Source organism: Loxodonta africana, chromosome 4, assembly GCF_030014295.1.
Source record: "Loxodonta africana isolate mLoxAfr1 chromosome 4, mLoxAfr1.hap2, whole genome shotgun sequence".
NCBI lineage: Eukaryota > Metazoa > Chordata > Mammalia > Proboscidea > Elephantidae > Loxodonta > Loxodonta africana.
In genome coordinates, this window is record NC_087345.1 from 125,578,454 (window position 1) to 125,703,676 (window position 125,223).

The 125,223-nt window shown below is 42.8% G+C and overlaps 1 protein-coding gene and 1 long non-coding RNA gene across 2 annotated transcripts; both read right to left on the reverse strand.

Annotated features, from left to right (window-relative positions):
* Positions 1-4,122: 4,122 nt before the first annotated feature.
* Positions 4,123-26,625, reverse strand: EMP1 (epithelial membrane protein 1). The gene is made up of 5 exons (XM_003405661.4): positions 26,476-26,625; positions 9,529-9,647; positions 7,690-7,786; positions 7,437-7,577; positions 4,123-6,385 (listed from the first exon to the last, which is right to left on the reverse strand). Exons 2-5 carry the CDS (start codon positions 9,604-9,606, stop codon positions 6,219-6,221), a joined length of 483 nt encoding a protein of 160 aa, XP_003405709.1. The 5' UTR covers positions 9,607-9,647; positions 26,476-26,625; the 3' UTR covers positions 4,123-6,218.
* Positions 26,626-28,580: 1,955 nt separating this feature from the next.
* On the reverse strand, positions 28,581-87,191 carry LOC135231231 (uncharacterized). The gene is made up of 3 exons (XR_010321890.1): positions 86,837-87,191; positions 29,554-29,594; positions 28,581-28,992 (listed from the first exon to the last, which is right to left on the reverse strand). It is a non-coding gene; the product is annotated as an uncharacterized LOC135231231 (long non-coding RNA).
* Between the last annotated feature and the right edge of the window lie 38,032 nt (positions 87,192-125,223).

The window sequence follows — 125,223 nt, forward strand, 5'->3', positions numbered from 1 at the left end:
GAGTGAGCTTCTTGGATCAGGTGGACACTTGAGACTATGTTGGCATATTCTGCCTGGAGGGGAGATGAGAGGGTGGAGGGGGTTAGAAGCTGGCAAAATGGACACGAAAAGAGAGAGCAGAGGGAGAGAGCAGGCTGTCTCATTAGGGGGAGAGTAATTGGGAGTGTGTAGCAAGGTGTATATGGGTTTTTGTGTGAGAGACTGACTTGATTGTAAACTTTCACTTAAACCACAATAAAAATTACTTTTAAAAATTATAAATGTATATGTCACCTATGTAAGTACTTTACGAGAGGGAGGAGAAGTTGTGAAATCAAAACAAAAATAGTAAGATTTCAAAATGTGCAAAAGCCTTTAAATTACTATACCAAAGAGGTGTAATCATTCTAAGGTTCCTAGGTAAACTGGATTTAAGCCACTGAAATGCTAATACACGGGGGAAGAAATGAGATTTGCTTTTGAACCATGAAATCAGGGGAGTGGAACAAGCAGTCCCAATTTAAGAACACCCAACTTGTAAAGCTGTAGATAACCACCAGTTGCCATCAGGTTGACTCTGACTCATGACAGCCCCATGTGTGCCAGAGTAGAACTGTGCTCCGTAGGGTTTTCAACAACTGATTTTTTGGAAGTAGATCACCAGGCCTTTCTTCCAAGGCACCTCTGGGTAAACTCAAACCTTTTGGTTAGTAGCCAAATGCGGTAACTTTTTGTGCCACCCAGGGACTCCAAAGATATAAGTCTATATTTAGATCCAGACAGAGTCATGCTGAATACTACATTCTTCCACATTCTCAGTGGTAAACTCCAGTCGTAGCTTGAGAAAATCAATCCCCTTGTCCTAGGGCAGCCGTGGATTCTGAATATGGAGCTATATTTACTCTCTAGCTTACCCTTTATCAGATACACTCCTCTTTCTATGAAGGGTTTGGAGGGGCCAGAGGGTTCCAGGTTCCAAAATTTAAACTCTTTTCCTATTGAAAACAAGTTTAATGATTAATTAAGGTTCTAGGCTACATTAAAAATCAAAAAACCAAACCCATTGCCGCTGAGTCAATTCTAACTCATAACGACCCTATAGGACAGACTAAAAGTCCACCATAGGGTTTCTAAGGAGTGGCTGGTGGATTCAAACTGCTGACCTTTTGGTTAGCAGCCAAGTTCTTAACCACCGTGCCACCAGAGCTCCAAGGCTACATTACACGAATTCTTTTAACTCATTTCATAAATAAAATAGTATAGAATTGTCTTTGTGGGAAAACTTGCTTTGAGTTCCAAACAATAGGCTTAGGAAAATAACTTTTTGAGCCGACTTATTCCTAAATTGCAAAGAGTTCAACAGTTTTTACTTCCCCTGTACCCCTTGTTCAATTTATCACTTAATATAAAATCCCCTCTTTTCCCATACTTAAGCAGTCATTCTTGATTTGGGGCTCACTCTACATGCCCTGGTAGATCAGCAGTTAGCCAGAAGATTGAGTATGAACCTGCCATGAGAATGCACGCATTGCCTTCTATGCTGCAGCTCTGGTCCTCCCAGCCCAGATTGAGTGATAGCATCATCCATCAACACACATCCTGACATCAGCATAAAGAACAGGTTGGAGAGGCCGTAGCTGAAGGCAGGGAGGCTGTTGGAAAGTCTCTCACCTGCAGTTATCCAGATGGAAGACAATATGGGCCTGGAACCAAGGTGTAGCATTTGGAACAGGGAATTTTGGCAGGTGAGAGATGCAGCAGAGGTAAAATCCACAGGACTTATCAACTAATTGCTTGTGAGGTGGGAAGAGTGTCATGAGGAAGAGTTGAAGTCCTGAACATTCTTCTTCTACCCTCCCCCAGGTGGCAGTGCTCCCCATCTCCTCTGGGCTCCCATGGAGCCTCCTTCCATCCTTCCATTCTCTCTGGGTATGAGATTTATCCCCAAACTAGACTCAGTGAAGACAGGAATCATGACTCTTATTCCCCGGCATCTAGGTGCAGCACCTAGCACCCAGTATTTTCTCAGTACATATTTGAATAGTCACCCTTGCCCCATGCGTAAAGGAGCCTTGGTGCTTGGTCAGCTGTCAGAACCTACCAGCGGCTCCATGGGAGAAAGATGTGGCAGTCTGCTTCCATAAAGATTACAGCCTTGGAAACCCATGGGGCAGTTCCACTCTGGGTCTCTGTGAGTAGGAATCTACTCAATGGCAATGGATGTGTGTGTGTGCTCTATGAGTAGGTCCCACGGGTCTCCCTAAGAGAAGTAAGGCCAAGTGGGACTCCAAAGCACTCCTTTCCTTGTTGGACCCCGTACAACCAGGGCTCATCTTTCCGAACTTACTGCATGCCCTGGGCGCTGTGTTCTCCTTCTAGACTATGAATACATCTGTAAAATTAACCATTCTTCCTCAAAATCTACTCCAAGTTGCCTGGCAAGTTTTTCTACTTTCGTCCTGCTCCCACCACCCTACCCCGCTCCCTGTGTTCCCCCAAATCCGGCTCTCCTCTAATTGCATTTGAACATTCTCTGTTGGTACATTTTATCTGTAGTTTGGTGTATTTGACTATTTCTTAGTAAACTTAAGAGAGAGCTTCTTTTGTTCAAGTGTGGAGTCCTGCTCAATATCCTCTTAGTTTTCATATGCCTCTCAAGGTTTTTCTGAAATTCTTTTTCCATGCCTGAACCAGTGGAGTTTCACACATGTGCTGTAATGGCTGAGCCCAAGGCAGAGTGACATTGCCACCTGTTAACCATGTGGTGTCTCAAGTTTATCACCTTGAAGAATGACTAAGTCACCAGTTGCTGCAGGTCCCATTCTTGAGTGACAGCTAAGAGTTCCATAGCTCATCATTCCTATTCTCATAATTTAGGTCAGTTTCACCTAAGAGTATTTACTTAACCACTCGAATTCAATTTGAGTGTACCTAAAATATTAATATCAACAAATATTTATTAAACTCTTCTAGAAAAGGGACTCTGACAGCTTTCTGCCCTTTCACAGGACACCCAAATCATCTTGCATGTTAACCCTCGTGTTTCTCTGTTTCACAACTTAAAAGAGCTAAGTGTCATCTGTAAACACATTTGTTTCTTTTAAATTTTTTTCTGAAAATGTTTTGTAAACCAGTGCCTTGTCCTCGATAAGAATGTTCCTCCCACTCACCATCCAGATTTCTGAGCAAGATGATGCCATCTTGGCAGGAGAGGACCCCTTGGGCAGGGTTGGCAGTTTGTTGGATATTCTGGCTAAGGACTTCTCTAGGAGAAGGGAAGGAGGGATGTTTTGGAGGTCCGATCTATGTCTGTCTAGACGCCATGGGGGGAAAGAATCTCCAGGCAGGTGTCCTGGGAAAAGTATGGGAGGGAAGTAAATCTCTTACAATAGTATCCAAGAAACAATCTCAGGAATCATTAGGTATTTGAGAGGGCATTAATAATCAATGCAATTTGATCAATTAACTGATTTTAAAATATGTCGAAGTTTTATTTTCAGGTTCCATTGTGTATTTTTGGTGCATTATTCTGTGCAGTTATTTCATCCACGATCAAAGGGGACTGAAAGATTGGCTATTCCACATTAAAATCGTTTTTATCATATTGGCATTGACGTGATGCTGGGGTACACAGTATCCACCCTGTTCTTCCACCATTGCTGCTAGTTCTTGTTGCTCACAGAAGCAGTAAAGTTTTCCTTCACTTATGGAGCTCATGCGGATATGCCCCACTTTATGCAATGAATGGGCTCCTGCAAATGTGTGTGATGTTTACCGTTGTGAATCACTTTATTTTTGAAAACATTAGAGGAGCTGACTATTTCTAGGATGCTTACCATGTGCTTCATTTCTTCATATCACAAGCCATTCTGATTTTCAAGAAAATAACCTCTCTCTAATATATTAGCTTGTGAGTTCCATTTTTATCTAAAATGTTTAAATAAAGCAAGATAAAACTATACTTCATAACATTCAGTTGCCTGAGTTATTGTAGAAATCCCCAATGTATTACCAGAATGTAGCTTAATGTCTCAAATAAATGCCAAGTTGTCCAAATCAAATTGATTGGCAACTTAATTAGGAATAAAGGTCACTATCATCCATATTTCTCTACTCTTTTTTAGAAAGAAAACATTCACACAGTGAAGAGAATCAGAATGTGTTTTATATCCCTAGAGTTATAAACATTTGTATCAAAATATTTACAATTATAGTATATGAAATATCAATCCATTAAAGAAGAAGCCAAATACAGTACTAGAACAACCCACAAGTGTAATGCAAATTACATGAGACGTAAATGTCACAGAAAAAAATAAAAGACAAGGAAATACACAGTTCATTCCAGTCATAGTTTGACTTTTTAACATAATGTGAGTATCTCTTTTGGATATATCTGATACGTAAGTATATGTCTGCACATAAGGCAGACTTCTATAATTGTCTGATAATTAAATCATAATTTAAAAGCTCATCATCCCACAGTTTTTCTGGCCAATTTCTCCACCCCAAACCCAGTAATTTGGTGGCCTGCCATCAATATTCCCTTAACCAGAATGAACATGGAGAAATATTCTTAGTAATAGTCCTTTTACATAAATACCAGCAATCATGGCATAATAACTCCCCAAAAAGGAAAGGTATATGAGAAAGGGGATGAGGAGATTGCAAGAAGAAGGAAAATGGGCAAGATGTTTCAGATTCTCCTTGGGGTAGATCTTCTCAGGTTGGTAAAGAAAGTGTCTTCCCAAAAAAAAAAAAAAAAAAAAAAACCCGTTATGCAGAATCTGAGATGGCTTATAATAGCTGCTCCAGGGAAGAGCAATGCCTGCTTAACCAGGAATAACATATTACTTACTTATAAGTACTGTATAGAAATACTCCTGTGGCATCACAGCAGCTCAGTTATCATCTGACTGTATGCCACAAGAGTTTTCGCTTTTTTTTTTTTTAAGAAAATATCTGCCCGTCACCTACATTTGTATTTATCACATGGGAATTTTCTTATTTTCCTGGGAGTGCAGGCACTCTGTTCTTATCATGACTGAAATATAGTATGCTTAATACTTTACTATAGCACCTTCCACCCAAGAACCTGTTGTTTGCTTTTGGTTTGTATGTGTGTTTTAATCAGATTCCAGAATTGCCATGCTTCTCCTGTGAAATGGGATAGGCAGGGACTCTGAGAGATGACCACTCTAGCCAGTGTCAAAGCTAGAGCTACCACTAAGCATAGGATCCCTGATCCCCAATATGGATAAGTATGCAGAACTTCCTTGAAAGGTATAATTTAGAGGGAGAGTAAAAGGATTATGTCGCCAGGAGCTATGGCCATCTCTCTCCAAGTATATATTTGAAAGAAATATTGACTGCATTGAGAGGAGATCCTAAAAACATGAACCTACTGTAGCCCTGTTGCAAGGCTGCCTCTTGATTCCGTGTTTTGTGTGGCGCTTCCACCACTGAATTGGTCGTTAATGGCTTTACAGAACTACAGAAGAGCTGCCTTAGCTTTAAGGGAGAGGCATAGGAAGGTCCATGGCAAGAGGCCTCCATGAGGGACAGCTGTGTGAGGTCTGGTCTGGGCTCTAGCCATCCCTCAGGCCTTCCATTATAAAAAGTTCTCTTTCTTGATTTAGTTAACCCTCCAACTTGGCCTGCTAGCACTATCTCACTTCTTCCCATTATGTCGCAAATGCCACTGAATTCCACAGAGCTAAATATCAGTTCTAAAGAGGAAAAATGACCCCATGGCCAAAGCCCTCTGTGGGTATTTCAGAAGGGGGGGATGGTTTAGCATATTCGGCACAAAAACAATGTCTACTCTTGCCGGAGCTTGTACCGCTATTTTAACTTGGTGCAGTAGGTCTGAGGACCTCAGTGCGTGACCTAGAATTCACCTTTGGAGGTGAGGCCAGTGGTGTGGCAGCTGAGGGTGTCCTAGGCAGTGTGTGTTACTGAGAACTGCTGGAGGCCAAGTTTGGTAGCAAGAGAGAGGCTCTCTGGCCTTCATCAAGGGAGCATCAAAGTACTAGCCAACTACTTCCTCCAAAGGCAGGGTCTTGATAGTAGAGAATTTCCTCAGTAATAGCTTGGGTGTCGGTCTCTTCCTCTCTTACTCCCCCCTCCCCACTCCCCACCCCTTTCTCGGTTTTTCCTGCACAGCAACTTCCACTTCCCTCCCGGATTTAACTGCTTCCACTTCCCCACCCCCCAGGTCCCCATACACTGGTTCAGCCTTATTTCTTTCTCAGGACCAGATAGAGAATGCCAATGATGAAGCTAAAACAGAAGCAGATCCAGGTCAAGATGAAGGAATAGCCGTGATGATAGGGCTCAAAACCGCTTCTGTTACTATTTGCATAGCGATGAGTGTAGATGGATGCCCCGATCAAAATGCACAGCCCTGCCATGAAAGAGAGAGAAAAGAAGTGTACATTAAAGTTGGCCATTGTTTTAAGGTACAAGGGAGAAGGAGTTCTTATCATTTTTATAAGATCCTATTTCCCTTACTGGCAACGGGAAATGAAATCTGGCTGTTTGACCCTAAACAGTAGTTTGTTGATTTGCCTGGGACCAAGCTTGATCAGTTGTGTTGATAAATTAGCAGTGTTTAGGGCCTTGGCACCTGCATTGGTTTGTATGGCTGCAAGTGTGAAGTAAAACATGTGTCCACCGCCCAGCTTTCCCTCCTGGACTCCAGTGTGTCCAGGCAGGGCTACTCAGGAATGTGCAGCAAAAGAACATGGCCTTCTGCCAAACTGGATGTATTTGGGAAGAATGACAATAGAATGATCTTCGCAATATTCGCATCTATTGTGGCAGTGTTTTCATCTTTTGGAGGACTCCCACCTTCACACCTTCTTCAAGAGGTGCTCCTGAAGGGGTGTGCCCCGACCACTTGGTAGCCACCCAGGAGCACTACTTTTAAACAATGAAGCAGATAAAACCAAAACCAAACTCGTTGCCATCGAGTAGATTCGGACTCATAGCGACCCTAGAGGACAGAGTAGAACTGCCTCACAGGGTTTCCAAGGAGCGGCTGGTGGATTCAAACTGTCAATCTTTTGGTTAGCAGCTGAGCTCTTAACCACGGTGCCACCAGAGCTCCATGAACCAGATTAGGGATCTTAATTTGAGCTGCAATCAGAGGTTCTCTAAAAGAGAACAAATAGCCAGAGGAGAAAATTGTACAAGGTGGTTTCCCTGAGCTATGTGCTAATCAGCTCAAGTTGCCAGCAGTGTCCATTCCATGGCATGAACTACTTACAGTTTTTCTACCTAAATGAGGATTGCCTGGGTGGCACAAATAGTTAACTACTGGCCAAAAGGTTTGCAGTTTGAACCCACCCAGAGATGCCTCCGGAGACAGACCTGGTGAAGTGCTTCGGAAAGGTCGGTGAACTGGGTGGTAACTAACAACAACATATTTGGGAGTCTGCCCTTGGGATACTTACAGCACAGCAGCGTGACAGCCCCTGAGAGGAAGAATCGGTTTCCTTTCTCCATGGTGAAGAGCTGGAACACAAAGACCAGGAGGGCGATAACAGAGAAGATGATGGACAGGATCATGAAGGCCTGCACCGCCTTGAGGGCATCTGTGGCCAGAGGGTGAAGAAGCAAGGCATTAGACAAACCAGTGCCTGAGAGGCTGGATGTTTTCCTGACCCCACAAAATGTTAATATTGACTACAGTGTCTTTTTGTATACCTTCATCAGCATACGACAGGGCTTGATAGCAGTTGCCAGAGGTACAATTTTTCCAGAGACCTACTGATCTTATTCCATCATCTGAAACCACCCAGGCCTGAATCCAGAAGGAAACAAAGAGAAGTTATTTAAAAACTGACCCCTCCGCTTTAAAAAGAAATCAGCGAGTAGCAGCAAGACATCATATTTAGCCCTAGTCTTCTTCTAAGCAGCCAGCCTATCTCTTGGTGGAAATAAGGCCTGAAGAATGTGCAGCAGGAGAAAAATTACCTAACCTCTGGGTTCACATTCCTCATCACTTAAAAAAATTAAAAAATGGAAGGAATTTGATCATAGGAGTTTTAAATATTTAAGGTTCCAAGAAACAGAAACCCTGGATTAGGAAACTGGTTTTAAGGGTGCACAACTCATACACTATATAAAGATCGCTTCCCATAAGGGCCTACATAAGGGGGAGAAAAAGGTGAGGGAAAATGTTCAACAGGAGACAAGTAAAGAACATGAGAAACACCAAAAAAATAGCAATGAGTCTGAGTGGTCAAAGCCTTTCTTTTAAAAAAAGAGAGGGCCAAACTCTGCAGGTCACAACACGCGGGAGGGGGGAGTAATTTCATATTTACCGTGGGGACAGCAGCTAACAGTATAAGAGTAACCAAAGTGTATTGTCTCAGGCTCACCATGGTGCCAGCTTCCCTTCCTACCTGACCCAAGAAAAACAATTATTCTTCTGGAATGGAAAAGGAAGGCAGGGTTATTGTCTACACAAAAACTCAAACCCAAAGCCAAACCCATTGCCATCAAGCTGATTCCGACTCCTAGTGACCCTAGAGGACAGGGTAGAACTGCCTCTGCATGGGGTTTCCAAGGAGTAGCTGGTGGATTCAAGTTGCTGACCTTCTGGTTAGCAGCCAAGCTCTTAACCACTGCACCACCAGGAATCCTTGTTGGATTTGCTTAAATTAGCCTTACTTACAATCACACTCACCAGTGTTTACTAAGCTCTCCTATCTGAACTTTAAATTTGATTTATCCTTTCATTGTAACAGGGATCTAAGCAGATTCTGGAGCCATAGTTTGCCTGCCTAGTGATTAGCGGCCTTGGTTTGTTTTTATGTCCAAGAAGCTGTCTTGTTTTTTCCTGAGAAAAGCACAGTGAAAGCAAATTGGATGCTTTAAACTACCACTAGAGGTCAGAGTAGCCCAAGGTTCTGAGAAAAATGAAGCTTGCTGCCTCCCTGTGTTATTTTTTTATGTTGTTTTCCATGAGTGGGTTAACTCGATGGAACTGGGTTAATCTTGCAAAATTCCACTTACAGATGCTACTCTCGGCTCAAAACTTGAATTCATCAGCCTGGCAATCAGAGCTGTTCATCCACACACTCCAATCTATCCTTCTAATCACAGAAGGAAGGGAAGTTCTGTTCCAGTCACATGGCTGTCCTCACCATCCCCTGAGCAAAGCTTGTCCTTCTACGTCAGCACCTTTGCTATCACTCCTGCCTGGAATGCACCCCCATGCTTCTCCCACTGTCCTTCTTCACCCAGAGGAGCCCCACCCATCTACCAGGCCTCCAAGCTTCACCTCAAGTCCCACCTCCACCAAGAAGGCTCCATTAGAGAGAAGAAGCCTCATGTGTCCTCTATCCTCCGGATACCTACAGCCCTCAGGGGAAACTTGGTTTTCTCCTTGTTACTTAATTCTGTAGGCGTGAATGTGTACTGTATGTCTTCCCACACTGAGGAATAAATTCACAGAGGGCAATGACTAGGGCTTTATGTAAATCAATATTTAGATAAAAAATTGCTAAACAAATGAACCAACAAAAGAGCATTACTCACATTGCCAATGGTGGAAACAAATAGCATAACAACAGTGGCGATGTGGACCACAAAGATACCAGCCAGTAATACCAACATCTTGGCTTTTTGTTAACACGCAGCGGCAAGCAAAGAGAGTTCTGTAAAGGAAAGAGAAAAGGAAGAGAAAAGGTTATTATCAGATTCAATAATACAATTCAACCTTCCCGCAAGTGTGGGCTATCTGTAACAATCAGGAGGCACTGCAATGAAAACCATCACAATTTCATTATAAATTCCCGAAAACATCTTGTTAATCTAGTTTCCTAGCACCCAAATGCCTATTCATCTATTTATATTTACGTAAATGTAAACGTAACTCTGTTCCTTCTCAGATAGTTATATACACTCATTTCTCTCATAGCCTATTTCAAATAATGAACATTTACGACAACTGTTAGTATTTTATTTTGTTTGTGTTTTTGAGGCCAGAAGTAGGACTTTGATTTTTCAAAGGCCTTCTTACAGCTCTGATTTCTAGGTCCCTGTGCAACAATGTCATATAAATTTCCAATTTCCGCTAGGGAAGTGCCCGCTTCTATCAAACTGCTCACCCAGCAATTTTAATAGATGTGAATGCCTTCCACAGAATAGCAGCTATTACTCAATGTCTGTATACTGAATAGGCTACTAATTTGATCCTGAGTGTGATACAAAATGTGAGAGCCACAACTTCTATTATTATAATACTGTTTGGTATTCAATAATTGTTGTTGTTGTTGTTAGGTGCCATTGAGTCAGTTCCGACTCATAGTGACCCTATGTACAACGGAAAGAGACTCTACCTGGTCCTGTCCCATCCTCACAATTATTGCTATATTGGAGCCCATTGTTGCAGCCACTGTGTTAATCCATCTTGTTAAGGGTCTTTCTCTTTTTCACTGACCCTCTACTTTACCAAGCATGATGTCTGTCTTAGTCATCTAGTACTGCTATAACAGAAATACCACAAATGGATGGCTTTAACAGAGAGAAATTTATTCTCTCACAGTTTAGGAAGCTAGAAGTCAGAATTCAGGGTGCCAGCTCCAGGGAAAAGCTTTCTTTCTCTGTCAGCTCTGGGGGAAGGTCCTTGTCATCAATCTTCCCCTGGTCAAGGAGTTTTTCCATGTAGGAGCCTCCAGTCCAAAGGATGTGCTCTGCTCCCGACGCTGCATTCTTGGTGGGATGAGGCCCCCACTATCTCTCTGCTTGCTTCTCTCTTTTGTATCTCAAAAGAGATTGGCTTAAGGTGTAACTTAACCCCATCTCATTAACATCATAGAGATAAGATTTACAACACACAGGAAAATCACATCAGATGACAAAATGGTGGACAATCACATAATACTGGGAATCATGGCCTAGCCAAGTTGACCAATATTTTGGGGGGACACAATTTAGTCCATAACAATGTCCTTCTTCATGTACTGGTGGTCCCTCCTGATAACCTGTTTAAAGTACACGCGACAAAGTCTTGCCATCCTCATTTCTAAGGAGTATTCTGGCTGTACTTCTTTCAAGAGATTTATTCCTTCCTCTGGCAGTCCATGGTGTATTCAATATTCGTTGTCAACACCGTAATTGAAAGGCATCAATTTTTCTTCTGTCTTCTTTATTCATTGTCCAGCTTTCACATGCATATGAGGAGACTGAAAAATCATGGCTTGGGTCAGGTGCACCTTAATCCTCAAAGTAACATCTTTACTTTTTGACATTTTAAATAGGTCTTTTGCAGCAGATTTGCCCAATGCAATATATCGTGATTTCTTAACTGCTGCTTCGGTGGGCATTGATCATGGGTCCAAGTAAAAATGAAATCCTTGGCAACTACGGTATTTTTTTCTGTTTATCATGGTGTTGCTTATCTAGCCAGTTGTGAAGATTTTTGTTTTCTTTATGTTAAGGTGTAATCCATACTGAAGGCTATGGTCTTTGACCTTCATCAGTAAGTACTTCGAGTCCTCTTCACTTTCAGCAAGCAAGGTTGTATCATTGCGTGTCTCAGGTTATTACGAGTCTTCCTCTAATCCTGACACCGTGCTCTTCTCCACATAGTCCAGCTTCTCAGATTATTTGCCCAGCAAACAAATTGAATAAAGATGGTGAAAGGATATAACGCTGATGCACACCTTTCCTGATTTTAAGCCATGCAGTATCCCCTTCTTCTGTTCAAACAACTGCCTCTTGGTCTATATACAGTTTCTTCATAAGCACAATCAAGTGTTCTGGAATTCCTATTCTTCGCAATGTTATCCATAATGTGTTATGATCCACACAGTCAAATGCCTTTACATAGTCAGTACAACACAGGTAAACATCCTTCTGGTATTCTCTGCTCTCAGCCAAGATCCATCTGACATCAGCAATGATATCCCTGGTTCTACGTCCTCTTCTAAATCTGACTTGATATTACAGCTTAATGATATGATCACCTAATGACAGAATGTTTCAGACTTGGATTACTTTACCTGAGCCTTCAACATCGTATGTCTCACAGTAGGGACTCTACTGTGGGTCTGAGGCATAGTTTTGTATTTCCTATGGCTCAATATGACAATTCTAGGGGCTTTAGATACATGCAGCTTGAGATATCATTGCATGTGCCTTCTACCTGTGCATGACATTTACACAAATGCCTCTCCTTCAGGACTCAATACAGAAGACAGGCAAATGCATAAATCACCAGGCAGGGGATTGGGAACTAACAGATTAAGAATATGAATTGATGAACAAAAGCACCCAGCCATAATCCCAGCAGAGTAGGGAGCCCATTAATCATAAAACTTGGCAATAAGGAAGACTAGTACCAGCTACTGTTGAGTCAATTGTGACTCATGGTGACCCCATATGTTGCAAAATAGAACTGTACTTCATAAAATTTTCAATGCTGTGAACTTTCAGAAGCAGATTGCCAGACCTTCCTTCCAAGACACTTCTAGGTGGGTTTGAACCACCAACCTTTAGGCTAGTAGTCAAGCGCTTCACCATTTCACCACACAGGGACTCAAAAGGAAGTGAGAAGCATGCACACTTGGGGAGTCTGCTCTGATTTATGGCCGTTGCAGGAGGAGTACTTTGTCATGCCTACAACACTTAGGATGCAGTGCTGGCTCAAAGGAAGGGGTTTTGAGGTTATTCACACCCTGCGCAGGGTGCGTGTGCAGATGGCCCCACCTAGGGAGGAGATGGCTGTGTGTGTCTTACAGTTGCCCCATTTCCCTCTCTCGCTCCACCGAATTTAATTGAAGCTTTTTTTTGGCGGTGGGGGGGGGTATGCTGAGCCACTTTCATGCTGTACCAAGCGTTTATTGGAGAGCAATGATACTATCATTCCAACACTTCAGGTGTCCTTTATCTCCTCTACTTTCCTCATCAGGCACTCAAAATCTAGAATGATCTAATGTACACTAGGGTGCCTAGCTTTACAGCGAACGAGTGAAAGGCAGAGACTGGCTTCCACTGTCCACTCTGACCTGCTTCAACAATCCCTGCCCTCCTTCCCAAGCTAGGCACTTCCCTCCCACCTAGGCAAATTTTTAGCAGTGGGACCAATTTCCGTGTGAATAACAAAAGTGATGAAGTTTATCCTGCTCCCTCAGGGGAGAGCTTGGAGCTCTCATGCCTGCTATTAATAATCTCCCCCACACGCATAAATTTGGTTTTGCTTTCCTCAGATTCTTGCACAATTTTCTGCTTGACGTTAATACATGAGGAAAGAGGTCTTTGAATCAGACAGTGGCTGAGTTAGAATTAGTTTTAAAATATTTGGCCCCTTGGTCTCAGTTTCCTTGCATATAAAGAGAGAATTGCCATGCCAACTGTACAGGGGTGTGTGAGGGTTAAACTGGATCCCATGTGGAGAACACTAAGCCCAGTGTCTGCACGTGGCAGGGACTAATAGTGGGGTTGCTTTGGTTGTGGTTGTTATTATTACTAAAAGAAGCTGAGTAGCTGTTACTAACCCAACCCCAGGCTGCCCCATGTTCATCACCAAGCTGCCCCATGTTAAGTGCAAGTTGTAAGATATTTGCTATCTAATTCACCAGACAGTGCACATAAAACCATTTTGGTCCTCTTAGAAATTGTCATTATGCCTAATCCTTGCCCTTTGTGTCAGGAGACCACTAAGAGCACATCCTCATGAATGGCCAAGAGGAAGCTCACTTTTCTCAGCCCTCTCCTGGCCATCCCCCTTCCCCCAGACATCCCCAGGATTCACACCATCTCCTCCGAAAGGACTAGGTTGATTGCAGAGAGATTGCGAATATTATATAATCAGTTCTTTTCTTTAATTCTCCTTGGGCTCTTTAAATGTCTTTTTTATTCCTTTTGCTTCTAATTTACAAACATCCTCCTCCTAATATTGGGAAGTGGTTGAGGGGCCAAGAATGGTATATAATACACAAGTGAGGCCTCTTAAATGAGGTCATGGAAAACATTCTGCATTTCTTCTCGTACAGGCTGTTAGGAACTGGGCAGCATTTTCTGTTTCCTTGGTTGCTATGTAATCCTCTAAGGTCAAGTCTGAGTTCCTTTTGGCCCTGCTCACGCTCTCAATTTTGATGAATTGAACATTGTTAGGAGTTGTAGCGTGTCCCTCCAAAATATGTGTTGTAAATCCTAACCTGTATGCCTGAGGTTATAATCCCATTTGGGAATGTGTTCCTTTTGTCATGTTAATGAGGCAGGATTAGTATAGTTAGGTTTTGAATCAATTGCTTACAAAATATGAAAAGAGCAGTTCAGATTAGGACAAGCTAGCATGCAAAGATGAGGGTGGAGAGATGCCAAGCCACATGAAGACAGCCCAGGAACAGAAGCTCAAAGAGACAAGGACCTTCCTCCAGAGTTGCCAGAGAGATAAAGCCTTCCCCTAGAGCCAGCACCCTGGGTTCGAACTTCCAGCCTCCTAAGCTGTGAGCAAATAAACTTCTGTTTGCACCCACTTGTGGTATTTCTGTTACAGCAGCACTAGATGCTAGGATTGACATGATTGCGTTCCAAATCTCCTCCTCCCACTGCACCTCCATCTTGGCTCACCCACTACATCTGCATGGCAGGCGAGTTCCTGGCCACTGGATCTCACTGTTGATCTAAACCACAGTCCCACCTGACCACCAGTCCCCTGCGCATCGCCGGCTAGAGGAGTAGGTGGAGGAATCATGCCAAGAAGTGACTCTCTTTCATCTTCGATTTCTGTGATCATGCTATGTCTTTTCACAAAAGGAGCAAAATGTCTTGGCTTAGCAAGTGTTCTTAGCGTACAGATGTATAGATGCCCAGAATACGCAATTTCTTTCTGCTTTTGGCTGCTGTATCCATTCAGAGGTAGGGGCTGCTTGGCTGGGGCTATAGCATAATGCATATAATTGACCATCTTTTCACTGCCCCAAATTTATCGGATTTTATTAGTATCATTCATTGTCAGCTTAGAAGGGCTTCCATTATTTTCAGTGGTCTTCCCCAAGGCATTCCAAAACCAAATGAACTATCTTTTCAAATTTCTGGGCTGGTTTATCCTACTTGTCCGCTCTGCATACTAGAGACTCTTCAGCAGAGAAATCTGTAGGCTGGAGGGAGGCAATCCTTGAGGACTTTATGGACAACCATTAGTGGTACCTAATGGATGAATATTTGGGGGATCAATCAGAACCGCAGAGTAGAATGGGTATAGATAACAGGAGATCCCATGCTCTTGAGACTTCCTCCCACCCATTATTTTCAGTGCAGTTTGTGGGGAGGCTCATCCTTTACGCTAGCTGGTCTTGCTTCATCCAAAGGCACTGAAAAGAGACCTTCCTGGGCATCTCATATCGTTGGAACTATTGACTGTTGTAACTTTCTTTCCTTGAAGTATGTTTCAGTAGAACAATAATTGATTTCTCCCTCACACCTCTCTAAAGCTCTGTGCACGGTACTCCCCAGCGGAAAGCATATCCCTAGTCCCAGGTGGGCAGCTCAAATCAGGAAGTAGGGAATAACAACATTGCAATCCTGAATACTTGGGTGCAATGCCTGCTTCTCAAAGACTGCTTAGGTGTACTGCACAGTCCAAGAGTTTGTCATTTGGTTGCTGGGAATTCCTATAACAACGATGTCATTTGTGGTGCTCAGACTCACCAACCCAGGCCACCAGAGCTAGTCAAAACATAGTGTTCTTAAAGGTAGGGCAACCACTGACTGTTCTATGGGAGATGCCAGGAACATATTTCCCCACCCACCACTGCAACTGGATCAAGGTCTTCCCTTTAGCCTGAGCTCTCCAACATGCTTGGCACAGGCGCGGTGGTCAGGGCTCCATGGGGCTGGGTGGAAATGGAGAAAGTATTGGAGGCATGAATGTTGACTCTAGAGAGAAGTGATTGTTAAGAGAAATGGAGATTGGGAGACTTGGAACCACATGCTGGTTTTCTGTTATTTCTTTTCTGTTCTTTTTTCTGCCGTAAGGGATGGACTGTCATTTTCCTTCCCACTACCTTCATCTTTTGTTTCTGACCACAATTTCTCCTTTTCTTCCAGTATCAGCATCGCCCAGACCACATTAAAACTCATGCTTCACAACCACTGATCATTCTAGATTTGAATTAACTTCTTTGCTAGTAGAAAATTTATTAGTGTAAGTGCAAATGACCCGAGGATTACAACTGCTGGTGATTGTAGCTATAAATGACTGCTAATTGGAGGAAAAGAAGTAGAAAGGGGCAACCACTCTCTCTAGTTGTCTATAGCCACTTAAATCTTTATAGGTTTGTTGTCTCTGTCTTATGCTCCCTACCCCCCAAAATGAGAGAATCAAAGAAACTATAGCCCTGAGATGCTGGTTTGCATCACCTATTTGCCTTGGTTCAGGTAGCCTAACACTTTTAGGGTACTCTGTCCAGTGAGAAAATAATCAGGCCCCGGTGGGAGTCTTTCCTTTTCTGATAGCTGATTCTGCAGAGACTTGGAGAATAATTGAGATTTTGAGAGGAATTTAGATGTCGGTAGTTTGACTCTGTTGTTGCTAAATTAGGGGTGGGACAACCTCTTCCTGTTGTGAAATCTTTGTGTGTTTATTGAACCACCACAGGGGGTCTAGGGAAAATCTGTTCTTTAAGGGTGTTTTTTTTTTTTAAGGCACAGTAATTGAAAGCAATACAATAGACTGGAGTAACCAAAAACCCACTTCTTCAGCAGAGGAAGTGGTGGAAGTCCTGGGACTTGAGTCATTGAAGAACTAGTCTGAGCCTAGAGGTACAAGATAATCAGAAACCAGTGGGTGGGACTGTGTGAACACTGGGGAATCCCTCCCTGTAGAGCTCTGATTTCCGTGATTCATTTGAGAGTGGGTGAGAATCTCCCAAATGAAAGGCAAAGATGGTGCAAGAGGGCCTCGGAGACTGGCTAGTCCTAGAGGCATGTGGATCTGGCTAACCCGAAGGCAGTTTAGTCATTTTTCCCTGGTAGCCTCAGATAGCCCAGGCTTTTTTGGAAAGAAGAGAGTGATAATGGCCAGATGCCAGATTTTCCATCTCTTCTTCCTCACCCTGGTTGTATTACCCAAAACATCGTGGTCACGTCATGAGTTCTACCTCCATAATTTGTCTTTCATCCATTCTTTACTTACCACTCCCATCATCACTGTCCAATTCAGGTACTAGACTGGACCATAGCATCAGCCTTTCCCATATTCCTCTCTCTAAATCCCCCCCGCCCTTAGTATACCCTCCATACTGCCATCGGGTTATCTGACCATGTCACTCCCCTACTGAAAACCTCCAAGCACCCCCTAGTCTCCAGGAAAGAGAGTCCAAATGCCTCATGCTGGCCCTTCAAATCCTAGGAATCTGGTTTTCTTTGATATTTTCAGACTTCCTTTCCCTCTCTGGACACATCACATCACCTTAACACTATTTACCCCTTTCTGTTTGTGGTTGGACTACACATCAGTTGTCAACACTATTTAATCCCCTCTGTTCCTGACCTGTTCTACTTTCTTGCAACCAGCTTTTGTTGAACATATTGCCCCTGCTTTCATGTACTTCCCCTGGTAACTACCTCTCGAAGTCTTTTCCATCAAACTCAACTCTTACCTCCTCTAAGAAGCCTTCCCAGATACACCTCTCTGTTAGGCTATAACCCTTGCATAGCCCTTTATTAACCCACTAATGGCAACCTTTCTGGTAACAGTTGTTTATGGATGTTTTTGGCTCCCTTACGCCTAAGATTCCGAGTTCCTGAGGGGAGAGTCTTGTATATAACAGGCACTAGGTAAATATCTATTCAACAAATAAGTAAATGAATTAAGGAAGGCAATATTTTTTTCTCCACAGAAAAGAAAATCAATGTCAAAGTGACAGAAGCCTTCATAGTAAACAGAATTCTAGAAGAAAAATATTTTCCTCTTTTTACATTTATAATCTTTAATCTTTTATTATCAAAAATAATTTATATGTTAATATAACTGTATTGAGCATCTTATTATATGCAAACACCGTGTTATGTATATCCATATAAATGCCAATAAAATGTGAATATTTCCTTAGTACCTTTAGCATTTGAAGACAGAAGAGTATATATGCATGTCTTGCCTTTTGTTCAAACAGAAATAAGTGAATGCAAAGAAAATGTGTTTCTAAACAGTAATTTGTCTACAGATTTAACTTTTCTATCTATCTCTTTCACTGTCTATTTCTGGACTGAAAGAGGGCTTTAAAATTCCAACCCAATACACACTTATCTACAATTCTGCACCAAGAAACTATCTAAATATACTTAAATGCCTCCAGTCATGGGAGCTAGCTATATAACAAGACCCCCCATCAGAAATGTCCTTCTGACAGTGAATCAGAGTCTGCTCCTAGCAACAACTACCCCTGAGCTAAGTTCTGCCAGTGAGGCCAGCCCAACTCATCAAATGTTTCCTCTTCAACCCTTTTCTACTATGGTTACCATTGCAGCAGGACTACCAGGTAATCAGAGAATTATCCAGAGAACATCACTTTAGGTCCAAAATTGCAATCAAGTCATAAAACAGTTCTGAGATTACTCCGTCACTAGACATTACTCTTTCTTTTCACTGATTGATGTTTTCCCAGCAGTGAAATTCCCATCTCCTTCGCGGATGACAGCAAACTTTGAAAAAAGCTTTCTCACACCATCTGACCAAAGACATGTTGCTTCCTCCAAGGCGTAAGAAGAGATTAAAGGCAACACGCTCCTGGTCATATGACATTGAGTCAGCCCCATGTCTCCATGCCATCTTCCGCAGAATGACACTCTGCAGCTGGCTCTTCTTCCTAAGGAGACCATGTAGGTTTTCTAGCATAAAAACTTTCTATCCTTGACCAGTTGGGTTCACTTTGTTTTTGTTTGTTTTTGATGTGTTTGTTTCCCACTGAAGATGATTTTAGTTGGCATAATGGATGTCCATTTAACACAAAAGCAGAAAAGGAAATATTCCCTTTTGGAAGCAAACATAGAGGATGTATCTGGAGGAGGAAAAGGTTGAGATTAAAGGCAAGCTGAGTGGATAAGACCTTGGATGAGGTTTTCTAGTCATTGTTGTTTTACGTCAAGTGTACTTTTCCATTCTAAATATTGTTTTTACATAGAGGTGGGAGAGGGGAACATTAATTGTCCGTGGGAAACATGTGGAGAGAAAGGATCCTAAAGAAATATTTCCTCCTGCATCTGGATATCTGATGTTTGGTGTAGAAGGGTTGAACCTCAGGTTGTACCTCACTGTGTACATATCACACTAGGCCTGATGTTTTTAAGTGCAGGGCAGTTTTTCTAACCAGGAAAAACATCAACATTCAAGCAGCAAAAGTTTACAAGGATCTACATGCTCCAAGAGAAACAACTTTTTTTTCATGGTCCTGTGGGAAAAAGGGAATTACATCTCCCAAATGTAGGCTATCATCACTGAGGACTGTTACAGAAAGAGTAGTGTTTATCCAGCACTAGTATAGACTCTCACATAGACAGGGTTGAAGGAGGGCAGAGGAGGGGCAAGCATGTTATTTTAAAAAGAAGAAAAAGGAGAAGGGCATTTGTTGGAGAACGGGGTTCTTGTCAAAGCTCTGCCTCTACCAACTGCTGACTTTGGAAAAAGCACTTAATCTCTCTGGTCACTGGCTTCTATAGAGGCAGAAATGTGTAATGGTTAAGAGCATGGGTTCTTGGTTCCAAATCCTGACCTGTAGTCCTCATACGATTAATGTGAGGATCAAAGGGCCCATGCCTGACCCAGAGCAAGGGCTATATGATTGTTTCTTGTTATTTTTATTCCTTTATGCAAAACGGAAATCCTGGTGGCATAGTGGTTAAGTGCTATGGCTGCTAACCAAAATGTCAGCAGTTCAAATCCACCAGGCACTCCTTGGAAACTCTATGGAGCAGTTCCACTTTATCCTATAGGGTCGCTATGAGTCAGAATCAACTCAACAGCAAAGGGTTTGGGTTTTGGGTTTTGGTTTTACATAAAATGAGAGGCTTCGGCCAGCAAAATGGGCTTTAAGCTTTGCTGCCATAATCTGAGGGTCAACAACTACGCTAAAGGCAAACAAGTAGCATGAATATTGTTTTTGCAAATGTTCCCAAGGAGGATAATCTATTTCTCTTATTTCCTCTTCTCCTCTTCTGTGGCCAGGGGAGGATAGTGAGTCTGAGCAGCATCTGCGAAGGCTGAGAGACTTGGACTGGGAAGCCTGAGCTGGACCCATGCCCCCAGACCACAGCTGGTCAAGCAATTTCCCCTGGGCGAGGAGAGAAGCTTCAGCTGCATTCTGCTTCTGACAAAAGAGGAGGGTTCTGGCAACCACAAGGTCTTCAAAGGACAGTTGCCAGGATAATAATTAGGGTTTGAGAAGAAAATCAAGGTGTGGCCCAGCCCTGGAGGCTCTTGGGGCGGGTCTGACAGTAGATGGCAGCAACATGCTTCAACCATCGAAACTCAGCTTTGTGTAAGGTGCTCGCTGGGAGGGGCTGTCGCTGCCTGGGCCAGAGGCACCCCGAGTGTGTTGGCTGGGTTGGGGGCTCTGTTTCTGTTTATCAGGGGAAATTGATTATGTAAAGATTTAGAGCAAGAAGAGGCTTTGAGCTCATTTGGTCCAACCTCTTGACAAAGAAGGGAATGCGTGTCTGGGAGATAAAAAAAAAAAAAAACTTTTTTTATTTTTTTTGCAGGTGAAAAACTGAAGCCCCTCATCTTCCAGGCCTGGACTCTTTCTAGGCCAGCACAATGTCCTCTCTCCTATCCTCTGAAGTTTTGTCTTAGGGTCGGCAAAAGTTCTAGATTCCTAGAATGACTCTCCACTCTATTCCTCCCATCAGCTCCTAGATAATCAGAGAGTCAGCACAGCCCTGCAAAACAGCGTCATGGGCAAAACCAAAGGGTCTTTCTGAAAACACTACTTCTTCCTGTCATTTCTAAGAAGGTCCACCCTGCTTGTCCAGCCCTTCCTGGCCAACAATGGCTCAAACCAGATCTCCGCCCTGCAAACCCTGAGTCATGCTGGAGCATCACTTCCAACATTCAGTCCTGGCCCCTGCCCACAGCACAGGAGTCCCTGCCCCACTGAAGCACAGATGGCAAAGGATAGCTCCGGGTCTCAGCTGTAGAACTCTTTCTCCAAGATCAGCATGGGCACACTGGTTGACCCAGAACTCATTATCTTAGGAGAGTGAGTTAGAAAAAGTTAGAAATGACTCCCTTTGGAGTTGCTGGAACCTGCCAAGATGCTGAACCCTCTCTCCAATTCTACTTCTCCAGGCCTCTGGGGAGGGGTCTTTGATTATATGAAACAAGAGGTCCAAGTACCAAGGACATCGTTTTGCTCTCAGCTCTGGTCTGACGTTTCTGAAAAGAGGAGAAATGTTGGGGAGGCCACGCCTTGTTGCCACAAACATTCAGCGGAAACCTGAATGATACCAAGGATATATTGACCATATAGAAAAATAAGATGTGGCGAGAGCAGCAAGAGATTCTTCACAGGGGACTAGAACAAAATATTTGACCTAAGGGCTGTCCTGAAGCATTGAGAGTCTGTGATCCCCAAGCAAGGGGGAAGGAGTTAAGAGGAAGCATCCCCACTGCTTCTCCCTTGCTGTCTTGCCTTTTCCCTTTCTCTTTCCACTTAGCTGTCTCCCTCTAAGACTTTCACTCTGCCTCCTCTCCTTGCCAAACAGTCATGGTTGCTCTCCTTCCCTTCCCCTCCTCTCCTCGTTGCACCTTCCCTTTCCTCCTCCCTACCTCTTCGCTCTCATCCACACCTTCGCGATCTCACCCCCATGCTGCAGGGTCTCCCTCCTTGAGTATAGGGTGAAGTTTCTTTCCCAGGACCAGCTTGGTCTGTCCCTGGGCCCAGCCGGGTTCCTGGTGAATTTCTTGCTGTTATCAGTGTCTTGACAGGCTTGGGTGGTCAGCCCCTGTACTGGCACCTTTTATGTTTAATTAATCAAGCTTTTTCCTTTTCTTCTAAGATGTGGGGTGAGTGCTCATTGCTATCTGGTAATAAATTCCACGAACACCATGCCTAAGGAATCTTTGAGCAGAAGGGGCAAAGGAGCTGCCTGGGTCCTGAAGGCCCCTAGGAGCCAAGAATCCTCTGTGAAATGCCTGTTCCAGTGCAACGTGTTGCCCCATTTCACTTTTCTACGAATTCTTGTAAACTAGCTATTATAGTGAGCCCAAGGGATTTCCCAAAATAAAAATGGCGGGATCTTAGAACAATAGAATTACAGAGCCACAAGGGGCTCAATGAGAAGACAACATAAATGACTTGCTCATGATCACACGGCAGAGTCAGGACAAGACCACAGCCCGTCTGTCTTCCTGCCCATCCATCTTTCATCTATCCCAGGATTCTTGCTGCCAGTTTCAATCTGTGCCAGAAAGGTTCTCTATTGGCGGTAGAATTCATGAAATAGACCCAGAAAGTACAAAGACAGCCACAACCACATAAAGGCATCAGCACCAACAGTAAAAGAAACAGTAAAGGAGTCCATTTTACTTCCAGAGAAATGTCACCTCCACAACAAGGAAGAAAATGTTGACCCAAATATTTTGTTATAAAGGAAGAGAGAGAAATAGCTATCTCCACATGTGTTTATGTTTTTATCTTCATGCTTCAGTATCAGTGGATCTTCCAGTTAAATTGAGGGAAATGGTTTTTACCCAGTCAGGGCACCAAGGACTGAAGGATTACAAAGAGTGGTCTTGGGATGTCTGTGTGTTGAGAAGGGGGTTGCTGTTAGGAATTCAAATAAGCCTCTAATTTGAACCATATCTGCGCTCTCTTGCTCGTTGAATAGCAGCTATAGCCCAGAAACCTGGGGTCATCTGGGCAGAACTAGAAAGGATGTTAGAAAGGGAAGCTGATAGTCAGAGAATTCCAGCTCTATACCGGTTAAGGATCGTGAGTTCTTCCCAAGGAATTGATCTCTAGATTGCCAGCCAGCCACGTAGACCCTGTTGCATTTGCTTGGCAGTCTGCTCTGCAGTTACCATGACAAGTGCTAGCAGTATATAGGTGTGGGCTATGTGAACTATGGGCCAAGGTGTGGGACAGCCCACAAGGCCAAGTTAGAAGGTTGTGTTTCTGATACTGGATTGCTTTAACCATGACTTCTGGGGTAGCATATACTGGGTGTGTCCCCATGTGTCTCTGAGTATGTACATCTGACAGTCCCAAGTGACTCTGAGTTTTTGTGTTGGGGCAGCTATGGATATACATGTGGTAAGTTCAAGAAGGAACCATATTCATCTGATTATAAAATGAAATACCTCAGAATCAAATCACGTGAATATGGCTGACTATGTGCATAGTTACTACACTTCTAAAACGCTCCCTGCTCTTTCTGAACCTGGACCTTGGGCAAAAAAATTTTTTAAAGGAAGGTTAAGAAGAAGGGAGAGAGAGAGAGAAAAGGAAAGAAAAAGATAATACAGATTCACAAAGTTTTACTCATCAAATATTAAGTAAGAGTTAAGATTATAGAGGATAAGGAGCACTGGATGGAGAGACAACAACAAAATTAGGATAGTTTCTGGGTTGCTTCGGACCTCAGAACCAGGAACAAGGTATGGAAGTTACAGGGAAGCTGATTTTGCTCCATTCAACACACTCTAAAAATCAGAAAAACTCATTGCCTTCCAGTCAGTTCCAACTCATGGCCACCTGATGTGTGTCAGAGTAGAACTGTGCTCCATAGGGTTTTAAAGATTGTGACCTTTCAAAATCAGATCTCCATGCCTTTCTTCCGAGGCACCCAGAGGTGAGTTCAAACCTCCAGCCTTTTGGTTAGCAGCCCAGTGCTTGACTGTTGGCTACACCCAGGGAGTCCTCTAATAACCAGAGCTGTCCAGCAAAGGGGGATGAACGTGGGATGCACTCTGACTTACTGAGTTTCCCCTCTCTAGAAGTTTTAAAGAGAAGTAACATGGTCATCTATCTGAGGTGGGGCACACAAATGATTTCTGCTTACAGCAGAAGATCAAATAAGTTGGTCTTCAAGACTCCTCCCAAATTTAGACTCCTATGAACTAAATGAGGGATGGAATGAATCTAATTTGCTTTGTGCCCTTGCTTGTGGCCCCTTTCCAGATATATTACTCTTCGGGCTCCAAGGTGTCTACAGAAGAGCAGTTTTGTCATCTATAAGCCTTCCTAAATCTCCAAGTGGACCCTCTCTCCTCCGATCCCAGTGAGTCTGACATTAACTGGCACCCCCAGAGCCACCTAAGCCAAGCCAACAGGGTCTGCATCTCCAGGACGATCTCTGTGGAGCCCATTCAGGAGGCCCCTAGAATTTGGATGGTCCCTTGGGGACCTGGCTGGGCCTAATCTGGTCTCCAGAGGAAAGCAGGAAGGGTTGAGGAAGCCACAGTGAGTCCTTCCAGTGGTCTGTGAAAGGGATGTCTTTCCTTTCTTTAGAGGTCTGCCCGGTCCTCCTGGGAGGTAGCCAGGGTCTGTTCTCAGGATGTGAGCTGCTCTGGGTTGGTCCTCAATGGCCTTTTGCCAACTCTTGGAACAGTTTAGTATCCCCAAACAATCTGAATTCTGGGGGGTCCTCTGGCCGGGAGGCCAGACCGGATGTCCTGTGGTCCTCCAGACAGCACTCCACCCCCGCGCCATTCTTCGGAGTCTGAGGTGGAACTGGATCCACCTCTGAGGGTGGGAGGCAGCAGGGAAAAATAAAAACCCTCACATTTCGGGATTGTCAGCAGCTGAAATCCAGAAAAGACTCTCACAGCCAAGAGACTCTCCCACTACTTCTTGGAGGGAGGGCAGAAGGCAGGAGTCAGAATACCATTTTTTTTAAATTGTCCCCAAACTCCAGGAAACAACCCGCGGCATATTTTCTCATTTAAAAAGCTACAGTGTGATGTTAAACACTCCACAAATACTGCAATTCATGATGGCAAGTTTATAGGCCAGAATTGTCAATGTTTCCTATTTGCTTACTAGTGAGAAATTGTGTATTAGTTTAACATGCATAGAACTAAAAGATTTGTGTGATATTCACAAGATGCCATTACTAACAACTTAATAATGGCTCCATGATCCACGTCCATGTAATTTAAATAATAAACATTTAAAGCAAATGGAGACATTCCCTACATCTGGAAAAGTTACCCTTGCACTTACATAATCATTCACCCTCACCCCAGGGCAGTTTTACTTGACCACAGGAGCACACAGGCTGATTACATTTAAATCTTCTCTTCCAACATCCTGCATTTCTGGAGGAAAAGCCCAGCTTCATCAGACAAGCTGAATCCTGTCATTCTCCTTGTCTTGTTTGTGTGGGGGCAAAATCCACCAGTATATGTGTTGAAATGGACCACACCTCGGCAGACACACACAAACAAAATGCTTAACCTAAGAAAACCAAAGCAGATAGGAAGCACCCCTTTTCATTTCTCCAGGTCCGTTTCATGATTAGAAATCGTGTTTGAGTTTGTACAACCACGTTTTGAAAGGCGTGGGAAGATACATGATGCAAAATAACCACGGCCTTCCGTGCAGAAAAATTCTGTATTCACCTAAAGAAATTCTTCTCTCATTTCTGGTATACCATCTTTTCACTCAGCACTGAAATGCAGCTATTTCTTGGGTGGGCACACAAAGCCATTCCACAGTTCTACACGAACAGATGCTGCCCCACCCTCTCCTCCAAGCCCTGGTGCCCTCTTGCCTCCCCCCAACCTCCACAGCTGGCCAAGGAGAGAAGGATCTCTGGAACCCACATCAGACTCCCAGTTCTACCAACTGAACCCCTCCTGCCGTTTATATGAAACACCAGTTGCCTCTCTCTCACTTTTTTTTTTTTTTTCTTTCTTTGATGGTTATCTTTAAACAAACCAATCTCCCTCCTCCCTTCCTGGGGAGAAAAGCACTTAAATTTAAGCAGAACTGAAGGCACAAGCTAAAGGGCAGTAAAACCAACAGAAAAAAAATACACTGAAAACCAAATATCCAGCCACCATCACCCCAAAAAGACCAGCAGACAACCAAGGAAGAGAGAAACAATTCGAAACCCAAGGCCATTTGAATCAAAACGGAGGAGGTGCAAACAACCTCTGACAAGTTCAATATGTCATTTTGAAGGTATATAGGGTTTCCTCCATAGAGAATATCCTATCCCAGTTTATTCCAAAGTCCTTTCTCCTTTCTCATCTTCCCAGCAAGGACCCAGTCACTATAACACACAATTACAGCCCAGGCTGGCCGAGTTTCCCCTGGTCCCTCCTCAAAATGGATTTCTCTGTGAAAAAAGTTGTCTCAGTATCCTCTTTTAGCCAAAGGTTTCAAGGACTTGATTCTTGCAGAATCACAGAAAAACAGTGAAGAGGAAAAAGAAAAAGCAAAGCTTAGCTGAGGTCAAAAGCATGAGAACAGTGGAAAGGAAAAACAAAGTCATGTTTGCCACGCTGCTCCACAGGGTACAGGGCTGTCCTACCTGAGGGTCTGAACGCCTGAGTGGCAGGAGCTGGCGGCTGCCTGGTCCGCTCTTCTGGAGGTAAGTGACCACAGTGCGGGGAGGAACCTGCCTCCTGGGGTTATAAGTTTCCTCTGCTGGTGTGTTGGGATGTGCGATGGGTGTTTCTTTTCACTGTGTTTTTAAAGGAGTTTCTATGAATCAGTCTGGCTTTGAAAAAAAAAAAAGATTTGTTGGTGAACTACGCCCTGCTAAGTTGGCAGTCAGTCAAGAATGACTGGGAGTGAGCCATCAATTCAAAGAGCCCTGTTGTAGGCCCTCTCTGACTCAGACACACACCACAGTGGAAAAAGGAGTGACACTGCTTCAAGTGAGTAATAGGAGTCACACAAATAGATTTGTTTACCAAAGCCTATTCCTCCTCACCAAAGGCTGGGTTACCATGGGCATAAGACAAAACACAAGGTATCTGTCCAAACTTCCAGCTGGGCAGTGGGAGGGAAAGCTACAGTGTTCTGCTAATTGAAAAAAAAAAAAACCCCTGTTGCCGTAGTCCAGTCAATTTCGACTCATAGCAACCCTATAGGGCAGGGTCCAAAACCAAAACCAAACCCACTGCCGACAAGTCGATTCCGACTCATAGCAACCCTATAGGACAGAGTAGAACTGCCTGATAGAGTTTCCAGGGAGCGCCTGACAGATTCAGACTGCCGACCTCTTGGTTAGCAGCCGTAGCGCTTAAAACCAGTATGCAACCAGGGTTTCCTAGGACACGGTAGAGCTGCCATATATGGTTTCCAAGGGGTGGCTGGTGGATTTGAACTGCTGACCTTTGTGTTTGCAGCTGTAGCACTTAACCACTGTGATCATCACATGAGATTCACATTCTTCTTCCCCCCAAAGTATTCAGCTACTGCTCACTACCAGGAATTATCAAATTTATTTCTTATTTACTTCCCTGCCTGACTCTCGTGTACTGTCCTGTGGGTGGCTGTAAAGCCCTGGAAGCAGAAGGGAACACACCAAGAGCCCTTGTAACCCTGCCTCTGAATGATGGGGCACTGACTGAATGGCAGACTATCCCTGGTCTTTAATTATGCTGGGTTAATGTCATGTGGACTCTGTACAAGATGGGAGGAAGTCCTCCAGTTAAGAACTTTGCTCTCTGATCTGCATATAATAATCATCTGAACCTTGCTCCACAATAAAGTTTCTTGTAGTAGGTCCAGTAGCGTAATCACTACAACCATGTCCTTACACCACTCCTTTCTCTTTCAAAACTAGAGCTGGGAGGTGTCTAACCATCTAATCCCACAGCCCAGGCATTCCACTGGATAGGTTAAGAGCCCCAGTTCTGAGGCCACCTTAGTTCAAGCCCTGCTGTCCACTTATTAGCTGTGTGACTTTGGGCAAATCGCTTACCCTCTCTATGCCTCAGTTTTCTCATGTATAAAATGGGGTAGGAAGTACCTATCTCATAGGGTTGTGGTGAGAAATACACTTAAAGAGCTGATAACAATGCTTGGCACGTAATAAACACTCAATAAATGTCAGTTATAATGAGCATAAAGGTCCCTGGGTGGCACAAATGGTTTGCTCTCGACTACTGTCCTGAAGGTTGGAGTTTGAACCCATCCAGGGGCACCATGGAAAAAAATCTTTGTGTATCTACTTCCGTAAGATTACAGCCAAGAAAATACACAAGGGCAGTTCTACTCAGTAACACATGGAGTCACCATGAGTCGGAATCAACTTGACAGCAACAAGTTTGGTTTTTTGGTATATAATGAGTATTTTACAGAAGAAACTCAGCTTCATAGAAGTGGAGTGACTTAACCAAGGAGACACAGTAAATTGGTGGTAGCAGCTTAGGCAAGTTTGCAAAATTCAAGCCCGGTTCTATCTCTCTTATCCTCTACCGCATCCAGCTAACTAGTTACCGTCAAGTCCATTCTGACTCATGGCGAACTCATGTGGGTCAGAGTAGGCCTGTGCTCCACAGGCTTTTCAGTGGCTGATTTTTCGGAAACAGGTTGCCAATCCTTTCTTCCTAGATGCCTCTGGATGGACTCAACCTGCATACCTTTCAGTTAGCAGCCGAGCACTTTAACCTTTTGCACCTTCACGACAACCTAATTCAATTCAAATTATGCACACATAGCTATTATTCGTTCAGCCAACGAATACCTCCTGCACATCTACTGTGCAAAGCATTAGCCAAGACGTGAACAAGGTCCCTGTCCTCTTGGAATTTACATTCCGTAAAGGAATACAGAACGGACTGGCAGCTATTCTCCACCAAATTAATGGCATGATCTCTCGGTGGTAAGATAATTGGTGAGTTTTAGTTTCTTCTGGGTGCATTCCTATGTTTTCTAAATCTTCCACAATGAACCTACATTACTTTTGTTTTTAGGACTAAATATTTTTAAATGGAAGGGAGAGAATATTTTCTGAAGCGAACGATGAGGAAAACACAGACACGCACAGTGATTGGATGCCGCAACTTCACAAGTCTCTGAAAACTGGATTCTGCCCCTGTAAGGATAAGAACGTCTAGTTTTTTTCATTACAAACTGATGATGTGACAAAAGATTGCATTGGTTTCTCATATCTTTCCTCGCACACACTCCCCACTCCCCCTCCCCTCCATTCACTCATTTGATAATGAAAATGCCTGTTTGAGAGGAGCCACTCCCAGCAGTGGGGTTACTCTGATCTCACAGCAGCCTAGCCCTCAGGGAGGGAGGATGGCTGATGGTGGGGCCCAGGGATCTCTCAGGCAGCCAGCAAGGGTGGCATGGCCAGCCCATTCTCTGCTCTGGAATCTGCCACTCTCCCTGGCTTCTCCACTCGTGGGTTTGCCTTTCACCTCCAAGGCCTTCTGCCAGTTTTAAACTCGCCCTTCCCTGTAGCACGTAAAGGAGAAGAGGGCCTTCCAGCAGTAGAATCCCAGGATGCTGAGGAGAATGTGGTCTGGACGCACTTTTTTTAAAGAAACATCTAGAGCCAGGAATCTTGGAGGGGAGATGCTGTCCCTCTCACCCCTCTCTCTGTGTTAACGAAGGAAAATGCCAAAGCTTGTCTTAAAGGACTTACGTAAAGGAGTCACTAGGCCCTTCTGGACTTCCAAGCTGAACCTGAAGGAGAGAGACAATAGATTGAGAAAACAACTCTGAAAACGGGATCCAGAAAACAGGAGTCCGGTCTCTCCTCCTTTTACTGCCTGGAAGTAGTGACAAGCAAGGGATCAGCCGGCTCTGTGTTTCAGCCTCAAAGTGGGTAGAAGTCTTGCCTGCCAAATGGGCCTAGTAAACCTCAGCCCCACCCTCCTACGTCCTTTCAGAGATGCTTTGGGTTTAGAGAGAGAAATTTAAATGCTTCAAGCTTTTAAAACACACACACATATTCACGCACTCAGTGGTGCAGTATAAAGCTGAGTTGTGTAAATATTTTTAAAAGATAAATGCCAGCCCAGGATTTCTAAAGGCTCGTAATTAACCCTTGAAATGTCCCTGGGCTCATTTTAGAAAACAAAGTTATCAAGTCTGGGAAAGAAATTGGATCTGGTCTGGCTGGACTTCCTGCTCACTGTGCCTCTGGATGTAATTAAAATGTTAAGGCCAATTCTTTCCGTGGCAATGAGTAGTATAATTTTAAGACTGTGGACAGGAAAGGGTTCAGGGGTCTAAAACCACATAGGGTTGTGGAATGCGGCTCTCTCTGGCGTCTATACAGTCTTTCCAAACAATTTGGAGCAATTTGCCTTTCTGCTCTATGCTTCCATTTCCCCCATTTGGAAGGTAGTTTAAACACATTTGTCTTCCACACAAGCAAAGTGTCTTTTGACCTCCGTGAAGCCATTTTTCTTGGGAAGGAATGTTCCTTCTTGCCCAGTGTCCCAGTGTTATTCTCTCAGGCAGAGGAATGCTTCCCCCTCCTTCTGAAGCAACGAGAATCAACTTCTGGCATGATACCATTTGGTACAGATTTTCAAGTTAGAACCAGCAAAGACACTTTTAATGAAGGTATGAATCGAGGGCTTTTAATGACTGACAGATACAAACAGAAGTCTCCTAAGGTAGATCTGGCCCCCTAAGACCCATGGAAAAGAACTGTCATAATAGCTCGAGCTTGTTTTTGTTCAAAAAAAAAAAAAAAAGAATCCCAGACTATGCAACATGTTCCTCAAAGCTATTTTATGCTCAGGAAATTTCAGTGTTAATATTAGCAAACACTCCTTGAAAGGTAAACAGGTTGAAAATAAAAAAATTACAGAGCATCTTCCAAAGTCAAATGAATACTTTTCCCTTGCCACGCCTCTTTGAAATGTGAGAATTTACCAGAGATTTCATATTTCTCCTTCTTTCCTTCCTTTTGTTTCCATCATTTCTTCCTTTCATTATTGCTTTTTTTCTATTATTTCTTTATTTGTTCCTCAGGCTTTTTTCTCCCTGAATTTATTGTTTACTTTCTTAAATTTCTCTCAATTAAATGTAATTTATACAGTTTTATGAAATGACAAGTCTCTAAACTCTCCTTTCCAGTGCCATCAAGACAATTCTGACTCATGGCAAACCCATGTGTTTCAGAGTAGAAATGCACTCCATAAGGTTTTCGATGGCTGAGTTTTTCGGAAGTAAATCATCAGACCTTTCTTCCAAGGTGTCTCTGAGCGGATTCAAACACCCTTCCTTTCAGTTAGTAGCCAAGCACTTAACCATTTGTGCCAACCAGAGACTCCTTGGTTTCCCCCATTCTTGCCTCCTAACCAGCGAGTCCTGAAACTGCTTTGAAAGATAAAACTGATGAACCTTCAAGAGTGTTCCAAGAATATGGGCATTGCCCTGATACTTGTAGCGGAACTGAGAAAAAAATCTCAGTAAGGGTGTGAAGTAGTTATAGAAGAGATATAACAGTGTTGGCAATGATGTCTAAACTCAGCAAGGGAATAAGCCAACCACTTCACCTTACACGGTTACCAGATTGATACTAATTGCTGTAATCAATTTCGTCAGGATGAAATGGATAGTCAAAATGGCAGAAAGAATAGATATTTTGAGCCATGTCGACCCTGGATACAACTTCAAAGCCAGAGAAGAATAACAAGCAAAGAAATAAGAAGCAGTTGTGGTCAAAAAAAAAAAAAAAAACTGAAAAGATCCTGTCTTTCTCCAACTCATGTGAACTGTAACCTAGAAGGTAGATATTAAAGTTATATTGAATCAGTGGCTTCTTCACTTTGCTTCTCTTGTTACTGAGCACATTATTCTCACTGCTTAATGGATCGTTTCAGGTGAAGAGCTGAATATACATAAGTAATTAAACGAGTAAGTAAATATTCTCTCCCTTCGCAAACACTGGGCAACAGGTCCAGTTACTCGATCCTGGGTACCTAGCAGTGGCTTAATAAAATCTATTACAATTAATTGATGAGGTTTCTAACACCCAGTTAAAAGAATCTTGTGTCTTCCTCCAAGATTTTCCCTTCAGCAAATGAATAAAATGAAAGACACAAGAGAAAGATTAGTCCAAAGGACTAATGGACCACAACGACCACAGCCTCCACCAGACTGAGTCCAGCACAACTAGATGATGCCCAGCTAACACCACCAACTGCTCTGACAGGGATCACAATAGAGGATCCTGGACAGAGTTGGAGAAAAATGCAGAACAAAATTCTAACTCACACACACACACAAAAGACCAGACTTACTGGTCTGACAGAGACTGGAAAAACCCAGAGAATATGACCTCCAGACACACCCTTTTATCTCAGTACTGAAGTAACTTCTGAGGTTCACCCTTCAGCCAAAAATTAGACAGGCTCATAAAACAGAACAAGACTAAATGGGCACACCAGCCCAGGGGCAAGGACAAGAAGGCAGAAAGGGGCAGGAAAGCTGCTAATGGGGAACCCAACGTTCAGAAAGGGAGAGCGTTGACATGTCATGGGGCTGGTAACCAAGGTCACAAAACAATATATGTATTAATTGTTTAATGAGAAACTAGTTTGCTCTGTAAACCTTCATCTAAAGTACAATTTAAAAAAAAAAAAGATTTTTTCTTCAGAGGCAGAGCCAACATGGTGCTATAGACAGAAGCACCATGCCATCACTCTGCAGCAAAGATCCAAAAAACTAAGTAAAACAGATACAAACATCAATCCTTGAACCCTAAGTACCAAATGAAGGGATAAAGAACCAGTCAAGCAACAAATGGAATAAGAACCTGACAGAACAGAGAACAAGGAGAGCTACAGAGGGGATGTCTCCTACCAGCTAATGTGACTGGATTCGCCATCCTGGAATACAGCCACCAAAGAACGCAGACAGGGAGTACAAGAAGGCAACTTCATGGAGCTCCCAACAGGAGACAGAGCACCCAGTAACCAGGGATACGTGCTTTCCCACCCCCATCCTTCTTCCCTCCATTCATCCTCTGCCGCTTTCCAGTGGGCCCCAGTTGCTTCACCGAAGAGACACTAGCTCATTGCTGCCAGGGTGCACCCTGCCCCCACTGGCCAGCCCCCTCAGGGCCATTTTCTTGTTTGGTTGAGCTTTTTTGTTTGGTTGGTTTCTGATATTGCTTTTTTGGCTTTTTTTGTTGCTTCTCTCTCTCTTTCTTCCTTTCTGTTCTCCCGCCCAGCTTGCCCCATGTGCCATCCCCTCCCCTTCTCGACGGGCTGTGATTTTTTGGTTTGTTTGCTTTGTTTTTTGTTTTTTGATACTGTTTTTTGGGTTTTTGTTGTTGTTGTTTCTCTCTCTCCCTCCCTTCCTTTCTTTCTCCCACCCAGATAGCCTTCTGTGCCATTCCCATCCCTTCTTGATGGGCTGTGATTTTTTGGTTTGTTTGTCTTTTTCTTGTTTGTTTTCTTCTTTTTTTCTGTTTTTTTCCTCTCTCCCTCTTTTACTTTCTCCTGCCCACCCACTCCTGTGCACCAGCCCACCCCTTCTGGAGGGGCATTGCTGCACAGCTAGGTTGGAAAATCACTGCACACAGCCTCCCTGGGTCTGCTCTGCCCTACTGTCACCAACCAGCTCCTTCAGTGCCATTTTATTTATTTATTTATTGTTCATTTGTTTGTTTTTTGTTATTGTTTCTTCTTTCTCTGTTCCTTACTTTCCTTTCTCCCATCCACCCAGGCCGGTATGCCACCCCCAACTTCTTGGTGGGCTGTGCTGTATTGCTTGGCTGGAGAGCCTCTGGCACACAGTCTCCCGGGGTTGCACTGCCCCCGTAGGCCAGCTCCCTCAATGCCATATTTTTTTATTTTTCTTTATCTTTCCCCTTCTCCTTTTCCTTCTCCCTCCCACCTAGGCCCTGCACTGCCTCTGCCCCTCCCAGAAAGGCTGTGGTCTGCCACCTGGCAAGAGAGACATCAGCTCGCCACCATCCCAATTCCACCCTGCCCCCAATGGTCAGCTCCCCTACCACCATTTTTTTTTTCTTTTGCTGCTCTTGTGTTTATTTTTTTAATTTATTTATATGTTTTATTTGTTTGTGTACTGGTTTCTTCTCTCTCTTTCCCTTCTCCCATCCACTTAGCCCCATGAACCACTCACACCACTTCCGGACAGGCTGAGCTGCACCTCTCAGCTAGAGAGCCACCAGCACACAATTTCACTGGATCTGCCCCGCCCCCACCTGCCAGATCCTGCTGCACCGCCATTTTATTTACTTTTTTCTTTTTATTTTTTTAACTTCACTTTTTGCTTTCTTGCTTTTGTTTCCCTCTCTTCTTTCACCCACCCACTTAGCTCTACCCATCACATCCTCTCCTGTCCCTCCTGCCTATGTGCACTGTGCTCCAAGTGCCATGTCCCCAAGCAGTACTGACATGTTCCCCCGGGCCCCACCCTGCACTGTCCCCCCAGCCCTGCCCCATTGCCCCCAGTTTATGCTCCAAACTACCCATCCCCTCCCCTCCACCCCCACTGCACCATAGCTGAGAGACCGGCCCTGCCCTCCCGGACAAGGTGGTGAGAAGTATCATGCCCACAGACAAGCAAGCAGCAAAATACACCCAGCCCACCTGCCCAGATGTAACCAAATAAAACAAAAAAGTAGGACAAAACAATTAAGTCTACAATCAATAAATGAAGAAAATAATTCCTGAATGTCCTGAAGACAGGAGACAATATCAAACCATATTAAAAAAAACAGGAGAGAATGGCTCCAGAAAGTGACAAAAATAAAACACCAGATGACCTTCTGCTAGAAGAAAAAGCACTGGAACTCCCTGATAGGAAAGTCAAAACTCTAATATTCAGGGTTCTCCAACAGATGAAGGAAAATGCAGACAAAAATAAGGAAAAAATAGACAAAATCATGGAAAACACAGACAAAACAATGGAAAAATTCAGGGAAATAATACAAGAACAAAATGTCAAAATCATCAGCAATCATACAAAAACAGTAGTTAGAAATCCAAAAGATAACAAGATTTCAGAAATGGACAGTGCAATACAAGGTTTTAGGAGCAAATTTGAAACAATAGAAGACAAGATCAGCAAAATTAAAGACAAATCCTTGGATACCACTTTGAGGAAAAATCAGAGAAAAGAATGAGGAAAAATGAAGAAACACTGAGAATGATGAGGGATAAAATCAAAAGCAAAAACTTGCATGTGATAGGACTTCCAGAACAGGGGGAGAAAAAGGAAAACACAGAGAGGATCATTGAAGATTTGCTGACAGAAAGCTTCCCTAATATCATGAAAGACAAAAAGCCTACTATCCAAGAAGCTCAAGGAACCTCATATAATATAGACCCCAAAAGAAAAACACCAAGACATATTATAATCACACTCACTAAAACCAAAGATAAAGAAAGAATCTTGAGAGCAGCTTGAGAAAAATGAAAAGTCTCATACAAAGGGAAAACAATAAGACTAAACTCTGATTACTCAGCAGAAACCATACAGGCAAGAAAGCAATGGGATGACGTATATAAAATCTTGAAAGAAAAAAAACTGCCAACCAAGAATAATATATCCTACAAAACTCTCCCTCAAATATGGGTGAAATTAGGATATTTCCAGATAAACAAAAATTAAAGGAATATGTAAAAACCAAACCAAACTTACAAGAATTATTAAAGGGAGACCTTCGGTTAGAGAACCAACAACATCAGACAACAACCTGAATCTAGCACATCAGACAGCATCAGCCAGAAACCAACCTAAATAATGAACTCTCAAGGATAAAACAAAGCTAAAAAAAATTACAATAGGGAACCAGAGAGATCAACCTGTAAATGACAACAACGTCAGAACAATAAAAGAGGAAATAAATGGTGTAGCTATAAAACTTTCAAATGGAGTAGAAGTCAAGGCATTATCAAGTAATAGAACCCTAGTTTAAACTTAGAAAGTCAAGGGGTAAATTTCAAGGCAACCACAAAGAAAGTTAACAAACCTACTCATCAAGATTTCCCCTTCAAATTCTGATACTGATCAGAGCACCCCTCTACCTCAGCGCCATATCTGTTGGAAAAGCAGTTAGCACATGTCTAAATCTGCCAAAGGAAAATTGTTGTGGAAGGGGGCACAAAGCAGGGCAGCCCAGCCTAGGTGTCTTAAAACATATCTCCACTGGGACTGCGTGGTCAGCAAAGTGCACAAGACACAGGACACACTAGAAGAGACTTCTGAAATAGAGTGAACACTTTCAGCAGCACAAACACTAAGTAGACACACTCAATTACTCAGTCTCATTGGAAAATGAGGTATTCTTTCTGGTTAAATTTTAGGGTAATGGCTCAAAAATTTTTAAGTACCACAGGACTAAGCAAGACCTCTTTCAAACTTTAAGACACACACACACACAGAGTTGACCTTTGCCATTCCAACTGCAGGGATGACAGTTCCACCCTTTGTAAGGTGGTGTGTAGGGAGGTATTCAATGTCCTGGAACCTTCAGAGTCCATGTCCACAGCACTCACCGTCATTTTTCCCTAGATAAGGCTGGATAAATACTGATGAACACACAAAGCTCCCTTTTCTAGTCTCTAAGGTTTTTTTATACTGATCACCTTCCTTAAGTGAAACCCTATGTCTTTGGTCACATTACAGTGCTAGCCAATGCTATTAATTCAGGTTCATCTTTCTAGTTACAATTTCATTCCGGTCTTGCTGCCTGTGACTATACCTAGTCATCTTAATTGGAGCTAAAAAAAAAAAACTAAATCTCCTCTGCTACCCATTTGTGATTTTTCTTAAGAGGGTTACATCCACAGGGAATCATACCAACCATTCTATCCTTTGTAATTTTTACTCTTAAATGGAGACTTTACCTTGATGTTCTGAGGCATCTTCATTCACTCCTTGTACTAGCAACTTCCTTTTAAAAAGCCCAGGCATCTTGCTCTACATGATGCCCTTCTTTTAGATGGTGTGCTGGGCAGTACTTGCCTATTATTGCAAAGAAGCAAAGTATGAACCAAGGAGCCCTGGTGGTGTAGTGGTCAAGTGCTCAGCTGCTAACTGAAAGGTTAGTAGTTTGAATCCACCAGCAGTATGTAGGAGAAAAGACCTGCTGGTGTACCTATAAAGGTTACAGCCTAGAAAAGCCTATGGGGTGGCTCTACTCAACAGCACACAACAACAAGTATGAACCAACCTGATATGGGAAAATTCCCTCCCACCATTCTCCAAACTTATGAAATTATACCTGGAGATCCATGACAAAAAAAAGAAGGGAATTCCTTTTACTGTTTGATTTATGATTATGAAAAATGATATATGATCTTTGAAAAAAATCCAACAATGTATGAAAACGTAAATAAGAAAGTGAAAGCAATCCAAAACCTCACCTCTGAGATAATCATTATAAACATTCTTTCATATATATGTATACATACACGTATATAAAATTTTACGCAAGATGATACACATGCTGTATTGACATCTGCTGTCATCACACAACAAGGAAGTCACAGGTGTCCCTCTATCTAAGCCCACAGCTTCCCACATCAGTAAATGTAGATCTACATCATTATTTTAATAGCTACATAGTATTCCGTTGTGTGTATACACCATAAAGCAGTTAAACAATTCCCTATTAATGGTTAATGGATATTTATGTTGCTTCCAATTTTTTGCCACCGTGAACAATTATTTAGTTAACCTCCTTATAAATTATATATCTGCACATATGTGTAATCTTGAATTATGGTGACATGTTTGTCATTTTATTATTCTGTCTATCATTCATTGGACTGGCACATAGCACTGATTTTATCACTCACTGGTAGGCAATCTTGGAAAACTTAAGTTTTTTTTATGGATCTTAGTTTCTTCCAAGGGATAGTCTTGAGGATCTCTTCCAGAATTAACATCTTATGGACACCCTCAATTCTAAAAATGTATGCAAAGCATGTATAAATGGATATCAACCAGCTCTCTGTGGCCTCTTTCCTTCCCTTTTTATCTCACGAACAATGGTTGAGAGTTCACATTGTTGTCCTTCTGATCTTTCCTCTGAGAACAAGGAACCAAATGGGACTGCCTAATCCTAAATAAATAGGGCTGGGTGATTATCAAGAATTTGAGAATTAATAGATCCTTTGGGTCTGGCTAAATCCCCATGAACTCTTCCATTAGTGTTCTTAGCACGACCATACTCATTTCCCCAAATTCCAGGCTCATGGCATCATTTCACCCTCACTTTATGTCTTAATCCCCACAGCTCAGGATGTGACCCCTCAGTTCCATAGACTGGAGCCCACACAAAACTCAGAGGGGCACCAGGAGCTGTGCTAGGGATTTGTGCCTGCTAAGCTTACAGCTCCTCGTGGTTCCATCAGCAAACTGGGTGCAGTGAAACAGACAAGCATGTGTTGGCGGGGCCCCTGCCAAGGAATTTCCAGCCTTAGCTCAGAAGTAATAAAATGCAAGGTCTGTGCTAGCTGGTGGCAAGGTGACAGCTGCACAGATTCCTAAGCCCTGTGCTGGCTGATTGATGGGTTGGAACAGGGGGTGGCACAGTGGGCGTTGGCTGTAGGACTGTCCTCATCTCTGAGGGAGAGCCCTTGGAGCAGCTCTGGGCAATCAGGTTCAGAATAGCATGGCTTCAGGAGGGAAGTCTGCTAAAAATAAGAATAATAACAGTAAAAAACAATTTTCATTTACATAGGACCTGATAGACACACATTCCTCATATTTTTTACATTTTTTAACCATATTGGGAGAGTAAAATTCAAGCTCAGAGAGGCTTAACTGATGGACCAAGGCCACAGAACTACTAAGGAGCAGCATCTAGGTCTCTTAGTTGTTTTATTTTAACTCTTCGTTTGCTATAGCTTCTCCCTTTCTACTACTTTGCTTTCTTTTTCATATCCCGTTAAAGCTATAAAGGATCTGCTGAAAACCCAGAATGGCCCAAAAAGGAAGAGGACTTCCAGGTGTGTGGGGTAGTTTTGAATTACTCCAGCTGGGTGCTATCCATATTGGAACTTTCTAGGAGTCCCTGAGTGGCATAAATAATTAAATGGTCTCAGCTACTGACTGAAAGGTTGATGGTTTGAAGTCACCCAAAGACACCTCAGAAAGATCTACTTCCCAAAGGTCACAGCCTTGAAAACCCAGTAAAGTAGTTCTACTTGGCACAAATGAGGTTGCTGTGAGTCAGAATCAATGCAACAGCAACTGGTAGTACGTAGGTAGTAGTAAGACCCTCATGGAACAGTTTACACTCTACAAGAGTCCTGTGATCGTATTTTTTGAATGGTGTTATGGATTAAAGAAGGAGTCCTGATGGCACAACTGGTAAGCATTTGGCTGCTAACTGAAAGGTCAGGGATTCAAACCCACCAGCAGCTCTGTAGGAGAAAAGACCTGATGATCTGCTCCCATAAAGAATACAGCCTAGGAAACCCTATGGAATCGTTCTACTCCATCCTATAGGGTTACAATGAGTCGGAATAGACTCGACAGCACACAACAACAACATGGATTGAATTGTGTCCCCCCAAAAATATGTGTTGGAATCCTAACGCCTATACTCACGGATGTAAACCTGTGTTTGGAAAGAGAGCTTTCTTTTTTACATTCATTAGATCATGCCGGAGTAGGGTGGATTTTAAAATCTAATCACTTTTGACTTATAAAAAGAGCAGATTATACATAGAGATATACACGCAAACATGGAGGAGGACAGATACCAAGTGAGGATTGCCAAGGAGGCAAGGAACACGAGGGCTAACAAGAAGGAAGGAATCGACATGGCCGGCCAAGACCTTGATTTGAACTTAACCCTAGAACAGTGAGAAAATTTCTATTCTTTAAAGCCACCCACTGGTAGTATTTCTGTTACAGCAGCACAAGACAGCTAAGACAAAAGGGGAACTTATCCAGCCCCAAAGAACCCCCTGCAAAGGCTCTGGTTCCTCATCCCAAGCTTAACTTCACATGCCAGCATTGCCAGGTGATCGGGGAGGTTGGCATGGGTGTCCTGCTGTACAAATTCACATCAGTAAACCAGCTCAAGCCTGGGTACCAGGCACCCTTCAGGCATATCTGGAGACTACCCCCCAGCAAAGACTCTCAGATGAGGACAAGGATTTCATCATTGTAAAGGCTTTATAGCAGAAGGCGTACATCTGATGAACAGATCAATGAAGGGGATAGTCTGGCTTAAGGACACAGTTAAATTATCTTCTCAAAAGAGGACATAAATTATCTTCAGGGTATGCCAAAGGTCTGCTATCTATGGGCTTTAAAACAAGTTATGGTCAGAGCCAGGGCAGTAATGATGATATTTATAATTTGGATAAAATACTTCAGGTTCTATTTGCAACAGCGGAGCTCCGATTGCCAGGGTAAGGCTACCATGCTGTGGGATGATCCGTGTTAGGAAAATGGGAGAGGCTGAGATGATGAAGAACACAACCCCGCCTGAGAGGGGACAGGAGGGGACATTCTCCAAGCTGGGAGGGAACTACCCATCTGTGCACATCCAAAGGCACCACACAGAAACAAAGGCTAAATGTCACTTAAGCTGCAGAGAAGCAGAGCTTCATGAGGGTAGGAGTCTTTGTTTACTCACTGATGCATCTAAAGCACATAGAAGAGTGTGACACGTGGCAGGCATCCAATAAATATTTGTTGGATGAATGAAGCAAAACCTTGCCTAGGTTTGATAGAGGAATGTGAGGCATTCCCCGGAAGGAGGTAATTAATAGCACACAGTGCTTCCCCGTAACTTAATCTGCTATACAATATTAATAATTACCATAATACCTTAAAGAAGCTCATTCACCACAATGGCAATGAGGAAATTTAAAAAACCACACCCGTGCTCATTTTATAAATATTGCAACACCTAAGATGAACAGCAAGCAGGCAGTGACCTGGGGAAGATGCGGACAGTGGCGGTAACACCAGCCTCTGTCCACTACAACCTCAGTGGTGTACACAAGTATGCTGACCATTTTAAAACAGGACAGGGGGAAGACAGGACTGCAAGAGAGGAATGTGCCCTGTGAGTGAACAAAAAAAAAAAAAAAAAACAAGCCCGCTCAAAAAAACTAAGCATCATGGAGTTCATCCGATCACAGAAATAGCTGAGCTGAGCTGAAGATAAGGCTCTGCTTAATAAATTCAAATCAGATTCATGATCTTCTCTTTCAAATCTGTACATCTGCTGTATTCCTTATCAGCATTTTCTGATCTCCAAAGTTTTGCTCAAGCTCCAACCTCTAGCTTGAATGCCTGGCCCTGTACTGCAGTGGTGGAAATAATGTGCTGGAATCAGACTGCTTATGTTCAGCTCCTCTCTGAGCCTTCAAGTCCTCATCTGTACAATGGGACAATACTACTTACTTTCCATGGGGTTACTGGGAGAAGCAAAAAAATAATACACGTGGGTTGTTAACACAGGGCCTGACACATAGCAAGAGCTTAAGCCTTCATTTCCTCATCTATAAAATGGGGATAATACTAGTTGTTATCTCATGGGGTTATTGGGAGAAGCAAACAGATAATACAAATAAAGTTCGCTGACACCCTGCTCCCCAAGACTGGGAGACGTGCTTCCCCCATTTGGCCCTGCATCTCTCTGTGCTTACCTTCCATAGACCTCCTCACTAAATTCTGAGCTCCTTCACAGCCAGACACTGTCTTTTTCCTTGCCATAGCCCAGCTTCTAAAACAGTATCTTGAAATTGCAGATACTTAATAAATTATTTCCCCAGAATTAAATGAACTAATGACTCCACCATCCGCCTGGTGAACCTAGAAGCCTTCCTCTTCCATGTCCAAAGTCACCATGTACTAACTAATCTATTTAAAAATATATTTCAAATCTGACCCCTCCTCTTCACCCCCACTACCATGGCCTTTCCTCAGGTCTTGTTCTGTCCAGACAATTACAATGGCGTCTGAACCTTGGTGTCTCCCCTATGAGCTGTCTTCCTTCTGATCCATCCACTATGCCAGAGGTGGAAAGCTAGCTGCTCACAGGCATAATTTGTTTGGCCCTGAGAGTGTTCACAAAATAATTTGAATTCGCTTCCTACATTTTAAAATCAGGAGATTTCAGATTTTAAAAAAATGTGGTTGTCTAGAGTTTCTTTAAAATTCAGAGGGACTGGCAACAAAAGGGATTTCTGTCCTACACGGTGGCAATCAGGTAGGAGGGGCTGGAGGTGTGGGTCCTGCCACCCTCAACGGGAACATCCTCCCCTTCCCACTTCTTTAGACCAGCGCCCTGTCACACAGAGATGTAACAAAGCAGGGCAGGTGGGGTCTGTGCCCTGGGCGCTGCTTGAGAAGGGGCGATAATGAGCATTTTCTATTGGCCATCGCACTTTCCATCACCAGCTATGAGATATCATTCAGCAATTTAAAACTAATTGCCATGGGTGCTATTTTCCATAGATAAGCCCCTGGGCATTTGTGTTGGTGGCTGTATTCCACCACCAGAGTTACCTGTATGACACACAGATCTGATCAAATCTGATAACATGACTGCTTTCTTTTTTATATATATATAATTTTTATTGTGTTTTAAGTGAAAGTTTACAAATCAAGTGAGTCTCTCACATAAAAACTTATATACACCTTGCTACATACTCCCAATTACTCTCCCCCTGATGAGACAGCCTGCTCTCTCCCTCCGCTCTCTCTTTTCGTGTCCATTTCGCCAGTTTCTAACCCGCTCTATCCTCTCATCTACCTCCAGGCAGGAGATGCCAACATAGTTAACATGACGGCTTTCTAATCTTGCTGGCAAATGAAATCATTGTGTTCAAGGCCCATCACACACTGGCCCCACCCACTTTTCAAGCCTATGCCCTTCTTTCTTTTAGGACCCTGCACCTTGAGTGTGCTGGGCATTTTCTGATGTCTGAAGTTTTTTGCAAGCTCCATCCTCTAGCTTAAATGCCTGGCCCCGCACTGCAGTGGTCAAAATAATGTGCTGGCATCAGACTGCTCAGGTTCAAATTCTCTGTAAGCCTTCAAGTCCTCATCTGTAAAATGGGGACAATACTAATTACTATCCATGGGGTTACTGGGAGAAGCAAATAAATAATATATGTAAAGTTGTTAACACTGGGCCTGGCACATAGCAAGAGCTTAACAAGTAAATACCATTGCTGTTATTGTTGTCTCTGCCCTTCTCTCCCTGGAAAATGCTGTTCCACCTCCATAGCCAATTCAAATGTCACCTTCTCTGAGAAGCCTTTCCCATCCTATTTTAGCACCACTCCCCACCCCTCCCTAAGCAGGGTGACTAACCCTTCCACATTAGCCAGAGCACTCTCTAGCAAGATACCTAGCACATGATTTTTCCTTTAGCTGCACCATGTCCATTCTTCTGTGCACCGCTTGCTCCCTACAGACCAAGTTAGGCATCTTTGAGCCCCAAGTGCCTGGACACTGTGGGTACTCCATGTTTCTCAAGAGAGCTGCATTGGATGCGAATAGAGAAACAGTCAGAGGTCAATTTTTTTTTTCCCTGAGTTGTATACACCAATGGTTGCCACGTGATGCCATTTGTCACCTGAATGCAATTAATAAAAGATAATAAGAAGGAAAAGGACAAATTCAGAGCATTAAGACCTAAGTATTCCACTTAATCATGTGACATTTGCTCCTCTGAGCCTCAGTTTTCTCATCCGTAAGATGGGGATAATAATGTCTTTCCCATTGCGTTAGATTATGTGAGGATTTAACGAGGCTAACATAGATGAAAACTTTTTACGAATTACAAGATGTTAGTTACAGTGCCCAGCACAACTTTGATCCCTATTTAATTATGAGAATTGGATAGCATAAAAATGCATTTCTTAAAGGACCTGGGTTACTAACGTATAGTTATAAAGTGTGAGTGTGAGTGAGAAAGGGAAGAATTTGCCCCCAACAGCAAATACCAAAAACCCAAAATGAGATTCCACCAAGAACACAAAATGAGATTCCACCAAGAACACTGGGCTTGGTTTGAATCTTAGCTTTGCTACTTACTTTGCAGGATTCTGGGCAAGCTCTTAACCCTTCTAAGCCTCAATTTCTTCATCTATAAAATTATAAAATGGAGACAATAAAATCTATCCCAGAAGGTTGATAGGAAGATAAAACAACATGACCTATGTATAAATCTCGAACAGTAACTGCCACATAAATAAACTCATTAAAAAAACAAACTTATTGCCATCGAGTCGATTCCAATTCACAGCAACTCTACAGGACCGAGTAGAACTGCCCCACAGAGTTTCCAAGGAGCACCTGGTGGATTCGAACTGCCAACTTTTATGGTTAGCAGCCGTAGCTCTTAACCACTATGCCACCAGGGTTTCCGCCACATAAAAAGACGCTTGATAATGTTTGTAAACTATATTTGTTATAATCATAGACATTGATATAAGATAGAAATAACTATTTGAATTTAAATACAGCATTAATAATATTAGAACAAAGCTATGACATGTATTTTCTGATTTGAAATGGAGGGTGATCAAGTGTTGACCTCCATGTACCTAAATCAAAGCCCTCCTCAGCCCCCTTCCTTGATCATTCAACTGGATCACTGCATTGGCTGCCTATCCGGTCTCCCCTGCTCCAGGTGCCCTGTTCTAATTCTTCCCCTCTGTTCTCAGAGTAGTTTTCTCAAACTACTATGTCTCTCATCTATAGAAAGCAGGTCAATGGCACCCATTACTTTTAGATGCAGGCCCACCACGTGGCCAACATGCAAGGCCTTTAACGATCTGACCACACTTACCTCTCCTCACCACCTTTCATCTCGCACCCCACTTATGCCTTATCTTCCAGCCACATGGAGCTCTCTGTGTTCCAAGCCTTCGCATGCCCTGGCCCTGATGAAATGCCCTTTCCTCTGGCCTGGTGTTCTTTGCCTGTCCTGATTTTTAAGACTCAGCCTGGGCATCGGCTTCCCTGGAAAGATACCATCTGTCCCAATGTGGTCTTGGTGCTCCTTCCAGAAGTTCCCACAGCCCCCTGTGCACACCTGCTACCTGCCATTAGCACTCACCACAACCAAACACCAGTTTTCATTTATTTGTCTCATTAGATGGCACAATCCTGGAAGGCAGGGATGGTCTTTTGCCTCTGAATCTTCACCAGTTACCAATCATGCCTAAGCATAGTTGGTGGTCTATTATTTTGATTGGACAAAATATATTTATAAGTGAATGGAAGATTATGAAAATGCTTTGCTTATAAATGTACCATAAACAGATTAATATCCCCATTCTCTCAAAAATTATTCATGTCCTATCTCTAAGAACTCAGTTTTACAGACAAAAACAAGTCAAAAATTAAGCAATGGTGAGGCAGTAACATTATGCTCAAGTTCACAGACATTGGTAGCCTGAGTTTGAATCTTAGCCTTACCACTTAATAACTGTGAGACCTAGACATAATATACAACCTCTCTAAGTCTCAGTTTTCTTATCTGCAAAACAAATATAATAAGAATGCAAGCTTCACAAAGTTTTTATGAGACTAAGACAAGATAATGCATGTAAAGCACAGTGCCTAGCATGTCATAAGTGTGTAATAAATGTTAAAAAATAAATTAAAGGTTAAGAAGTCCTAGTGACTGCCTTGCAGTTCAATGAATCAGCAAGTATTTGAATGTCTATTACACCTATGGGAAGCCAGGAGAATCCCAGGTCACCATCATGTGCGAGGGAGGGGCCGTGTGGAAAGCCACAGGGAATATTTGTCCAAGGGAGACCTGAGCTTAATGGTGAGGTGCCCCATGGGAAAAACGACTTAAACACTCAAGAAGCTGAATGTGGTATTTATGTCAGGTCCCGGTCTTCCCCTCACCCAGAGTGTTAGCCCCTATCACATTCTTCGGACTTTTAATTTGCTCTAAATCACTCAGCAAGTCCCCAGCCCCACCCCCACCCCCTCCCCCTAACTCCCCACTTCATTTCCCAACCTTCCAAGTGCATTTCGGCCTCTTGACTCCTACTATAGATTCCTTCGTGCCTTATCCAGACCAGTTTTAAATGCCTGAACTGCTCACAGTTTCAGGGTCAGGTTTATCCCTTTTTTTTTTTTGTCATATGGTTTTTGTGTGCTCACATGGGTCAACCAGCAAGATCAATTAAGAAGAGGGAAGAGATAGGGCATGGGGAGGACATCCCACCTGAGTGACATTCTGGGGAAGGGCCAATAGGCAATCTCCAATTCTTCACTGCTGTTGACCATGTATGTTCTGAAAGGAAGGCTTTCAAGGGCTCATGGTCCCTTGGCTCATGCTTGGTTTTGACCTACTCCATTCTCCCTGCCTTCTCCCTACCTCTTCTCTATACCGCTTTCACAAAAGCTGACCCAGGGCTCTCAATGTGCTTTCTGTCCTGAAAGCCCCAGGTCAGAGTGTGCAATCCAACTGCACCTCCAGCGTCTGGTGGAGAAGGGTCATCCCTGAACCTCTCTTTGCCCTCCATTTAGTCACTTACCCCAGGCTGAGAGTTCTTTAGTGCACTATGAATTTGGCCGATGTTAACACCCCTCAGACTTATGACAGGATCCCACAATAGCAATGACATGCCCATCATTTTATTTTATGTAGCTATGTGACATCATGATAATGATAATAATGGGTATGATTTGAGTGCTTAATATGTGCCTCAACAATCCTGTTTAGAAAAATAAAAGAAAGGAAAAGTAGTGTTCCCAATTTATTGTTGTTAGGTGCTATCAAGTCAGTTCCAACTCCTAGCAACCTTATAGGACAGTAGCACTGCGCCAGAGGGTCTCCAAGGAGCAGCTGGTGGATTGGAACTGCTGACCTTTTGCTTAGCAGCTGAACTCAACCACTAAGCCACCAGGGCTCCATTCCCAATTTAGAGATGAGGAAACTAAGACTCAGAAGTCAGTCACATGCTCAGTCACAAAGATAGGAAGTGATAGAGCAAGATTTGAACTTATGACCCTCTGGATGACTGAGGAGCTACTGCTCTTCCCCCGAGACCACCTCCCCAGTGAACTGCTAGAGCAAGGAGCATCCCCCACACCCTGCTGCTTCCCAGCCTCAGATGCAGTGATGGGACTTCTGGACATCCCTGGTACATTTCCAGATGCCAATGTAGCTACCAAAAGAGTATAATTAAGCAATATCATTGTTTTTCTTTAAAGTGTGTGGTAAAGGGAAGGGAAAACATTTACTGCATTGTAGAAAATTTCAGTGTAACTATATCTTGGCCTTGTCATTCTTTCTTTTGACTAGATAAAGCTTTCCCCACCTTCAAAGGTTTAGATTTAGCCTCACCCCCATTATGAATTTCCTTTGCCTATTCCAAAAAAAAAAAAAATTTTTTTTTTTTATTCCCACTAGCTGCTTTTGGAAACCCGATGGGGCAGTTTTACTCTTTCCCATACAGTCACTATGAGTCAGAATCAACTCTACGGCAATGGGTTTGGTTTGGGGTTTGGCTTTATTTCCTGATCTAAGGAGCCCTGGTGGTTTAATGGTTAAGACCTCAGCTGCTAACCAAAAGGTTGGTGGTTCAAACCCAACCAGCAGTTCTAAGGGAGAAAGACCTGGAGATCTGCTCCTGTAAAGATTATAGCCTAGGAAACCCTATGGAGCAGTTCTGCTCTGTCACATGGGGTCATTATGAGTCAAAGTTAACTCAGTGGCACCTAACAACATTCCCTAATCTATCCCTCTACTAAAGTACTTGCCCAATCTGGACCATGCAATTTTAGTACTCACTTCTTTCACATTTTTACTCAAACGTCACCTTCTCAGTAAGAAGTTTTCTGGTCACCTTATCTAAAATTGCAGCATTGCAGCCCCTCCCCAACATTTCCTACCCTGCTATATTTTTCTCTTCAGCACTTACAGTGGAGTCCCCGGGTGGCATAAATGGCTAACGCACTCAACTACTAACCTAAGGTTTGAGTCCACCCAGAGGCACCTCAGAAGAAAGATCCGGCGATCTCCTCCTGAAAAATCAGCCGTTGAAAACCTTATGGAGCACAGTCCTACTCTGACACACATGGGTTGCCATGAGTCAGGATCAACTCAACATAAACAGGTGAAGCGCTTACACTACCCAGCACACCCCAGCTTAGTTATTACATTCCTCCCCTCATTAGAAGATAAACTCCGAGGGCAGGCGTGTGTGTGTGTGTGTGTGTTTCACTGCTGCATTCCTCAGAGAAGTGTCTGGCCCATAGTAGATGCTCAGTATTTATTGATTGAATGTTTGATGTGTTTTGTATCCAGTTCACTTCAGCTGTGTTAGTTTTTCCCCTTTAACTAAACTGTAAAGTCCTCAAAGATAGTAAACAGACCTTACACATCTACTCTATCCCCATACCCCTTTGGGTGGTACCAGGCACCTAAGAGTTATTTAAAAACCCACTTGCCTAGTTAATTGAGTAGCAAAGCAGACACCATAAGCCCTATATTGAGGCATGTGGATTTTTCCATCACTAAAATCTTCTGCTTTCCTAGTACCAGCTGCTGCCAAGTCAGTTCTCACTCGTGGTGACCTCCTGTGTGTCAGAACAAAACTGTGCTCCACACGGTTTTCAATGGCTGATTTTTCAGAAGTTGACTGCCAGGCCTTTCTTCCAAGGTGCCTCTGGGTGGACACAAACTGCCAACCTTTCAGCTAGCAGCTGAGCACTTAATCATTTGTGACACCCAGGGACATGATCTCATGGCAGGAGGTGGGGATGGGAGGCTTCATGGTAGAAATTGATTTCTCCTTTATTCCTGAGGACTAATTGCTGGTAACCCTCATGTACCTTCTCAAATTTTTCTTCTGTTCTAAGTACATTGGGCCCCTTCTGTCACACCAGCAGCTTCCCGTGCTAAGAGAAGATTTGAGCATATTGTACAAATTCCTGTGCCTACCAGGGGCAAGGGAGGTTGCACTCTCCCCACAAGTGACTAGTTTAAAGGGCGGCGAGATATTGCCCCCAGCCTTTTTAGCAAGCCAGGCTTGGCGTGTTCCCGCAGCACTGTACACAGACCGTGCCAGGAGGAGATCTTAGGTCTCCAGCTGTCTCAGCTGAGGTGAGCATGGGTCTGCACGTGCAGGCGCGCGTGCTGCATGTGTGCGCCTGCGTGGTGAGCCGGCTTGGCCATATTCACCGCCCTCCGGACGTGGGCTGGCTTCTCCCAGAGCATCGGGGGCTGTTGAAATTCTGTAGAGGGACTAGCCGTGACTCTAGGAGAATTTTTAAGCTGCCGAGTCAGAGGGTTAGCGCCAAGTGCCACCACCCAAATCAGGCCACAAATTGCAGTGGTTAGACAATGAAATCATCTTTTCTTCTGGTTTTTGGTGGTTACTATTTAAAATTGTGTTGAATGGCCAGGAAGAACCCGAAGAGAGGGTAGCCAGGGCAGCAAAGACCAATTTCCTGGCTCAGGAACCCCTTGGCTCTGGGATCGTTTCCTGTTTGCTAAGGTTTTGGGCAATTGCTCTTGATCCCAGAGGAGAGTTGTGTTTGTGAGTTGGGGGAGGGCTGCTATTCCCTTACAGTTTTAAGGTTTTGCAACACTTCAAGTGAAAGAAGAAATTTTCAGCTCTTCTCAGGTTCAGCCCTCATAGCAATTATTTTCTGCTGGGGGGAGCGGAGCGAAGAGCAGGAGGGAGCTAAAGAAGGAGAGAGAGCAGAATGGAAAAAAAAAAAAAGCTTTAGTGGAACAGGATGTACTTAAAATTCTCCTTGTCTGTTATCCATCCAAAAACTGATCTCTCCATGGGTGTAGGAGGCGATTGCAACTTCATTACATATTTATAGTATTTGGCAGATTTGTGGAGCACAATTCTAACAATGGCTTTAAAACAAAGCTAAATGAAATGAGTTCCCAGTCCATTGGAAAGATTCTTAATTTTTTTTTTTTAATTTGGACAAAATATGGTGTGGAAAGATGGAGCTGTCTGTAGCATCACAGATAATTGGACAGTGTGTAAAGCTCATGTGGGTCTGGGTGGGAACTAGGTGACCCAGACGAGAACAGGTATCTTGGAAGAGATTCAGTCGCTCAAATTAGCCTGGCTACCCCCAGATCTTGGAGCCCCTGGCACAGGGATATAGCTCCAGGATCTTACCAGTCCCCTGTCCATGTATTCTGGTGGCTTTTTGACAACTGGGATCAATCCGTCCATTCTATCCCCAATGTAGAGCCTGCCACAGATCTCCAAGGAACTGAGGCTTAACAGCAGTAAGATTTTCTGGAATCAGAACACAGAGTTCATGAGTCCAAAATCAGTGTTCTGTTTTTTCTGATGTCCCAATTATATTGCAGGTGTTTCTATGTCTGAAACTTAAATTATATTTTATGTTATTTTTTAAATAAAATATAGGCCTAATTGAACGTCATTGACCCAAATGTATGTCTATATGTATAACTACTGACCTGGCTGGGCCTTGGCTTTCTTGTTTGTAAAATAAGGATATTGAACTAAAGGCTCTTCCAGTTCAAAATTCCAAGATTAAACAAAAATACATTCAGTATCACTCCTCCAACCTCATAGCCATTTCTTTGTCAAGCCCTGGTAATTCTTCCCGTGTTTTACCTCCTGTTTGGGAGTCTTTTTCTCCATTCCAGAGACATCAGCACTAGTTCAACTTTTAATCTTTTTACTGCTGGAATATTATAACTGCCTTCTTATTGATTTCTTGGGTTTCACTTGTTCTTTATGCTTATTCAAACGACATGCAGCTTGCTCAGAATAACTGGCTCCAAAGGCCACTTCATATCTGATTCAGAACATGTACATGGCTCCTTTTCCCGCCCTCTCTCTCTCCTTCTACCTTATCATTGCCCATTACAGCACAACGTGGTCCTACTGCTCTACTTCACTCACCTTGAAGATCCCTGCCCCATTGTCTCACCAATAGGAGTCCCTGGGTGGCACAAACAGTTAAGTGCTCGGCTATAACATAAAGGTTGGGGCATTTGAATCAACTCACAGGCACCTCGGGAGAAAGCTGGTCATCTACTTTTGAAAGATCACAGCCATTGAAACCCTATGGAGCACAGTTTACTCTGACACACATGGGGTTAACGTGTTGGAATCAACTGGATGGCAACTGGGTTTTATGTTTTGTTTTTGCTTTTTGCCTTACCAATAACATTTCTGTACAGCTTCCTCTTCTCTCTGAACCAGCCTTTGTCCATCCCTCCTTCAAACCTCAGCCTGTAATCAGACTGACATGCATCCCCTTTGGTGCTCCTTTCAGACTCTTTTCTGTGCCATTGTGATAACATGCTCCATGTCACTCTTTAGTGGCTTCATGTTTATTTATTGACACCCCTCCCCAAGGAAAACTATAAGATTGTGCCTTCCCTTTCTTCTGTGCTAATTAAATGTTGAAATGTCATGTCTTCCTTTCCTGGGGTCAAGTGCTGCACTTGGCAAATAGATGCTCAAAGAATGATTGTTAATAATAAGGAATCTAACTGACCTCTAATTTGCAACTAATTCAACAGCAACTGTACTTGCTCCATCCCACTCCTGTTTCTGGTCACTAACTACACGCACCCATTGCAGTGAGCTATGACCTAGATGGAGCATATCGAGGGCCAGGAGTAAGATGAACTTCATGTGCTGAGCCCATTGGCTATACGGGCCACAGTGAACAAGGCTGAACTCTCACCTTCTCCTGCTAATGACTTGTCCTTCAGCTAGTGACCTCTCTTGGTTTTTATTCTCACCTCTGCAAATTAGAGGTAAGGTGATTTGGCCAAGAAATCCTATGATGAAAGACAGAGAGGTATCATTTTATTTTTGGAAATATGATAGTCTCTGTAAAGTTAGCCAGTAAGGCAATTACTATATGATCATGAAGATTCCACAGTGTTTTCTCAGATTTCCTGAGCAAATATTACATGTAACCTAAAGAACAAGAGGCTTTGGTCTCCCTCCCTTAATACCAACCCTGTCACGGGCAAAAAAGAAGCCTAAGAGAAGGATCCTGGGAAGAATGTGGCCTTCTCTCCTTTATTTGAAGTTAAAAAGAAAGAAAAGGCACTTCCCTAAAAGTTTGTTTTGAGGGCGCAGAATGTTAACCCTTCCCTCTGCGGTATTTCTAGATCCAGTAGTCTTCTTGGTGCATAAGAAAGATCTGTGCATCCTCCAGAAATGCCATTGGTTGTAACAGGACTTCACAGTTGTAATTGCTGACTCTCACCTTTAGGGGTCTGTCAGAGAACTTGCTTGATCCCCTCAGAATTGTCTGCAGAGTCCAGGAGCACAACAAAGATATCAGCTGTCCCCAGTGGGAAAAAAAAATGGTACCGGTGGTGCCTAGTGTTATTTTTTGCACTGCCTCAAATGCTTTATGGAAGGAGGTAGACTGAGGATATAAATATACAATCAATCATGCTTTTACTCTATATAGGCTTGTCCTCTGGTGGCCAAGATAGGTTTTTTTCCTCAAGGTGTTAGGGGTTGGGGAAGTATGCAAGAAAACAAACTTGCAGGGAAAATGGTTCATATATTCTTTTAATAAAAATGCTGTCTTGTTACAAATTCTGTAATGTATATCTGCCCTTTCAATTGTTTGATAAAAAAAAAAAAAGATAAAGTGAGGATCAAATGCTCAGCTCTTCATTCTGTCACTGAGAGCCAACCAGTTAAAGATTCTGCATCTTCGACACCAGGGTCATGAACCAGGAAAGAACCTCCTCAATCAGGTTCAGCCGCAGGGTTAAATCAATCTTCCAAATTAAAAGGGTGGTGGCAGGTTCACACACCTATGGCAGAACTCATTCTGAGGAAGACATCTATTTGCACTCTGAAATCTTCCCTTCAGTGTAGAGGGAGTGATTTCCAACCTTTCAGCCTTGTAACACTCTTCTTCTTTCTTTCATTACATCATCTATAAGACATATAGGCATTACCATTTTTATTTACACTAAATTAAAATAAATTGCTTGAGGTATTTGAGAATTTCTTAAAATCACAAGGAGTCTACTGGAGTACCTGAAGTCCTCAAAGGAGAGGCCTTGGAGCCAAATAAACCTGGCTTAATCTGATTTCTACCTGCAGGGTTTTGGGCAATGCATTTAATCTCTCTGAGCTTCAGTTTCCTCATCTGTAAAAACCACCATATAGGTGGCTGGGCCATTAGTAAAAATAAATGTGATAACAAATATAAGTAAATTAGTTGGCACGTTGTTGTTGTTGTTAGGTGCTGTGGAGTCAGTTTCGACCCATAAAGACCCTGTGTACAATAGAATGAAACACTGCTCAGTCCTGGGACATCCTTACAATTGTTACTATGCTTGAGCCCATCATTGCAGCCACTGTGCCAATCCATCTCGCTGAGGTTCTTCCTCTTTTTCACTGACCTTCTACTTTCCCAAACATGATGTCCTTCTCCAGGGACTGGTCCCTCCTGATAACATGTCCGAAGTACATGAGATAAAGTGTCATCATTCTTGCTTCTAAGGAACATTCTGGCTGTACTGCTTCTAAGGAACATTCTGGCTGTACTTCTTCTAAGACAGATTTGTCCATTCTTCTGGCAGTTCATGGTATATTTCATATTCTTCACCAACACCATAATTCAAAGGCATCAATTCTTCTTCAGTCTTCCTTATTCATTGTCCAGCTTTTGCTTGTATATAAGGTGACTGAAAAAACATCAATGGCTTGGGTCAGGTGCACCTTAGTCCTCAAAGTAACATCTTTGCTTTTTAACACTTTAAAGAGGTCTTTTGCAGCAGATTTGCCGGATGCGATACGTCATTTGATTTCTTCACTACTGCTTTCATGGGCATTGATTCTGGATCCAAGTAAAATGAAATCCTTGACAACTTCAGTCTTTTCTCTGTTTATCATGATGTTTCATATTAGTCCAGTTGTGAGAATTTCTGTTTTCTTTACATTGAGTTGTAATCCATATGGAAGGCTGTAATCTTTGATCTTCATACATTCAATAAATGGTGGATTTAATCTAATATATTAATATGGAGAAGAATAGGTGCCATATCATCCAGGTAAAAAAAATTAATAGATAAGGAGTTTATTCCTGAGGCATTTTCTTTAGTTTAGGTCACAAAAGAATTAGAATTAATACGTGCAAGAGTGTAGAGCTAAGCATAACAGACAGGTGAAAAGAAAGGTGGAGAACAAGTCAACAGAAAGGAACATTCTGATTGAAATTACACCCTTGGAATCCAAAAACAAGGGCTGGGCTTTTGAGCATTAGTCACTGCTGAGGAGCAATGAGCTAGAGAGTATATGGCTGGGATTCCCTCTTGCACAGGGAACATGTCTGTCAGGGACCTGAGTTGTGATAGGAGAAAGGCCATTTCCTGTCTTTCTGAACAAGCCTGTTCACACCAGAGAAACAGGGTGAGCCGAGAGTCCATCTCTCCTGGAGCAAATGAATGACTCTGGATTGTGAGGTATGGGAAAGGCCTACAAATAGAAAGTGGAGAATCTCTATAATCCTGACACTTGATCAAAATGCAGTGATTAAAGCCTAAAAACCAGTTGCCATCAAATAGATTCCGACTTATGGCGACCACATGTGTTTCAAAGTAGAACTGCTCTCAATAACGTTTTTATGGCCATGACCTTTTGGAAGCAGATTACCAGGCCTTTCTTCCAAGGTACCTCTGGGGGGGTTCAAACTTCCAACCTTTAGCTTAGTAGGCAAGCTCTTGACCATTCAAATCACCTAGGGATCCTAAAACCAAAAACCAAATCCGTTGCCACCGAGTTGATTCCAACTCATAGTGACCCTATAGGACAGAGTAGAACTGCCCCATAGAGTTTCCAAGGAGCGCCTGGTGGATTTGAACTGCCGACCTTTTGGTTAGCAGCCATAACTCTTAACCACTATGCCACCAGGGTTTCCAGGGATCCCAAAGGCCTGTTAAAAAAAAAACCCAAACCCACTCCCATTGAGCCAGCTCTGATTCATAGCAGCCCTACAGGACAGAGTAGACCTGCCCCATAGGGTTTCCAAGGCTATACATCTTTACGGGAGAAGACTGAAGCATCTTTCTCCCACGGAGCTGCTGGTGAGTTCCAACTGCTCACCTTTCGGTTAGCAGCCGAGCACTTAACTACTGAGTCACCAGGGCCCCTAAAGAACTCACAGTTAACCAATAATGATGATGATGATGATACTACTGTACTGTACTTCCTGGTATTTGATTCCCAGAGTAATTACATGTATCTCAGTACCCAGTGTGGCCTAGTCCTGAGTTCACCCCTACAGTGATCTTGGCACCTTCCAACTGAACAAGCTACCTTTTTTATTGGTCTGGCCTTGAAGAAATGTGTTGAGCTGGACAACACTTTTCAGGACAGTTCAGGAGAGGATTAAGCCCTACAGTCAAGCCCCACATAGGAAAACAGAACACAGCTAATTAACTTTTTCAATTTAGTAGTTATTAATTGTGTTAACATATTAACCAGAGATTATACAGGCAGTCCCTGAATTACCAACAAGTTCCATTCCTAAGTCTGTCTTTAATGTATGTAGTCAGCAAAATTAGGTACGGTTCAAATATTTGTCTTATAGTGTACCTTTCTATGCATGTAAAACATTAGAGAAACACTTCCAGATACGCTAAAACATCTTTAAGGTAATAATAATGTTTTGATGTGTGTCACAAAGTAGTGCCCATTTGTTATTGCAAATCATTGGCTGTACCTCCTCCACAATCGAAGAAATACCTACAGGGCAAACGTTACCCAATATTCTCAGAAGATTCTTTTCTGTAAAATCGTTGAGACCCATTAGATACTTTATTGTAGATTCTGAAGTAAAAAATCTACCTTGTACCACCGGGTTGCATTTCTGCTGGGTTTTGAACCCTCCTCAGCAGAGGCAGGGAGGGTTAGGGATGTGGTAGATGGTGGTGGGGCCAGAGGTATCATTCCCCCATCACCTCCTCACCAGGTGTGCCAACCCCACCACCAAACTCTGAGGCTCCCGCCTTGGGATGCAAGGGAGAAAGTGCAGTCAGGATGTGCCGAGAGTCAGCCCAGGGCCCGAGGGTTGGAGAGAGGACCCTTTGGGAAAGCCAAGTCCAAAGTTCTCCACAGACCCCAGAAACTGCATGGACATAACAGAAGTCAGTAATCTAAAGCTGCTCCCCCCACCCCCTCCAACCACCAAAAGGCCAAGAGGCGTTACAATAGTGAAATACCACACATGTCAGTTAGGGAAAACAGAAGCCCAGAGAGGTGCAGCGACTGCCCTGGCTGCACAGCAGGACGGCCTGGTGGGATTAGTGAGATGAAGCTGGGTAAGGGGGCGCCACCGAGGCCCCGCCATATGCTTAGAGTGGAGCACTGACAGGTTGTACTCAGAGAACGTGTAAAGTTGGACATCTGTGTCCCGGCTGCCACCACCTGCAGGGTTGCCATGAGGAGCGGAACTGCGGAGCTTGGAGCACGCAGACTGTAGGGTACACCCTTTCTGAGCTCTGAGGGAGGCAGGTGCTTATAGGTTCTCTGCTGACTGCTGCGACCCAGCTGGGAGCAACATGTTCAGGGGCCCCGCCTGTCACCAGCAGCAGCCCAAGGACCCACTGTGGCACCTGCACCTGCGGGAGAAGCACGTCCCATCTTGGGAGCCCAGAGCCCAGACACAAAGTCAGTTTTTTTCCTGATAGGCTTTAGGGGGGTTGGCTGGTAACTACTGGTTATACATAAGTCAGACATTCAAAACCGTGGTACCGCTTGTATACCAAAACCATACTCGTTGCCATCAAGTTGATTATGACTCGTGGTGACTCCATGTGTTACAGAATAGAACTGCCCCATAGGGTTTTCTTGGCTGTCATCTTTACAGAAGCAGATCACCAGGCCTTTCCTATGTGGCACCACTGGGTGGGTTCAAACTGCCAACCTTTAGGTTAGTAGTTGAGTGCAAACCATTTGCACCACCTAGGGACCTCCATATGTTTAAAACACCAAACCAGTTGCCATTATATCGATTTCAAGTCATGGTGCTCCCATGTGTGCCAAGTAGAACTGCACTCCATAGGGTTTCAAGGCTGTGACCTTACAGAAACAGATCACCAGGTCTTTCATCTGAGGCGCTTCTTGGTGGGTTCAAACCATCAACTTTTCAGTTAGTAGTCACGTGCCTAACTGTTTGTGACACCCAGGGACTCTTTTCATATATATCTCCCTCTCTATATCTATCTCTTCAGTGTGTAGGGATTATTACATAGACACATATTTTAGTAATATAAATAGCCACTTAAATTAACTTGCTTTGTCGGAATGTGTCTTTGGATTCTGGGAACGCTCAGGGAGGAAAAATATGTGAACCCCACCAGTGGCACCAGTACAGAGTGAATTATTTGAGTTGCTGAAAAATACAGGAGCAAGAGGAAATCAAAATCACACTCCCAGAATGACAGGGCTCAGGGCAAGTCTCTACACAGAAGAAGAGGAAGGTTTGGGAATGTAAGGAGATGGGTAGACGTACACAAGGAGCCGCGATTTGGCAGATCTTCCCGGAGAGGGTGAAGATGCTGGCAAACGGAAATAAGGGGGTTTAACTCTACTTCACCAGCAGTGTGACGAGAGCTCAGACTTTCAGAGACGTAACAAACCAAGATGACTTGCCCTTAAGGCCTCGGTTTACTGGGGTTTCAGATTTACTCATCTGAGAAGCATGGGACCTCCGAGCCACTGTGAAGGAACAAACCAGCTGATCCCCGAGAGAAGGCATGCTGATTCAGAAGCCGAAGAAAGAAGGGGCTGTGCAGTTCCTGGCTCCTTCTCCTTCCGCATTCTGAGGCCAGTTCTCCTGTCCCCTGAGTAAGACACACAGCCTGTCCTGCTTGTTCTGCAGCCTCGAAGGTTCTCAACTGGGACACTTCTCTAAGGTTTAACAGCCCACAGCCATCCTGACTCAGATCTGCTCAGGTCCGAGAAGGAGAGTTCATTTCCTGCAGGCACAATACCTTCAGGGTTTTCTCTTCAGCAGCTCAGTATGAGGTGTGGCTTCTACGCATACTCCGTTTTTAAAATATCACCCCATGTGGGAATGGCTCCTATTTAGTCTGGCCCTGCACGGAAGAGTTTAACTTGAATTCCATTCTCTCATTTCATTTCTCTTTCCCTTGTTCTACTTTCTTTCCCCTGTGGCTGAGAGAAGTTTTTCCATTTCATTTTGCAGACAGTAGAGGCATCTCACACCCTCTGCTTCCTCCACCCCACTCTTCCACACATCTGGAAGAGTAATGTTCACATCTGGAGACCATTCTCATCTGGAAGATTTATTTCAACATTCTTTTCTTTGAAACTCAATCCATACCACCTCTTGTTCAAATGGGCCTCCTGAACTACTGGAATCATTTGCAGAGAGAAGCTCAGGAAAAAGTCCCTTGTTCCATCCCTACTTGGTGGAATTTATGACACAAACCAAACCCAACATTAGGTTTCTGATGGCTTTTTTTTTTAATCCTTTTTTTTTTTTGAGCTTTATGTTGAAAAGGACTGGAAGTCCTAGCCTCTGTCACATAGAAAAGGAAGGAGAAAAGTGAGATGCTCAGCAATCAAAGAATAAGTCCAGCTATTAGTTTTGTGACCTTGAACAAGATACATCATTTCTTCATCAGTAAATTTGTAATTCATTGTTTAAAATTAGATTAGGATCCCTGCTTTGTTACCCCCAAAGGATTGTGTGAAAATAAAGTGAGACTGCCTATGTGAATGTCCTTTGTTTATATCTGTATAAGGTAAGGGGAGGCGGAGAAAGGATAAAGGATTTACCATAGGCTGAGATGGTCTCTCCATTTGTATTCCCCTCCTCCTTAAATCTACAAAAAACCAGAGCCTCTATGATGTGCCTCCCAGAGCTGAGAAAAGGGGCAACAGAGATCTCGAAACACATGAGCCCCACTACAGCCACATGCGCTCATCCCGACCCATTTGACAATAGAGTTTTTGATCAGTGGTTCTCAAACTTGAACGAGTACACAAGTTGCCTAGCCATTTTGATAAAATACAGATCTGGTTCAGTAGATTTGAGGCGGGGCTGAGGTTCTGCATTCCTAACAAGTCCCCAGAGGATGCTTATGTGGCTAGTCCCAAAACCACATTTAAAGTAACACAGGTACTAGAGGAGTGGCCCCAAACCTGCAAAAATCTGTCTCTGCTAACAAGTGAACCTGTCAGTTTTGCAGTGTCAAATCCAGTTCTCAAGCACGGCTCAGTGGAGGCATGGCGGGAAATGCAGTCCACATTCCTGAAATGCACAAAGACCAGTCCAGCTCCACCTTTTCCTCCCCTGCCAGAAGGCAGAACCATCCACCCTCTTGGGTGTGAAGGGAAAACTAACTACCCTACTTCATCTCATGCCCTGCCTTCAAGTATTTCCCCTCTTAAGTCAAGTTTACACCTAGTGGAGAGAATGTCACGGCCACTGATAAATGCCCTTGACCTTCAGTAAGCTGCCCGACTCCCAGCCAGGCTGCTACCAGAGGAAGGAGCACAGCGGCTACCTCAGCTGGGCACTACCAGCCGGCTTCTGCTGCCCTGAGCTACGTCCGCTGAAGGAAAAGAGAGGTGGAAGTGGGTAAAAAGGCAGGGAGAAAATAATGGCAACAGGAGAGACAGCAGCTGAAGCCATCTTAGGACTCCTGGTCACACAGGCACACAAGCCCAGTGAGATGTAATGTTAATAAGCCTCAAAGGGAGGGCGTCAATGGGTGTGAACCTAGAAAGCAGGAAGCCAGAAGTTTGAAAAAATTCATTCTTTCCATTTTATTATTTCAAAAATTCTAATAATAAAGGGGGGGGAATTCCTACTTGTTACATGAGTTGGCAGGGCAAAAGGAAAAAACTGAAAAACTGCTTATAAAAAATAAGAGAATCATTAAAAGGTGTGGTGCTTGGGCAGGGAGAGATTGGTAAAAATCCTGTACTAAAAACTAAGACATGGCTACACAATTTGCAAAAAAAAGAGTTTATAGTGAGGTCTACAGAGCTGGCACCAGACTGCCTATGCAGGGCCTCCTAGAGGCCTCTGGGTGAGGAAGGCGGGGCAAATCGTCAAGGGCGAACTCACGTGACCCAATTGCAGCCAGTCGCTGCTGCCACATCTGTATCTGCGTAAGCGGGCCGCCCCAGGCTACAGGAGGGCACTGGGCAGATGACCACAGTCGAGGGAGGCAGCTCGTGTCACAGGAGGAGTTTTTATTCGAGTTACAGTTCTGGCACTTCAGTTTCCTCTCAGGTAAAGCTTTAGTTTAGGCGCTTGAGATCTTAAGATGGTTGTTAACTATCTCTGAGCTGGCCCTCCTGCCCAGCCCCGCCCCCCCCATTCCAAACCCAACTCCATATTGTCATAAGGATAATCGTTCTGAAACAGATGGCATCACACTGCTCGAAGCTTTTCATAGTTCCCCTTGGCCAACAAAGTAAATTCTAAACTTCTTAGCGTGGCATATGAGGCTTTCCACAGCCTTGCCCCAGCCTACTTTTCCAGAGTCATCTCCGGCTATGCCGGCCTCCCCAACGACCACTCTACAGTCCAGCCACCGAAACGCATCACTCCCCACCGAGACATGACCTTTCACTTCTTCTGTGCCTTTGCACATTGCTCTAATTCCCATTTGGCTTCTCTTCTGAACAAACCCCTACTTACCCTTTTAGAGGTACACATCTAATAAAAATCTAAAAATTTCAAAGTAATACACGAACATGATTATTAAAAATGGGGCAGAAGCCTGAAAATACAGAGCAACCATCTCTTTCCTTCCCCTTCCTGGTGCCCATTCTCTGCCAAATTACTTTTCACTCCTTAAATTTTTCTCTCATGGTGGTTACCTTCGTTTCTCTAAAAATTATTTCTTGATTTCTGTGAAGTGTTTCTTAATTTAGGAAACCCTGGTGGTGTAGTGGTTAAGAGCTCTGGCTGCTAACCATAAGGTCAGCAGTTCAAATCCACCAGGCCGCTCCTTGGAAACCCTGTGGGGCAGTTCTCCTCTGTCCTATAAGGTCCCTATGGGTCGGAATCGATTTGACAGCAATGGGTTTGGTTTGGTTTTATTTCTTCATTTAGCAATTTTACACACCATTTTTGCATTTCAACTCCAATAAATGAGTTTATTTACAGAGATTAGCACATGTGGAATATAGCACTATTTTCATTTTCCTAGTGGTTACCTTTAATAACTTTAAGGTAGGTTACAAAGGAAAAGCAACATACTATATAAGGTAAGGGCTCAGGTTCCCAAGTCAAACTGTCTGGGTCCAGACCACTAACTTACTTCTTACCAGTTGCATGATCTTGGTCAATTTACTTAACCTCTCTGTGCTTATGGTGTCTTCATAAATGTCCAAGAATACAAATTAGAGTTTACTTTACCTGTAACATTTGTATTGGTCTCTCTCTAGACCTGCACCAACACGGTCACCCTGAGTTTCTCGTCACTACCGTCCTAGGTTCGTATGCACGCGAAAGCTGGACAATGAATAAGGAAGATGGAAGAAGAATTGATGCATTATGGTGTTGGCGAGGAATATTGAATACTCCATGGACTGCCAGGAGAATGAACAAATCTGTCTTGGAAGAAATACAGGCAAAACACTTGGTAAAAGCGAGGATGGCGAGACTTCATCTCACATACTTTAGACATGTTATCAGGAGGGACCAGTCCGTGGAGAAAGACATTATACTTGGTGAAGTAGAAGGTCATCGAAAAAGAGGAAGAACCTCAATGAGATGGATTGACACAGTGGCTGCAGCAATGGGCTCAACGTAGCAACAACTGTGAAGTTGGTACGGGATCAGGCAGTGTTTCGTTCTGTTGTACGTAGGGCCACTTTGAGTCGGAACCAACTCAACAGTGCTGAACAACAGCTACTGTCCTAGGTTGGATGTCCTGCTTCTAGAATCCTATGTCCTCCCCTGGCTTGCTTTACTCCTGAATTTTGCAGTAGTGTGTTCACAAATGATTTGCAAAAAAAGATTTGTCTGAAATGTCTTTTCTTCTGCTTTTGAAATTTACTGGTATTTTGCTGTGTATAGATTTCAAGTTGAAAAGCATTTTCCTTCATAATTTGAAGCATTTCTTTATTGTCTTCTAGCATCTAGTGTTGTTGTTACAAGTCTTTGATTCCCATCTATTGTAGGCTGTCATTATTTTTTCTTCATTCACCTTTCTCTGGAAACATTTAAGATCTCTCTTTTGCTATTTGTGTACTGAATTTTATAATGTTGTATTTTCTGTTTTTCAGTCATTGGGAAAAACATTAGGTGAACAGCTCTTTCTTAAATTTTCAGATCTTTCAACTCTGGGAAATTCTCTTGTAATGCTTCTTGGCAATTCCTTCCCACATCTTTTTTCTTCAGACTCTTTTTGGGCCTCATATCAGTTGGATGTCTATCTCCTGGGTTATTCTATATGTGTTGTTTTTTTATTCTTTTTGTTTTATTTTTCTTCTGTTTTATCCTCCAGCTTTAACATTATCATAGCATCCTCTCCTTGTTTAATTAATGCAATATATTCATAAATGTCTCTGGGTTTAGGTATTCATAAATGTCTCTGAGGATACAAGTTAGAGTTTTTTTCAAGTTTCTTCTTTACCATGAATTATCTTTTGTTTCCTGGGGGGTCATTTCCTCTCTTTATTTCTCAGTCTTGCTCTTTGGTATATCACAGTTTCCTCAAATGCCTGGTGATTGGTGGTAATAGCAAAGCTGACTGTGAACTTGTGTACACCAGCAGGCTGTGTTGACAAATGAGCACGATTTTAGGGTGAGTGGGGATGGGGCCAATGTGGCAGTCTGTGTCCTGTGGCATCAGCTCCCACATGAAGAGAAGGGTTTTCGGTTTCTTCAGAGAGGCTCAGTCCTTCCTCTGTGACCCCAGTGTGGAGAAGAAGTGGGGGTTTCTCTCAGCCCATATCTCATTCTTCCCTCTATCAAATCTATGGTTTTTGAGTTGTGAGCCTTTCCAAGTTTCTGCAAGAAAAGTCAGCTTTTTAAAGCCACCCTCGCTGTGTGTATTCTTCACTGCACTTCCTGTGCTTACCTCACTACGTCAGCCACCAGTTTTCCTTCTATTTCCTATCATCCATATTTTATAAAATCTCTTATCCTCGGAAGACCCTCTCTACATTCTCTTTAATTGTTGGAGGTTTATGCCAGTTTCTATTCCTTTGCTGTCGTGTTATGAGGGTTCAGAAGGGAAAGAAAATAAATATATGTTTCAAGAAACCAAAACCAAAAATGAAAATCTAGAAGTTTTCAGAGAGAAGATGTACATTGCCTGACACTGAACAAGAATGGGATTGTTGGTGGCCTTCTCAATAGTAGCACTGGATGTCAGACATAAATAGATCACAATTTCAGTTGAAAGACAAATACCTTCAACCTAGAATTTTAACTCCAATTAACTATCTTCAAACTTGAAGGCAAATTAACAATATCTCAGGCATATGTAAAACCTCTTGCAGTGCTCTCTTGGAAGAAGGGCCCCAGGAAGAAGAGAAAGAAGAACAAAACAATGCTATGAGATTTATGTTAATTAAGAGTAAATAGATAAATAACATGTAAATTTTATTTTTCTTCTAAATAAAAAATGAAAGTTAAGATATAGAGTAGAAGAATCATTATACAGCAGAACCCTCAGAAAGAGAGAATAAAATTAATGAAGAGGGAGAAAGACTTAAAGAGATGAATATTATTTTTCAGAATTAAAGAAAATAAAAGACTTTAACTGAAAATACTCATGGGGTATTATAAAACATGTTAAAGTGAAGAGATCCATAATAGACCCATTATAGTGTATTTATAAAGTGCCAGGATTGGCAGAAGAAGCAATTTAAAACTTGCATAGGTAAATAATCATATAGTGATTTTAACTTTATAAAAATTAAACGTTATAGAAATTAAAACAAAAACTTTATGAAGCTAGTAAGTATAACCTTGGTCTAAAACTGGATAAGGACAATACAAGAAAAAAAATTATCTACATACATAGATAATTACATATCTAACGTGTACAAGAAACTCTGCAAATCAGCATGAAAAAGATTAGAAACCCAAAAGAAAAATGGGGAAAACATGTAATACACTACTTAGAGAATGGCTAACAAGTATGAAACAAGATATGTAACCTTCCTAGAAATCAGAGAAATGCAAATTTAGAAACAGTGATATATGACTTTGCACACACTGAACGCACAAAAATTAGAAAGGTGGAATAATATTAACTGCAGGAGAAGAATTAGGGATGCGGGCTCACTCATGCATCCCTAGGAAAAAAAAAAAAATTTTTTTTTTTTCTAGGCAGTATTAATATGGCACAGCCATCCTGGAAAGCAACCAGGCAGTATTTAGTGAAATTAAGTATTCATCTGAAGTCATTAGGTGGCGCAAAGAGTTAACTAACTTGGCTGCTAACCAAAAGATTAGAGGTTTGAGTCCACCCAGAAGTTCTCAGAAGAAAGGCGTAGTGATCTATTTCCAAAAAATGAGTCATCGAAAACCCTATGGAGCACAGTTCTACTCTGACTGACACACATGGAATTTGGTGTTGTTTTATTTTAACGTTCATCTACTTTTTAGGTGCCATCTAGTCGGTTTTCAACTCATAGTGACCCCATGTGACAGAATAGAACTGCCCCATAGGGTTTTCTAAGCTATAATCTTTATAGAAGCAGATTGCCAGGTCTTCCTCCTGAGGAGCCGGTGGGTGGGTTTCAACCACCAACCTTTCATTTAGTAGCTGAGTGTTTAGCCGTTGGACCACCAGGGCTCCTACTTTAGTTGAGAAATTCCCCACGCCTGGTATATGCCCAGAGAAACTGGGTCCTATCATTACAGTGCCATATGTGAGTCAGGGGTAAGGGGTGGTAGGGAAAGAGATGGGGAGCAGAAGAAGAATAGTAGCGAAGATTAGGAATAAAAAGGAAAAGGCAAATAAAGCCAGAAAGGGACTGTGATTGTTAACTTTGTGTGTCAACTTGGCCGGGCCATGATTCTCAGTGGATTGGCAATTATGATGTAGTTTGGCAGTTGTGTGATGTTGTGATCACTTCCGTGATGAGATTTGATATAATGTGATCACCTCCATGATGGGATCTGCTGTGAGTAACCAATCAGTTGAAAGGGAGTTTCCTTGGGCCTGTGGCTTGCATCAAATATAAGTGTACTCTCTGGTGAGGCTTGTAAGCTTTTGCTCATTCTGGATCCTGCAGCTGGCTGCTGTTCTTAGGACTTGAGCTAGCAGCTTACCTGCAGCCTTACCTGCTGATCTTGGGATTCGTTGGTCTTCACGGCCTGTGAGCAACAGCCCTGCTGTCTGACCTGCCGATCTTGAGTTCATGAGCCCCTGAGGCTACATAAATCAGGAATAGCCTCCAGCCTGACCTACAGACTTGGGACGTTGCAGTCTCTACAACAACATGAGCCATTTCCCTGATATAAATCTTTTTATATTTATTTGTAAATATTTATATGCATTACTGGTTTTGCTTCTCTAAAGAACCCAGTCTAAGACATTTGGAACCAAGAGTGGTTCTAGAGAAACAAAATTGCAGGAATGAATTTTCTAAATTAGTTCTCAAGTCTGGTTAGTCTCAAAGATATTGATAATTCTGCTTCCAGTAGTAAACAGGACACTGTTCATCCATGGGGTGAGGTGGTCAAACAAATACACAAAATATCATCACCAATAGATCAGGTATTGGTGAAAGGCAAGGTTGTGGGTGATCACATGTGTGATATCTTTCTACAATTTTGTCATAATGAGAAGTATAAAGAAGCTGGTTGGTTGGTCCTACTTTCACTAGACTAACTGGTGAAAGAAAGAGATGAGCTCAGGGCTTCAGAGTCAAAGCTCAAGTGCCACACAGACGACCTCTAAGTTTCCATTTGTGCCTTGAAACAAAGCCTTATTTCTTGTAGTAACAGAGCTGATATTGCTGAAAATCAGACTCAGAGTCTTATCGTAAGAGTGGCTGAATTACAACACCAACTCAATCGTCAACCTCGAGAGGTATCTGAAGTTAAAGTGAGGGATTGGGAAGAAATGGGATCCTGAAACTGAACAAAGTGGCCATGGTAGCAGGGATGCAGGTTATGCAGGGCTCAACAACATGGACTTCCACTCACCAAGGCCAACTTGGCTACAGCCACTGCCGAGTGCCCAATCTGTCAGCAGCAGAGAGCAACACTGAGTCCCCAGTATGGCACCATCACTTGAGGTCATCAGCCAGCAACCTGGTGGCAAGTTGATTACATTGGACCACTTCCATCATGAAAAGAGCATTGGTTTGTTCTTACTGGAACTCTGCATATGGATTCGCCTTTCTTGCACACGTTGTTTCTCCCAAAACAACCACCTGTGGACTTACGTCCACATCGTGATATCCCACACAGCATCGTCTCAGATCAAAGGACTCCCTTCACAGCAAATGAAGTGTGGCAATGGGCCATGCTCATGGAATTCACTGGTCTTACCATGTTCCCCATCATCCTGAAGCAGCTGGCTTGATAGAATGATGGAATGGCCTTCTAAAGATGGTACCAGCTAGGTGGCAATACCTTGCAAGATTGGGGCAATGTTCTCCAGGAGGCTGTATATGCTCTAAACTGGTATCCAATATATGGTGCTGCCTTTCCCATAGCCAGGATTCATGGGTCCAGGAATCAAGGGGTGGAAATGGCGGTGGCACCGCTCACTATTACCTGTAGTGACCCACTCAAGACATGTTTGCTTTCTGTCTCTGCAACCCTATGCTCTGTGAGTCTAGAGGTCCTAGTTCTAAAAACAGGAATCCTCCCATCCGGAGACACATTCATGATTCCATTGAATTGAAAGCAAGAATGCCACCTGGCCACTTTGGGCTCCTTGTGCCTCTGGATCAACAGGCAAAGAAGGGAGTTACCATACTGGCTGGTGTGATTGATCCTGATTGATCGTGATTACCAAGAGGAAATCAGATTGATATTACATAATGAAGGTAAAGAAGAGTACAGCTGGGTACTCTAGAGAAGCAAAACCAGTAAAGCATATAAGTATATACAGAGAGATTTATATCAAGAAAATGGCTCACATGATTCTAGAGGCTAGAGTGTTCCAAGTCTATGGGTCAGGCTGGGGGTTTCTCCTGATTCATGTAGCCACAGGGGCTGGCAAACCCAAGACTGGCAGGTCAGACTGCAGGGCTCTTGCTCACGGGCTGTGAAGACCAACAAATCCCAAGATCAGCAGGCAAGGCTGCAATTAAGCTGCTAACTCAAGTCCAAGAACAGGAGCCAGCTGCAGGATCCAGAATGAGCAAAAGCTCACAAGCCTTGCCAGACAGTCCACTTACATTTGATGCAGGCCAGGCACCCAATGAAAATCCCTTTCAACTGATTGGCTACTCATAGCAAATCCCGTCATGGAGGTGATCATATTATATCAAATCTCATCATGGAGGTGATCACAACATCATACGACTACCAAACCACTGAGAATCATGGCCCACCCAAGTTCACACATACCTTAACCACTACAGTCTAGAATCCAGGAGACCCATTAGGGCATCTCTTAGTACTACTGCGCCCTATAATTAAAGTCAATGGAAAGCTACAGCAACTCAATTCTGACATGACTACTAATGGCCCATACCCTTCAAGAATGAAGGTTTGAGTTATCCCACTGTGCAAAGAACCACAACCAGCTGAAGTGATTGCTGAAGGCAAAGGGAATACAGAATGGGTGGTAGAAGAAGATAGTTCTAAATAGCAGTTACAACTATGTGACCAGTTACAGAAACGTGGACTGTTTGTTATGAGTATTTCTGCCTTGTATGTGTGCATCAAATATTTTTGTTTTCTTCACTTGTAAAATACAAAATGTAAACAGAACTAGTGTATTGTCACTTGTATGTATGTTGTATCATGTTAGGCACAAGTATGATTTTATAATTGTCTTTGTTCATGAATTATGAATGGTTTAAGGAGATATTTTTTTTTTATATATACAGGTACCAGGTTGACAAAGGGTGGACTATGATAGTTAAGGTTGTGTGTCAACTTGGCTGGGCCATGATTCTCAGTGGTTTGGCAGTTACGATGTGGTTTGGCAGTCATATGATGTTGTGATCACTTCCATTATGAGATTTTGATATAATGTGATCACTTCCATGATGGGATCTGCTATGAGTAGTCAGTTGAAAGGGAGTTTCCTTGGGCGCATGGCCTGCATCGAATGTAGGTGGACATTCTGACAAGTTTCGTGGCTTTTGCTTATTCTGGATCCTGCAGCTAGCTCCTGTTCGTCTGACCTCTGGTTCTTTGGGCTTGAGCTAGCAGCTATCCTTTGGTCTTACCTGCTGGCCTTGGGATTTGTTGGTCTTCACAGCCTGTGAACAATACCCCTGCTGTCTGACTTGCCAATCTTGGGGTCACCAGTCCCTGAGGCTACGTGAATCAGAAGCCTCCAGCTTGACCTATGGACTTGGGACGTTCCAGCCTCTACAACCGCACAAGCTACTTCCCTGATATAAATCTCTTTATATAGGTATTTATACACTTTACTGGTTTTGCTTCTCTAGAGAACCCAGCCTAAGCCAGGGACCTTGCACAGCCAGTCAATGACAATATGCCATGAATTGTGGAATGTGTTTAATTGGCTATCTGATCTGAGGCTCCACAAAACAAAAATCACTGTGCATATGATGGCTGCACAGCATGATTCATGTAATTATTGTCACTAAATTGTACATATAAAAAAATCTTAAATTGGCAAATGTTGTGTCATACATATGTTTTACAACATAAAAAAAAAAAATCACCACACACAAGCATTTCTTTACCACTAGTGTCCTATCCTGGATTAAGACTCTGGTGGTAGAAAAATAAATAAGCATTTTTTTGGCATTCTCCTTCACTTGCTTCAATCAAAGAGGTGAACTGTGAAGCGGATGTGGCCTTTCCTTTCTTTGACCCTCCAACAGCCTTATTCCCCTTGCCTCTCCATTCATCTGGCCTAGTGGAAAAAGAAAAGGCCTCACCCTATAGAAATAAACCCCTCTCAGGCCCTCAGTAATCTCCAGGCTTAGCTTATTACAGGGCTTCGAGCCCTTTCCCACCCAAACATCATTTCCTCCCACAAAACCCTTGTGGAGCTAGCTCCTCTACTTCTGAGTACCCCTTGCCCTCTTCACCCCAAAATAAAATGAGAGCAGTGTGGACATTTGTCACCTGCACCCATTCAGCCATCACTAAAGCCATCTTTCAGGCCTCTGACCCATATGCAGAGGGTGGGCTGAGGAACCAGGAGGCAAGATCCTGTGTTTTGGGGAAATAATTTATTTTAGCAGCAATAACTTCTGCATCCTCCTAGTTAATCAAACTGAACAACTGGATAAGGAAACCCCACCTCCCACAGATATGGAGCAGAAATGGTGCCTTCTTGAAGTGACACAGTTATTCAGAGAAGGCAGCGCAAATGTGAACACTAAGAACTGGTGACGTTACCAACAATAGATTTTTTAAATGGGTCCATTGCTGGCCCCTTTTTTTCTTGCTCTATGACTGTACCAGACTTCTCCTTTAGGAACAAATCCTCAGTTTTTCTATCTCCTGTAGATTCCTGTTCAGTAGGTCTTGCCTCACCTGGTTCCCTCACTCAGAAACACACACTACCCATGTCTTTCCCACCTCCTTCAGCCTACTTAGAATCAGGACCCTCAAACCTTGGACTTCTCAAGACTTCACCCAGATCATAAAATGGCCCTAAATCATTTCTAGCTTGCCTGTCATCAACTGCCAAATAGACAGCCAGTTAGCAGTATGCATTAAGCTCATACTGAGGCCTTTTAGGAAAAACTACACAAAAAGAAGTTACAGTCACTCCCCTTAACTTGTTCAGTGCAAGCCGCCATCCTTGGCACTTTCATACACATCCCCTTTTCCCTGTTCTTCTCTGTTTAAAGCACCATTTTCTCTGTTTTTCAGATGAGTAAACTGAGCCTCTCAGAGGTTGAGAAAGCTGCCTTAAGTAACAGCTGGTAAATGACAAGTCCAGGACCTTCGAATCAAGCCCACAACACTTTTCCTGACACCACAGTTGCATTGAAGAGAATCTATCCAACTTGGAAACACAAAGCACTATGAGTCAAAATCGACTTGATGGCAGTGGGTTTGGTTTTTGGTTTGGTACCCTACAATAGAAGGTCCCTGGGTGGTACAAATGGTTAAGCACTCAACTACTAAACAAAAGGTTGGTGGTTCAAACCCACCCACAGATGCCTTGGAAGAAAGCCCTGGTGATCTGCTTCCAAAAGTTCACACCACGATAATCCTATGGAACACAGTTCTCCTCTGCGCATGCGGGCTCTCCGTGAGTCGGAGTTGACTCAGTGGCACCTGCTAGGTAGACTGGGGCCCTGAAATAGACTCAACATATTTTCAAAATAGCAGGTCAACAAGAACAAATGCATGATAAAATACAGCTCTGGGCTTATATATTCTGGTCTCTTTTGTGGAAAGGAAGGATTCATCAGGGAAGGATTCCTAAAGGAGGTAACACCTGAAACCTATTTTGAAAGAAAAGAAGGCGATAGATTGGCAGAGAAAAGAAAATGAGGCGGGAATAATTGCCTTCTCTTACGGTTACTCAGACATTCCTACTGTCGTGGAACGAGTTTTCCACTCCGTCAAGCAGAGCAAGAGGAATCGAGCTTAAACGTGGCAGGGTCGATTCAGGTCAGAAAGGTACCATAAAAAGTATCTCTGGTGATGAGGTGGTTAAATATCAAACTATTTCATTAAAGGAAGTGGTGAAATGTGGATTTTTTTTCCCTCCAATGATTTTGGCTTACTTTTGTTGGAGACAGGAGATGAAATACATGAGTTCTGGAAGTCTCACCTTAAAATGTCACTTCTGGGGCTATAAGATGAATTTATTCTATCCTCCTAAAAGTGTTCAGGGAGACCTACAGAACAACAAGCTGTCGCACAACCCCAGGCCCTCTCAGAGGGCTACTGCAAAGTCTTTTCTCACCTTTCCTCCCTGGTTCCCATACTCTAACAAGCATGAACCAGAAAGGGCCTGAGTCACTATATCACATGACTGAAAGTGCACACAGGGCCTCTCCACTCTTGGCACGGGCGCATGAAACTGAAATCACCTGTGCCCTGCAAGCTGAGGAGCACTTAGGTGTTTGTGTCAGGAAACATCCTGGGACTGCTGTCCAGTTGTTGGTACTTTAATGACAATTCATACTTGGAAGAGATTCATTCGCTCGCCTGGCTATAAGACCATTACGTGCCCTTACTCATAAGTTACTCTTGTTCACTTACAGGGTCTGCTGGACACTGCAATTCCCTGGTTCCTGAGGGGAAATAGCAACACCACTCCCCACCAGGTCATGGCCTCCTTTCACTATTTTCCACAAAAGAAGATATTTGCAACAGCTTCTTCCCTGCTCTCTGGCTGCCACTCAGGTGTTTGTTGGTTTTGCAAATGATACGAGGGCACTAGAACCACTGATGATTTCACTGACCTTGAACAGGAAGTCCACAAGATGGAACATTTCCTGCTAACGATTTCCAATTTCCTAGAAATGATGGACTCGGAGACTATTCAAGTGAGTTAGAAACTTAGGAATTAACCAAGGAATCTTCATTTTCCAGGAAAGGAAGCTGACGCTCAGAGAGATGAAGTGATTTGCCCAGGGTCACACATCTGGTCAGTGCCCTCCACCTGGAAATGGACAAGCACACATCCAAGGTGAAGGAGGAGGAAATAGGCTGCTTCCCTGTTGTGCTTCAAGTAATGGGGTTCACTCAAGACAGATAAGTATAGTTTTAGACATTTCTCCCTCCTCTCCGTATTCCAGCCACCACTACCAAACACACACATAAATTGTCTGCTGGTGGCGCAGTGAACAGCCCTGGTAGCACAGCAGTTAAGTGCTCAGCTGCTAACCAAAAGGTCAGAACTCACCAGCTGATCTTGGGGAGAAAGATGTGGCAGTCTGCTTCCATAAAGATTACAGCCTTGGGAGCCCTATGGGGCAGTTCTACTCTACCCTATGGGGTTGCTATGAGTTGGGATCCACTCAACAGCAATGAGTTTGGATTTAGTTTGATGGTGCAATGGCTAAGACTTGGCTGCTAACCAAAATGTTGACAGTTGGAATCCCCCGTTGCTCAGCAAGAGAAAGATGTAACAATCTGCTCCCGTAAAGATTACAGGCTTGGAAACCCTAGGGGGCAATTCTACTCTGCCCTATGGGGTTGCTAAGAGTTGGAATCGACTTGATGGCAATGGGTATACTGCTTCTAAAGGAGCCCTGGTGGTGCAATGGTTAAGCACTCAGCCACTAACCAAAAGGATGGTGGTTCAAATATTCTCAGCTGCTCAGCGGCAGGAAGACCTGGTGATCTGCTCCAGTGAAGACTACAGCTTAGAAAACCCTAGAGCACTTCTACTCTGTCACATGGCGTCACTGTGAGGAAAATCAACTCGATAGCACCTAGCAACAACATTGCTTCTAAGAACTCATTAAACCTTTTATTTCCATTAGAAAATTAAAAATCTGTAGTCATCATCGGTTCCCTCTAGCAGAAGTGGGAATGGCTTCCTGGCCTACAGAAGGAAGTGGCTACTCTTGGCAAGCTCAGGCTACATAGGAAATACAGGTTTTTGCCATTTTCACCTCTCAATTCCCAGAGCCCACCTCCGCACTACCAAAGTGCATCAGTGAGGTGTAGACAACGTGTGATGGTTGAAAGAGGCTGCGCTCCCAAATCAAAAGGCCCAGACAAGTATCAGCTGCACAGCCTTGCTCAAGACAGTTAACAATTGAGATCTTTAAACTGGGGACAATGCCGTGGTGCCATGAAGATGAAATGAGATCATGTTTTGGGAAAGCCCTTTTGAAATTGTTGTGACAGGAAACGTAAGGAATTTTCACTACTGGCGTCAAGCTTCCTACGCCAGCCCTTGCAGTAGAGTTCACAGCCCAAAGGAAGGGTGTTGGCAGCTGGGCTGGGCCAGAGGCGGGGCAGGAATTGGAAAGGCGGTCTCCTCCACCCGTGTACCCAGGGAAGTGCCTCTTCCCACTGACCTCAGAGCGGCCACGGCTGGGGCAAGTTATGCCTGGGACCAGCTGCGAGCACAACCCTAGAATGCACTGTGGCTGCTGCTCTGTGTCAGCCCCTAGAGCTGCCTTTTTTATTTTTCTTCTCACAGCATCTAGAGCATTTTAAAGAAGCCGTGTCACAACTGACCTAGCAGACAGGCAGCTGGCTCCAGGGCAAAATCTCATTATCTTCCCCTAGTGGGAGCTTGTGCAAGTGGAGACTATTGGGGATGTGTGTGGATGCCTAGTCCCAATTATTCCACTTCCTTCAAGCTCCCTAGTTTCCCCTTCCTACTCCAATATCTTCAGCAGTCTTCACAGGAAACAATGATCTCCTACCTGACTGAGATAAGGACACCTGCCTTTCTTGTTCTCCATCTCGAAAGACTTTATTCGCTCCAATCTCAGGAAAGGAGCGCCCTATTTAACTCAAGGTTAATCACACCTCTATGCTCTGGTCCTTTTTCATCACTTCTCCCTGAACCCTTAGCTTTCAGTAAGCATGGCTGACCCCACCTACTCCCCATTCCCCATCCGACAATTCCTTCAACTTCTTTCACAAACTTTTTGTCCCGTTTATGAGCGTGATCAAAACAACAACAAAAAGACTGAAACCAGTTGCCGTAAAGTTGATTCCAACTCCATGTGTTGCAGAGTAGAACGACGTTCCATAAGGTTTTCAAGGCTGTGACCTTTCAGAAGCAGGTAGCCAGATCTTTCTTCTGAGATGCCTCTGAGTGGATTTCGACTGCCAAATTTTTGTAACCGTCTGTGCCACCCAGGGACTCCTTCAGACCTCTCATAATTCGAGAAATGTCCCTTGATGTTTCTTCCACTGTTCACTCTTAAAATCCTATTTTGGTGTTTATTTTGTTTTGTTTTTTATTGCCACACTTTCTAAATCAGTGATCTATAAAGACGACCTCTTCTTTCCCTAAACTAGCATTTTGCCCCAACTCATGCTCTGTAGAAATGTTACTTTCAAAGGTCACCAAGGAACTGTCTAAAAGTCAATGACTAATTTTCCATCCTCATTCTTCCTCTGAAATATCAGTGTTCCCCTCAGTGGAATTCTCATTTTCCATGGCTTCTGTGACAGCACGCAACTCCACTGTCTCAATCTCTCTACCTGCCCCCATGTGTCCTTTGCCAGCTCCTCTTCCTTCTACCCATTGCCATCAAGTTGATTCGGACTCATAGCGACCCAATAAGACAGAGTAGAACTGCCCCTACAAGGTCTCTGAGGGACAGCTGGTGGATCTGAACTGCCAACCTTTTGATTAGCAGCTGAGCTGTTAACCACTGCACCATCAGGGCTCCTTAATATAGATATTAGTCAATATTTAGTTCCTAGGGCCTCTGCTGTTCTGTTTATGTACTCTTTCTCTTGTTAATTTCATCCATTCTCTTGAATGGCTGGCTGTTTCATTTTGAAAATGCATCCAAAATCTGTACCTTCATAAATGACTATTCCGCCCTGCAAATGCCTATCGGATATTGTCCTTCTCAGGGCCTTCATAGTGATTTTATATACCTGAAATTAAATTCATCATCTTCCTGGCTTCCCTGTCTCTCTTAATTGATCATGTAAGAGCTAACCCTCAGAGTCTTTCCTAATTCCTCCTCCTCTCTCATCCCATACTTAGTCAATCACCAAGTCAGTTCTTCTTTCTGATAATTTCACAGTCTCCTTTCCTTCTTACTTTTTATTCCTACTGACTTCATACTCCCTGCTTCAGGTAATTAATTCTTTTATTGATTCATCCAGCAAATATTTATTGAGTGCCTACCCTGTGCCAAGTTTTTTGCTTGGAACTGGGTAAACAGAAGAGACACAGACACCCCCGCCCCATCGATGGAATTTATTACTTGATAGAAGAGATAGACACTGCTCAAGAAAACACTAATGAGTACATAACCACAAATTGAAATGAGTACTCTAAAAGAGAAAATCATATTTAAGGGTTGAGACATGAAGCATATGTAGGAGTTGACTAGACAAACAGAGGTGGCATGCTGAGAAGAGGAAGACAGTTTCCTATTGATGGAATAATTCATTCAAAGATTCTGTGATCAAAGGAATATAGAGGAACTGAGAGAGGTTAATGAGGCTGGAGCTGAGAGGGTAGGGGGGCAAGATGAGGCCGAAGAAGATGGAAGGGGACAGACCATGTCAGACCTGGTCGATCAGGATAGGTTATCTGGTTGGACTCCATCCGAAGAGCAATGAGGAACCAATGAAAGGTTCTTACTATCACTCACTTTGACTGCAGCAATGGCCTCCTGCCTGAGATTCTGGCTTTCCCTACTCCAATCTGGGCTGCATGTCATCACAAAAGTTTGCATGAAGTAATCTACCAGCATGTCTTTCCAGATTGAATTCCAAAAGCCATTTTGCACAATTTGTACATCATAGTCAACTGGTCTACCTTTTGATATCTTGTGCTTTCCTGACTCTGTGCCTTTGCTCACCTCTTCCAGCCTCCTCTACTTCAATTGCTCCCTACTCCTCCTCTCTATCTCATGCCTGCATACCATTGAAGGGATCACTTAAATCCAGTCTTTTCAGGAAATCATAAATATCCTGCCCACTCTAACAAAAAAAATTACATCATTGAAGGACATAAGAAAAGACTTGAATAATGAAAAAATAAAGCATCTTCATGGATGGAAGACTCAATATTGAAAAGACATCAATTATTATTAAATAAACCTATAAATTGGATATACTTTCAATCAAATATTTATTTGACCCTAAAATTCATATGGAAATTAAAATGGCCAAAAATAGCCAAGACACTCCTGAAGTAAGGGTACAAGGCTTACCCAACCAGAGATTAAGACTTATTATAAAGTATAGTTATTAAGACAAAATGTAATGGTAAAATCCAGTCAGGAGCAAAAAAGAGTGAAGAAAATAAAAGACTCAGGGAAACAATTAGTCCAAAGGACATGACCCATGGCCTCCACTAGCCTGAGACCAGAAAAACTAGACGGTGGCCAGCTACCACTACTAGCTCCTCTGACTAGGACCACAATAGTATGTCATGGACAGAAAGGGAAAGCAATGTAGAACAAAATTCAGACTCATAAATAAGATCAGACTTACTGGTCTGATAGAGACTGGTGGAACCCCCAAAACTATGGCTTTTAGATACCTTTCAAACTTGGAACTGAAATCACTTCCAGAGAGCACATTATAGCCATATAATAGGCAGGGCTATAAAATGAACAATAACACCAGTGAGGAATGTACACCTCAGAACAATCAACTATATGAGATCTAAAGGGCAACATTTGCCCAAAAGCAAAGTTCAGAAGGACAGTAGGGGCAGGAAATCTGGGTGAATGGACATGGGGAACCAAGGGAGGAAGCGGGGAGAATGTTGACTCATTCAGGGGTTTACAACCAATGTCACGAGACAAGCTGTGTATAAATTGTTGAATGAGAAGCTAATTTGCTCTGTAAACTTTCACCTTGATGACAATAAAATGTTAAAAAAAAAAAAAAGTGTATTGGTAAGGGATGAACAAATAAATCAATAGGATACAACATAGAGCTCAGACTCACATAAATTAAAACTTACATATGAGAAAAGAGGCCTTTAAAAATCAATGGAGAAAGGATGGCATATTTAATAAATAGTTCTGAGACAATTGATTATTACAAAATTAGATCCCCACCCTCACAGCAGCCACAAAAATAAACTCCCAATGGATTAAAACATAAATCTGGAAAGAAAACTTCATACATTTTAGAAGAAAATTGGGAGGCTATCTTCATGATTTCAGAATAGAGATTTTCTTAAATAAGACTCAAAAGCATTAACTCTCTATGAAAAAAAATTGATACATTTGATCGAACTGGTTTTTGAAAATTTTGTACTAGTAAAGATACCCCCCCAAAAAGCAAAAAGATAAGTCACAGACTGAGAGACTCTATTTTCAATGCATGTCATCAACAAAGGATTAATATCTAGAAAACATGAAATACTTCTGTAATCCAATATGAAAGAAAAAATAACCCAATAGAAAAATGGTTAGAAGATGCAAGTAGGAAATTTACAGGAGAAATACAAACTACCAATATAAAAAAAATAAAAAATGAATATACTTACGAAAAATGCTCCACTTTGTTAGAAATCAGGAAGTTAAAAAAATCAAAGTTTGTTAATACCAAATCCTCACAAGGATTTAAAGAAACCAAAACTTTCATAAACTTCTGGTGAGCATGTAAATGGATACCACCCACTGTGGACTGAAAGCTGGCAGCATAGAGCAAAACTGAGGGTCTACATTCTCTAAAACCTAGCCACGCTCCTTCTCAGTGCGTGTACCTTAGGGAAGCACATGTACACAAGGAGGCTTGTTTAAAATGTTTTTTGCAAGATTATTTGTCATAGCAAAAAATATCTAATTATCCACTAGTAGAAGAATGAGTAATAATAATTAAATACCGCTAGCATTAAAGTGTTCAAGTGTACGAATATAAATGACTCCCAAAAATTTACTTTTGAGCAAAAAAAAAAAAAAAGAAAACACCTCCTACATGATATACACAGTATGATAACATTTTTAAAACATAAAAAAGTGGGTTTTTTTGTTTGGGTATATAATTTATGACACATAATCTTTTATACTAATTATTATAAAGTATAAAAATATGAATAGAAATGACAATCAGAAGCAGAAGGAAGTGGCTGCTGTGGTGGGAGAGAAGGGGTATAGAGGAGGGTTGTGATGAGAGGCTGAGGGAAGTTCCGCAGGAAATTTGACTGTTTTCTGTAATTTTGCCAAATAATGCAAAATTTAAGTTTTTTAAAACTGGTGGTGAGTATGGGGAATTCACTACATATATATATTCTCTATTCATTTCTATATACTTGAAATATTTAATAATAATAAAAAGTAAAATCTAGATTTTTACAAATATGCTAGACAAAGTGTTAATGCCTTTAATACATAAAACCTCATGCAAAGTGCAAAAAAAAAAACCACTTTAAATAAATGAAAAAAATAACGTGAACAGAGAATTCAAAGAGAATATAATGCAATTAGCTAATAAAATTTTAACTCCGTTACCAAAAAAATTCTCAAATTAAAATTGCATGTATACTATTTTCACATATCAGATTAACAAAAATACTTTTCTTGGTAAGACTCAATTGGCAAAGGTAGAACTCCATGAACATTCATATATTGCTAGTTAGAGTTTAAATTACTACAAATATTCAGGAAAACTACTGGCAGTGTGGATAAAATTCCATAATTCTTGACCTTGCAATTACACCTCTAGGTATCCGTCAAAAACAAAAACACGAATATAATAAAGGTTCCTGTTGAAAGACGTTATTTGTCTCATTATTTACAATAGCAAAAAGAAAAGCTGTGAACATCCAACAATAAGGGAATTATTCAGTAAATTACAGATTATGGTTTATCCATAAAATGGACTATAATGCACTCATTCATTTAAGATGTCTACAAAGAATTCTTAAAGATATTGGAAAATAATTGTGATGTAGTGTTAAGTGATGATATAGAATATAGACCTGTATGACAGTATTACCCCAAGTATGTAAATATGTACAGGGGAACTTATGGTCCCCATAAGCAGTATCCAAATCTCCACTGTTGCGAGATTTCATCAAGTCAGTCAGAGGGTGCGTAGGAGATTGAACAAATCACATGCAAAATCCCTAGCAAATGAGGATCTGGAGAATTAGACCAATAAAAACGTGAAGAGAACATCAGCAGGGATGATGACAACATGGGCCATGCAAAAGCGAGAGATTTGACTGTCAAAGCATCATGAGAGGCCATTGAGGAAACCAATGAACTCTTCAAACATTTTTGTAAAAATAGCCCTCTTTAAGGCCATGTTACAAAAAAATCAAATGGGAGTGAAAGATGTAGTATTAAACTACTATCTTACATTGTCTTTGGGGAAAAAATTGCCCCTGCTCCCCTCAAAAATCCACAATTTGTTGACATTTTCTTCTAAGAACTGGTATATGATTGCAAGGACAACCTAGATTTTATTTAAAAGGCTGGGAATAAACCTCTTTTTATCGTTTTTATTACATTTTCAAGATGAAATATAATCTTTTTCACTACTTATGAAATGTTATTCCCATTTTACTTGGTTAACTTCTAAGTTAACAAAGACTTCCTGATTATCACATATAACCCAGTAACCCAGTGCCTTCGTCACATACACAAAATCAAAAGTACTACAGCACTGCCCAGTAGAAATGCAATGTGAACCGCTTGTGTAATGTTAAATTTTATAGTCAAACCCGAAACTAAATCCATTGCCTGTGAGTCAATTCTGACTCATAGCAACCCTATAGGACAGAGTACAACTGCCTCATAGGATCTCCAAGGAGCTGCTGGTGGAGTCAAACTGCTGACCTTTGGTTAGCAGCCTAAGCTCTTAACCACTGAGGCACCAGGGCTCCAATTTTATAGTAGCCACATTAAAAAAATTTAAAAAGAAATAGGTAACATTAACCTTAATAATATAATTTATTTAGCTCAATTATCCAAAATATAATAATTACACCAGGGAATCAATATAAAAATTGTTAATGAGAGCTTACTAAGTCTTCAAATCCAGTGTGTATTTTACACTTATATCACATCTGAATTCGAACTACCCACATTTCAATCTCAGGTCTAGAAGAAAATGCACCAAAATGCTTTCCGAAATGCACACAAAATGATTATATATGAATAAAACCGAGTTATTTTTTTTATTAAATGTAAAAATTACTTTTATAATTCAATAATTTTTGAAACTCTGGCATTTATTGTTTAGTTGTTAGGTGTCATTGAGTTGATTCCAATTCATAGCGACCCTATGCACAACAGAGCGAAACACTGCCCGGTCCTGCAACATCCTCACAATCGTTATGCTTGAGCCCATTGTTGCAACCACTGTGCCAGTCCATCTCATTGAGGGTCTTCTTTTTTTTTTGCTGACCCTCTCCTTAACAAGTATGATGCTCTTCTCCAGGGACTGGTCCCTCCTGATAACATGTCCAAAGTATGAGATAAAATCTTGCCGCGCTTGCTTCTAAGGAGTATTCTGGCTATACTTCTTCCAACACAGATTTGTTCATTCTTCTGGCAGTCCATGGTGTACTCAATATTCTTGCCAACACCGTAATTCAAAAGCATCAATTCTTCTTCAGTCTTCCTTATTCATTAATCAGCTTTCACATGCATATGAGGCAATTGAAAACACTACGGCTTGGGTCAGGCACACCTTAGTCCTAAAAGTGATGTCTTTGCTTTTGAACACTTTAAAGAGATCTTTTGAAGCAGATTTGCCCAATGCAAAAAGACAAGGCTTACCCAACCAGAGATTAAGACTTATTATAAAGTATAATTATTATTGAAGTAAAAGAGCTGACCAGAAGATTTTAAAGGGCAGCTAGAGAAGATGAAGTAAAGTACTACAATGAAATGTGCAAAGGCCTGAAGATAGAAAACCAAAAGGGAAGAATGTGGTCGGCATTTCTCAAGCTGAAAGAACTGAAGAAAAAATTCAAGCCTCGAGTTGCGATATTGAAGGATCATACTGGGAAAACATTAAAGTGATGCAGGAAGCATCAAAAGAAGATAAAAGGAATACACAGGATCACGGTACCGAAAAGAATTGGTCTGTGTTCAACCATTTCAGGAGGTAGCATACAATCTTGCCACCTCAGCAGATGAGGATCTCGTAAGCTTGACTCCATCCACGTCATTAAGCTCAACTCTACTTTGAGGAGGCAGCTCTTCCCCAGTTGTCTTTTGAGTGCCTTCCACCCTGAGGGGCTCATATATCAGCCGTATATTTGTCACGGATTGAATTATGTCCCCCCAAAAATATGAGTATCAATTTGGCTGGGCCGTGAACCTTGGTGTTATGTGACTTTCCTACATATTGTAAATCCTGCCTCTACGATGTTAATGAGGGAGGATGGGTGGCTGTTGTGTTAGTGAGGCAGGACTCAATCGATAGGATTGGATTGTGTCTTCAGGCAATCTCTTGAGATATAAAAGATAGAAGCAAGCAAAGAGACAGGGGACCTCAAAGCACCAAGAAAGAAACACTGGGAGCAGAGCGCATCTTTTAGACCCTGGGTTCCTGTGCAGAGAAGCTCCTAGTACAGGGGAAGACTGAGGAGAAAGACCTTCCTCCAGAGCTGACAGAGACTGAAAGCCTTTGCTTGGAGCTGACATCCTGAATTTGGACTTTTAGCCTACTTTACTGTGAGAAAATAAACTTCTGTTTGTTAAAACCATCCACTTGTGGTATTTCTGTTATAGCAGCACTAGATGACTAAGACAATATCAGACAATGTTCTGCTGCTATCCATAAGGTTTTCCCTGGCCAATTTTTTCAGAAGTAGACTGCAAGGTTGTTCTTTCTAGTCTGTCTTAGTCTGTAAGCTCCACTGAAACATGTCCACCAAGGTGATCCTGCTAGTATTTGAAATCCTGGCAAAGTGTCCAGTATCACAGCGGCACACAAGCCACCACAGTATGACAAACTGACAGACATGTGACAAACTGGCCACCACAGTATGACAAACTGACAGACATGTGACAAACTGGCATTTAAATACCCTGTATTATTGGCTTTCTTCTTTTCATTTATGAACAGTAATGTTTTTCTGTATCTCTCATTTATGCCTGAAGTATCTAAATAATACATTTTTTTCTGCTTCTCTTTATGTCTTTATGTCTTTGCATTTCATTCTCTCCTTGGCTTTTCTGATTTTCTCAACAAATTATTTCCTTTTTTTTTTTTCATTCTTTTCACTGGTCACCTGGCCTACTTCCACTTCTGAGATCATTTTAAAGTAGCCCTTGGCCTCGCCAAGTTAAATTCTTCCTACCCTTCCCTGCTTTCTCATGGATCAAGATCTCTTTTTCTTGCGTTATTAGAACCATATTGTTTTCTTATGGAACGAACAGTTCTCTTGAACTTCTTCATCTTTCAAAAAGTCCTTCCCAAGGGGACCCTTTAAGTTATTAGAACACACTTGGTTGATATCCATTCTTTTTCTCCTACAGGTTTCCTCCCTTCTGTTCCTCAGAATCATGTTTTATAAAAGTATGGCCACTTTTAACCAGGTTGAAACACTCATTCCCTAAGCATGAGTATTATTACATCAAGAGTTGTGTTTTCACGTCAGTGGTTTGATTTCTCTGCCACTTGTCATAAAGGACTAACCAAACCCATTGCCATCGAGTTGATTCCAACTCACAGCGACCCTATAGGACAGAGTAGAACTGCCCCATAGCGTTTCCAAGGAGCGCCTGGTGGATTCGAACTGCCGACATTTCGGTTAGCAGATGTAGCTCTTTACCACTGCTCCACCAGGGTTTCCCCATAAAATACCGTGTGCCCTAAAAAAAAAAAAAAAGGAATCTCTGGGTGGTGCAAACAGTTAAGCACTAGGCTTGGTGTTTTGGACTAACCAGAGGCACCTGAGAAGAAAGGCCTGGTAATGTGCCTCCGAAAGGTCATAGCCATGAAATCCCTATGGAGTGCAGTTCTACTTTGAAACACACAGGGTCTCCATGAGTTGGAACAGACTAGTTGGTATCCTGAAAAAGTCTAACAGCTTGTATTGCATCACTTCAATGCTGTTTTCGCCTTTCAAAGCAGATACAAGAAGGCATTGCTGGGCTATACCATTGTATTCTGTATTGAAAAACGTTGGGTAAACTGTTCAAAGAAAACTAGTGCTTGGCCAAAAGATTCTCTGTATGTTATTTTCTTAGAGCTAAGAAACTCTATGGAGCACAATTTTACTGTGACACACACAGGGTCGCCATGAGTTGGAATTGACTCGAGGACAACTAACAACAGCAACAATTGCTGAATCACACCTTCCTGATGCACTTAAAGTCCCTGAGTTGGCCGAGAACAGAATTGTTCGTAAATGTACTGTCTAACTAATTTTCAAATCCTTCCTGGATGTTGGGCAACTTATACTCATTATTGTAAGGAACTACATGCTAAGGAAGTGGGAGAAGAGTTCATTTAAATGATGGAATTGAATTAAAAGGAAAAAAGTAAGAGGTGTGAGGGGAGGAGGGGGGTGGGCCTCAGGCAGCAGCTTATTGAATACACGCAGCTTACCAAAGCGACGGGGGCACCAATCTATGGATGAAACCTAACTCCCTGAACATCTGCTCAGGAAGACTCACAGGCCACCCACAGAAAACGAGAGGATTTTTTCTTTCCCCAGGAGCGGGGGTGGAAGACTAGGGATAACAGCTTTTTGATGCAGGAAGTAGAAAAATAAAACAGAACAAACACTAGGATTTGGGATGGAATTAACTGGATGGCAATTTAAATTTAACACTCAAGGGGGATAAGAGTGGTGAAATTTACAGATCAAATGAGATTATTGTGGGGAGGCTCCTTATTTGTTCATGTTCTGCCCTTCTCTGTGTAGGGCCTGAGGAGGCTGGAAGGCACTCTGAAAATGGTAATGTTCTATATAGACATTAGTTATGGAAGGAGTTAAGGAAGAAAAAAAGAGCTGAGTGGAAGGGAGAGAGCCAAGGAAGAAGGAAGGGAGGGAAGAACAACAGATTTTCAGTTAAGTATATTTCATTTATAGACTAAGTTTCCTGGAGAAAGAAAAAAAAATGACAATATATTGGTTACAATTCAATTAAATTCAAAAAAACATTTATTGAGCATTCTTTCTGTGCCAGCTTGTGCTAGGTGCAAAGGAGTGTATAAAGATAACCAGAGTGACAGATGTCATCATAAGGCATAACCAGGCCCTCTTTCCCTCCTCAGTACACCCACAGAGGATGGTCCAGTCTTCATCCATCTAAAGGCAGGAATCCACACCACAATGGAGCCCAAGACAATCCCATGTCTGCTCTGAGCAGACCCACTCTGGAGGCACCATGGTAGGTGGGAATGATTCTAGAGCTCATACTGGGCTTCCAGAGCTGAATTCGATCTTCCATTAGTGTAAACTCAACTTGCATGGTCTCTTGCCGTTCCCAGGATTCACTTTTTCTTCTCATTAACTTCTAAACTGGCCAGACTGGAGCCCTTGGGAATAACCCAGATTTGAACAGAGCATTTAGGGAGAATGGCCTCCACAGCCGGTATGTTGTTGTTGGTTGCCCTCATGTCAATTCCAACTCATGGCAATCCCGTGTATTACAAAGTAGAACTGTTCCATAGGATTTTCTTGGCTGCAATCTTAATGGAAGCAGATTGCCAGGCCTTTCCTTCTGCAGCACTGCAGGGTGGGTTCGAATCCTCAACCCTTAGGTTAGTAGTTGAGCACAAACCATTTGTACCACCCTTATGGCCTGTATAAAGCATTATTTATATATATGTGGGTTACTTACAGGTCCCCACAAGTAAGAGAATTGCTTGATTTTTCACATCTGCATGAAAGCATTACCTACTTTACAGGGTCAGCTTGATGATTAAATGAGATAAGATACCTGAACATTCTGGAAGCTATAATAGAAATGTCAATTAATATTTATAAAATTATGAAAAAGAAAGTCTGGATAGGTGAGAGAATAGATTTCTTAGGTACCAAAGGGAGTAAGCTTGGACTAAATGGGTGAAGATGAGACTTCTCCTAAAAGAACCATTGAAGACTGAAAAAGGATTAGACTCAGAAAGTTGGAAGGAAACATCCAGGCCAATTTATGGAAACTATCTAAATAATCGGAAGCATTGGTGGTTCAGTGGTAGAATTCTCGCCTTCCACGCAGGAGACCCAGGTTCAATTCCCAGCCAGTATATGTCAAGCACAGCTGCCATTCACCTGTCGGTGGAAGTTTGTGTGTTGCTATGATGCGGACAGGTTTGTTTAAAGCTTCCCAACTAAGACAGACTAGTAAGAAAGGCCTGGCAATCTACTTCCAAAAATCAGTCAACAAAAACCCTATGGATCACAACGGTTTGATCCCATTGTACGTGGAGTCACCAAGAGTCAGGGGCCCAGTAGACAGCAGTTCGCAACAACAACATCCAAATAATCAGACTCTGCCTTTAATTTGTGAATCTACGAATACTTACTAAGAAGCCCTCGTGGCGCAATGGTTAAACACTCAGCTGCTAACCAAAAAAGGTCGGTGGTTCGACCTCAGGTGAAAGACCTGGAGATCTGCTCTTGTAAAGATTACAGCCTAGAAAACAATGGAGAAGTTCTACTCTGTCACACGAGGTCACTATGAGTTGGAATCGACTCAACAGCACCCAACATTACCAATTGTATTGAACCTAAACTCTATGTGCTGCCTGGGGGGATATCATAACCAGTGGTCCCCACAACACAGACAGAAATCCAGTGCTGTCGTGAACTTTGGAGACTAGAGAGTGTTGTGTTTCCAAAGCCATAAACAAGGGTGAGGGGGGTGGCTGCAAGGGCAGGGAGCTGGTGCTTACAGCCATCTGGCTACAATTCTACCACACCCTCTTCTCCATCCGGTCTGAAACCGCACCCCTGGGGCTGGCCTCAAAGCTGGACCAGAGTCCACAGAAGCTGGGGTGTGAAGCACCTTCCCTGGGCAATCACCCAGGGAAAATCAGTGTTTCTTCTTGGATCCTAATCCTGAGTTTCTTTTCCCCTTCTCTTTGTTAAATTTGCAGTTTATCTTGTTGCCTCTTTTCAGCCCACATAATAAAGCTGCGAGCAAGGAGATAAATACTCAGTTGAGAAGCAGGGCTGCAGAACCGAGCCAAAAATTGTCCTTTCGGTCTCACTCGCGGTAAATCTTAGGAATACTACTTTTTCCGTCATATTTATGTTTTCTCCTGTCAACAAAATGACAGCAAGGGTACATAGTCTCAAAACTTACCTTCATTTTGCAGATCATTGCAGAATTCCCGGACAGTGTAAGAATTCTGGGCAATGAAGGCAGGACCCATTAATAAGAAAACTACAATTGTTGTTGTCTTGGGCTGTCAAGTTGATTCCGCTTCAGGCTGACCCCATGTGTTACAGAGTAGAACTGCTCCACAGGGTTTTCTTGGCTGTACTCTTTACAGAAGCGGATCACCAGGCCTTTCTTCTGCAATACTGCTAGGTGGGTTCAAACCACCAACCTTTAGGTTAGCAGTTGAGCACAAACCGTTTGTCCCACCCAGGGACATAAATTCAGTTTGGACAGTTAAATCCAGGTCAATAATACAATTAATAATATTTCATACTTATTTAAAACCCATTGCCGTTGAGTCAATTTTGACACATAGCAACCCTGTAGGACAGAGTAGAATTACCCCAAAATGTTTCCAAGGAGCGGCTGGTAAATTCAAACTGCTGACCTGTTGGTTAGCAGCCTAACACTTAACCACTGCGCCGCCAGGACTCATATATAGTAGGTTAAAATTTACAAAATATGTTTATATCCATTACCTCATTTGATAATAAAAAAAAAAAAAAATACCCTTTGAGGTAGGTATTTGTCGTAGCCAGCCTCCTAAAAAATCAGTTGCCATTGTGTCTATTCCAACTCATGGAGACCCCGTGTGTCAGAGTGGAACTGTGCGCCATAGGGTCTTCGATGGCTGATTTCTCAGAAATAGATCACCAAGCCTTTCTTCTGAGGCACCTCTGGGCGGACTTGAACCTTCAACCTTTCTGTTAGCAGCCTAGAGTGTTAACCATTTGCACCACCCAGGGACTCCTCCAGCCCCCTGTATGGTCCCAAATGATTCTCGCCTCCTAGTATTCGTTCCAGGTATACATAGACACTCCCACGTTGAATAGGGCTAACCTGTGAAACCAATATTATATTGAAAAAGTGATGGAGTGTGATCCCCCACGCCAGTTATAACAGACATTTCAGCTTTCCTCTTACCCTCTAGTAGATCACTTGCTCTGAGGAAAGCCAGCTGCAATGTTATGAGGCCACTCAGCAGTCCTGTGGAGAAGTCCACATAAGGAAGAACTGAGGCTTCCTGACAACAGCCAGCAGCAACTTGGAAGTGGATCCTCCAGTCCCTGTCAAGCCTTCAGATGACTGGAGCCCCCGTCAACAGCTTGACTGTGAACTCACATGAGATCCTGAAGCAGAGCCAACCGGCTAATCCACTCTCGAATTCCTGACCCACAGGAACTGTATGAGATAATAAATGCTAATTCTTATTTTAAGCATCTAAGTTTGAGGGCAATTTGTTATGCAATGTTATGCAGGAATAAGTAACTAAAACAGATTTGCTATCACTGTTTTCTAGATGAAGAAACTGTGGCTCAGAGTGTTTCCTGCCTCATAAGCCTGCCCTACGTTACAGAGTAGTGAAAGGCATTTGAACCAGGTCTTTTGACTTAAATAGTAGGTTTTCATCCACAAATTTCTACTATATTTAATGACTCAGCCCAAGTTTTCCACAAACAGTGTCTCTGGTTGGCAGGCCAACTCATGACTAGTAGTTCTATAGGGTCGCTGTGAGTCGGAATCGACTTGACGGCAGTGGGTTTGGTTTGGTTTTTGGTCACTTCACGGGAGCAATTGACTGAGGTGAGCGGTGATGAACGCTGACCTGGGCTTGCCAAACTGTGCACCCTGGCTCGGGGCTGCACTGCCAGAGGGGATGGCCCCTTTTTCAAATGAGCCTGAAGGTGCGGGTCTGATTGCCAAGTCATACAACCAGAGGGCAGAGCCCACTAATGGAGGTGACATAAAGATGACAGCCTGGGAAACCTGTGGGGCAGTTCTACTCTGTCATACAGGGTAGCTGTGAGTTGGAACCGGCTCGTTTGCACCCAACAACGATCTTTATGACAGAAGATCACCAGGTCTTTCTCCCGCAGAGCCTCTGGATGGGTTCTAACAGCTAAGCTTTAAATAAGCAGCCCAGCACTTAACTGTTGTGCCCCTGGGCTCCTCTAATGGAGGTACCTTTTTCTAATTTGCACAGAAGTGCTCATTAAGCCTGTTAGTTTTTCCAATAAAATAACATAACTGTACAAAATTTAGTATTTCCCTATTTACTAGTTTTGCATGCCCATTAAGCAACATTAGTCAACAGGCCTATTGCTAGACAAATTTTTAAAACTGTGTCAAAAGTCTTTGTCCCTCCAAGCATCCTTATCCTCTGTTCTCACCACCTTCCCACTTTGCCTCCTACCCCTTCCCTAGGAGCTTGTTCTTAGGAAGGAGGAGATTGGGAAAAGACTTCACTATCTGAGAGTCTCCAGTGTGTCAATGGAGCCCTGGTGGCTCAGTGGTTAAGAGCTCAGTGGCTAACCAAAAGGTAGACAGTTCGAACCCACCAGCCAATCCTTGGAAACCCTATAGGGAAGTTCTACTTTGTCCTATAGGGTCACTACAAGTCGGAATCAAATCAACGACAATGGGTTTGGTTTGGTTTTGGTTTAGTATGCCAATACTTGACTGGACACCTTACAGACTCAATATCATTTAACTCTCATCATTCTGAGAGCCTGATATTATTATCCCTATGTTATAGTTAAGGAACCCCACTGAGAGAAGTCAAATAACTCATTCCAGATCACAGAGATGCTAAATGGTGGAATTGAGGTTAGAACTACGGACCACCTGACTCCAGAGCTTCCACTCCACCCGCCACACCTTACTGCTCATCTTACTAACAAATTCAAATGTGATACCTTACCATGGACATCAGCATCTCAGAGAGAACTTCTGCTGGACAAGTAACATTCAGAGCACAAATAAATCAATTTAAAATGATGAACTGTTGAGTCTTGGATGATATTACTTGGGAAATAAGAACCCCCAACACCCTTCAAAACATACCACATAAGTGGCTTCCTCAACTGAGGGGTGGTTCTGCTAACCGGTTCCTATAGACACAGACAGAAAAATATCACTGAAGTCCATGCCCTGCATCTCAAGGCTGGTGAGCATTTTACCTCTGTGAAAGAGGAGAAGACCTACTAATTCAGTAAGGTAGACATTCATTCAACCAACTTTTATTGTGTGCTTACTATGTGCCAGGTATAGAGAATGCAACGTTAAGCAAGGTGGATACACTCCCTGCCCTCATGGAGCTTAGAAGATAATGGGACTCCTTACACTTGCCTTTCTCCCTTTTCCCTTACACACACACACACACACACACAGAGCTACCTGAAGAAGGAAAGACACTGCACACATAGATCTCATTATACCCCTTATAGTCGGAGGCTCAGTTGACTGGGGCAGGGCTTGGTACCCTACTCATGATTTCCTGAGGTGCCTACCTTGGCACTTCCTGCCATTGATGACAACTGTCATATCTGGAAGGCAGAATTGTGAAGTTATGTTTAAGTTCACGGTCCTTAGAACCAGGCAGACCTGAGTTCAAGTTCTGAGTCCTGAGCTTTGGATTCCTCATCTGTTCAATTGAGATAATACTTGTACCAACCTTACAGGGTTACTGTGAGAAGCACCTGAGCCCAATATAGTAAGTGCTCAGTATATGTACATCCTTGTTCCCTATAGTGATCCCATAGGACAGAGTAGAACTGCCCCATACGGTTTCCAAGGAGTGGCTGATAGATTCAAACCACCAGCCTTTCGGTTAGCAGCCAAGCTCTTAACCACTGTGAGTAAACCCTCAATGTATGTTAGCTATCAATTAAAAAAAGGAAATAGCTGAGAGGGCTGAGGCAATGCTTCCAAACACCCTTCCTCTCACCTTCTCAAGTGAGCAGCCAAGCATAGACAGAGATGACTCTGAGCATCTGCTCAGGGCCTAAGAAAGAGGCTCAGATTGTGGCCCGAGCCCAGCCTGCAGGGTAAAGAGGAGTGCGTGGCTGGGAGAAGGCGCACTCACGCAAGATGGTGGCGGGGAAAACTTGGCTCTTCGGCATCAGGAATGCCAGCTTACAACTGCCACGATTTGACCAGGGAATCTCAGGGGGTGGCAGAGTCTGGCTTCATCTCAGAGCAGCATGTAGAAAGAATTGACTGGCCATCCAAAACCTTATCTCAGCCTACACTGTCTGCAAAATTGGGCAACAAAGTTTAAAGAAAGAGCCTTTTCCTTGCAGGCTTTTGGTGCCAAAACTCCTCTGGCCCCAGTTGTAACTGAGTGACCATAGAAGCCAAGAAAAATTAAAATGGAATTTTTGGAACTCAGTTTTGGGTGTGCTGCAAGCTAAGGACAGAAATATTTCGGTTGACAAAAGTGGGGTGTAGGCTTGTTTACTTTAGGGTCCTTCCCATCCTACAGAGCCTTGGCCAGTGTTATAGTCAGGGTGGCTTCCAGGCTCCTTGCAAAGACCAAAGTACAGGGTGATCTGTCCAGAAACTTCTCCATTTATGATATATGGTATGGAGGATACTAGCTGACAATTGTCTTTTAAGACAGATTGGGCTCCAAAACCACCAACACACAGCCCTGGCGGCGCAGTGGTTAAGAGTTTGGCTACTAACCAAAAGGTCAGCAGTTCAAATCCATCAGCTGCTCCGTGGAAAGCCTATGGGGCAGGTCTACTCTGTCCTATAGGGTCGCTGAGTCAGAATTGGCTTGACAGCAATGGGTTTTTCAAAGGGTAGGTTCAAAAACATATACCAGGAAAACTGGTTAGAAAAATAGAGTTTGAAGCCATGTCAAAGAAATGCATGTACAAGTACCAATAAGACAGATGTGTTAACGGTCTCAAGGGCTGCTGCAGAGAGCAAGGGAAAGGCCAAGCGCATGGGGTTCCAGGCCCTGCATCACCCTCAGCCACAGCAGCTCAGCTTTTCCACCTCTATAAAAAGGGCATCTGTGAAAGATTTAATTTGGAGGAAAAAAGTTTATATAGTTAACAGATAGATAGATTCATAGGTAGATAGGAAAGGTGAAAGGCACAAGGGAGGGAGGGAGGAAAAATAAAACACTTGAAAACCCCTACTGAGGTATAAGGGACATTTGAGAAACCCTGCCAAATTGGGAGGTAAGAGACGTGGCTTCTAGTCCAGGTTTCCAGTAGGTCCACTGCCACCAGACAAGTCCTCATAACCTGTCCACCACCCACCTGTCAGTTTGTTGTACTGTGGGGGCTTGCATGTTGCTGTGATGCTGGAAGCTATGCTACAAGTATTTCAAAGACCAGCATGGTCACCCATGGTGGGTAGGTTTCAGTGGAGCTTTCAGGCTAAGACACACTAGAGAGAAAGGCCTGGTGATTGCTTCTGAAAATTAGCTGATGAAAACCTTATGGATCAGAACAGAATATTGTCCATGAAGAATATTGACAGTTGTGAAGGTGGTGCAGGACTGAGCAACATTTTTTTCTGTTATACATAAAGTCAACCAGAGTTGGAGCCGAGTCGATAGCAACTAACAACAAAGAAATCTGCAAGTCTCATTTTTTTTTTTCATCTTTTAAATGCCTGTTATGGGCTAAAAGATCTCACAGACTTTGAGCTCCAACATTAGTTGATTCTCTGAATCCAAGGAAGCTCTAGAAGAAGCTTACCGTTGCCTTTGAATGACCACAGACTGGATTCTACCCTAGTCTCCTCCTCTTCGGAAAACAAGGTTTTTATGTAAAAAATAAACCTGAGAGCTGTTAAGTCATCCGTACGCTTAGAAGACCCTTGTATCAGAGCACAAAAAGCAATTCAGAGTTGAAATCAGCACACTGTACTCCAAGGAGGCCTACACTCTCCCCTGAGTGAAAACAGTAACCCCAACGATGGTAATAACAAGAGCAGTTATTGAGCACTCGTGATAGGCCAGACATGGGGCCTGACATTTTATGTGTGTTGATTCATTGAACCCTCATAACAGTTCCACAAAATTGAAACTAATATTATTCCCATTTTACAGATGAGGAAACTAAGGTTTAAAGTGGTTAAATGACTTATCCTAGAAGACCACATTGCTGGTAATAGCAGAAGCAGACTTCAACACCGGGCAATCTGACGTCAGTGCTCTTCACCACCGTGCTGCTAAAAGCAGAGACCATCACGGAGACCCTGTTGACAGCTGAACCTGTCAAGGAAGGGAGGAGAAGCTGTAAAAGCAATGGAGCACTTTGTCTAGCACACAGTATTGTTGTCAGGTGCTGTGGAGTCGATTCCGATTCATAGCAACCCATGTTACGGAGTTAGAACTGCCCCGTAGGGTTTCGTAGGCTGTAATCTTTATGGGAGCGGATCACCAGGCCTTTCTCCCACAGAGCCCTGGGTGGGTTCAAACCGTCAACTTTTCAGTTATCAGCCAAGCACTTAACTGTGCTACCAAGGTTCCTACATGTAGTATCTACTCAGTAAAAGTCAGAATGTAAGGAGATACCTCAGAGATACTTCAGAAGAGGCTGGCCAGACATACTGCATTATCAAGGAGCAGTGACTCCAAGAGACAGAGGAGTGAGAGACTGAAAAATAGTTCTCCTAGGAAACGATGACATCAGGTCACTGATCTTTGGCCGAATGAAGGAAAGACAAGCAGGCAGATCCCTACGGAGAGGGTGAGGGAGTCATGTTGGCAAGGGAAACTGCTGGAAATTTGTGCCAAGGGCCCAAGATAGTCTGTCTGCATCACTTAATGGTTTTGGGACTGTGTGAATAAATCTTGTACATTGCTGAATTCCTGGGTTCAGTCCTAAAAAGTTCAGTTCTGGGTCAAGCAGGCTGAGAGAAGTCTCTGCCTCTTGCTAAGGTAGCTTTTCCTCCGTACTTGTACTTGGTTCTTTGTGGAAGGGGAGAAAAGGAAGGGATATGAGCTGTCATTTAAATACATTTTCCCCCTTTAACATTTCATTAAACACCTATATATTTCTCTTTCCTATTGCCCCAAAGCTTGTACCTTCTAGTCCAGGATTCCAGAATCTGTGGCTTTGCTTCTCTACCAAATTCGATAATTCTCTACTGTTTCCCTCCACTCCTCTGTCCACACTTGAGCTCAAATATCCACATCTTGTTTCTTTCAAAAACATTCACAGCTCCCTTCTCTACTCACTAAGCAACAAAGGCTGGCAAGTCTTTCCTGCCAAGCAACACGGAAGCATCACTGTCCCTCAGAAAGGGTCTGGAGAAGCTAGTCTGCTGGATAGAAAGAAAAGGGCAATGTGAAACCAACGAGGAGCAGACAGCCAATACAGCACCTGCCACCTGAAAAGGACTTAGTGTTTTTTGAGAGAGCCCTGTTGGCACAATGGTTAACTGCTAACCAAAAGGTTGGCGGTTCGAACCCACCAGCCCCTCCATGGGAGAAAAGACCTGGCAATCTGCTCCCACAAAGATTACAGCCTATGAAACCCCATGGGACAGTTCTACTTTGTCCTGTAGGGTTGACTATGAATCAAAATTGACTTGATGGCACACAATAACAACAGTATTTGTTGAAAGAGTAAATGAATGGATAAGTTACTTTGATTTATAATTATATCTCATCTGAGGATTGGAAGATCTCCAGACCATACTCCAACAGCCAACAGCTGTTGACATTTTTTTTCTTTTAATAAAATGAGTAAGATGACATATTCTATTAATAACATTGATGGCTGCTCTGTGCTGTTTTGTTTTTTTCAGCCTGACAGCTTTTGAGATTTTTCACTGAGCGGTCCTAATTACTATCCAACTTTATCTCCTTCCCTGCTCCCAAGATGGACCCTCTATCCCAACCAAGTCAGTTCGTTTGGTCTTACCATTATCTTATCCCACTGCCTTTTATTAGAACTGTGTGCATATCAGTCTATCTCCCACAATAAAGTACAAGCTTCTAAAAGCTAATGGGCTGCATTTTCTATTAACCCCTCCAAATCCACTTTCTGCCTTTCTCTACCCTGCCCAGTAACTTGGGGGGGAGGGTGGGCTGAACTCTTCAGGCTGTATTACCCAGGTTCCCTTGCACCATTGGCTTCCAGTGGGTTTGGCCAATACAAGGCACAGACGAGAGATTGGAAGAGGGAAGAGAGATAGTCAGGGTAGTTATCCCCCACCTTGACCTCCAAGGTCATGCTTTGGCAGTAGCTGTGTTCCACCACAAAATACCACAGCCTCTGTCAAAAGACCCTATGCCCCCAGCCACAGCTCTCTCCAGGTCTAGTAGCCACGCCCACCCCTTCTCCCTTCAGGCTGGGAGGCAGTAAGGGTTCTCCACTGTTGTTAGCCCTTGCATGCTGCACCATTCCTTCTTGGTTCTCTTACCCCTACCCCACAGCTTTGTAAATTGTCCATTCATTAAACTCTCATTCATGTGTTGATTCATTATGGATCAGTCCCCTAGTATGGAGCTTGTACTATACTAGGCACACACCAGTTTGGTGCTGGAAGTGAGCCCTATTTCACCAGTCACTCCTTCCTGTGGAGGCCCCAGAACCCCAGCCCTAGCCTTGCAGGGACACCTCCTACCCAGTGCTTTTCCCTTTGCTAGGATTCTATTAAAAGTGATTAATATATTTTTGAGTTTAGGCTCAGAAATCTTTCTTAACTGTAAATATGGCTTCTGGGAGGAATACATTCTTACCTTGATCATTGTGGAAGTGTATAAGCTTATCAAACTTGTTGGGGAGAGTGGGTAAATATATAACATACATTGTGTCTTCTAGTGACTAGCCATTGTTCCAGTGTTATCACTTACGTGGATCCCTAAAGATACCTACACAGAAGACGGAAGACGTTGCTCTTGATCAGGACAGAGGGAGGGAAGGATTGGTCAAGGCTAATTTTTTTTTTTTTTTATGATAAAGAGGACTCTGAGGCTGGATGACTAAGGAGTGTGGGGATTGTGTCCAAAGATAGTGCAGAGCCCTGAGAGGAAACAGGATCCATTCACACATTTGTACAGGGCTGGCCTGCCCCACCCATTTCCTTCCTCCTTCTCTTTGCCCACCATTACTTCTCTACTTCACCCTCCACTTCCTTCTCCTCCTCTTCCCCTGCTGTTTCTTTGGTCACCACTTGTCTATGTCCTGCCTATGTTAGAGAGGAAATCCATATTCATTATTGCTAAAAAGATGCTAGGTTCCTCTGCTGTAGCATCCAAACAGCTGAGGGCCTGGAAAACAGTAGGGATCTAAAAAAGGGGGCTCCAAGGGCCCTGGTGTTCCCAGCTCTACCTGGAATGAGTGGTTGTTACATGAATGAAAAGTCAATAGGCAGAATATTAGTCCATGTCAATGTTCTCAGAAAACCTAGAATTCTAGTGTGGTGGCAAATTAAAGTGACCCTCGTCCTTTCCCTAGCATTTAAATAAGAACTAATGATAATCCCACCACTCCTCTGTCAGTTTGTCACACTGTTGTGGTTTGTGTGTTGTGATGATCTTAGAGGATATGACACCAGTATTTCAAATACCAGCAGCATCACCCATCGTGGACAGCAGAGCCTCTAGACTAAGACAGGCTAGGAAGAAAGGCCTGGAGATCGACTTCCGAAAATTAACCACAGTCCAATATGTAGCTGGAAGAAGAACCCCCTAGATTGGAAAGCATTCAAAATACACAGTGGCCACAACAATAGCCTCAAGCATATCAACAATTGTGAAGATTGACCTGGACTGGACAACGTTTTGCTCTGTTATATATGGGGTTGCCCTGAGTCAGAGCTAACTTGATGGCAACAAACAACGATAACGACAATGAAAATCAGATCACACAGATCTGTGATTTATAGAGGATAATGACTCTTTGTAGGAGTCCCTAGTGCTGTTATGTGATTCTCTGAGGCACGCCACTTTGCTGTCAACTCTCTGGTCATAGGTATAGTGCTTGGCTCTTGCTCACAGGATTTGTGGCAGAAGCTGCTAATTAAATTGTCTATCAGGTTGCTATGAGTCAGAATTAACATGACGGCAATGGATTTGATTTTTTGATTTTGGAGTATCTATTTTATCTATTCTCACCTTGCCAACTGGAATAATGGCAACATTTCAGAGCATCTACTAAGTTCTGGCCAAAGTGCTATAAGCAGAAGTCATGTGTGGCAACTTCCAATAAATTTCCTTGTAAGACAGTTGCCAGGTATGCTTTGGCTCCTCCTTCCATGTCCTTTTTTTTTTCTTTCTGTTGGTTAGAATGTGAATGTGATGGCTGGATCTTGAGCAGCTATTTTGGACTATGAGGTAGAAGCCTCATGAAGAGGATAACAGTGTAATAAGTCCAAAGTCTGGGCCCCTAACACTGTATGACTTTATCAGCCTTGGGCTGCCTACTTCTAGGTTCTTATATTTGAAAGAAAAATCAATTTCTATTTTGTTTAAATTACCATTAGTTTGGTTTCTTTGTTATATGCCACCTGACCTGATTCTAATTGATAAAGCAACACTCCAGATTTTAAAGATAATACTATGTTGTCCTTGATATATCTTCGGCTGAGAATTTCATTGTCACTTCCTTAATTTTTCCAGAGGTGATGAAATATGGCACTCGTTTTCTCTTCCTTTCCTAGGAAGTAAAGATGACAATGTTTTAATGGTCCCTGAAGATGTCCATTGCATGGGCTACATGACAAAGCAAGAAGTAGAATACCATCTAGGTGCTTATGCTGGCCAACCCCTGGTTCGTGGGTTCCGTAAGAGTAGCTATGCCACACTCTTAACTACAAACCAGAAGTGTGAGACCCACCTACATTTAAAGCCATCATCGAGACTAATAGTGATTCAGTATTTTGAGTTTACTTGGTGATCCTGAGATGAAAACGCCTTAGGAAGAAACATCCTTGCCTTCAGCTAGAAAACAACACTCCATTATTCACAGCCAATACAACATGATTGAGGCAGAGAGTGGTGTATCTAGACGTTTCAGGAAGTAGTTAGTCGTGCGGGGAAGCTGAGAGTGAGGAGAAATGGAGGTGCAAGATGGCAGACTGGCAGAAGTGGACAGGATGCTTCTCATCACTCTTCTCTCCAGCTGTGCCAGCCATTTGATGTGTTTTAGTCTCTTCACAGTCTTGCTCTAATGAACCTCTCTTGTCCCACCACTTCCTACCTTCTCCACTACCACCATCCCTACATCAAATATAAACTCTAGATCATCTTCTGAAAAAACCAGGCTCTCCCATATCTATAGGCCTTTGTTCATGCTGTTCCCTGCATTTGGAAAGCTCTTCCCTCTACCAGTTCAAATGACACCTCCTCTGTAAAGCCTTCCTAGATTTCTTCAGGTAAAGTCTGGACTTTTTTCTTCTATGCTCCCAAAGCATTTTATATATCCATACAGACTTCTCCTTTAGGGATGAGCAAGGAGTAACATCATATGTACATTTAACTTGAATAAATTTAACTGTACATGCTCAGTAAATACCAGGAAGGAAAGGAGAAAAGAGAAAGACATCTGTTTATTTCCCACCCCCTCCAACATATACCTTAGCCTCAGAGAAAAAAAAAAAAAAAAAGGAAATTCTAGCAGAAATGCAAAGGAAGTTACTTACAGTTTATTTAAGGGGTTTTTTAGTGAACAATTTTCTTAACCGTCTGCCATTTCACTTTATGTACTGACTTTGGGCTCGAATCTTGAGTAAGATGTGACTCCTCTGCACCGTATCATGTGATGACTTCTCTGACTGTCTCTCCTTCTAGACTGTGAGCTTCTGAAGGGCAGGCATCCATGTTATTCGTTTTGGGATCTTCTGGGGCTAACACAGTGCCTGGCACACAGTTGGTGCTCAAAAAACACTTGTTGAAAGAAAGTTGAATGACTCTACTGCCTACTGGATCTGAGGGAGGCTGTCTCACCCAGCTCACCTCTACATCTTTTTCAAACCGTCATCTGATCCCCTCTTTGAAGACACCTAAAGATGAGCTATTCACTTTCCCAAGCAGTACACATCACGGCGGAACAAGTCCAATGGTTAGAAAACGAGGGATGTCTTCATTCCTCATCATGGCGCCATGGGCAACAAGTCTTCTGCTGTGGCTGCTGCGGCCACTAAAGACAAGGATTCACTAGAGAAATCAGGCATTTCACTATTTAATTAATAACACCAGCCTTCAATAATTAGGGCTTGGGAAATGTGCAGATATTGAGGGTCTATTCCATTCTGAGCAATGCTGCTGAGAAGTCAATCCACTTTTAACACCTCGGTTAGCCCCAGATCTGTCTTTGGAACCCTCAGGTTTCTAAAGTGCTATGAACCTGGAAATAACAATGGGGTAAAAGAGGAAAAGCTTTCTGGTGAGGATATCAATTCTTGATCCCACATAATAATAGAGGATCTGCAGATGACGAGCTGTGATGATTGCTTGCTGTGGCAAGAAGAAAAGGCGTGTCAATCGCTGGTGGTGCAGAGGACACGTGTGTATCTTTGTGAGGAGAGTAATAAGGCCATCTTAAAGTAATGTATTGGTTCTCAATTTCTTTCTCTCTCCCTCTTGTCTCGTTCTTCCACTCCACTTTATAGGAAGGTTAAAAATCTTTGCATTTTTTTATTGTAGTAAGTATATTATAACAAAACATTTGCCAAATCAACATTTTTTTGCCTGTACAATTCAGTGTGAATTGCAACGATTGTGAGGATGGCACAGGACCGGGCAGTGTTTCGTCCCATTGTACTTAGAGTCACTATGAGTCAAAACTGACTCGACAGCACCTAACAACAATTCAGTGACATTGATTCCATTAATCACGTTGTACAACCATCCTCCCTATCTGTTGGCAAATTTTCCAGCACCAGTAATAGATACTCAATGCTTCCTAAACAATGGCTCCCCCTCCCTCCTGCCACTGGTAACCACCAATAAACTTTGGTCTCTGTATATTTGCTTATTACAGATACTTCATGTAAGTAGGATCATAGAGTATCTGTCTTTTTGTGTTTGAGTCAGCATAATGTTTTCAGGGTTCATGAAGAATCTTTGGTTTTAATTCATTGATTAATTCATGAAATATTTTTTGACATATGCTCTATGCCAGGCACTGTGCTGATCGTTTGGGTTCAATGAGGGAAAAACACACAGTCTCACAGGGGAGGCAAGTAAAGAGAGATTATACAACACAGCGTGGGAAGTATAAAGATAGGGTGATAGCCAGTATAAAGGAAACATATATGAGACACATTTAATCCCAAACTGGAAGAGAAAACAATAATAATAACTACAACACTGAATGCTTACTATGTGCCAGATGCTGTTCTATGTACTTTATATATATTAACTTCTGCACTCCTCATTGGATCTTCATGAAGCGGGTAAGCTTACCATCACCCCCATTTCACAAATAAAGGAACGGAGGCCCAGAGAGCATAAGTAACTTGTCCATGGTCACACAGCTAGTAAGCGGTAAAGCTGGGATTTGAATATATTTGGTCTGGCTTCAGAACTTATGCTCTTAACAACTACTCTGCTCTGCTCTCTGGAGAGTAAGGGAAGGTTCTCCAAAGGTGGTGACTACATGTTAGCTGGCCTGGGGCCTAAAAGACAAATGAGCCTTAGCTCAGGCAAAAGAAAAGGAAGATGTTGGGGAGTAGTGACCAGCGAGTCTGGAAAGGTAACCAAGGAGCAGATTAGGAATGGCTGAGAAATTTGGCCTTTAGATTGTATAAGTGGAGGAGCCATTGAAGAATCAGATCTGCATTTTAGAAAGGTCCCTCTGGTTATGGTGAGGATTATGGAATTGCTGGGTTCAAACTGGAGCCAAGGAGACCAGGGAGAAGAGAGTTGTTATTGTACTCCAACTAAGAGCTGATGGTCACCAGAATAAAGTAGTAGTAAACCAAACCAAACCAAATCCATTGCTGTCAAGTCAATTCCAAATCATAGCGACCCTATAGGATAGAGCAGAACCGTCCCATAGGGTTTCCAAGAAGCAGCTGGTGGTTAGGGGCCAAGTTCTTGACTACTGCGCCACGAGGGCTCCAAAGTAGTGGTAGTCAGAGGTAAAGAAGTAGGCATTACGGCATATGATGTACAGGGCTGGATGACGGATTGGATGTGAGTAGGTGTGAGAGAGGAAGTCTCCTAAGGGGACTGGGTTTCTGGCTTGAGTGATAGAAGGGTAGTAGTGCCATCCACTGACAACCAAACCTACAAGGGCTTATGCCCCATGCAAAGCATCCCACCATGTGGACGGGAAGGGGAGAAGACAGAGTCTCCCTCACCCTCTACCTACCCAATTCTCCACCACAGTCAGGTGCTGGAGCCCTTCTACTGCTGCCAGCATACCAGCCTCTCTGGTGAGCCCTATAAGACTATGAGGGCCAGGGAGGCATTTGTCACCCTAAAGAAGATGAGGTGGCTATTCTGAGAGTGGAGGAGAGACCCAGTTAGAGACAAAAAACAGAGTCAGCACCGCCAGCCAGACCCAGGGCCACACAACTCCTTTGAGGTCTTACTGCTGCTTATTCTGAGTGTGCCCTTGCCCCGTTACAAGGTATCATAGGGCTGGGGGCATATCTATACAGTCCTTAGCCTACATGAACTCAATTCAAGAAATATTTGTGGAGTAGGCACCAGGTACCAGGTACTAGCTGGATACTGAGGATTCAAGATTTAAAAAGCCCATGTCAGCCAACCCATTTCAGGAGACTGATCCATGCAACCAACTACATTCAGTGTAGTGATTGTGAGGACTCAAATCAAAGGAAAGACTCCACGTCAAAGAACCTGAATGGAAAAGAAATATAGAGACAAGAAGCATTAATGGGGTAACCTTTCATACAGGAAAAGCATTCGTGTTTCTTGACAGCAACCCAGAAGAGAAGATCAAGAGGCTAGAGAGAGAAATTGAGGTGAGCTCAGTTGGAAACTATCCCTTTCCATATCCCTTTTAGATAGAAAGGGAAAGGACCATTTAGCAATTAGAAGCACAACAGGGAAATTTACTCTTGGAGACCAGTCTTCTTGGCAATAAAGGCAGGGAAGTCTTTAGGAAGTAGGATCTATAGGAGTAAGAGGTAGAAGATTTGAAGCATAGAACTTTAGAGAGAGGAAGTGAACACCCAGATAAGAAGGATGATGACAAAACATGAGCCTTCGCCATTTTATGACAACAAGTGTGAAAAGGAGCATCTGCTTTAGGAGACACTAGTAGCAGCATTATTGGAAGCAGAAAGTAGAAGGTAGGGTGAATGGCCAAGAAACTAGAAGGAGAGGCAAGAAGGCAGGCGGTAGTATAGGACAGCACTTAGAAGGAGGAAAGGGCAAGAGGGAGTTCCTCGGTGGTGCAGATAGTTAACATGCTGGGCTGCCAGCCAAAATGTTGGCAGTTTGAGTCCACCCAAAGTCACCTCTGAAGAAAGACCTGGTTATCTACTTCTGAAAAACCAGCCATTAAAAACCCCATGAAACACAGTTCTCCTCAGACACACAAGGGGTTGCCATGAGTCAGGGTTAACTGAATGGCAACTGGCTTTTTAAAGACCAGGCCGGGGAAGGTGGGCATTTACTGAATGAAGTTATGAGGCTAGCAATGGTGGTGCGGACGTTGGTGAGTTTGGGGGAAAAGACGATGTAGCCAGGGTATAAATGCTTACTTTCGTAAAACATTATCCATGAGAGAAACCGTAGTTCTTTTCATGATATTTGCCTACCTTAGTGGTCTACCAGCAACAAATGGATAGGCCCTGGGATCCTACCCAGTGTGTCCTTTCTTAGGGCATCTAGTCCAGTGGATCTCAGGAAACTGCAACAAACTAAGAAGCCTGTACCAGAATGTAATCAACAGAAAGCCTCCTTCAATTAGAACAGGGGCCCCCCACCCCTGTCCAGACCACTGGCTAAATCTGGCTTGTTTTTGTAAGCAAAGTTGTACTGGAGCACAGCCACACACGTTCTTTATGTATTGTCTATGGCTACTTGTGCACCACCAAATGGCAATTAGTTGTGACAGAGACTAAGTGTCCTGAAAAGGTTAAAATATTTACTCCCTGACCCTTTACAGAAAAAGGTTGCCAACCTTTGATCTAGAAAGTCATATTCCAAAAAGTAAGTAGAACCCAATAGTGTGCTTCGTGACATAGTTGGTGTACATTTTTGGCATAAGCTCCTTAACCCATTGTAGACTGGTAAGTTTGTGGACTGGCTTCTATGGACAACTGTGGGATCACTACCCACAGGGCAGTGGGAAAGAACTGCTACAGCTTACCTATGGGTTCCAAGAAGGCAGTGCCACCATTTGTCTCCATAAATCCAATCTCCCAGCACTACAGAGCACTACAACAGACTGACATCAGGGCCACCATATTTAAGAGGCAGGGGTGTTTGAAAGTCAAAGCACAGAGGCCCTGCCCAGAGGTTGTTTTGATGAGAGAAGCAGGTATGTGTATTTATGTTTGTTTGTCTTCTATAATTAGGCTGCTTACTCCTTCAGGGTAAAAACTTGTCTAAACATAAACTTCTGGGTATACACTTCATTACTAATAGTAAATAAAGTAATAATAGGAAACCATCAAATCTTTACTAGGAAAAAATGGAATAAATATTTTCTTCTACAGCAACCTTTGTGAAATAGTGGATAATAATAATGTGGGAATAATTGCCCGATTTCTCCCAATTTTAGCATCAGGTTACTTTCCTTGGATGTCACTGTGTGAGCAGCTCTAGGCTGGATTGGGGTGTTGTTTGCTTTGCTTCTTGTTCTGTGCATGTGTTTTTTTTGTTTTCTTTTGCTTTTTAAATCAGGTGGTAGCTCATTGAGATGGCAAGTAGTTTCAGAAACAGACTCTGCTATATCATAAGGGGATAGCAAAGACATTTCCTTAATCCAGCCACTCATTTGTTCATTCAACGTTATTGAGCACTTACCTCACATGATGGCACAGTGGTTAAGAGCTCGGCTGCTAACCAAAAAGTTCAGCAGTTTGAATCCACCAGCAGCACCTTGGAAACCCTATGGGGCAGTTTTACTCTGTCCTACAGGGTCACTATGAGTCAGAATCGGCTTGATGGCAACGGGTTTACCTCCTATCAGGACTGAGGATAAAATGGTGAGAAAAACGTGAAGAAAAGTTTTCAGTCAGGGTAGGTGGATGAGGAGAGACCCCATCCATGAACTGATGCTGGCTCTAGTTTTGCATCTGGCTCAGACTAGCTGCTCAGTTCAGTCAACATCAGCCTGCTGGGCTCGCGGTGTTTTCTGACACAGAGATGACCCTGGTGGAATGTGGACACATTCTGACTGAATCCCTCTGCTGGGTCAGACTCATCTCACTGCCCCGCGTTGACTCACTCCCCAGCCAGTCCTCAGGAGGGTGGGGATGCCCTGAGGAGCTCTCCCACAGCCATGCATGCCAGCCTTTTCAGAAAGGCCCCTCAAGGACTCCCTGTTCCAGTAACCAGATCTTCCAGTCAGGCAGAAAGTTCCTGCCTTGGCACTCAAGAGACATTTTATTTTGTTTTATTTTAAATGCATAGCACATCCCCAGGCGGCCCCACCCTCTCTTTAATTCCATTAAATCTACTCCTTTTAGACTTCCATTTTCATGAAAGGGGCAACTGGGGGAGAAGGCGAAGAGAGAGGCTGGTAAAATAAGGGTCTTCTATAAAAAGGTGAAAAGAAAACTGAAGGCCCCTTATATCCCTGTTCTGTCTCCTTACTTTCTCCTCCCTCAAATGTGTCCCCTTCCATCACATCAAACGCTCTGGAGCTTGTACCTGGGCTCCTCATCACAAGGAGTAGGAGGCTGCATTAATTAAGCTGAAACATGTAACTTCACGGGAGTTGGCAATAATTAGAGGATAAGGCAGACATCTATGTCTTCAGACAATAACACATATGCACACCCCCTTAATTTAAATCTATTAACAATGTCATGCTAATACAATTAATGCTACATTTATTAGGTCTGTGGAGAATGAATTGTTCTGCATAATCGCTCCTTCCAGATCCCTGGAGCCTATAACTTTGGGAGTAAAATCATTTTACAAATTTTAATTGTTACAGAAATCTTTCTAAATATACTGAACTATACTCTATTTTTCTAAACAAAGCTCATCTAACATAATTTATTATCCTCCATGAGGGCAAGAACCATGTCTATCTTGTTTATTATTATATACCCAGTGCCTGGTGCAGAACCCCGGCTCTCAATTTATGTTTGTAGAACAAATAAATAATTATAACCTCCAATATTGAACTTTGTAGACAAATAATGAACTTTTGGGCTTTTGAAGTATGGAGAGCCATTTACCTTTACCTCAGATTGCTTTTTGTTTTGCATTCTTATTTGTGCTTTTATAATTGTGTATGTATTTGAAGCTGTCAGCTTCTTGCTTCTGTTTCTAAAAGTTCCTCCCTGCCCCATTAATGTGCTGATCATAACCTACTGCAGGACAGAATTAAGCTTATTAGATTGTGCCTGAAATAAAAGTAAATAGTCTCTGAGAGAAGCTAAGTAGCTCTAGGAATCTCTGGTGCCCATATTGGCCATGCAAAGGCCTTTTTGCTTCCTTCTGGTTTCTCGGCTGTGTATCAGAAGGCTGCACCTAGTATATGAATAATCCCCAGATAAACCAGGCATTACTGTAAGAGCTACAATAGAAACTCATAATAAATAAGTCTTACATTGATTAGACATCTCACCGTATGTCATCTAAAAAAAAAATTGCTCCTAATGACGGCATCTGACAATCTAAAATAGCTGGTTCCTCTGTATTTATAAGCCAAAGTCAACTAGGGGTCACATTCTAGGCTCTGGGGGAACCCCTGATACATTTAAAGGCTACAATATTCCTGGAAACTCAGGGGTAAACCTTCCCAAGGATATGTCAGATCTTTCACTTGCTGGTGATCGGTTCTAGCATTCTTTCTTTCCTGGGTCCAGAAAATTCCAAATTTACCCATAATCATTCCAGTAGGATTGAGAGTTTCCACAACAAAGTCGGTTCTCTGGAAACAGGGAAAAGCAAATGGTGACAATCCTGATTGTCACCTGACCTTCAATAATACATTCTGTCAATCACGAAGAGTTAAAGGAAGACAGCAATGAATTGGTCCAAAATAGTGAGGGAGGAAAAGAAATGGATTTTGCATCAGACTCATTAGATCCCACCCTTGGTGTGATGTCTAATGCCATCTCTTTTCCAAAGCAAAGTGGTTTGGAACAAACTTGCTCTGGTCTAGGGCCAGAGAGGCCTTTGTTGGTTGGAGTAAGTAAGGGCAGGGTCAGGAGGCGGAACTCTTAAGCCTCACCCCTGAGTCAGCATCTGCCTTACCCCATGATCTCGGCCGGGTTGTCTGAGCCCTTTTGGATTACAACTCCCCATCTGTAAAAAGGGTGATGATGCGTACCCCTCTGCTCCTAGAGTGGTGTGAGACTGTGTTAATAGGTGTTGGGAAAAGCTTGTATCTTTGGGTGAAAGCATTTACAAGTTTTGGGCTCTGTCGTCTTTGCACAGTTGGATTTTATTGACTATGGCAGTGGAGTGCCTATAATTTCCCTTTGGAGAAGTGATTCTATAACCCCAAGAGTGTTATAGTTGGATAGATGCCTTTATAAACCTCTTATATTTCTCTCTGATTCACTTTCCACCCCATAGATGATCAACACAGACTCTTTCAACTCTAAGAAATAGTCTTTAAATAATTTTTTAATTCTAAAAGTATGATGGTGTAAACTGGGTTTTTCTAAATCAAACTGTGTATTGAATACAGTAGTAGATCTTGCCAGCTTAAAAAAAACTCATTTTGAATCTTTTAGAAAACACCATGCTTTTCAAAGCGAATAACCACCTTCTAACATTATTTTTTAACAGTTTTATTGAGGTATAATTGACATACAATGAACTACACTGTTTAAAGTGTACAATTTTTTAAGTTTTGAAGTGTATATATATATACATATATATATATACCTGTGAAACCATCACCACAATCAAGATAATGGGTAAATCCATCATCCCCACAACTGTCCCTGTTCTTCTTTTGTAATCCATCCCTGACTCTTCTCCTCCCACTCTCAGGTAACACTGGCTGGCTTTCTGTCACTACAGATTAATTTGCATTTTCTAAAATTTCATATAAATGGAATTATTCAGCACATGTTCTTTCTTGTCTGGCTTCATTCCCTCAGCATAATTATTTTGAGGCTCATCCATGTTGGAAGTATCAGTAGTTCATTCCTTTTATTGTGGAATAATATTCCATTGCATGGATATACCACAATTTGTTTACTCATTCACTTGTTAATGGCATTTGGGTCCTTTCTCTCTTTCGCTCCCTTATTTCACATGTCTACAGACTCATCAATTACTAATGCTGCAGTTTATAGCTTACAAACTTCGTATCTTGATTCTAACTCTTTCACAGATAAGTCTCCACTAAAAAGATGCAGAAATTGTTCTTTATGTAATTTCCAAGTTAGGAATCATCTTGCCATCCTGTTTAAGTTAGAAAATAATATTTTCGGGGAGACTAAGCTTACATTTTCCTTATTTTATGCCAAAACTAACCTCATTGAATTGTTACAGAAAAACTTTAGTGAGACCTTTAGAATCTGCAGTCCAAAAATCTCATCTTATCTCTCTCTGTCCCCTTCTGCCTTGCTTTCTCCTGACTCCTTGTTAACTTTCTCCCTTCACTCTTCCAACTTCCTCTAAGTTTGGGGGGAAAAAATTATTTGTCAAAGATTGCAGGAGATAACTCTAGAAAGTGTTTGATTTTTGAACAATTAATTACGCATTTGAAAACTTAGAGTATATTGCTCCATATACAAAAATATAATTTAATATAGGTTAAAAGAACTACCAAAACACTGAAAGAATATATGGGATTTGTAAGTAATATTGAGATGGAAGAAGTCTTCCCAAGCAGGACACAAAGTCCAGAGGAAGGCAGGAAGGGGAGGGGATAGGAGGGGAAGGGAGGGAAGGAACTACCCAAACAACCCTCCTGGGGGAATAAATAAATGATAATATGCCCATGTTACAGACCTTTTGCAGCAGTTAAAAAGAATGAGGTAGTTTTATATTTACTGACATGAAAGCTCTCCAAGGTCTATTGTTCAATGAAAAATAAACATCACGGAATAACTTGTATAATAAATGTCCATTTGAGTAAAACATAATAATAGAACTACAAGTGTATGCAAATGCACAGAAAAAAATGCCCCCAAAGCATGCATGTTCCATCTGGAAATTCATCTCAGGAAAGAAAGAGAGAAATTGGAGGGGTAGGAAGGGAGGCTGTTACCTGTAGACTTCTACATTATTTGGACTTCTTTACAACAAGCATGGAATATTTCATTAACTTTTCAAATTACTTAAACAGACCCCAGATGCTAATACTATTATCTAAATATCCTTAAAATACCCAGCGAAATATTTAAAATTCAGTCAAGAATTTTTTGCCTGACATCAAAAGCCTACAGTCTTGCAGACAAGACATCTGGTGATCTTTTACTGGATTTTTTTTTTTTTTTTTTCACTTTTCATCTGAAAGTCTCAACATTCATGTCTGTAAGTCAAATGGTCACAAGCCTATGAATCATGTGAAGTTTCTTTCTTCTCCCAACTGCATCCCCCTAGGGCTTTACCAACCCTGGATGCATAGGCTAGTCCCAAGAGAAGACCCGTTGAAAGAAAAGTGTTCTAAACTATAACGGAACACATTCTGCACTAAACGCCAGAGATCAAATGGGTTCAGGGAGGGAAGAATTTTACAAAAACACGGCAAGTGAAGGAAGAGATCAAAGATAAGAAGAAAAAAACATTAGGAAGGAAAAGCAGAAGGAAGAGAGAAGTGGTGGGAGAAGAAGAGAGTGAAGGAAGGTTTTGATTTAAAAGTTTGCAATATACTGAATCATGAAAGAATTCAAAAGGAGTTCTGCCACCTAGGCACGCACATGCGCATGCGCTTACAGCTTCAGGAAACCAGAAGAGCCAGACAGAAAGGTAGATTGTTCCTTCAAAGTGAAGATTCTAGCTAAACAAGGTGCACAAATGGGAAAGGAGCAGGAAGAGTTTTGTGGGGACACACTCTCCGAAACATGCCACGCAGGCGACAAACATGTTTCTTGCCCGTGAGAACCTCCGAGCATTTAACAAGTATTCCTGTCATGAGCAAGGAGGACATTCATCCTCTTACTAGCCTGTGGCTTAGCTGGTGGGAATGAATGGTTTACATCTGGGATCTGTCAAAACTTGCTCGGGGTCCAGTTAAGGATGCAGTGTAGCCAGGATCAGATTTCTCACACTCTCTACTGCAGGAAAAACTTGCCCTGTGCTTCCGAGGGAGACAGGGTTGCCCTGTGCACGTGTCTCTTCATTTTATACCTTTAGTTCACTCAACAAACATGTGTTGCGTAATTAATCAGTACAAGATATTGCACTTTGCTCTGGAAATGCAAAGATGAGTGGCATGCCCCTCTCTCCAAGAATCTCACGGTCTGTTGGGTAAATATTTACAACACAATGGATGTTAGTAGAAGGTACAATAGTAGCACAAATGCCATAGTGATCAGCTTCCAGGGAAGGGAAGTGACAGGCCCAGCATCACAGAAGATGAGCTCTGAGCCATGCTTTAAAAATGAGTCAGGCAACACACAATACAGGCGGTGTCAGCACAACTGGACTAAAGTAAAAGGAAAGAAGTTGTCTGAATAAACTGAACGCTTCGAAGGCCAGTGTTGCAGGGGCGGGGCTTTGAGGACCATGGTTTCAGGGGACATCTAAGTCAATTGGCATAGTAAAATCTATTAAGAAAACCTTCCGCATCCCACTTTGGGGAGTGGCATCTGGGGTCTTAAAAGCTAGCAAGTGGCCATCTAAGATGCGTCAATGGGTCTCAACCCACCTGGATCAAAGGAGAATGAAGAACACCAAGGACACAAGGCGATTACAAGCCCAAGAGACAGAAAGGGCCACATGAACCAGCAACTACATCATCCTGAGACCAGAAGAACTAGATGGTGCCTGGCTACAACAGATGACTGCCCTGACAGGGAACACAACAGAGAGCCCCTGAGGGAGCAGGAGAGCAGCTAACCTTCTGTTAGCTCAAGACAGGAGCCATTCCCAAAGCCAACTCTTCAGACAGGGATTAGACTGGACTAAAAAAAAAAAAAAAAAAAATTTTTTTTTTTTTTTTTTATGGAATAGAAAAATGATACTGGTGAAGAATGACCTTCTTGGATCAACTAGACACATGGGAGTATGTTGGCAGTATGTTGGCATCTCCTGTCTGGAGGGGAGATGAGAGGGCAGAGGGGGTCAGAACCTGGCTGAATGGATACGAAAATAGAGAGTAAAGGGGAGGAGTGTGCTGTCTCAGTAGAGGGAAAGCAATTAGGGGTATATAGCAAGGTGTGTATAAATTTTTGTATGACAGACTGACCTGATTTGTAAACTTTCACTTAAAGCACAATAAAAACTGGAAAAAAAAAAAATGAGTCAAAGGCTCAACACAGCCTTCTACACAGGCCAAAGTGGGCTCCCCCTGTAGGTGAGGGACACAAAGTCAAGTCCTCTGAATGATATGTGAAGCGCTCATGTGAATAAATTCAAAGATATATTTTAAAAGAGCATAACTATATAAATTCACCAAGTGGCCAAGGTTGTGGAAAGGCAGATGATGAACGTAAAGCACTTGGCACAGGGAATGACATACTGTAAATGCTCAGTACGAGGTAGTTGCTATTGTTGCTGCCTTCTTCTTCTGCATCCTCCTCCTCCTCATTATTAACTGCATTCTAGGAGGCAAAACAGCATGCGCAAGGCTCGGAGACAGGAAACCCCATGAAGCTTTTGAGAGGTCACAGAGCGTGCCGTGTGCTGGAACACAGGAATGGCGGTAGGAACAGTAAGGAGACAGGCCACATCTTGCAGAGCCATAATAACGCCCAGAGAAATTTGGCTTTATCCTGCACATAAGCGGGGAACCACTGGATAAGCTTAAGCAAGGGAGTGCATGAGATCAGATTTGCGTTTCAGAAAGATCTGGGTGGGAGTCAGCCTGGAGGCTGCTACCCTTATCCAAGTGAAGAATGGGGATGCTCTGGACCAGGGAGCAGGGTAAGAGGGATGGAGAAGGGATTTGGCTGGTAGAATCCACAGACATTTGGGACTGCTTGGTTGTCAGAGGTGAGGGAAAAGGAGAAAAAGAAGTCTAGGATGCTATTTGAGTTTCTGGTTTGGATAAGTGAAAATGGTGGTGACTTTAGGGGAAGGCACAGGTTGAGACAGATCAGTGGGCTAGGGAGGAGGAGAGAGCAGGGCAGTATGCATTCTCTGTCCATCAGTACTTCCTGGATGACCATGGGTTTCATGATACCTCCAAAGATCAATATAGGCAGCATTTATGAAGCACTGAACATGGTCCTGAACTCTGCTGAGCCTTCTACTACATTATCTCATTTAATCCTGCCAGCAACCTTATAAACTGATAGTATTATCCTTCTTTTTACAGATGAGGAAACCAAGGCTTACAAACGTCCCCAGAGTCACATAGTAAGTGGTGGAGTTCAGGTCCTCTAATCAACGTGTTCTATCAACTCATTCGTGCCACGGACACCTGCAGCCCTTCGCCTTTCCCTTTTCATCTGGAAACATGTAGTCATGTCTTCCTAACAGACCCAGCTCCCACCTGGCTACACAGCTTGGCAGGATTTTCACCCCTCAGCTGGGCCCCCTGGCTGGGCACAGCCTGCACAGCTCTACTTGGCATCCCTGTGTCTCATTTCCTAAGCACAGCTGCGCCCGTTCCCTTGTCCTCACCCTGAGCCAGGATCTAAAAAAAAAAAAAAAACTAAGGGCACCATAAATCCACGAAAGCATTTTAGCTGCCACAGGGGGGTCTTGTTCCACTTTTGTTAAATGACACTCCCTAAAGGAACAGAGGATTCCTGGTGGCACAACAGTTAAGCACACCAAAAGATCAGTGGCTTGAACCCACCAGCTGCTCCTCAGGAGAGAGATCTAACAATCTGTTCCAGTAAAGATTACAGCCTAGAAAACTCTATGGGGAGTTCTACTGTGTCACATGGGGTCTCCATGAGTTGGAATCAACTCAACAGCACACAACAGCAGTGGTCCTCATCTGCATGCGCTGCTACCTCTCTTGCCCCTACAGCGTGCACAGCCTCAAAAACTAAATAAGGCACCACAATGAGATGGGATTTTCATTTAAAAAAAAATAGGACCAGGGGTAAAAAGAGAACCAAAGGGAAATAAAAGATGGATGTATAATTGGCATGTGTGTCATGAAAACCTTTGGGACTCTGAAATTTGCTTTCCTAAGCAATGTGCAGGAATGGCAATTGCTACAGTTAATTAATGGTTATGACTTTTAGCATAGCAGTTTCCAAATGCCAAGTACTTGGACCAAGCAAGTCTGTGACAAAGAGTCACTGCAAGCTGAAAGGAGAAAAATAAAGACAATGCAATACGCTGCATATATGTAGATATATTGCATGAATATGTACATATCAGTGTAACTTTTCTAATTGCCTTTCCTGGGAAGTATTCTCCTTTATTCTGAGACTATTATCTCCCCATCTTCAGAGTATTTTTTAATCCTAAGCAGTAACTCCAAAATTTTGGAATAACTGTTGCAGTTAGCAAGCTTTATTCAGTCTTTTAACCAACATGTATTAAGCATCCACTCTATGCCGGGCTCTGGGGATGTCACAGAAAGCAAGACCAAATACTACTCTTACAGGGATTGATTACCTAGCAGAAAAGATGGGTAATGATCACTTATAAGAAGCTGGAGAAGCACTGTGAAAGAGAAGCACAGGGAGTTTATGGAAGTACTTGACAGGCAACCTTGCCTAGCTGAGGACATCTGGGAAAGCTTCCCTGAAACCTAAAGGATGAGTAGCAATTAGCTGAGTGAAGTGGTCCTAAAGAGAGCAGCAGGTTTGAGGAACAGAGGGAAGGTGGGTGAGGCTCAAGTGCTGGTTACAGGACTCTTTAAGAGGCACACTTTTAGTTTACATCTAGACAGTCTTTAGCTAGTCCCTGAGTGGTGCAACCCAGGCCTTCGAACCAGTTCTGCCAGGTTCGGTCATGGCCAACAAAGCAAAACCCAAACAGACCTGAATTTTTTAAATGTGGGTGGAGGAGAATGGGAAAAATTACTGCTTGAAGTGCTGCTAGAGACTTAATCTCTCTCTCAGAAGAAAAGGGCAGCATGTGTGTTGCATAGCAACCAAATCTCTTGACCACCAGAGTCAGAAATAGCAATACCCCACTCAAAGATGGTGGCCGACCAAGCTGCTTTGAATATGGGTCGCTTTCCACAGCCCTGGCAATAATCAAATCTCCCACATCAAGTTCCTGAAGGGGCTCACTACACCTCTTCCAAGTCTCCTATTTCAGGGCTTCAACCCATAGTTTTTCCCATTTAGCTTATCATTCCACTTTACCCAAATTTTAAAAATTCAGATTTGTTCCAATTTCGCTTCATTAGCCATGACTGAACCCGTTCGAGCTGGTTCAAAGCCCTGGAACAAACTGTTTGCCCTCAGCTGCTAACTGAAAAGTTGATGGTTTGACCCACCCAGTGGCTCCATGAAAGAAAGACCTGGTGATCTGTTTTCATGAAGATTACGCCAAGAAAACCCTATGGAGCTCAGTTCTACCCTATAACACATGGGGGAACCACAAGTTGGAGTTCATTTGATGGAAATGAGTTTGGTTTTGGGCTTTAGGAAGGAAAATTTCCCCCCACCACAGAGTAAGCCAAAATTAAAGGTATGGTCTCTGTCTCCAGAGGATGGCCTTGGCTATCTTGCAACAAAGCCACCAACTAATAAATGCCTGACGACATGCTAACAATGCCTGTTTGATAAGTAATAAGTGTTCAGTGAGTAAGAGTCTGTCACTAGCTGGCAAGGTTGGGCAAACAGATCACTTTACTGACTGCTCTGTGCCCGATTTTTCTCATGTCTAAAGTAAGAGGATTAGATTAAATAAGCTCTGAGGTTTTTTCCGGGGCTAACATTCCATAATGACAAGTATGTAACAGCTATCATTTACTGAGCATTAAAACTTGGAAAGAAAAGCTTATTTGTTGTAGCTGCATTATCAACAATCATCATAAAATCCCCATAACCCATTTACCCATTGCCGTCAAGTCAATTCTGACTCATAGCGACTCTATAAGGTAGGTATATTATTACCACCATTTTACAGATTAGGAAACTCTGAGACATTGAGCAAAATTTCCAAAGTCACGTACCTAGTATGTCACCGATCGAGGATTCAAACCTGGTTCTATCTGATTCCAAAGCCCATGCTCTCTCTCTGTCCATACTACTGATGTTCTATGATTCAGTCGTCGTGTTTATTGGTATTCTTCAGCCTGGCATTCAAAGTCTTTTTTGTCCCACTCTTCCCTTTGATTTAATCATACCGGCCTCCTGGTTGGCCCAGCGTTCTTATTTTCCCTCCGTACTTTCTTCACGCTTTTCATCCTTGATCTCCCCATCACCACCTCCTTCTCCCATTGGAATGAAATTAACTAAGCAACTGGACAATGACACAACAACAAGACACATTGAACAAAATGAGACAAGCACTTGGGAGCAGATGGTGTAGGACAGAATGTTTGAAGTGCAACTGGGCCACAGAGCATGGTCTTTGAACAGCAGAGGTAATAATAGGATGAAGAGAGTGTTCTCAGTAGGTAGGTCAGCATCAAAGAACTCTTGCAAGTGCAACAAGTAGATGAAGTAGACAGATAGAGTGACAACATCTAGAATAGAAGACACAAAGATCCAGGCATAATGCTAACCAAGAGTGGTCGAGGATATGGCAGCTAAATTCCTGGGACTATGGGACTGGATCCAGGACCAAGGCAGGTACTTCAGCCCTGGGGAAAAAGTCAAGAACCGCCACAAGAATGGAGTCCAAGACTGGGGTTTATCCACAGAGACAAAGAAAGAGCCCAGTCACTGATGTGGGGATGTCCCACGTGAGTGAGGCCAGCAACAACTCCCCAAAAAGGAAACGGAATGGCCCCAGAGGTTGGGACAAACTGATGGTCTTGAACAGGGAGCCAGTGAAAACTTATCTGGCCTACTTTGGTTCTACTCTTAGCCCTAGACTCTTACTAGCTGGGTAATCTCGAGCAAGTTACTGTGAGACAATTCTCCATGGGTCTCTCACATTTTTTAATATCTTATGAGAGAGGTTTCTAAATTCCATATTATCTTTTCAAGGGTGTTTGTATAGTAAACAGCCTTGAAAGACAGAGACGTTGTCTCCTTTTGGAACAAAAATCAGGCAGGCTTACTGCCCGTTATAAAAGATTTGGGTTCCCTAAACTCAGGGGAGAGAAGCCCATACAATGTGTAAGTGTCATCTGGTCAACTTAGCATACTTACTCAACAAATTCTCATTCCTTCTACCACCTATCTTAGAGGGATGTTGTTGGGATCAAAAAAAGAGCTCACTGTAAATGCTAATGTGCTCCAATATTGTAAATAGTTATCATCGATAACACAAACTCTACTCCTTCAATACTCAGCCCATCTCTTCACCTCCCTGAAGACTTTTCAAATACCCCAGGATAGAGTCTAATCATGTAATTTACATATATTGTCAAAAAAAATTTATGCTTATCTCTAGAGTGTCCTTCACTCCCTGACTTGATTGTTAGAGTTTGAGGACAGGGGTAGTGTCCCCCACATCTTTTGCATCTGGTATCTACATTTAGCTTTATGGTGGGAACACAAAAGATGCCCAGTAAACACTTATAGGCACCGCCAGGTAGTGCAAATTGTTAAGCACTTGACTACTAACCAAAAGGTTGATGGTTCATATCAACCCAGAGGTGCTGTACCTGACTGCTCTGTGCCTCATTTTTTTTTTCATGTCTGAAGAGGATTAGATTAAATAAACCCCTGTCTTGGATTGAATTGTGTCCCCGAAAAATGTGTCATCTTGGTTAAGCTATGATTTCCAGTATTGTGTGGTTGTCCTCCATTTTGTGATTGTAATTTTATGTTAAAGAGGGTTAGGGTGGGATTATAACACCCTTACTAAGGTCACATCGCTGATCCAACGTAAAGGGAGTTTCCCTGGAGCGTGGCCTGCACCACCTTTTATCTTACAAGAGGTAAAAGGAAAGGTAAGCAAGTAGAGAATGGGGACCTCATACCACCAAGAAAGCAGTGCCAGGAGCAGGGCACATCCTTTGGACCCAGGGTCCCTGTGCTGAGAAGCTCCTAGTCCAGGGGAAGATTGATGAGAAAGCCTTCCCTTGGAGCTGATGCTGTGAATTTGGACTTTTAGCCTACTTTGCTCTGAAGAAATAAATTTCTCTTTGTTAAGCCATCCACTTGTGGTATTTCTGTTATAGCAGCACTAGATAACCAAGACAAGCTCTAAGGTTCTTCAGGGGCTTACATTCCATAATGACAAATATAAACAGCTACCACTTAACCTAGACCTAGTACCTTCAATTCGATTCCGACTCATAGCGACGCTATAGGACACAGTAGAACTGCCCCATGGAGTTTCCAAGGAGCGCCTGGTCAGTGTTTAAAACTTGAAGTCACCAGGCTCAGAGGCTGTGTTGTATCTGCATTATCAATGGGTAGCCCAAATGGTTAAGCACCTGACTACTAAACAAAAGATTGATGGTTTGAATCCACCCAGAGGCACCTAAGGGAAAGACCTGGTGATCTGCTTCTGAAAGATCACAGCCATTGAAATCTCTGCGGAGCACAGGTCTACTCTAACACATCATGGAGTCGCCATGAGTCGGAATTGATTCGATGGCAATTGATTTGTTTGTTTGTTTGTTTTAAGCTTTTAAGTTGATTGAGTCTCACATGTTGCTGTACTGCATATCTATCACAAGGGCAACTTTTAAAAAGTCAGTAGGAAAGAATGTTAATTGTTTTAATTAGCTTTACTGTCTCTGTGATGCAGGCTTTGTAGCCTGGAGAGAGGGCAGGCTGGTAAAAGCTGTGGGATGGCCAGCCCATTGAACTTACGTGAAAGGCTGATTTAGCGGTTAGCGTGTTCATCAGGATATTTGCATCAAGTGTATTATTAAGCACAGGCTTAAGCATTTATATACGCAAAGTAAACTAAAGTAATTCATATGAGCTCTTTCCAGCAGCTCTTCATGTGGAATAGGGTATCTGTCCACCCACAGGAAACAGTCAGGGTCAAACCTCAGAAGCCCTGTTTTCACCCTTTTCCTGGGATCTCTGAGCCCCAAAGCACGTCATCTACTCCTGAAAGATGTTAATGGAATTAAAGTCTGAGCTATTATGGTCAGCAAGCAATAAGTCTTATGAGCAAAAGTAAAACTAAAGCAATAAGAACTAAAATTAAACTGATACTACGGATGATTGTTGCACTGTTGACATCATTATACACGTTTGGGGCAGTTTATTTCCTCCAAGATACCTGCCTTATAAGGTGGAGAGGGGTGCTTTAGTTGTGGCCTCATGGTCTAACAGCGAGTTTCCTCAGAGACACAGTTAATGAAGAACTGAAAATGCTCTTTTGGTGAGTTCTGCTAAAGATTCTAAACTGTCTCTAGAGAGCCACCAGTACAGATCCAAACTGCAACTATCATTGGATATATTAGTCCACAAAGTAAAATGATTCTATCATTTCATAAATCTCCAAATGAGAGTTTGCACCCCCAAAAGTGCCCAAATGTTAAAGTATATCAATGTTAAAAGTGACCACACTACAGCATTTTATCTCCTGTGAGCAGAAAGAATAGAATAGATCCTACAAGGAGAGTCTCCTTGTCCCCTTATCTCCTATGCTCTGGTCTAAACTACATATCACCCACTGCATTCCTTCACTTGGATTTTCGGAAGAATCAGGGCTCACAGGTAACATTACTTGTTGCCATTCAGTTGATTTCAATTCATGGCCACCCCATTTGTGTCAGGGTAGAACTTCACAGGGTTTTCAATGGCTATAATCTTACAGAAGTAGATTGCTAAGCCTTTCTTCCAAGGTACTGCTGGGTGGATTCAAACTTCCAAACTTTCGGTTAACAGCCAAGCTCAAACGATTTGTGCCACCAGAGAGAGCTTCAGGTAACATTACACCCTGTGAAATTAAATGAAATTGTATATATAATATGTCTAGTTCATGGCAGTGGTAGTTCATTATAAGCATTTACTTAATGTTAGCTCACTTCTTTCTTTCCTTCTCTCTAAAGAAACCAGAAATTAGGGATAAGAATGGGCCACCAAACTCAGGAGAGCAGAAATGGTGAGAGACAGCTGGCTTCATCAATTTGTACCTCGATCCCTGCCTGCCATGGATTGAGCAGAGGGCAGGAGGAAAACCCAGCCATCTGCTGCTACTGAAGATGGGAATGCATGTCTTTAAAAGCCCATGTTGCCCATCAACAAACAGATAGATGGAAAAACAAAATATGGCACATACACACAATGGAATATTATTTGGCCACAAAGAGAAATGAAAGTCTGATACATGCCATGACATGGATGAACCCTGAAGACATTATGCAAATGAAATAATGGCTTAAAATGGCGAAGCTTACAAGGTATAATTCATTTGCAAGTTTTCAAGTGGCACGTTTTTTGTTATACATATATTTTAACACAATAAAACTTTAAAAAATTAAAAAATGTTTAAAACACCTGTGTTGTGAAAAGGTCTGCCCAGATTAATAGGCCCTAATCTTTCTGACAAGTTCAGGTTATTTCTAGGCAGATGACACTCTACTGAGAGGGTTCACATGGGTGACTAGGAAATTAAACTTTGCCATCTCTTTCACAGAACATGAGGGACTTGCAATGTGATTGAGTGCTGGCAAGCCAGCCTTCCAGCAGTCACAGCTGTGCATGTGACAACCTCCAAATCACCCGCTGTGTGGTCACTCTGGTGCCCACAGCCAGGCCAGCCACACTGCTCAGACCTGGGACCAGAGCAGACTTCCAGCACACCCTTGATTGAGGAACCTTGCAGAGCTAATTAAAAATCAGAAACCATACACTGATCTTTTCTCAAACCAATACATCGTTATTGTTTTCACCTAAAAGGTGAAACTCTGTAACCTTGGGCAAGTCAAAATACTCTCTCTGTAAATTAAGGATAATAGTGCCCAACAGCAGATATCAGGTATGTCGAGTATAAATATCTTTCCAATCTTAAGACAAAAGACCCAGTTCCCTTTGCTGATTCTGATGTTATTTTGCAGGAGGCCAAAGCTCTTCCTTCTTCCTCTTTTGTTCCGTGCTTTCCACTTCCTCTGTCGGAGGAAACAGAGCTGGCAAGGGTGCCCAGGCCGAGCCTTCGTCTCTGGTTTGCTAAGGGGGAAGGGAAAGGAGACGCTGGGTTAAGCTCTTCTGGCCGCTGAAATGTGAAGATTACTCAGAATAAGCTGTTCTCTTAAGACTCTGTGAATGCTTCAGATAACGAGCGTGTTTTAGGATGGGCTGTATCAGGACAACTTGTTGTACCTGCCATACAAACGTTAATATTTCTAATGAATGTTTTTGCTTCTTTTATTTAAGGGCCTTGAATACTTTAGGATGAAAGGCCCCAGGAGCTTGTACGGGATTAATGACAGGAGCCTGTAAGGGATTAATTAGGTGTTATTATCCCCCACAGAGACACCTGCAATCTAGAGGGCAGAGGTGAGTTTTCAGCCCGAAGCACTCCTGTGACGAGCTATTTCTGCTGCTCCAGAAAATCTCCCTGGAGTGACCAAAGAGAAAAGGAGGGCAGGAAGAATAATAGCAATCACAACAATAATAGCATGGGGTGAGAAAACTGACAACAGCATGAGTTTTCATTTTACAGTGGGTGAAACTGAGGCACAGAGAGATTTAAGTTAAACATCTTGTAAGTGGTATGAGATAGGATTTGAATCCAAGTAGTTTGATTCTGGAAATGAGCTCTTGACACGGAAAAAGGAATAACACTTAATCCTTTCCATTTTTTTACCAAACGCATTGCCATGGAGTCAATTCCAACTCATGACAACCCAATGTGTTACAGAGTAGAACTGCTCTGTAGGGTTTTCTTGGCTGTAATCCTTAAGGAAGCAGATCGCCAGGCTTGTTTTCAATGGCCGCTGGGTGAGTCTGAACCACCAACCTTTAGGTTAGTAGTAGTCTAGCACAAACCATTTGCTCCACCCAGAGACCGTCTTGGGTGTGAACAGAGCCCCCATCCTGCTGTCCTTGTTCTTTCCTCTGTACCTCTGGTCTCATCACTGATGAACGCCAATCGTATCCACCCTGCCCAAGAAGATATACAGATCACAGCTCCAGAAAATAAGGGAGTTTATCTGCTCCCAGAGTCCACCTAGGCTTAGGCTGATAGAGCTATAACAGCTTGAGAGGGAGGAGGACTGCACTGAGATGTGGTCACATGCTTTAAAATACAGACAAAATGGAGCTCCCATTCAGAAGAGGAACCAGGATGGTGAAAGGCCATGAACTGTACCAAACAAGCAACTGCTGAAGGGACTTGAAATGTTTGTCCTGGAGAAGAGAAGACTCAGAAGACAGGAGAGATGTCCTCAAATATCCAACCAGTTCTCATGTGAAGAGAGAAGAGACTCTGCCTCGTGGCCCCAAGGGGAAGCATTCATATAAAGGAAAAAACCTCATTTCAGCTAAGGTGCAGCGCTGTCCAAAGAATAGGCTGCCTGTACTCCACTACCAGGTGCTCCTTGGAAACCCTATAGGGCAGTTCTACTCTGTCCTGTAGGGTCTTTATGAGTCAGAATTGACTCAACAACCACAGGTTTAGTTTAGTTTTTTTATACTCCACCACAAGTATTTAAGTATAAGCTAGAAGACCACTGTCAGGGATTTATGTCTGATGCCCTGGAGCACTTGTTAGTAAGTAACACACACTTTCACTTTCAAAGGGATCCTGGTTTGGGATCTAAATCACTGATCACCAAAGAGAGGGAACATAGCTCTCAGACAACTTCAGTAGGTTTCAAAATATTTTCAAGCATGGAATTTTCAAATTTGCATAAACAAGGTTTGTTTGAGATAATAATCCTATTAATGATTTATAACTACATGGTTTATACTTTTTATCTACTTTCCCATCATTTCCATTGTGGTAGGTGAGCGCATTTCTTGAAAGGCTTGCTTCATTTTCCTCTGTCTGTGAGCTCCGTGCCAGCAGCAGAAAAAACCCAGGAATGTTGTACTGAATGGAAAAGGCAGGAAATCCCTGTTTGACTTGGAATTCCATGGAATGTGGCAGGCAGGGTGGAGAGTGACTGAGCTTTCTGAGCAGGGTTTTCTTTGGGGCCTAGGGAACTTGGTGAAGGGATCTAAGTTCAGAACAAACAGGTGGGAAGGGCAGAAGGGACTAGGTCTGGTGTCAGGTGGGAAGCAGTGTTCAGGGGTGTGGGGGGTCCTTTCACATTGCATCATTGTTTGGTTGTGTTAGGAAAATGCACCACAATCTAGGAACTAAGACAGTAATTAGTAATTACATTTTATGGGGAAGGGAGAAATAAGAGAAAAGGCAGGCAAAAAAGGGAGACTTATGAGACCTCAGTACAAGAAAGTCACATAAAAACATGAAGTAAACTACACGCTCATACACTCTGGAAGTGCCGGTCAGTGCTGCTTCAACTAGAAGGAGAGCAAAATCTCTCCCAAGTTTCCTTCTAGCCTGGGAGTCTTTGATTATTGCGAAGTGGAACTTCTGTCCAGTGTAGTGGGCAAGAACAGAGAGCATTTGGCTGAAAGTTCAGTTCCACTTCTTCCCCTGTCAGCTGTGGACGTTGACTAAATCACCTCACCTCTTTGAGCCTCAGTGTCCATGTGAAAGGAGGTAATATGAGTTCACCTGTCACCCTTCCTTGTGACCCACAAATGAACCTTGTGCTTAGAACCAGATTGCCAGCCTGGATTGTTGGACAAGAAGAGAATGTGGGCGGACTCTCTTTTCTGGGGCATCTTGACCCAAAATACATTTCATGGCAGCTGGTCGCCTATAAACATGTCCCTTCCCTCTTGCTCTGAGCACATGCCAACAGTCCCAGGAACTGCTTTAGCTCAGCATGTGTGTTATACAGTCAGCTCCACTAACATATCTGTTCCCAGTGAGGAGGGAATGCAGTCCTTCTCTTGCAGCACAAGAGAGGTTCATGCAGACCATCTCCCTAGGACGGCTGCAGAGCGAGACTTGCTGTCCATGGAGGACCGACACCCATTATTGAAGCTAAACTTGGTCTTCTGTATGTGAATAAAGCTTTATGCCATCCGATGTCTGTGTGTGAGTCATGTCCTTCTCAGCCATCCTGACACCTGCAAACTATGGAGTGGGTTTCTCCTCCCCAGGAGGTGGTAACAAGTGTCACTTGCTCAATAGTCCACATGTGTCCACAAGAAGGCTAATATAGGGCAGATGTTTCAAAGGCTCCTTTCAAGACTGAAGTTCAGTGATTCTGTGATTAAAGCTTAAAGGAGCTTTTAACAACCACCCGAAAGTTCTTCTTCCTGGTGAAATAATGAATTGGAGGGAATGGCAGGAAGGAACTTTGTCCATAGGTTTCTTGAAGTACTTTGTAAAAAGAAATAGAACTTATGAGAAATGAAAGTGACGAAGCCCTAGACTTTTCCAGGGGTTCAGTTACTTCTGTCCTTCTCCATGTCTTATGGAAACCCTGGTGGTTAACTGCTATGGCTGCTAACCAAAAGGATGGCAGTTTGAAACCACCAGGCGCTCCTTGGAAACTCTATGGGGCAGTTCTACTGTGTCCTACAGGGTTGCTATGCGTCAGAATCAACTTGACGGCAATGGGTTTTGTTTTTTTGGTTCTCCATAATTGCCAATGGGAGGGAGCAAAAGCAATCTCAGATGGCCTCCCCTCTTCTGGAAGGCTCCTCAAAAAAGTGAGGCGGTGGGTGGTAACAATGACAAATGATAGTGTCCCTTCCCCTGAGAGACCTGGGGAGGCACAGGTAAGAGACCTATGTGGCATTAGCAACTGACTTTGTCATTAGCCAAGTCAAGCTTCAAGCTCCATGGACCAGATTTACCAATGGGTCAGCCCCACACCATGAGTTAAAGCAAAGAATCTGGAAGGAGAACTTTGGTAAAATGTGGAGTGGACAGGGAAGGTATCAGGTAGAAATGTTCATAGAATATCTTGAACTAACAGGAAGCCAGGACAGTTGAGGGCTGGTTACCTTCCCACTGGGGAACTACATTCTGGGCCCTCAACAGCACCCTAAACACAGCCAGTTGCTCCCTAAATGCCTGCCCAGTGGTCACAGAGGGCTCTGAGTAAGACAGTGAGCAGCCAGGGCAAACACAACAGTGTCGGACAGGGGACAGCTCAATGTACATCTTCTTTTGCTTCTGAAGGACAGCCAGTTTTGTGTCTGTGCTACTTAGGCATAAACGCAAAGTGACAGCACAGTTACTGCACTCTGAAAAACTATGATTACTGAGGAGCACAGCCCCTGAAGTCCACTGTGCTGGGATCTCTGCTGGACACCAGTGAGGTTCACGATACTTTGAACTCAGCTGATTGTCATCTCTGGGGCAAGAAGCCGTGGATTAAGACCCAAGCCACTAGCTGAGTAACGTCATAATAACACCATACATGTGTACCATGCTTGACAGTTTGCACAGCTTTTAGGTATGCTATCTCATGGATGCTTACGACAATGCCATGAAGTAAATGAACGGCAATCATCACTTCCATTTCACAAGTAAGAAAACTGAGACTCACAATGGCCTAATGACATATTCAAGGCTAGGGAGTGTCAGAGCGTGGACTTTGGTGTCTACATTAATCAAAGGCAGTACTTCAGAGGAGAATGAAGGAGGCCTAACCAATCTTCTTCGCTTTGCTTCAGAATCTACTTTCATTCATGCCACCATCAATACAAGTCCCAGGGAGAGAACTGTGCGTACATTCCTCTATAAGAGGCTTTGAATCCCTGGCAAGTCATTAGCCTCTCCTCTGCCCACTCCACATGTATGCTGCACACCACTCCGCAGAATCACATTGGGCAGAAAAGTTAATAACAATCCCAGCTCCCCTCTGGCACCAATTAGTACTTAATGTATTAAGCACCCACACAGTCCTCACCATGCCCTGTGGGGTTTTATGGCCACGTAGAAAATGTTGTCTTTATTCTCAAGGAATTTATAGTCTTAGCAGGAAGTAGGAGGAGATGGGTATCAGACTACACATGGCATAAAATGCTTCACAAAATGCCAGCATTAGTAGGAGTACTGAAACCTAAAAATAGGTGGGCAATATCTCAATAAAAGAGAGTCATTAAGGTTTTGCTTCTACTTCTATGTTGACAGCCAGTTGCTTGAACACACATATTTGCCTTGCTTACTGTCGTTAGTAAATACAAACATGCTTATGTATTTTCCAATGTATTCTTGAACTTTACGAGCCTTGTATTTACTACGACACTATACTGCACAATTCCTTATATATCAATTATTATTATTAATAAAAATAGCTTCCATTAATTAAACACTCTGTGCCTGGCACTACTAAATGTTTTATGTCTGTTATCTCATTTAATTCCCTTTAAGACTCTACAAAATGGGGGCAGTGATGGTTCAGGGGCAGAATTCACACCTTCCGTGCAGGAGACCCCAGTTTGATTCCCAGCCAATGCAATTCATGTGCAACCACCACTCATCCATCAGTGGAGGTTTGGGTGTTGCTAAAACGCTGAACAAATTTCAGCAGAAAGTCCAGACTGAGACAGACTTGGAAGAAAGGCCTGGCAATCTACTTCTGAAAATCAGACAGTGAAAACCCTTTGGATCACAGTAGTCCAATCTGCAACCCATCATGAGAATGGCATAGAACCAGGAAGAATTTCTTTATATTGTTCATAGGTTGCCATGAGTTGGGGGCCTACACGATGGCAGCTATCAACATTTTAGCTTTATGACATTCTTATAAAGTAAGTAGGAAAGGTTTTATTAAGCCCATTTTAAAGATAAGAAAACAAACCCAAAGTTTCAGTGCCTTACCTAAGGGTTTTGGTGCTAACCCTGAATCTCCAGTCTCCTTACAGCTCATTCCATCGTCTTTCTACACTACCAGCAACTATTTGAATCAAGACAGAAGGCCAGAATATTATAATTAGTCTTGAGACTGGAGTATAAGCAGGAATACAGTCCACATATTTTTTTACACAGCCAGCATCACATCCAAATGTTGAAAATTCTTCCCAGGATCGTGAACGCAGAGGGTTTAGAATCTTCAAAACAAAGCTAGAAATGACCTGCATTTAAGAGACCCTGGACTCTTCTCAAGGGCTTATGTGCCAGCGGTAGTTGGAACCTTGAGCAGACTCCCTTGAGCATTTTACCATAGGACAGAGTAGAACTGCCCCATAAGGTTTCCAAGGCTGTAATCTTTACACTGAGCCACCAGGGCTTCTAGGAAACGGGTACCAAAACCAAAAACCAAACCCAGTGCCCTTTAGTCGATTCCAACTCATAGCGACCCTATAGGACAGAGTTGAACTGCCCCATAGAGTTTCCAAGGAGCACCTGGCAGATTCAAACTGCCAACCCTTTGGTTAGCAGCCGTAGCACTTGGAGTCGCTATAATTCGGAATCCGCTAGACAGCAATGAGTACTCTTTTTCTGCTGAATTCTGCAGCCAGCTCTGTTTATAACACTTTCACCAGATCCAAGGGGGCAATTTTGGAGTTGCAGCTGACTACCCAACCCTTGTTGACTTTGAAGAGGTTTTTCTCCATATCTCTTTACAAAGGCCTTGGATGTTAGAACAATCTGGGTTCATTCAATCCATTTCCAGTAAGCAATGTGGGGATTTCAGAGATAAGTAGTGTATATTCTCTGTTCCCAGGAATGAACCAGGGGAACTACAGGAAACGGTTGTTCCACTGTCCTTTAGGATCAATAAAGAATAAACAAGAGAGATTAGCAGGAATAAAGACCTGGAGGCCACAGTGAGACATAAGCCCTGCTCCCAAAAGGATCTAATGCCAGACACCTTGGATATATTCAGGTCTGCTCCCAGAAAATAGTTGAGAGCTGCTTGGGGGTCTCTGCACTGTTAATATGTGGTGTTTTTGGTTTTCTTTTTAAAAACAATTCCAAGCTTACAGAAAAGTTGTAAGAATAAGAATAAACCCAAAAAACCCATTGCTGTTGAGTTGATTCTGACTCATATTGACCCTATAGGACAGAGTAGAAGTGCCCCATAGGGTTTCCAAGGAGCAGCTGATAGATTCAAACTGCTGACCTTTTGGTTAGCAGCTGAGCTTTTAACCACTATGCCACCAGGGCTCCAAGAATAGTACAAAGTATACCCATCTACCCTTTATCTATCTAGCTTTTATGCAAATTCACCTGTTTTTATAGTTTTATATCATTTACTTTATCATTTGCTCTCTCTCTCTCATATACACAGATAATTTTTTCTTTAAACCTTCTGACTGTATACATCATGGCCCTTCACCCAAAA

What these genes read in the sequence shown, in the direction of transcription:
- EMP1 (XM_003405661.4), bottom strand. Translation starts at nt 9,606, where the DNA reads ATGTTGGTATTACTGGCTGGTATCTTTGTGGTCCACATCGCCACTGTT. An exon ending in TTGTTTCCACCATTGGCAAT is followed by an intron (nt 7,787 to 9,528) that starts GTGAGTAATGCT and finishes TTCTGGATTCAG; the next exon opens with GCCTGGGTGGTTTCAGATGA. An exon ending in GGCTGTCACGCTGCTGTGCT is followed by an intron (nt 6,386 to 7,436) that starts GTAAGTATCCCA and finishes CTTTCATGGCAG; the next exon opens with GGCTGTGCATTTTGATCGGG.